Source organism: Barbatula barbatula, assembly GCF_947034865.1.
Source record: "Barbatula barbatula genome assembly, chromosome: 11".
NCBI classification, from domain to species: domain Eukaryota; kingdom Metazoa; phylum Chordata; class Actinopteri; order Cypriniformes; family Nemacheilidae; genus Barbatula; species Barbatula barbatula.
This window is the reverse complement of record NC_136774.1, coordinates 78123-208492: the sequence shown is the minus strand read 5'-3', so window position 1 is coordinate 208492 and position 130370 is coordinate 78123. Positions and strand designations below refer to the sequence as shown.

The 130370-nt window shown below is 42.8% G+C and overlaps 2 protein-coding genes across 5 annotated transcripts; one reads left to right on the top strand and one right to left on the bottom strand.

Moving 5' to 3' along the window:
• Window positions 1–8736: 8736 nt before the first annotated feature.
• Window positions 8737–69844, top strand: gpr153 (G protein-coupled receptor 153). The gene is made up of 5 exons (XM_079467065.1): window positions 8737–9287; window positions 26249–26681; window positions 28505–28694; window positions 60228–60412; window positions 63050–69844. The coding sequence occupies exons 1-5, from the start codon at window positions 8935–8937 to the stop codon at window positions 63821–63823; spliced, it is 1935 nt and encodes a 644-aa protein (XP_079323191.1). The 5' UTR covers window positions 8737–8934; the 3' UTR covers window positions 63824–69844.
• An 18715-nt stretch (window positions 69845–88559) lies between these two features.
• Window positions 88560–120695, bottom strand: LOC306900791 (taste receptor type 1 member 1-like). Of its 4 annotated transcripts, XM_079468098.1 has the most exons (11): window positions 120478–120695; window positions 120321–120396; window positions 118978–119681; window positions 114710–114789; window positions 113675–113984; window positions 103511–103631; window positions 103122–103419; window positions 98833–99579; window positions 90945–91157; window positions 90504–90624; window positions 88572–90350 (listed from the first exon to the last, which is right to left on the bottom strand). In XM_079468098.1, the coding sequence occupies exons 7-11, from the start codon at window positions 103389–103391 to the stop codon at window positions 89416–89418; spliced, it is 2286 nt and encodes a 761-aa protein (XP_079324224.1). In that variant the 5' UTR covers window positions 103392–103419; window positions 103511–103631; window positions 113675–113984; window positions 114710–114789; window positions 118978–119681; window positions 120321–120396; window positions 120478–120695; the 3' UTR covers window positions 88572–89415. The 4 variants fall into 4 exon arrangements, 3 of the variants coding, with proteins under 3 accessions (XP_079324225.1, XP_079324224.1, XP_079324223.1); XM_079468099.1 differs by lacking the exons at window positions 114710–114789; window positions 118978–119681; window positions 120321–120396; window positions 120478–120695 and having other exon boundaries at window positions 88560–90350; window positions 113675–113816; XM_079468097.1 differs by lacking the exons at window positions 113675–113984; window positions 114710–114789; window positions 118978–119681; window positions 120321–120396; window positions 120478–120695 and having other exon boundaries at window positions 103511–103775.
• Between the last annotated feature and the right edge of the window lie 9675 nt (window positions 120696–130370).

Genomic DNA, 130370 nt, shown 5'->3' with positions numbered 1-130370 from the left:
TTGGACATCGTATTTTACAGAAGACAAATCAAACAACAGAATGTACAAATGTAAGGACAAATGCAAGGACAATTTTGGAGAGCTGGGATTTAGTATAACACAAAGATGTCCTGTTAACCAGCACATGTCCCCGAGCACATGCAGATATAGATTAGAATCACGTTTTTGCTGTGTTTAGGAAGAAGACCAGATCCACGCAGTAATAAAAACACTATGGGCCAGATTTACTAACCCTCCCCACATGGTTTTTATGCCTGATTCATGATTAAAAGGCATGCAGCAGATTCATTCTGAGGGTCCTGGAAACCTTGGCCGCTTTAAAGGTCTAGAATGGGATTTACAGTGGGACACCTGCGGTGAGTTTGAGAATTGCAACCTATCTCTCAGTCCAAACACTACGGTTGCCACCACATTACAAAAAGATATCGTCGGCTGAGACAGCGTGTCTTCTCATGTTGACGCAGGGAAGAGATCATGCGGCATTAGAAAGACTGTAAAATGGCCATGTCCTTATTTATACAAAAATACACAAAACAGTACGACACTCGCTTTTATATTACACACCCCTTTATTGCTAAACGAATAATCACTGCACACACCATGCAAAAACTCTGTTAAGAAATTGTAAAAATAACATTCATGTGCCTTTTCAACAAAACAAAAAATCACTGCACACATTGTACAACCATCAAATAAGAAACTAATATAAAACTCCATGTTAAGCTGTCTTTTTTAACAAAAAGAGGTATTGTTAAAATGTACATGTAATTGGTTTAGACTTTAACTATCATTGTGGGAAAAAACTGTACACACACACACACATTTCCCAAACGGCTGTATTTGCGTGTCAGGCTTTTGCGGCCTATTTTTGCTGTGGGACCCATTTGGCTGCCTCATGTTTGTGGTGCGCTTGAAGTTTTGCCTGTAAATTCAAAGTGTTGCCTCCGGATGCTGCCAACTTCATCAGGCAAGTTTCATAAGGCAAACGCTTTCAGTTTCTTTTGTTTTTCGCCTTGAAATCAAATCTTTCACCATAGTTTTGTCCGTTAGCTCTCCTTACTCTCCTCACATGATAAATGAACGAGTTCTGGTGCATTATTGTAGTCACTAACTGAATTAAGTGCATTATTGCTATAACACTTAAAAACAATGGTGGGGACAGTGGGCAAGTGATATAACTGGTAGGCAGGTTAAAAACCCTGTATCACCGGTAACACCGACTATCGCAACTAGCCTAGTTAGGACCCGCGCTACTATGATTTTTAGCGGAGATACATTCCAACAGAGAAATGTTGGAGAGAAAGATCGTCTAAAAATCACCCCGGAGGAAGTTGCTGTGATTTGGATCAGTATGTGAGTAACATTGTTTGAAAATTGTAAAAAGTGCTATATAAATAAAGCTGACTTGACTCTTGACTCTTGAACTCTTGATTCTTGAACTCTTGACTCTAGACACTTGACTTGACTCTTGACTTTGACTTGATACACCTGAAGACATCGTTTTGTTCATTATATTGCATTTCTGTGAATAGATCATCAAAAAAATCCAATACTACTACTTTAAGTTTAAGGCACACCCAAGAGTCCATTTTGACTGACAGGTCAAGCAACCAATCACTTTTAGCTTCATGCCGCTTCATGCTTATGGTTGTGGAAATGACTCTGCAATAACTTTTATTAGTTTATGACATGAACCTCGCAAACTTTTAAGAAATCATAGTTTACTTGATTGTGATGAATGTTCATTGACACTGAAATAAACATGATAGCTTTCTTCATAGAAAACTCTGGAATAGCCTTCCTGATATTATTCGAGGATCAGACACCCTTGCCCAATTTAAATCTAGATTAAAAACGCAACTTTTCAGCCAAGCATTCACTTAATACAAAATATGCTAAATAAACCACCAGGAGACTGACATTAGATATTATTTACTAGAATAATTGGATTTATTATATAACACAACATGTAGTGTGTTTTACCCTTTCTTGGGTTTTTCCCCTGTAAAGCTGCTTTGGAACAATGCAAATTGTGAAAAGCGCTATATAAATAAAATTGAATTGAATTGAATTGAATAGATCAAATGGCTTTATGTTGTTTCCAGGTGTGGTGTATAAAAAAGTGACACACACCAAACAGACTTTGAACACACATAGCTGACTTGACTCAAAGCCACTAGCCTGCAACATTTAGTCAAAAAAGCGTAACGGTGGATGCTAACGCCTTCAACGGAATGAAGGAAAGGAATTTTTTTAAATAGATGACAATGGAAGATGTTGTTAGCAATTTGTAAGTGTTACAGGCTCTTCTATCTCCCTTTTTTTATCTTTACTTTGCTTTTGGAGCAGGTTTTGATGAAATGCGCGATGTGATGACGTCACATTGATTATTTATTTAAATTCTGCTATCCCAAATCCTGCAGGGACTGACTAAGAGCTTTCAGCAGCGCAGACGCCTCATTTGGCGTGTAAAAAACGACTGTGTGTATGTAAATGAGCACTGAAAAGGCATACTGGCATTGTGTCAAGTAAGCCAAATACCACCCGGCAGAGAACATCGACCGAATTGTTTGAAAGCTTAACTCAAGCATTAACTGAGTTAATCGCGAAATATATGATGCCCCTTAGGACACAGAAAGGAGGGAGGGAGGAGGAAGCCAGGGTGTCAGCTGGTAACAAAAAGCTTTATTATAAAACTTAACAAAAACTGTCCTTGGGGAACACCACAGGCAGAGTGAAAATCCACACGACAAGGCTTGGGCGCAATCCACAAGGCAAGGCTTGGGTAAAATCCACACGACAAGGCTTGAGAGGAATACTAAACTAAAAACTAGGGACAAGGCTGGAGAAAAGTGAAGACGAAGACAAATATAAGGGAACCACTAGGACTACTGGCAGTCAGGACTAGGCAGGAAATCTTACACAAGATTTGGGATGCGACGAAAGGGCAACCATCCAAAACGATCCGACACAGGACAAGAGAAACACAGGGAATTTAAATGAAAGCAAAACACAACGAGGAACGGAGAGGAGAGAGAGAAGACAAAGACCAGAACCAGGTGAGGAGAGTGAAACAACGCATTTTAGTTTTTTTTAAGCGTTACAGTAAAAGTGTCCATTCATTTACCTTCCCTTGGGATCTGCATGTCTTTATACTACATGTCTTTGGCGGCAGAAGTGCCGCTCATGGAGCGTAAAGTGTTCAATATGCGCTAATCAAAGATATTAGAAGATATAGTGGCAAATATAATCAACATAACTGTCCCGAAGCGCGTTCATGTGTACAACTCCGTTATGTAGACTCGCTGCTCAATTTAAACTACAGAAATAGTCTGATGCTTTGAATGATTCATTATGTCTCGCGGTACAGATTTAAAGTAGCCAAGCTGGGTGAAATCCTGTCATCCAGTGGTGACTGAACTCTTGTTGCTCAACAGAGGGAGATCGTTTCAGAGTCGTAGAACACATCCAGAGAAAGTGCTTGAGAGTGATTCTTTTCCCTTTGTGGGACAGCATCACAAGATGTTGTTCGATTGTGGAGCGCAGGGATTGGGCGGGTACATAAATCTGAATTAGCGAGTGAAGATATTGCTTGCCGAACCAGTAGTGGTTTTATAGCATAGCAGAGATTTCAATTGGATGCAAGCGACTATAGGGAGCCAGTGCAACCTAACAAACAGAGGAGTGTTGTTTGCTCTCTTCGGCTAATTGAATACCACTCCTGCTGCTGCATTCTGGATCATCTGAAGAGGTCTGGTTGTACAAGCTGGAAGACCAGCCAGTCGAGCATTGCAATAGTCCAGCTGGACAGGACAAGAGCCTGGATAAGAACTTAGCTTAGCATGCTCAGACAGGAAAGTTCTAATTCTCCTAATATTGTAGAGGATGAATTTACAGGACTGGGTGGTGCTGGCAACATAATCTGTGAAGTTCAGCTGATCATCAATTACCACTCCCAGGTTTCTTGCCGTTCTGGGTTAGAAGGATTAATGGTTGATGAACCTAGTTGGATGGAAAGGTCGTGCTGAGTCTTTGGATCGGCTGGGATCATGAGCAGTTCATTTTTTGCAAGGTTCAGGTGCAGGTGATGGTCCTTTATCCAGCGTGAAATGTTATTCAGGCATGCTGAGATGTGTTTAGAAACCGTCAGATCATTTGGCTGAAATGACAGGTGGAGCTGTGTGTCATCCGCATAGCAGTGATAGGAAAAGCCATGTTTCCGAATGAAAGAACCTAGGAAGGTTGTGTATATGGAGAAGAGCACCAGTCCAAGAACTGAGCCCTGGGGTACCCCTGTAATGGATGCTGGGACTCAGAGACCTCGCCTCTCCAGGATACTATTAATGACCTATCCAATAGGTAAGACTCAAACCATCGTACCATAGTCTTGAGGGTCGACAGGAGGATGTGGTGGTTGACAGTTTCGAAAGCGGCAGATAGATCCAGGAGGATGAGTTTAGAGACCGCCCTAGCCAGTCTCAAGGCTTTGATGACTGAGAGCAGTGCAGTCTCTGTGGAATGACTGCTCTTGAAACCCGACTGGTTGCTGTCCAAGAGGTTGTATATAACATAATGCTATTTAGTTTGTTTAATAAAAGTTAAACAAGGTATACGCATGTTCTATAGAAAAGATAACCGGAAATTACTTATCTTGGGATCTGGCGCTATATAGAAAATAAAATTAAATAAAATTATCTTGACTTTCAAGGGGGGCGGGGTGCCCCTCAATAATAATTTCTATATTTATTATTTCAATAATTTTGTCAGCAATTTCAGAAGCTCAATGTCATTTTTCAAAACTATAGACAATCATTACTTTTAACACAGGTTATCCAGTGTTCAAAACTTTGCAGGTTGCATTCGTATCTTTAAATTAGCCTTACATTTACAGAATAACTTTAACAAATTTAATTTATTAAATAACTAATTTATCATGAAATATCATATTAACATTACTTTAGATCATCCACACACAAGAAATCATCTTGGTTACGGATGTAACCTAAGTTCCCAGATGGAGGGAACAAGACGTAATGTTGAGACCGACAAAATGGGTTTTCTCTTGAGAACCTATCATCACCGACTGTACTTTTAAATGGCCAATGAAGGAATGGGACCCATTTGGGCTGAGGAACCTGAGAGGCATTCTTGGTCGCTGCAGTGGACGGCAAAGCCTTGTGGCATGATGGACACAATGTCTCGTTCCCTCCATCAGGGAACTGAGGTCACATCCGATACCAAGACTTTCCCTTTCTGTCTGAGACAGAATGGGGTTCCTATACAAAATGCTGAGCGACACTGACTGGCCTGGGCGAGTCACAAGTGAGCGTCACTGTGAATCGTAACCCTCCAGTGGTGTAGTAAGGTGGGTGATGGGTATTTATGGAGCGTATAGAGTGTGATGAGTTCTGTGAGGTGAGGAGTTCTTTAATTAAGTAGGGGCATTTCCTGGTGTGTGAGAAGGGAAACTTTATACTATAAGAAAAGGCTAAATATGTTAATGTTTACGTACCCTCATCAGGATCCTGGCAGCACTGTTCTTTATGTACTGGAGTTTCTGTACACTCTTGCTAAGGATCCCGATAAGAAGTACGTTACAATAATCCAGTCTTGAGGAGACAAAGGCATGGATGAGTTTTTGAGCATCATGTAGAGAGTGTGTGGGACGGAGTCTGGCAATATTCTCAGGTGGTTAAATTATGTTTGCAGAGATGTTTGATATGTGCCTCAAAGGTGTGTTGAGGGTCAAACCTAATGCAGAGATTGGTAATTAATGGAGATGGGGAATATCCTGGCCAGAATGAAATACATGTTATAGTGGATTTTTTGGTCTGAGGGAGGGGACCACTGAGGATGGCTTCTGTTTTTGAACTTTTCAACTGGAGAAAGTTATAATTCATCCACGTCCTAATCTCCTCCAGACAGGCGGTAAGAAGGTGTAGGGTTGTTGTTGATGGTGAGTGTGTATCCATCTCTATATATAGTTACATGTCATCTGCGTAACAATGGAAAGATATTCCGAAATGACTGATGGCTTTGCCAAGGGGGAACATATAGAGGATGAATAAAATAGGTCCAAGGATTGATCCCTGTGGAACCCTGCTTTCTCCTTCAGCATGTGAATGGGAACTTGAATTTCTCAAAATCACAAATTCTTGTCTGTTAGTGAGATATGATTCAAACCAGCGCAGGGCGGTGTTATCAAGTCCAAGTCCTCCTAACACACTTCAACATGAAGCATTTAAAACCCAAGAGCTGAGACCTAAAGCCTGTCTCATCTGACACTTCAGACCGGCAGAACTGAACAAAACCACATCAGAATAAACCAAATGACCAAAGAAAGTCAACACTAACCCTGTAAAATGATCTCTAGACTGTTTTAGATGTAAAACAGAGAAGGCTCCTCAGTGATCACAGTCTGGCTGTATAGAAAGACAGACACAGACAAACAGTCTGTGCTCACTGTGACACTGGTGAGGTCGAGACAGAGACACACTTTCTCCTTCATTGTGATCAATTTAAAGATGTGAGAGAGAAACACATTCACAAAGGTGTTCAGAAACAGAGCAGATGCAGATGTAACTGCCTTCATCTCAATGCTCATATACACTCTTTACTTTTATTACATTCTCATGTTTCTGCATTTTATGAGAGCATTTTACTTCACACAAAGCTAAAATGAAACCGTTAATAAAGCAGGCTGTTCTAACCAAGGTACAAAAGGAAAATAAACCCTCAACTCTACATATGGTTATCATATTTATATTATTTATTTCACTTGTTCTTGTTTAGAAAATGAAGCATACACTTGTGTTAAGGAAATGCACACTCAGACGCACACTGTGCTAAACATTTAAAGGTGTGGTAACTGAAGCAGTTTCTGCCAATCTTATGTTAATTTTGAGTAGCTGTAAAGTAGTACTGCGTTCTTCATATCTCTGAAAAGTCTTTAGTACATTTACAGAAGACAGATACAGCTGTACAGTTGTTTCAGAAAAAAGCAGAGCTCCCGTTGGCGTGTCGTGGGCGGAGCTAAAGACAAGTACGTAAAGCCTTTGTGTAACAGTCCACCCACTGTCCCAAAGACACTTTACGTTCGCAATATGTGTTATTTATACCTTAAAACATTAAGATAATTTACTGTAACGTTGACATTGGGCATGTATCTCTTGTGAAAGCTCACATAAAATATTATAACACTATGAAGTCCAGTGTCGTACAAGTATACATTTTTAACATTTAAAAAAAGCCATAATTTCAGATAAATTAAAATATCATAGAAAGTAACACGTTTTATTTTCTACTTTAAAAAACTGAAATGGCAAACTGGGGATAGCCCAAATGTTCGTGCTGTTTACATTAAATACACTTACGTTCTGATTGCAAACAAAACACAGATATCTGACAAAGTTTTACTTACGACTGTGTTTCAGACTCTTGCACAGCAACTTTTGTCATTGGCAACGCTCCAACATTCAGTTGCAAACGACTTGCAAATCCAGAGTAAAACTGGGACTTGTTTGAGAATCAATCGTCTTCGAAATTACGCTTACAAACAAACACATTTTCGCAACACCGTTACTGTCCGGGATAAAAAACTGCATCCTCTGCTGTTGTGACACCAAGTCCTTTGGAAAAACTGAACAAGGGGGTTACTGGACACTCCCAACATTATCCAGAGTAAATTTGGAGTCTAAAAAGTTCCTCATACATTTTTGCCCATAACTTTTGACCCGTAACAAAATAATTTTTTGTTATGGAATTTGAATTCGAAATTCATTATGGGTCATCAGCACCATGCCCTTAGAGAGTCCGAAATGTTTTCGGACCATCGCCACCTAGTGGTGAGGAGGTATATTTACAGGCCTGTAACTTAATCTGAGGTTGACAGATTTTCGTGGGAGTCACGAGACGGAATCCTTGCCGAGTCCTACGATATCAAACATGCCAATGTCACACATTGATTAATGGGCACGGTCTGAGAACACACAAAAAAGGTGGGGGGGGCTGCGCCATCTAGTGACCTTTTAATTAAACAATTTTATCGCAAAACGCAGTATTTTAGAAATGCAATGGCAGATCGCAACGAAGCTTGGGATGGTTCATCAAGGTCATGTTCTGAGAGGACCTGTTAAGATATATGCCAGATGTATTAATCTGTTTGTTACATGAGGAAAACAACATAATGTTCTTAGATTCACATTAGTATATTTGTTGGCTCAGGCCGAGTTCATTGTCATATTCCACTGTACTTCCTGAAACGTGGTAGGCATCATCACTGGAACGACTAGTTCCCCTTACAGTTTGGTGACAGCGCCACCTTGTGGTCAAAAATTAAAAGCTATTATATTGTGCTCTTTATGCTTTTACATATCTGCTGTGCACAAACCAATCTTCAGAAATGTCCACACGTTTTTCCCTTTGTGCCTTGTAATTGCTGCTTGCAGCTATATTTTACATCTCATATTTGTCTACAAACTCCAGTGTGCATATCATCCTTTAGTTGTTGTGATGTTTTGTTTCCAGACGTGACTTGTCATAGGTTTGGGTACCTTTTCAACATTTTGTTGAAATTTCACACAAAAGAAATAAAGACTATAGAAATAACTATTAGCATTATTATTACTACTAGCTTATTCTATTTCCTCATCACGCATATAATCATTTGACATTATTCATAATCTAGCCACTCGTCTCGCATTGTGTCAAATACCTTCTCGTCCTTTCATCAGCAGGCTTCTTACGGCACTGGATCAGCTCGCAGCGCACGAGCTCTTCCAGCTATGCCCTCCGGCCTGTCATCTCAGCACATCCAGAAGAAGGACCGCCCGTACCCGTAGGAATGAGCACTCAGGCTCTGCACCTGCTCCCACCCGCCACCTCCGCCGCTGCTCCTGTGCCGCTCGCCACCCCTCTCCCCACCAGCTCTCCACCATGAACGATGAGGTCATCAGCACGAACGCTCTGGCCTGGTTGGTGTGCTCAGGAGTGTCCATCCTGGCCAACGCCTGGGGCATCCTGAGCGTCAGCGCCAAGCAGAAGAAGTGGAAGCCGCTGGAATTCCTCATCTGCACGCTGGCCGGCACGCATATCCTCAACATGGGCATCCCTGTAACCATGTACTGCGTCATTCAGCTACGCCGTCAACATTCCAGTTATGAGTGGAATGAAGGACTCTGCAAGGTCTTCGTCTCCACCTTCTACACCCTTACCCTGGTCACGTGCTTCACCGTCACGTCTCTGTCCTACCACCGCATGTGGATGGTCCGTTGGCCTGTCAACTACAGGTATGTGGAAAGCTCTGTTTAATTCCGGGGCCAAAATAACGATATCTACATAACGCTTTAATGATAGTATATTATATATGCATATCTCTGTATGCATATATAGGTGTTAGAGACAGGGGCTGTGTATTGAATTAAACAGAGCATGTAACAATTCTTCTTGTCACAAATGTTTAGGATCATTCGAAAGGTTTCAGGGAATTGGCGTCCACAGCACTGGTTGTTGTTGCTTAGTGAATTTTGTCAGTTATGCAGATCATACACATTTAATTTCAAATCTGTTATATGAAATGATCCCAGCTTGTTGATCCAGTGATGTTTTGTCACAGATTGAATGTACACTGGTGGAAGCTGTCAATAGTCGGTTTATTCAGAGCATTAGTTTCTTTTACCTGTGCTCCAGCGGACATTTATTTTAGTTTTGACATATGTTAAAATTTGCCAGTTGTGCTATATGGGGTACATGCAGTTTGTAACGGCTGTATGGAACAGTTTATTGTGTTGTCAGCTGGTGGTCCAGAAAATTACCATTTCATTATATTCATAAAAGAATGAAACAACAGTTTTACAAATATACAGTATACCGTATGCTGAATATTCACTATAGACCATTTTGAAAATCTACAGAAAATCTAAAAAGAACGTACTGTTTTTTTATTTCACAGATATAAAAATATATTTTTTTACATTTCGATTCAGTTCTTTATGCTTTTAGTTGTATTTTTGTTTAGTTTGTTCTTGTTTTGAAACAGGAAGTGCTGCTGGACCAGTGCTGTTTACATCTTTAAAATGATGTTTTATTAACATAGTTCGGGAGGAACCTAAGCATATAAATCAGCCCGATGTTCCATCAGCAGCAATCACCTATCAGCCGAGCACGCAATCTCTACTTAATTATCTAGGCTGGTTCACCATCAGCAATCACCGTATCTACCCTATCAGCTCCAGCAAGCTCTATCATAAATAGACAAACAATCTTACCTGATGCATCTTGCCAGATAAGCATCGTCAAAGTCGACACGATGTCAGAGTCTCCTGTTACAGTATCAAAGGTTCCAGATCCTTCGGCGCCATCATGCGCACCCCAGCTTTCCAGCTCAGGATGGGATTACACGGACGATTCCCAAGCTTCGTCGCAGGGCCGCCAGCCCCGCCGCTCTGAGCAGCGTGCTTCTAAAAGGAAAGGTTCGTCATTGCTCCCACCGGCATGATCTCCGCCTCATTCACCGGCGTCATCATACGCCTCTGCTCTCCCTGCGATACCCGCATGCAGCAAGTGGACGATCCAGAATCGGTCCCATTCAACAAGCGAATGTCAAAATTAGAGCTCTACACCCTCTACGTCGTCCCAGGCCGACGTCCCCTCGATGAGGTTGGCACGATCGGCTGCCAATAACGACCCAGGCTCGGGGTCCCGTCCATTCCAGGCACGGGCAATCTGCCTCAGTGGCTCGGCATGGCCTCCCTCACTCGAGCAGTCGCAGCAAACCTTCGGAGAGTCTAGGAAGCGCTCAGGTCGAGCTAGAAGCCACGGATATCACGATCGAGCACCTGCGGCAGCCTACAGTATCTCAGCTCAATGCGTGGGACATCACTGCGACTGCAGCTGACTGCCCCGGCCAGGCTGGCTGGCAACTCCCAGGAGCCCTCGCTCACCCATACGTCTCCAGAGTGAGGCTGCCTCCGCTGGGGACACAACCGCTGGTCTCCGGACCACAATTCTTTGGAAATGCTCGCGTTAGCGGCGGCGCCGAAGAATCGTGGTCTGGAGACCGGCGTTAGATTCGCTTTTCCCACCCCAGGATCTTGGCCCGCGGCGCTGGAATCGATTTCTAGCGTCTTCGGCGCCGCGGCCAAGACTGGCGTGAGCATGTCTCCGCACGACGCGCAAGTGGCTGCCATTTTCTCTCTACAACAGGCACGCCCCACGTTTTCAATGGCCACAGCGGCTGTGATGCCCGCGCCTCCACACGCGGCTGCGTTGGAACCTCCACCAGTCTCCAGCAGCATAAGAGTGCAGATTTTGGCAGGTGCGGATATCGATCTTTACTTACTGCTCTCACCACTGTCACCTCCGTCAGCAGTGCGTCAAATTACCTACGGAGATTTATCGTTTACTTAAAAAAATACATCACCCCATCACTTCCGGACGTTGTCATTTCCCGAATTTATATGCACAGGGTTCCCTAATAGGAGACGCGAGATGAGTGATTACCTGGCCCTCGTGGCTGAGCTTGCTCTCTCCTATGGGGGAACGCACTTTTACACATACCACAAGCTTTTCGCTGCCAAGTGTGCCTTTCGTGTAGCTCAGTGGAACCAGTGCCCTTACTGGGGAGCCCTGGACGCTGGCAGAGTATTCTTGGGGGTGAGAAACATCTCATTTGCGGTTTGCCGATCCGTGGGTCACCCCACCGGCAATTGCCCCTTAGTCACTCCTTCTCCCCCTCAATGCCCATCTCCATCTCACCAGTCCACTTCGATGGTCCCGCGCTTGCCAAATCGTCCCGCTACCACGACTCCACACAAGGCCGTCGGTTCCCGTACACGAGAAACGTGTAACAATTTCAACGTGGGCAAATGCACCAGGCAGAGCTGTAGGTTCCTTCATGTGTGTACTTTCTGCAGTGGCGCTCACGCTCGCTTGGTTTGCCCTGTTTTACATTCTTCTGTTAACAAAAAATTCAGATCATACCTCTCGACTCCTGTGAATATTCCTTGTTTGTCTTTCAAGTTGTCTTCGCACCCCGACCCGATGTTCACTGATTATCTTCTGTCAGGCCTTTCGAACGGCTTTGACCCCGGTGTTATCAGTCTCCCTTCGCAATGCCTAATTTGCCCCAACCTCCAGTCTGCGATAACCGAACCGGAGGCAGTCGATCTCCTCTTACAGAAGGAGATTGACGAGGAATTTATTATCCGCCCCTTCAAGGCTCCTCCATTTACCTCGTACCGCATTAGCCCCATTGGCGTTGCTACCAGAAAATTTTCAGGAAAGAAACGTCTAATATTCGACCTCTCGTCTCCCCACAGCTCTTCCTTTCCAAGCATTAACAGCTTAATTCCAATCGACGAATTCTCCCTGCATTACCAAAACATAGATCACGCCATTGCACTGATTAAAAAGGTCGGTCGAGGCGCCTGGCTAGCTAAAGTAGACATCACCTCCGCTTTTAAAGTCATGCCAATCCACCCAGACTACTGGCATCTTTTCGGGATACACTGGCGTGAAAATTTTTACTTCTCAGTCCGCCTACCTTTTGGATGCAGAAGCAGCCCAAATTGTTTTTTATGTATTGTCGGAGGCAATTTGCTGGATTCTTTCCAACAATTATGCGATCCCATACTTAATCCACTTGTTGGATGATTTTTTGATAATCACATCGCCCGATTCAGTGCCAGACGCGCATCTCGCCAAAGTCCAACGAGTTTTGGAGCAGCTCAACATTCCCCTCGCCCCAGACAAAACATCCGGACCAAGTACGGCCATCGAATTTTTAGGCATTAAATTAGACTCGCTCAAATTCCAGGCTTCTCTGCCAAAAGCAATGAAGCCAGTATCGTAGCAGCGACCGTCCCCGCAGGGGCCCGAGCTTCCAACAAGTGCTCTGTAGCAGCAGGCACCACCAGCAATGAAGCCAGTATCGCAGCAGCGACCGCCTCCGCAGGGGCCCGAGCTTCCAACAAGTGCTCTGTAGCAGCAGACACTACTAGCCATGAAGCCAGTATCGCAGCAGCGACCGCCCCCGCAGGGGCCCGAGCTTCCAACAAGTGCTCTGTAGCAGCAGGCACCACCAGCAATGAAGCCAGTATCGCAGCAGCGACCGCCCCCGCAGGGGCCCTAGCTTCCAACAAGTGCTCTGTAGCAGCAGGCACCACCAGCAATGAAGCCAGTATCGCAGCAGCGACCGCCCCCGCAGGGGCCCGAGCTTCCAACAAGTATTCTTTAGCAGCAGACACTACTAGACATGAAGCCAGTATCGCAGCAGCGACCGCCCACGCAGGGGCCCGAGCTTTCAACAAGTGCTCTGTAGCAGCAGACACTACTAGCCATGAAGCCAGTATCGCAGCAGCTACCGCCCCCGCAGGGGGGGCGTGCATGCGTACTTCTGCGGTTGTCCAGCTCTATTTTGCATTTGACGGGTGTGTTCTGGGCTTGAGCCGGTTCCGAGCCTGGAGCACTTGCTCTGAGCAGGGTAGAGTGCTCCGGGTTCGGATAGATCCAGCGAGCTCGGAGCCCACTCCCTGCACAACACGCCAAATATGCATAATCTTTATTCCCATGCTTTACCATCTATCCCAACTAGGAGCTGTTTATCGGTGAGGGCGAACTCGTGAAATTATGTTTTATTAACAAAGTTCGGGAGGAACCTAAGCATATAAATCAGCCCGATGTTCCATCAGCAGCAATCAACTATCAGCCGAGCACACAATCTCTACTTAATTATCTAGGCTGGTTCACCATCAGCAATCACCGTATCTACCCTATCAGCTCCAGCAAGCTCTATCATAAATAGACAAACAATCTTACCTGATCCATCTTGCCAGATAAGCATCCCTCCTCCACCCCAGCTCCTCTCATTTTCTCTAAGTCCCGCAGGACCCTCGGGGGGGGGGTGTGTGTTCTGGGCTCGAGCCGGTTCCGAGCCCGGAGCACTTGCTCTGAGCAGGGTAAAGTGCTCCGGGTTCGGATAGATCCGGCGAGCTCGGAGCCCACTCCCTGCACAACACGCCAAATACGCATAACCTTCATTCCCATGCTTTACCATCTATCCTAACAAGGAGCTGTTTATCGGCGAGGGCGAACTCGTGAAATGGTCTATATTCAGTTGTATCGGATGTTATGTCAGATTATAAGGCCCCATTCCGCTTTCGCCTACCCCTCGCCGCTAGGACTGGGTTTTGTTAAGAATTTAACAGTATTACTACTATTACAGATTCTGATAATCAATCTGGTACTTTAACTGTATTCTTATCAATACTTTTTGATATAAAAAGAAACATATTAGGAACAGAATAATACTGCTTTATTCTTAATCCAAAATGAATACAATCAACAATTTACACAAAAGAAACAATATTTTATAAAAGTAATATTTTTAACAAGTTTTTCCTTATTGACTCTTTGTCATATTCTATAAAAATATACATTTAAGTAAGAACAGAATTAACATTGCTTGATATGCATTAACAGAATTGTGACTTATTTGTGTTCAACCAATCAAAGAAACGTTATTATTAACAAAAAGAAAGAGCAATGTTAGATCTAAAGAACAAATGACTACTAGAAACAGCAACACGGGTGGAGCATGCACGCAGTTCTTCTGCACAAATGTTAACATGTTGGCCTTCTCTGTCAGAAGCCAGGATCTCTGTTTCCTGCTGTTGAAAACAAACCTTGGTAAGGGGTGGGAGAGGACTGAGCTCAGAGAAAGCTTGTTGCATGTTTTGTGAGGAAGGGTAGAGTAGATCTCTTCTCACAACACCACATCACAGGATCTTCAGCCATGGAGATGGGAGGCAGGCTTTTGTAGAGCATAACCTCTAGGTCAACACGCTCGCTGAGGGTGGATGAGGTGTTCATTGTCAACCTTAACTCCCTCTCCTCCTGTGAGAACAGCTCTTCCAAGGCACTTCTTTTTGTTCAATGGACAGATTGTCTCTACCAATTCCTCTTCTTCATCTTGTTTTTGCTGCTGTGTTTCTGTCTGCTTTGGCTCCCCCGGCAGCCCTGGTGTTGCCTCTGTGTCTGTCACATTCCTCACCCTTTTTTAGGTGGAGTCACTCATTGGTCCCCCTTTAAATCGGGGGTCCATTGCTGTGGCCTCATGCAGAAAGGCTTGAATGTTCTCATCTTAATAGCGCTCAGAGAGGCTCTCCCACACCTTCTCTTTGATGGCTGACACAAACATGGTATCTTCATCCTCCACTGTAAAATTATCTTCTAGTTTATGGAGGATGGGAATTATCCGTCCGCTGGTGGGATTATTGTCACATGAAATATAAGCGATATAAATTATCATATAAAAGATTTTCATGAGCTGGATAAATTCCTCATCTTTTAGACCAGGGGTCCCCAAACTTTTTTCTGCAAGGGCCACATAATTTCTCCCTGTCTTTAATGGGGCGCCGGGTCGCTTTGTAAAATAAAATTACATGGGTCTGAGGTACTACTTGAATTATTGTGGAGATTTAATTATGATTTTAAATGTATTTATAATGCCTCCTAATGGTAGAATAGTTTATTTTGTTATGCACCGTACAGACAAATGATTACTTTTCAAGAGATATAGCCTATTTAAAGAGCATTGTTATTACTATCTTAATGGATTTTTTTCATATTGAGTGCTACTCAAATTAACAATATTTACTAATGCATATTAATTAACCTTTCTCTTTACCAACCGCTTGGCCATTTTGTCGTCTCTTTGAAATTTTTCGCTGGTCCGCGCGTCAGCTGTAAACATTATGAATTTAAAATATAATTAGGCTATGTGAGTAACTTAGCGAATTTTGAGTCTGAAATCCAATATTTATTATCAAATATAGACATGATATAAGTGAATAAAGTTTTGAAATGTCTCATAGAGTGTTCACACCAAACGCGGTAAATCGTGCTATTCACGTGTAGTTGGACGCTTGAACATGCTGAGTTTACTCGCATCATTCGCGCGTGCAATTCGTTTCATTACAGACGCGAATTCGCGTCATGGGAGGGGCTTCTGCCACTCACTAACGGCCCTACTAGAGCAAGCTCCTGATTAGGGATGGGCCGGTATGAGATTTTGACGGTATCATAAACTTGCACAAACCTATCAAGGTTTCACGGTATTACTACAACATCTCTTAAATGTGTTATTTTTTCAATAAAAACGACTTTTCCACTGAACATAATACATTTTATTTTGAAGAAACCTATACAACATTTTGGAACAGTAAACATGTCAGGTTAAATAATTTAAATGAATATGTAAGTTCTTCTAAATTAAATTTGTCATCACAATAATGCTCTGAAATCTATTGTTATTTTAGTGTTGATTCGCACACACACATATAGCTACCGTATAAACAGACAGTAGGAGAGAAAGAGTGCGAGATTGCTAGTGTGTTGCATACACACAAACGGGCTCTTTCTGTACATTAACCAAATTTAAAAACGCAAGCTGCTGGTATTGTTAACAGATGTAACGTTACACAAATTACGGGAGCCTTAAAAGTATAAACGTGAACGGGATATCAGCTAAATTGATTTATTAGACTCGTCCGTGCTCTGTGAAGTAACGTGAGGGAGGAAACTAGTTCATGATCGGCTAGTTGATTAGCCATGTTATGCGTGTAACTGGTCCCACTTGCGCGGGCTTATATGACGGCATTACAATGCCGAATGGGAGACGGCGCTCTAACGAGGAGGATAAAGACCGCAGTCGCGTCTCTGTTGGTCGGGGAGTGAGGTTTACACACTGCACAGCTCTTCACTAGCTGGCCTCCGTTACATTTGCTTGAGGTAGAAAGCAGAATACTATTTATTTTAACAGTGCTAAACACGCAAACTCTCTTAGATGGTTGCAAATGTTTATTTAAAGACAGCATTGCCTTGAATTTAGCGAAGAGTGATGGGTGGCACTCCCGTAGATGGGCTATAATATATGACGTATTGCCTCCCCGAGCAGCCACTCTTTTAAAAAAATGTTTACAAGTTGGATGTTCTTCCTCCTCCAAGCCGCTGCCGTCTGACCTTTTTCGGTACCCACATGGCAGACTTCGTCTTTTTTGACGGGGGAAAAAGTTCCAAAGATTCACCTCCTTCTGCCATCCTCCATACACATGACTCACTCCCTCTGACTGCGTGTACCAACCGGAGAGGGAGGGGTCATGTGACTCGCTACGTTCGCACACAACCTGACTTTTCGTCTATGACGACGAGAAAAAGCTGCGCATACCGCAGAGGCGGTATAGCGGACATTTTTTGTGGTTTTGAAACCGCGGGAATATTAAACCACGTTAAACCGTGAAACCGGTTATCGGCCTATGCCTACTCCTGATTGCTTAATGCGGTGTGAATTGTTCAACTTGCGCGAATCACGCGAACGATCGATTTGCGTTATTCTTGCTGCTAGTAGGTCATCGCTCTTTGCATTGACTTAACATGTAAATCACTTGTGCTTAACGCTTCATTCGCATTTGGTGTGAACACACTATAAGGCATTGTTCAGAGGGCCGGTCCAGATCTGTGTGTGGGCCACATTCGGCCAGCGGGCCGTAGTTTGGGGACCCCTGTTTTAAACACTCCAGGTTGTCTTCTGTCATCACTTTTCGCAGTCGGGGGTCCAAGACTGCTTCTTGGATAGCTGGAAATTGCTCCAAGAATATCTTTACTATTAGATATATTGAGTTCCAATTGGTTTGTTGAGATGTTGTGGGAGTCCTGAAACAACAACAAAAACACGCATTTAATTAATTATGGTACACTTGAATATTGAATTACATCTTTAAATGTAGGAATTGAAAAATAACACTCTAATAGATTGTCAATACTCAATACACAAAAAAGGAAAAACACAGCACAGTGCATTGTGTTTATAGGACAAGTAAGAATATTCTAGTAAATAATATCTAATAGATGCAGTCTCCCGGTAGTTTATTTAGCATATTATGCATTAAGTGAATGTCTGACCCTGGAATAGTGTCGTGAAGGCTATTCCAGAGTTTAGGTGCTACGTATGAGAAAGCTCGACCCCCCCCCCTTGGTGGAATTAGTTGTTCTAGGTGTTATCAAAAGAGTTTAGAGATCTTAGAGAGCGTGATGGGTTGTAGTGTGATAGAAGCTCTGTTAGGTAGGTAGGGGCTAAACCCTTTAAGGCTTTATAAGTGATTAAAAGAACTTTAAAGTCAATACGATACTTAATGTGAAGCCAGTGAAGGGTTGTGGGTTATGTGATGGTATTTTCTGGACCTGGTTAGAACTCTGGCAGTTGCATTCTGAACTAACTGTAGTTTGTTTTTTGATGATGCAGGACAACCACTAAGTAGTGCATTACAGTAGTCAAGTCTTGAGGTCACAAATGCATGAATAAACTTGATACACAGTTATACCGGTATTCAGGGCAAGCGATCTAGAAGTATGTTATGGTCTACGATATCGAACGCAGCACTAAGGTCAAGCAGGACCAGAAGTGAGATGTTACCTTTATCTAATGCTATAAGCAGGTCGTTTGTAATTTTAACGAGCACAGTTTCAGTGCTATGATGCGATCTAAAGCCTGACTGAAATTTTTTCGTTTATGTCATAATTTTGTAAGAAAGAGCACAACTGAGTGGACACTACTTTTTCTAGTATCCTAGACAGGTAAGGGAGATCTGAAATCGGTTATAGTTTCCTAGTTCATTGGGGTCTAAGTTTGATAAGAGGCTTAATGAAGGCTATCTTTAAGGGTCCTGGGACATGGCCTAGATTAATTGACGAGTTGATAATTTTATAAATGAGCTCAATTGCAAGAGGTAGTAACTCTTTTAATAATTTTGTTTGTATGGGGTCTAATAAGCATGTTGTAGGTTTAGATGTTGCATTAAGTTTAGTGAAATCTTACTGTTTTATAGGTGAAAAACGCTGTAGCCTTTCTTTAGGGGCGATGGTCGGTACTAAATCATAGGACAGACTTGGAGGTTGAGTTTTTACTATTTTGTCTCGTATGTTTTCGATTTTCTCTGTAAAAAAATCATGAATTCATTGCTACCAAGGTGCAGCCGAAGAACCAGGGAAGGTGATGTCTGTTTATTTGTTTATTGAGAAACTGTCTTAAATAAAAACCCTTGCATTGTTTTGGTTAGTTTCTATGAGGTTTGAGGAGGTGCTCAGCCTTTGCTGCTTTTAGTGCCTTTCTATAACATTTTGCACTCTCTTTCACGCAATTTTAAAGACCTCTAATTGGGTTTGTTTCCATTTGCGCTCCAGTTTACCTGTTTCTCCTTTAAGGGCGTGAGTGGTGCTATTGTTTTTCCTAACTTCATAAGTGCGACATCTTCTTATGTCCAAGTTGCTGGTCATGTCATCGAGCGATTCTGCATTTATTGGTTATTAAAGGAGTCAGATCTGGCAAGCTCTTTGTGAAACTATCTTTAGTAGTTGAGTTTATTGTTCTACCCTGTCGATAACAAGTTAAATGGCTGATTCCTGCAGTGCGCAGTGTACATGTTATAAGATAGTGATCGGTGACATTGTTGCTTTGAGGTATAATATCTTTATTGGTTAGATCGGCTCTGTGAGATATAATCAGGTCTAGTGTATGATTAAATCGATGAGTGGTGTTGAGAGACTGACTGGGGTTTGATCTTGAGAACCTCTCATCTCCGAGAATAATTAATAAAACGCCAATGGGCTTGGCGAATGGCATGTGCACGCCGCGGGTATAAAAGTAAGATGGCGGCGGTCATTCACTTCCCCATTGTACAGAGAAACCTGAGAGGACACCCCAGGTTGCTGCAGCGAATAGGGAGGCTAAATAGCGCACTAGACTCACCTGGGGAGGGGAGATTGCGCTTTCGCAGGCGTACGGCCAAACCGAGAGCCCGTCCTATACACTGGCAGCATCAGGACATGGGCTGCTACTGGTTCCACGCGGAGGTTGTAAAACCGCGCGAAGGTACTGGGCGTAGCCCAACTCGCAGCGTTGCAGATGTCTGCCAGGGAGGCACCCTGTGCCAGCGCCCACGAAGAGGCCATACTCCGAGTGGAGCGGGCTCTCGCTGCCTGTGGGCATGGGCGTTGGGACTGGTATGCCACCGTAATGGCATCGACAATCCAGTGCGCCAAGTTCGGAGCTTCTGATGCTCCATATGCGGTCCAGGTAGAGACGCAACGCTCGTTCTGGTCTTGGTCTTGGTGCCGATGCACAAGGTGCTTGTGCGTACTTAACACATCTCGTGAGTGTGCTAAAATAAGCCAGTCGTCGAGATAGTTCAGTACCCGCACTGACGGGAGCTAAGGCAGCTGTGGCGACAGGGCCAGACCAAAGGGCAGGACTCTGTACTGATACGCCCTTCCCTCGAACGCGAACCGTAGGGACGGCCGGTGTCGAGGGAGAATATAGACGTGAAAGTATTCATCCTTCAGGTCGATTGCCACGAACCAATCCTGGTGACACACTGAACCCAGGATGCGCCTCTGCATCAGCATTCTGAATGGCAGCCTGTGCGGGTGCTTGTTCAGGAGGCGCAGATCCAAAATGGGGCGCGGCCCCCCACTTTTGGGCACGATGAAGGACAGGCTGTCAAACCCGGTCGACATCTCAGTTGGAGGGACGGGACCAGAAGGGCGGCGACCTCCTCCCGAAGCATGGGGGCATTCTCTCGCACCGAGGTGTACAGAATAACCCGACACTTGATTAATCCAATGAAGGTAGAGGGGCAGGTGGACAAAAAAAAGAGTATAGAAGGTTTTAAAGAGAGTATAGGAGTTGATTTTAGAGTGGTATAATTGAGTTTTAGCAGTGGAGAAAGAAGAGAGGAGAGACTCAATAAAATATTACAATAAAATATTACAGCATTAGAAGCATTTGCAAATCATTAAATCGTTTTCTATTGCACACAAAAGTGTTTTGAATTTACAAAGAGACACCAACTTATTTATACGCAATTTCATTTGAAGAGAGTTCCAGTCTGACGAAGCAGCATATTCAAATGCAGTCTTACCTAAATTGGTTCGTGCTGAGGGTAAATGAGATTGTAAAAAGACTGAGAACGCAATGAATAGTTAACAACTACTTTTTGGCGAATCAAACAGCAGAGGTAGGATGGCAAAAAACCCAGAATAGCTTTATAAATCAGTAAATACCAATGCATTTTTCTTCGAAAAGCAAGTGAGGACCAGGCAACTCTATTATATAGTATGCAATGTGTAGAAAATGTACAATCCGTAATGAATCTTAAAGCACCATGATACACAGCATCCAAAGAAGCAAGAAGATAAGAAGAGGCATGCTGATACACCACATACCCATAATCCAGAATCGGTAAAAAAGTACCAGACACTAGCCTCTTCCTAGCATTGAATGACAAACAAGCCTTATTTCTGAAATAAAATCCTAGCCGCTTCAACTTTAATCGCAAATAATTAAGATATGAATTAAAACGTAGTGTGTCATCAATTATGATGCCTAGGTACTGATACTCTGACACTAATGCGACCAGTTCCCTTTCTGTCTGTCTCTCGACGTTGTGTCGATCCGACAGATCGGGTTCGACACAACGTCTCGTTCCCTCCATCAGGGAACAGAGGTTACATACGTAACCGAGACGTTTTCCTTGCAGAGTTCGGAGAACAACAGAACCATCCAAAGAGTTTCTAGAGTTAGATAACCACATAAAAAACCTTGCTTGGATAATATCAAATGCTGATTGTAAGTTCCCCAAAGCTTGTCGCTTTGTAGGAGCAGAACAGTAGATAACAGTGTCATCTGCATAAAAGTGGAACCTTGCATTATCAATGTTGACGTCTAAACAATTTATATAAATTATAAATAATAATGGCCCCAATGCAGATCCTTGGGGGCCTCCCGTACCCACTTCCAATAAGTCTAATTTAATACCATCCACTTTCACACATTGAGTTCTTCCCTTTAAATAATTATTAGAGCAAGAGACTACATTGTCTGATAGACCAACGCTTCTGAGCATATCTAACAAAATCTTGTGGTTCACTGTATGAGAACAGTTTATGAGAATGTAAGTGCTGTATTAATTGTTCACTGATGAAACTTTCCAATAGTTTTGACAAGATACATAACTTTGAAAAAGGTCTATAGTTATCTGATAAGGTAGCGTCGCCCCCTTTCAACATAGGAACAACAAAAGCAGACTTCCAAATCCGTGGAAGTTCCTTGGTTGTTAAGGAAAGATTACACAGATATGCCAATGGTTGTGAGATAATATTAGCAGCTAATTTTAAGAACAAGGGTTCAATAAGATCCGGACCTGACGATTTATTCACATCTAAGTTTTGTAATGCAGAGCAGACATCAGAAGTAATAATATGATTAAAAATGAGCTCTGTCATCCATAGATCCCGTTCTGCATTAAGAAATTCAGAAGTTACAGTGGCATAATAGTCTGAAACAATGACCCTGATTCCGCAAAGTGGCTATTAAAACAATTTAGCATTTGTGATTTATCCACTTAATACCATCCTTTGTTATGCAATTGGGGAAACCTGAAACAGATCTATTAACAGTCAAAAACTATTTTTCCAGAACTTGCATTTGCTGATTTTTCCATTTTATCAAAAAAACCTCTGCCTTTGCCTTTCTAATCGTAACTGTACATTTGTTACAAAGTTGTCTAAAATACAACCAATCAGGACTTAAGTTAGTTTGTCTGGCCTTAGCCCATGCAGCATCCCCCTCACGAATAAGATCAGACAGTGCAGTTGAAAACCAGGGATTATCCTGAGATTTAACTCTAGCATGCTTATTAATAATAGAAATATAATTGTCATAAAAATAATAAAAGAAAGTACTCTCAATATCTGAAGTTAACGTAATTTTTTCCCAATTAAATTGAGCAAAGTCAAATAAAAAACCTTGTATATTTAAGTGTTTCATACAACTTTTGGTGATAATTTGTGGTTTCTGCTTAGAAGTTTAATATCACTTGCTACTGCAACGACACAATGATCACTAACATCATTAGCAAATATTGAAGCTAGGGAATATTTATGAGGGGCATTTGTGAGCACAAGATCCAATAATGTGGATTTTTCTGGAAACTTCAAGTTAGGTCTTGTTGGTGAATCTACCAGTTGAAAAAGATTATAAGTATCACAAAATGCTTTGAAACCATCAGATACCGGAAGCAACCAATTTAAATTAAAATCACCTATTAATATCACTTCTTTGTAATTCAAAGAGGCCCAAGGACTAACTAATAAGGTCATAGCATTACTAGCCAATGGAGGTCTATAACAACCTACTATAGTTAGTTTACATGCCTTTGAAAAAGACAGATTAAGAGTTAATAGTTCATGCTGTTTAACTATGGATCCTGAAAGTAGCCTCAAGGCATTCTTTAGCGTAAATTACGACCCCCCCACACCTTTTGGTCTATCCGCTCTAAAAACATTATAACCAGTGATGCTGATCTTTTTGTCTAAAATAGTTTTGTTGAGCCAAGATTCTGTTATTATTATAACATCCGCATTTGTGCTTCTTGCCCAGATATGAACCACATCCAATTTCGGTAAAACAAACCACGAATATTAACATGGATAAAACCCAAACCTGACCTAGATTTTAGTTCAGTTGGAGCACATCTATTATATTGACCTGGATTTGGCAATACATTTCCGTGTGTGGCCACCACCCCGTCTGCTTCCCAGGCGTGTTCAACTGATGTTACGGTGAGGTTGACCGCTTTGGCGAGCAGCTAGGGTGATTTGGGGACTCCTATAGATGTCATAACATAAGGACTATAAAGCTCCTACGCCTAGCTGGTTTGCTTACTACATCATTTTAGTCAGACCCACATGGAGAGAATAATTAATACAATAGTTCTCTTTCTTTGTTAAAGCACACCTTGTACAATCTACATATATAAAAAACAAAGGATACAACTTAATGATGTTTTATTAACAAAGTTCGGGAGGAACCTAAACATATGAATCACCCCAATGTTCCATCAGCAGCAATCACCTGTCAGCCGAGCACGCAATCTCTTCTAGCATAGATAGACAAACAATCTTTCCTGATGCATCTCGCCAGATAAGCATCCCTCCTCCACCCCAGCCCCTCTCATTTTCTCTAAGTCCCGCAGGACCCTCAAGGGGAGGGGTTTGGGCTCGAGCCGAGCCCGGAGCCGGATAGATCCGGCGAGCTCGGAGCCCACTCCCTGCACAACACGCCAAATACGCATAACCTTCATGCCCATGCTTTACCATATATCCCAACAAGGAGCTGTTTATCGGCGAGGGCGAACTCGTGAAAAACTAAATTGTTTGAACGGAACAATGCTTGTAGACAGTCCGCTACATTTCTAACTGTCGACATGTGCAGTACGTCCTAGGAATCCCCCAGGGTTCTCTCACACGACCGTCAGTAAGTAGGCACCTGCCGCAAACACAGATCTCTGGTCAAAGAGGTGCAATGCCGCAGTTACCAATGCTCACTCCACAGACACCCGCAGCAAGCATGGATTCCTGATCAAAGAGGTGCGATTCCGCCGTTACCAATGCTCAATCCACAGACACCTGCAGCAAACAGAATCTCCCCGACCGCAATTCTCCTTTAACCCATACTTAAATCCAGCACTTGAGTGCGGTGCGAAGGAATAACCGCTACAAAGTCTGTACTCCAGACAGACAGTCGATATGTTAAAAGTCCAACTCCAATCACAAAGCAGTGAGCCATCAGGCAGATTCGACCATTTTAGTACCGGTATAACAATACAGCGCTGATTACAAACGCATCCACGCTGAATGACCAGGAATCGTGTTCAGGTGCTTTTTGTGATAATGGTCAGTGATAATGGTCAGTGGGGTCCTTTGATTTGCACCACTTTCTCTCAACAGACCTGAGTCTGCTCACGGAGAACATAAGATAACCAGGGGGCAGAGGAGGTCGCACGGCTGGTCTGGATGCGAGCGGTATAAGCTGTCTAAGCAGGATGTTAGAGTGGAGCACACTGCGTCAGTTGCACTATTAGCATCTAGTAATGAGAGCTTCTTAGGGGCAGAAAGGGCAGATGAAACCAAAGAGGATAAGCGTGATGGAGAGTGAGCTTATGCAGGAGGCAACAATCATACAAGAAGTGCAATCACAAGTTACCAGGATTCACAAATTGCTTGGTTGTACCTGTGGGGAGAGAGGAGGATTTGTGTTCATTTTTTATACTGAGAAAAGCATTAAGCATGTTCCTGTCATTTATTCATGTAAAATATAATGTCTTTATATAAAATATACGTCTTTAGTTGCTTCTTGAAGGGTGTGAGAGATGTGGCGTTAAGAGAGGGTGATTTACATATTAAGTCAATGCAAAGACGCGATAGACCTACTTGCGGTGCGATTGACGTGAATTGAAAAATCTGAACTTTGGCGAAAATTCACGCCACGTTAACCAATCAGGAGCCTGCTCTAGTATTGACGTGATTATGACATAGCAAGCGGAGGCAGAAATCTGAAACAACAATGAAGGACTGCGCCTCCAAAGGATCTGATGGACCCAGACACGGCGCCGAACGAGTCTATGTCTATCTTCAGCCTTCCATAGCACATAATGTGCACCTCTTTTTTCTCGCATAGAAAATGGTTACATATCTCTTAGAATGGATGTCTTGTCATGTCCACGAATGCGCTTCTTTCTTTAATATAATCGCAACATTTTGCCGTCATGTAATCGCATAGCCTGACATCGCGATTGCGATATGATTAATCGTGCAGCACTAGTGTGTAGGGCAGAGAATTTGAATGAATGTGTATGTATTTCATTTGATCACTTTTAAGGTTGTATGTTATTTATTATTACATTTACATTTAGTGATTTAGCAGACACTTTTATCCAAAGCGACTTACAAAGAGTTCAGGGAGCAATAAGCGATATGTCATACATATGTCATATTATATGTGATAATAACATGTTTTTCTTTTTGTCATTTTTTATAATTTTTTATATAAATCAAAATTAATTAAATTACATTTACATTGATTCACAAATTCAAAGCAGACAATTTAAAAAAGAACTATGAAAGAAAACTATAGGGTTTTTATAAAGTATTTTTTTGTCCTGTACATTTTGTGCTTTGGGCATGAATGCAACCTCAATTGGTGTGGCTTTAGCGGAACTCTTTTGACTTTGGCCAGTTAACAACAACTTAGAACAGTAACATGCTGATGGCAAGAAAAAACAATAAAAGCTATAATCCTACTCGGCCGTTTGACTTCTCAGAATTCAAATTTTGAATCTTCTGTATCTTCTACCAGGTTGAGTAACACCAAGAAGCAGGCGGTCCATACAGTCATGGGCATCTGGATGGTCTCCTTCATCCTGTCCACACTGCCAGCCGTGGGCTGGCACGATACCACCGAACGCTTCTACACCCACGATCACTGCCGCTTCATCGTCACAGAGATCGGCTTGGGCTTCGGTGTCTGCTTTCTATTGCTAATCAGCGGCAGCGTAGCAATGGGTGTCATCTGTATCGGCATCGCCCTTTTCCACACCTTCTCTTTCCAGACGGGCCAAAACGCAGACAAAAACAAATTCAACGTGCCCACTATCGTAGTGGAGGACGCTCAGGGAAAGAGGCGCTCGTCCATTGATGGCTCGGAACCCGTCAAGACATCGCTGCAGATCACCTATCTGATCAGTGGAATCGTCTTTATATACGACTTTCTAACTGGATTCCCGATATTGGTGAGTCTTTCTTTTCTTTTTAAAGAATATGATGATTCTGATATGATTCTTCAGTGTCAAAAAGTGACTAAGCAGCAAGGATGTTTCTTCTCCTGAGAAACCACTCAAAGTTATCTGCATTGAGTCTGTCTAGAGTTCAGAAGAGAGCTAGAAAATTACTAGCCTATTACTTATTGATGTTTACGAATGTAAAACCACGCGAAATTCAGAAGTAGACCTCAGACAACAGTATACAATAATAAAAACGGCCAGAAGAGGTTAATATGATTCAGATTAGTATGTGAGTAACATTTTCTGTTTGTTAGAACTAAGATTTGTTATTGTTGTAAATCTCTACTTAATGATCTAGGCTGGTTCACCATCAGCAATCACTGTATCTACCCTATCAGCTCCAGCAAGCTCTATCATAAATAGACAAACAATCTTACCTGATGCATCTTGCCAGATAAGCATCCCTCCTCCACCCCAGCTCCTCTCATTTTCTCTAAGTCCCGCAGGACCTCGGGGGGGGGGGGGTGTGTTCTGGGCTTGAGCCGTTCCGAGCCCGGAGCACTTGCTCTGAGCAGGGTAGAGTGCTCTGGGTTCGGATAGATCCGGCAAGCTCGGAGACCACTCCCTGTACAACACCCCAAATACGCATAACCTGCATTCCCATGCTTTACCATCTATCCCAACAAGGAGCTGTTTATCGGCGAGGGCGAACTCGTGAACACTAAATACATGAAATACAGAAGAATCCTCATTAAAGCTACAAAATCACATTGATTTCTTATTTTCTTTTGTTCTTTGATTAACATTAGTAACAGGAGAGTCAAAGCAGCATGTTTAAGAGCTGCTGCTCTATTGGGCTTTCTATTTTCACTACTCTTTGCATTCATTCAAGACTTTATTTAACTCTTTGAAGACTGTGCTTGCAAGAATACTAGACAAAATGTGCTTTCCGGCACATATTGGTTAACGCTGCTTCACAAACTTCTCCCAAATGAGCTGGATGGCGCGGGGGTGGAGTCGCCACTCTCTGCTGAGAGTAACCTGTTGAGAGAGCGCATCAGCTGTCTGATTGAGGACTCCCATGATATGAGTGTCCGAGTGGAGCAGCACGTGCTTGCCCTGAATGAGAGGACCCTCTCAAGAGCAAGCTAAGCAGCCAGCAACTCTAGGCAATTGATATGACACTGCAGGTGGGGGCCTGTCCAACGACCCGACAATGCATGCCTGTTGCAAACAGCACCCAAGCCGAGCAAGGAGGCGTCTGTCGTACCCACGACGCGCCTCAACCTGCCCGATTGAGACAGGGCAATACCGAAGGGCAGGATCTTGTACTGGTATGCTAGACCCTGGGAGGCAAACCGAAGAAACGGTCTGTGCCGCGGAGAATCGAGATGAAAGTACGCGTCCTTCACGTCGATAGCCAATAACCAATCCTGATGTCGGACGCATTTTAGGATGGGCTTCTGCTTCAACATTCTGAGCAGTAGCCTGTGAAGGATCATTAATCCTTCATTTGAAGGACGATGTGTATAAATAAAATAATTAAAAAACGATTTTAATAACGTGCCTGTTTGGTTGTTGGGACATGCTCGTCATGCCCCAGAAACGTTATTTGGTACGTTGTTGCAACGAATATGGTTCATTCCAGGTAAGTTTTAAGGACGTAATCATGCTGAATCAACTCGGAATTCTGATATTGCTTTGTAAATACCTTATTTATTAATGTTCCAACATATTATGCGTTATAAAAATTGTTTAAAGTTTGACTTTGACCACATCCATTTCACAGGCACATGTAACTAATGTCAGCGCTTAATTTTGGTCTCATTCAGGTGGTGAGCTTTGCCAGTCTGAAATTCGATCGCTCTTACAGCTGGATGGTCCTGTGTGTCCTCTGGTGCTCCATTGCTCAGTCCATCCTCCTGCCCATGTTTCTGTGGGCTTGTGATCGCTACAGGGCCGACGTTAAGATGGTTTGGGAGAAATGCGTGGCCATCATGTCCAACGACGATGCGGATGAAGGTACAGACCACTAGGCTTCCTTTAGCATGTTTCAAAAGCCGTGTTCAACGTGACAAATGCATGTAACTGCTACTGCATTTAGTTTATTTATTAAATAACGCAACATCAATGTTTTAGCTTTTCGCTTATATGTTTATTCAAGATAAATGATAGTAGAGTTATTGTATTATTAATCTTACGGCCAATTCAAAAACTTTAAAGTCAACATGAGAGTTAGAGAAGCATAAAAAGAAGAGATGGTTACATGCCTCAAATCAAAAACTACGGTCACTGATCTTAAAAGTTTGTATATGAAGGCATACAACTTATTATTTGAGGACCCGAAACCGTTGACTAGCAGTATACAGTGCATATATTTTCTACATTTCCCCAGATTCTGCAAGGTGTATGTAAACTTTTCACCAACTGTTTATGTGGCCTTGTTTTTATATCCACGGGCAAAAGAAGCTTATTTGTAATTATATTGATAGCTTTCCTGTAGCCCAGTGGTTCGATCTCAGGGGATTGCACATACTTAGAAACAAATGTATAGTACAATGCAATGTAAGTCACTTTGGATAAATTTTGCAATATTTAAGGTAGAATGAGACTGTTTTGGCCAAACACTCCACCCGTCCATGCAGCCTTGCATAGACAGAGCGGGATTGCAGCAATACATGTCCCCCACATGGGGAACCAGAAAAGTTCAAGATGCGTAACAGGATTAAATTAAAATGATCTGGCAGATATAGTGGAGATGTGGATGGAGGTGGGCTTTGAGTGCACCATGATTAAACAGCTGATCAAAGAAAGGCAACTTAAATAGGATGCTGTCTAGTTTGTATTGTATGACTATTGGTTAACAATTATTAGCTCCACCTGATGTGATAGGCTGATGCAAACTTGACTCATGTGAGCTGCCAGAACTGACACTAACCTTGATAAATCATACTGAACAATCATTTTTGAAAATACAAAAAGCTTGTTATGATATTTAGGTTTAGGGGTAGGGTAAGTGGATACAATATACAGTTTGTACAGTGTACAGTATAAAAATCATTATGCCTATAGAATGTCCCCACGGAGACAATAAACCAGACGTGTTTGCTTTGTGTGTGTGTGTGTGCTTGTAAGGTGTTGGTCAAAAGTTTACACACACCTTAAGAAATACTTCTAACCCTAAATTAATTGGTGTATTTAATTTGCCCATAACAGATGTTTAGTCCACAACACAAAAATAATACAGTAACTGAATTTACAAAAATTTGTGAGTTCAAAAGTTTGCATTCAGTTGATTCTTAATACTGTACGATTTTACATTTTAAGAGTCTCTTTAGGGCTTTCTTTTTTTAGTGATAAGTGAGAGATTTTCTTAAATCAACATCATTAGCCGGCTTTCCCCTATCAAACAAGGGCGAGCTAAGACTTTCTTCGAGCCGGGCCGAGCCAGTAGCCTCAAACCTTCGGCTGCAGGGCCAAATTCAAGACGTGTCTCAACTTTCAGGCCAGCATGAACCGCCCTAAACACACCTATTTGAACCAAACGTCAACAAACATGCCTACTTCTGCAGGAAAAATAAAGTTTAGTCAAACTCTTTACCGAACAAACATTAGAAAGAAAACCAAGGTAGCTCTTTGTTTATTAATGGTGCTTGCAGAATGCAAAGCATCACTATTGTTATCTTGCAAGCATATTATTATTCTGCCTCTTTTTCTACCAAAATCTCAGCACATTCTTGCACTGTCTCGCACCGTTCAACGTAGGCCCATGAATGAGCAGCTTATTGAGGAATGGTGTGTTATGACTTTTATAAGGGACCAGCGGAGGGTGTAGACTTATAATGGGCCAGGAAATATGCCCATATAAGGTGTTAGAAATGGCCCATGATAAATAACTTTGCAGTATAACCTCATAGGGACAAGGGGGTGGGCTCATTTTACTCATGTAAATCTCTCAGCATCATCATGAAGCTATGAAGCCATGCCCATTGCCACCCTTTACATCAACCTAGCAACCAATCCCATAGACTTCCATTTTAATAGGTCCAGGTGGATATCTTTGCAGCACAGTGTCGTAGATTCAAGCAGGTGGGCTAATTTTACTCAGACAACCAATCAGTATCCCAGGAACTTCATTAAGCTTTGATGCCACGCCCATATCAACAAACATATTAACATAGTAACTATTTAACAAAACATTTATCTCTGCATCAAAAGATCGTATATATACACTCACCTAAAGGATTATTAGGAACACCTGTTCAATTTCTCATTAATGCAATTTTCTGATCAACCAATCACATGGCAGTTGCTTTAATGCATTTAGGGGTGTTGTCCTGGTCAAGACAATCTCCTGAACTCCAAACTGAATGTCAGAATGGGAAAGAAAGGTGATTTAAACAATTTTGAGCGTGGCATGTTGTTGGTGCCAGACTGTCCAGTCTGAGTATTTCACAATCTGCTCAGTGACTGGGTTTTTCACACACAACCATTTCTAGTGATTAGTCAAGTCAAGTCAAGTCAGCTTTATTTATATAGCGCTTTTTACAATTTTCATTGTTACAAAGCAGCTGTACAAGAAAAAAATGACTATAAGTAAAACATAAAAGGTTATGGAATTCAAAACACAGGTCAAATATCAGACACACAATAAATTCCTAAATGCAGTGTTAATTAAATAAGACAACCAAATTCTAGCAGCCCCCCCGGCCAGGCAAAACAGTGCAAAACAGTATGCAAACGGTGGCGAGGAACCCAAAACTCCATTGGAGGAGAAAAAAAACCTCGGAGGGAAACCAGGCCTAACCAGGGGATTCCAGTTCCCCTCTGGCAAAAACTGCAGCCTCTGCACAAGCTCAACAGTGCTTGCACAACAAGGCGAAAATAAAAATAAATTAGATTTAAAATTATCATTAATAATCTAATAGTGGCTGAAGTTTTGTAGGGACGTCACTTCCTTCGTCCAGCATTTGTCAGGTCTAGGAATGGATTGCGCCCTGCCCGCTCCGCTCTTGGAACCTTGGAACAATGAGACAAGACTGGCTGAGAGTAGAGTACTGTTCTGCACTCTTTGATGCAACAAATGCATCAGTTGTTATTGGAAGTGTCCCTGGTTCCGGTTGATCTAACTAGTGCAGCCTAGATCTTTGAAATACATATATTATGATAATCTAGTGTATGCAAGATTAAAAAGATGTGTCTTTAGTCTAGATTTAAACTGACAGAGTGTGTCCGCCTCCCGGACATTGCAGGGAAGACTGTTCCAAAGTTTAGGCGCTAGATAAGAAAAGGATCTGCCGCCTGCACTTGATTTTGAAATTCTAGGTATTACCAACTGACCTGACGCCTGAGAGCGTAGTGCGCGTGATGGACTATAATACGTAAGAAGTTCTCTCAAGTAGTGAGGAGCTAAACCATGCAAGGCTTTATAGGTAATAAGCAAGATTTTAAAATTTATGCGATGCTTTATAGGTAACCAGTGCAATGTTGACAGAACCGGGCTAATATGCTCATACTTTTTTGTACGTGTAAGAACTCGAGCTGCCGCATTTTGGACCAGTTGGAGTTTTTGTAATAGGCCTGCAGGGCAACCACCTAATAGTGCATTACAGTAATCTAGTCTTGATGTCATAAAGGCATGTATAAGCTTCTCCGCATCTGATGATGACAGCATATGACGTAATTTAGATATATTTTTAAGATGGAAAAACGCAATCTTACAGGTGTTGGCAACCTGGTTCTCAAATGACAGAGTACTATCGAATATAAAGCCAAGATTCTTAGCTGAAGATGAGGGTTTTATGGAACATCCATCAATAGTTAAGCAGTATTCTTGGTTGTTACGTAGGGCGGTTTTCGGTCCGATAAGTAACACTTCAGTTTTGTCCAAGTTCAGTAATAAAAAATTGCTACTCATCCACTTTTTTATATCGACAATGCATTCCACTATTCAATGGAATTGCTGTGTTTCGTGAGGCTTCGAGGAAATATAAAGTTGCGTATCATCAGCATAGCAGTGAAAGCTTATTCCGTGTCGCTTTATTATATCTCCTAGGGGTAACATGTATAATGCGAAGAGCATAGGCCCTAGTACTGAGCCCTGTGGTACACCGTACTGGACTTGCGATTTGCGTGATACCTCATTGTTTATTTTTACATATTGGAAACGGTCGCATAAATAAGATCTAAGCCATTTCAAAGCTATTTCCTTAATACCGACATCATTTTCGAGTCTATGTAGGACCGTGCTGTGGTCAATGGTGTCGAATGCAGCACTAAGATCTAGCAGCACCAATAAGGAGATACAACCTCGGTCGGACGCCATAAGCAGATCATTTGTAACTCTAATCAGAGCAGTCTCTGTACTGTGATGTGCTCTAAATCCAGACTGGAAATCTTCATTAATCTCATTCCTTTGGAGGAAGGAACATATTTGAGTTGAGACTACTTTTTCCAGAACCTTAGATAAGAAAGGTAGATTCGAAATAGGTCTATAGTTAACTAGTTCTCCAGGGTCCAGATGGGGTTTTTTGACAAGGGGCCTTATAACAGCCACCTTATATGCTTTAGGCACATGTCCTAATGTCAGAGATGAGTTAATAATGCTAAGTAGAGGATCTATAATTTCTGGGAGCATCTCTTTCAGAAGATTTGTAGGTATAGGGTCTAGCATGCATGTAGTCGATTTAGATGATCTAATGATTTTCGATAGTTCATCGTGATCTATAGTAGAAAATAAACATAATTTCTCCTTAGGGGTGCTGTAGTAAGTCGTTTGTTCAGCGGGTTTCGCATCTGGTTGCATAGTTATAATTTTCTCTCGAATATCTTGGATTTTATTTGTGAAATAGTTCATAAAATCATCACTGCTATGCTGGTATACAGCATCAGAAGTCGCTGACAATTTATTTTTGGTTAATTAAGCCACTGTATCAAATAAAAACCTAGGGTTATTTTGGTTTTCTTCTATTAATGATGAAATGTAGGCGGATCGAGACGTTTTTAGGGCTTTCCTGTATTTTTTTGTACTATCCTTCCAGGCAGTACGAAATACCTCTAATTTAGTCTTTTTAAAGTTGCGCTCCATTTTTCGTGCCGCTTTCTTTAGAGCCTGAGTGTGTACATTTTTCCACGGTGTCGGTCTGTCATTTTTAATCTTCTTTAAGCGCAAGGGAGCAACTATGTCTAGCGTTTCCGAGAAGGTGGCATTAATATTTTCAATAGTAAAGTCAAGATCTTCAACGTTATTACTCATGCTAGAGATTTGAGACAATTCAGGCAAATTATCAAGAAACGCACCTTTTGTAGTCGAAGTTATTGTTCTACAATATTTGTAACTTGGAGTTTGATTTGCCACCATTGGGTATTGAAGCAAGCATGATACCAGATAATGATCTGAGATGTCTTCGCTCTGCTGAAGGATTTTAACATCGACCACGTTTATACCGTAAGACAAAATTAAATCTAAAGTATGATTACGAAGGTGAGTAGGTCCTGACACATGTTGACTAACGCCCATGGAGTTAAGAGTGTCTTTAAAAGCCATTCCTAAAGCATCTGTATCATTATCTACATGAATGTTAAAGTCCCCGGCAATAAGGACTCTGTCTGCAGCCAGTACTAGTTCTGATAAGAACCCACCAAATTCTTTAATAAAATCTGTGTGGTGCCCTGGAGGCCTATATACAATAGCCAGAATAAATTTTAAAGATGTTTTGTCCTTAGTATTAGGTATTGATGCATCAAGTACCATGACTTCAAAAGAATTGTATTTAGGATTAGACTTCTGGGAAATGCTAAAAGAGTTACGGTAAAGTGCAGCAACACCTCCCCCTCTGCCTTTTAGGCGAGGCTCGTGTTTATAATAATAATCTTGGGGGACAGACTCATTTAACGCAATATAATCATCTGGCTTTAGCCATGTTTCTGTGAGACAGAGCATGTCTATTTTATGATCTGTTATCATATCGTTAACAAAAAGTGCTTTATTAGAGAGAGATCTAATATTTAGCAATCCGAGTCGTAACAGTTGATTATCTGTATTATGTTCATGTTTAGTTAGTTTAACGTTAACTAAATTACCTTTGAGAGGTTTACGCTTTATTTTATGTTTACTAATCCGGGGGACAGACACAGTCTCTATTTTATGGTGTTTGGGAGAAAGTATTATCGCATGTTGTGTATTTAGTGTGTTCTGCAACGTGAGACGGCAAGCAGACCGTTGGTTAAGCCATTCAGTCTGCTCCCTGACCTGGGCCCCAGTGAGTCAAGTTTTAGCATTAAGACTATGTGCCATATTTCTAGAGAGTAGAGAAGCTCCAGCCCAGGAGGGGTGGAGACCATCTCTTTTCAACAAAGTATTTCATTACAAAGTATGTGTGAAAAGGGAAAAACATCCAGTTTGCGGCAGTCCTGTGGGTCTTGTTGATGCTAGAGGTCAGAGGAGAATAGGCCGACTGATTCAAGCTGATAGAAGAGCAACTTTGACTGAAATATCCACACGTTACAGCCACAACACGCACAACCTTGAGGCGAATGGGCTTCAACAGCAGAAGACCCCACTGGGTACCACTCATCTCCACTACAAATAGGAAAAAGAGGCTACAATTTGCACGTGCTCACCAAAATTGGACAGTTGAAGACTGGAAAAATGTTGCCTGGTCTGATGAGTCTTGATTTCTGTTGAGACATTCAGATGGTAGAGTCAGAATTTGGCGTAAACAGAATGAGAACATGGATCCATCATGCCTTGTTACCACTGTGCAGGCTGGTGGTGTAATGGTGTGGGGGATGTTTTCTTGGCACACTTTAGGCCCCTTAGTGCCAATTGGGCATCGTTTAAATGCCACGGCCTACCTGAGCATTGTTTCTGACCATGTCCATCCCTTTATGACCACCATGTATCCATCCTCTGATGGCTACTTCCAGCAGGATAATGCACCATGTCACAAAGCTTTAATCATTTCAAATTGGTTTCTTGAACATGGCCCCCACAGTCACCAGATCTCAACCCAATAGTACTCAACTCATTCGAATGAACTGTCTTTTACAACTCAATGACACATGTAAACTATTCTAATAGACTGATATGAATAATTTTCTGTATTAAGAATAATTCATTACATTTATATAGCACGTTTCTGGGCACTCGGATCCACTTGCAGGGGTAAAAAGAGGTTTATTGAACTGCAACACAGACAAAGTCAGAGAGAGTCCAACAGAGCTGGGGATGACCGACCAGCCGGACGTCCAACTGGGGGACCCAGTGTACGGCAGTGCCAGCCAAGATGGTAAGCGAATGTCCGACCAGCTGCGGAAGGACCCAGTGAGTGCAGGAGACGGCACCAACTTAAAGACAATCCACACCCAGTGGCGTTGGCGATCCCGTGTGGAGTTTGTGCCGGGATTTTCTTTCTTCGGTGTGCAGCAAGAGGAAAGACAACAGTCGGCAGCAGAGGCAGGAAGCGCACGTCCATTCAGCCGCGGAGAGACCCAATGAGCGCTGGAGACGATAGCAGCGAGCGGAGAGTCTACAGCCAGTGGCGTCGGTGATCTCGTGTGGAGTTTGAGTTGGGATTTGTTCTCTGGTGTAGCAGCGAGTAGAGAGACAACAGCCCGCAACGTCTGGGATACTCTCGACGGCGGCGAAGCCCGCTATGGGTGACGCTTAGGTGGTGGGAATAATTCCAGCGGGTGTGGGGAGACAGAGCTATCTGAGGAAACGTAAATAGAGGTAATACAAAAACGACACGCATACACCCGACAAGATATCCAGCGAACAGAGCAAGACAAGATTATCCAGTGGACAGGGCAAGACAAGAATAAACTGGGTATAAGAAGCCAGGGTACGTGAAAACTAAAGTTAAATATCGCACAAAGGGATTGTGCCGTGGCAGAGACTAAATAGGGAAAACTAAATGAACACCAGATGCAGACAGTGAGCTAATGAGGACACTAATGGGAGTCGGCAGGTGTGACGCATAAACACACAGACTGAATACATATGGCTGTCAAAACAGTCCCCACGTGCTTGAACAGTCACCCACATACAACAAGGACCAAAAGTACATGTGCTAGCCCCGGGAACCCGACACAAAGCGCTTTACATTGAATTGGGGAATCTTCTCAACCACCACCAATGTGCAGCATCCACTTGGATGATGCGACAGCAGCCATATTGCACCAGAACACCAACCACACACCATATTATTGGTGGAGAAGAGACAGAGTTACCAGGCCAATTGGACGCCATGATGTATAGAGGCTAATGGGCGAATTTGGCCAGGATGCCGGGTTACACCCCTACTCTTATTCAAAGGAAATCCTGGGATTTTTAATGACCACAGGGAGTCAGGACCTCTGTTTAACATCTCATCCGAAGGACCAATCCCTGCTTAGCTCCAGTGGGCATCCCTTCTTTGTCTGCTAGCCTGTATGTGGGAATCGTTGGTACAAAACACATTAGAATAAAGATTGATACATAATTCGTTAAATAATAATAAACAAATTGCATTACATTTTTGTTTAGGTTCTTATTTGATTTGTTTAAACCTGACCTTACAACCGAAAAAGCTTGGAACAGGTATTTTAATGGGATACATGGGCCTGCTTTTGGGAGCACAGCCTCTTGATTTGGGGACAGATTGAGGATAGTGCAACTCATAGATCTTTTGGTGCTTACCCTGGTTCGATTATCGTCAGAAAGTGTTGTTTGGGTGATGTGATCGCTGTCTTCCGTAGGCTTCCAGTAGGCTTCACTGCTGATATGAATGCAATCGTACCAAATAGCTGAAGTGACCCGCTATTAATGACGTATTATTTGGTAAAAATGTGTGCTTGTGTGTGTGTTTCACTCACTTTTCTGACGAGCGTCACAGGCGCGTTCCAAGCAGAGAGCTGTAGTCCTATATCTCATTTCTGTTTGCTTTCAGCATGCTTAAGAGCATTTTGAAGTACATTCACAGATGAAAGTGCCCTCTGCAGCACATTCAAAGAGAAAAGTGCTGTTATGTACTGAAGCTTTGGAAACAAAACTAATGGTTCAAATACATAAATGTATAAAAGTGAAGTTAGCAATGTAATGCATTTTGCAACCTTCTCCTTCATCGTCATTACAAGCGACAGTGTAAACAGCTGCAGGCCTGATGAAGCAATTGACCCGCGGTTCGATGAACGCAGTCCAGGGAGGGCAGGGGGAGCAATGGAACTAGTGATTGGGCCAACCCCGGTACTCGTGTCCCACAAGAGCGCGCATCAGTACAATGGGTGGAGCTGACTGGAGCGATTCTCTCCCTGGGAACAGTCCAATTGGCGGTAAAAATTTATGAAATATATCGCTTGTTCATTTTCGTTTGGACATGCTCATATGTTGGTGTTTTGATATATTTTAAAATATATGATAATAAAAGATCATTATATGTTACTTGAAAAAGGCTGAGATTCGGCGGCACCCCTAGCCAGATATCACACCACCCACTTTGGGAACCACTGCCCTAATGAGGATTAATACAACATTTGCATCACAGATGATTTAAAGGGGTGAACATCACAGAAAAACAAAAGTTACTGTCAGCTATTAAAATAATGTGCTCATCGGTAAAAGCGCTTAATGCCAATAACTGTCTGAAAAAAGAGTAGGACCTTATTTGCATTTAAATAAAGGTGACTATCGGACAATCAGTAAAGAATGCTGGGCGCCATGCACCCATTTTTTTTTAAAGGGGGAAAGTGTACACAACACACAGAAACATGTCCTGTACGTACAAAACTATATAGTTCAAGCAATATTATGGAGAATATCTCTTATGCATGACGATTGATAGATTTAAGCATACTCAAAACTTAGCACAAATCATTGCGAGAATTAAAATTAGAACATTATCTAATTGATTTATGAATCTTCTCCCCAGTAAAAAGCCTTTAATACGGATTTATTATTGATTATAAAAGTCATTTTACTGTGAAACAAAAATATATAATGCAATATATTGCATTTTATAATAATTTAAGTGAATCTCTTAATATATGAAAAGTGTTATTTAATATATTGTATATATTATTTTAACTAATACACCACACTATGTATTTCCAAATCTACAGGTGCTGGTCGTATAATTAGAATATCATCAAAAAGTTGATTTATTTCACTAATTCCATTCAAAAAGTGAAACTTGTATATTATATTCATTGATTACAGACAGACTGATATATTTCAAATGTTTATTTCTTTAAATTTTGATGGTTATAACTGACAACGAGGGAAAATCCCCAAATCTGTACCTCAGAAAATTAGAATATGGTGAAAAGGTTAAATATTGAAGACACCTGGTGCCACACTCTAATCAGCTAATCAACTCGAAACACCTGCAAAGCCTTTTATTGGTCTCTCAGTCTGTAGGCTACACAATCATGTGGAAGACTGCTGACTTAACAGTTGTCGAAAAGACGAACATTGACACTTTGCACAAGGAGGGCAAGACACAAAAGGTCATTGCAAAAGTGGCTGGCTGTTCACAGAGCTTTGTGTTCAAGCAGAAGGATAAGATGTAGTAGAAAAAAGTGTACAAGCAATAGGGATAACCGCACCCTGGAGGATTGTGAAACAAAACCCATTCAAAAATGTGGGGGAGATTCACAAAGAAGTGATGGAGTCAGTGCTTCAAGAACCACTACACACAGACGTATGCAAGACATGGGTTTCAGCTGTCGCATTCCTTGCGTCAAGGCACTCTTGAACAACAGACAGCGTCAGAAGCGTCTCGCCTGGGCTAAGGACTGGACTGCTGTTCTCTGATGAAAGTGAATTTTGCATTTCCTTTGGAAATCAGGGTCCCAGTGTCTGGAGAGAGGAGAGGCTCACAATCCAAGTTGCTTGAGGTACAGTGTAAAGTTTTCACAGTCAGTGATGGTTTGAGGTGCCATGTCATCTGCTGGTGTTGGTCCACTGTGTTTTCTGAGGTCCAAGGTCAACGCAGCCGTATACCAGGAAGTTTTAGAGCACTTCATGCTTCCTGCTGATGACCAACTTTATGGAGATGCAGATTTCATTTTCCAACAGGACTTGGCACCTGCACACAGTGCCAAAGCAACCAGTACCTGGTTTAAGGACCATGGTATCACTGTTCTTAATTGGCCAGCAAACTCGCCTGACCTTAACCCCATAGAAAATCTTGGTATTGTGAAGAGGAAGATGCTATATGCCAGACCCAACAATGCAGAAGAGCTGAATATCTATCAGAGCAGCCTGGGCTCTCATAACACCTGAGCAGTGCTACAGACTGATCGACTCCATGCCACACCGCATATGTGCAGTAATTCAGTCAAAAGGAGCCCCAACTAAGTATTGAGTGCTGTACATGCTCATACTTTTCGTGTTCATACCTTTCAGTGGCCAAGATTTCTAAAAAGTATTTCTTTGTGTTGGTCTTAAGTAATATTCTAATTTTCTGAGATACTGAATTTGGGATTTTCCTTAGTTGTCAGTTATCATCAAAATTAAAAGAAATAAACATTTGAAAATCAGTCTGTGTGATTTTACTTTTTGAATGGAAGTTTTACTTTTTGAATGGAATTAGTGAAACAAATCAACTTTTTGATGATATTCTAATTATATGAACAGCACCTGTATATTTAAGGATTATAAAATATATTTTCCTCAATTGTCAGTCTTTGAACCCTGAAATTGAAGTGTTGTGTAATAAGATCCATAGAAGGGAAGGAAGGAGGCGGGAACCGGCGGACATTCAAACAATAAAACTTTAATTAAACAAACAATAAACACGAAAGTAAAGACCGGCAGCCACCTCACGGTCGACTGCCGGCCATAAAACAAACACAAACTTAACACAATGTCCGGGCCCGGTCCTCTCTCATCAACAGTCCTGCCGGTCATCCTTTTAAGCTCCCGATCTCCTCCGTGAGAGATGCGGGACCGGTGCGCGCAAAGCTGATTGCTCTTATCACTCACGCACCACCGGCCCCGCCTCACGGCTCTCGTCTCGCCTTCCTCACCACATGTTGATACTGTAGATAAAAGTTACTCACTTGAAACGATGCTGTCCCAACTGCCAAGAGGTGTGTTCAACTGCGCAGACTACAACAAAGCAGCTCTCAAACTCAGTAGTTTGTGACATACACCAATTGATCAGGGCAGCACTACTTCAAGTCAAAGAACCAGTTCATGGGTCCGTTCCCCCCCCCACTATTGTCGTGGGGTCTAAATGAATGTGGGTGACAAATGCTTAGCCTTAACAATGCTGCATAGAAATAGTCTGTAAGTCTTGTTACGTGAGTTGAGTTCCTGACTGCACCCAGACACTGATTACATCATTAGCCAGCGCTGTTGCTTCTGTAGCCGGATTGATAAATGTTAAGCTCCTGTATGTGATAATAACAGATGAAGAGGGAGCAGCACATAACTGATATAGTTTCTTACTATAGAATCATGCAACTGATTAATAGATGCCTAACTAGAGGTTGCTTTCAAAACTGACTGTTCAAAAATCTGAGGGGGCAAATGCAAAAATAAAAAATATTATTTTTTACAAGTACAGTGTAACGAAATGTAGTTTAGGTCTAACCAGAAGTGCAATTAGCAAGTGCAGGATATACAGTTTGAATAAATACAGAATACAATATTGAGACAATATTAAACAGTGGGCATGGACTATGAAAATATTTTACAGTAGGTAAGGCACATGTCCTAATGTCAGAGATGAGTTAATAATGCTAAGTAGAGAATCGTCTCGGTTACGTATGTAACCTCTGTTCCCTGATGGAGGGAACGAGACGTTGTGTCGAACCGACAGATGGGGTTCGCCCCTGAGAACCTATCATCTTCTGACTATTTTGAAAAGGCCAATGAAATTGGCGAATGAAATTTGCATGCCGGGCTCCGCCCCCAGATATCCGGGTATAAAAGGGGAGCCGGCGTGCTCATTCATTCACCTTTTGTGCTGAGGAGCCTGAGAGCATCTCACGATCGCTGCAGCGGACGGCTAGTGTTGTGGTATGAGGGACACAACTAGGGCTGCAACAACGAATCGATAAAATCGATAAAAATCGATTATTAAAAATGTTGGCAACGAATTTCATTATCGATGCGTTGTATCGCGCGACTATAACGCGTGCCACATGTTTGAGTGGCGTGAGCGTGGCGTTTCTGTTGCGTGTCAGCTCTGTGGCGGCTGCGTCGTGTTTTCTGTATCTTTGCACACCAGCACCGTGCCTGACGCGGCGCTGGCGCGCTGCTGCTGCTATAGGTGACATAGAGGGAGGCCGCCGACAGACAAGGGTCTTTTATTCACGACAAGTTTAAACTTTTTTCACATAACCTACACCTTCCAAAATCCGAAAAATGAGTAAGTAGGCTGTCTGTTTATTTAAATAACATTTCCAAATGTTTTGTAGCTTTATTACCTTATGTTGGACCGTCACTCAGAATGACACATTAGACTACGTTGTTATTGTAGTGTGTCATATTTTTTTCCATTTTTAATCACATTGTTAAGAGCATAAAAAACAAAAATAATTCAGTCACCAATACATTTTGGGGTTTAATACGAACCACAATTCGTATTAAGATGATTCTCAGATATGTTATTTAAGATGTAACGTAATCAATTGATGCACGAGTTTACTTTATGCAATGTGTTTAAGATGGACATAAATTAATATTCCCATTCAATGCAATGTATCTTTTCATTGGATATAGCCTAAGCATTTTCTTGGAGGAAGATTTTATGGAAAAAAGTAGTTAATTGGAGTATTCATTTGCAACATTTTAGTAATAATATCTCATACTTAATAGGACTATTAATGTATAATTTATTTCAATATTCACTTGTTGTATCTCCAAAAATGCATTTTAAACATGATTTAAGTCCTGATGTTTTCTACAGTGGACATGTAAACCCCGTAACGTGTAGATGTTGGTTTAATGAAATTCAATTTGAAAATACGTTCAAATAAATGATGATTAGCTTTCAAACATCAAAATGGCATTCATTAATATGTATTCGTGTACAAAATTACATATAAACATCTTTTCCTATTCTATTTTGCCTGGAAACGCTTCCAACGCTTGCGTGTCTCGTGAAATATAGGCGTCGATTCAATTCCTAGCATGCGCGCGTTTTCCGTGCGGCTCGTCTCACGCAGGCAGTGTGCAAGCTCTAACCTGTTAACATGGGAGCCGATTTAAAAACGGTCACGCCAGGCTTCTGAGACGCTCACGCCACGCATCTAGTGTGTCACAGGACTAAAAAAAGTTGATCGCGCAGCATAGCAGAGAAAAAATTAATTAAAAAAGCAGAGCGGAGGTAGAGGAAAGACCATCAGAGAGACCCGAAAAAATTCCAGAAAAAAACAGCAAACCATGAGAGGCTTCTTGATGGGAAATGCATCATGTAAACCACAGCAAGCTGTAATAATAATATAATAAGTAATAATAAAGCTTTTGAAATATGTTTTGCAATGTCAGTTCTATTTTTCAATAAAGGGTTGAAAATGAATGCTTTTAAAAATTTGTATCCGATTAATCGAACAAATAATCGACAGATTAATCGATTATTAAAATAATCGTTAGTTGCAGCTCTAGACACAACGTCTCGTTCCCTCCATCAGGGGTCTGACTGATTGGGCTGGACGTGCGAGTAAACTTGCTTCACCTCTCCCCTCTAATACAACACGGAATCAGGTTGTTGTATCACTTAACTTGCACTTCTTTCATATTAGTGTATTTTATTCATAGCATACATTGTTAATTATCACTGTCGTTGCTAACTTATCCTGATATCTCAATAACCTCTCCTGGTTATTTACTTGAAAATCTTAAACCAAAACACTCAGCGCCGTTAGCATAGCACAAGCGTGCTAGCGGGCTTTCTGTTTACACTGCTAAATATCATCTCGCCTTCTAGCTGTCTTGTGTGCTAACGGTTTCTCTCTAAAGCGTATATACTAAGATTCATCGAGCAACCTTGGTAAGTTGGAATTACTCTTCAAACCCGGTGAGTTATGGCTTCTTCTCTTATTATTGTCACTTGCACCTCATGTCATATGTTTAGCTTAGCCTTCTCTGTCAGCGGCGAGGGCTTTACATGCGATAAATGCAGGGAAATAGCTAGGCTGACAGAGAAGATCTCAGAATTAGAGTCTCGCATCCAATCTTTATCTGAGGATAGTAAGAATGTAAGGAGCTTAGAAAATACTTTGGATGCGAGCAATATTAGTGCGCACAGTTCGGTTCCGGTTGAACTACCCCCGCAGCTGGGAAGCTTTGTGACTGTGAGACGGTGTAGTCGCAGGTCAAAACATCACTCAAACGTTCCGACTACAGTCTTGAACAGGTTTGCCCCGCTCAGCGACGCACCGACTGAGAAACCTGCTGAAAGTGCCCTAGTTATCGGTGATTCTATTGTTCGGAACGTTAACATAGAGGCACCAGCCACCATAGTCAAATGTTTACCGGGAGCCAGAGCGCCTGACATCAAGTCAAATTTAAATGTGCTGGCTAAGGCTAATCATAAATTCAGAAAAAGATTGTTATTCACGTCGGCACAAATGATGTTCGACTCCGTCAATCGGAGATCACTAGAGATAATATTAAAGAGGTGTGTGAGCTCGCAAGCACGATGTCAGAAACTGTAATATTCTCTGGCCCCCTCCCCACTTATCGTGGTGATGAGATACATAGCAGAGTATCATCACTAAATGGCTGGTTGTCTGAGTGGTGCCTGCAGAATGATATTGTTTTTATAAATAACTGGAAGAGTTTTGAGGGCAGACCTGACCTGTTGAAAAGTGATGGTCTCCACCCCTCCTGGGCTGGAGCTTCTCTACTCTCTAGAAATATGGCACATAGTCTTAATGCTAAAACTTGACTCACTGGGGCCCAGGTCAGGGAGCAGACTGAATGGCTTAACCAACGGTCTGCTTGCCGTCTCAGGTTGCAGAACACACATAATACACAACATGCGATAATACTTTCTCCCAAACACCATAAAATAGAGACTGTGTCTGTCCCCCGGATTAGTAAACATAAAATAAAGCGTAAACCTCTCAAAGGTAATTTAGTTAACGTTAAACTAACTAAACATGAACATAATACAGATAATCAACTGTTACGACTCGGATTGCTAAATATTAGATCTCTAAAAAAGCACTTTTTGTTAATGATATGATAACAGATCATAAAATAGACATGCTCTGTCTCACAGAAACATGGCTAAAACCAGATGATTATATTGCGTTAAATGTGTCTGTCCCCCAAGATTATTATTATAAACACGAGCCTCGCCTAAAAGGCAGAGGGGGAGGTGTTGCTGCACTTTACCTTAACTCTTTTAGCATTTCCCAGAAGTCTAATCCTAAATACAATTCTTTTGAAGTCATGGTACTTGATGCATCAATACCTAATACTAAGGACAAAACATCTTTAAAATTTACTCTGGCTATTGTATACAGGCCTCCAGGGCACCACACAGATTTTATTAAAGAATTTGGTGGGTTCTTATCAGAACTAGTACTGTCTGCAGACAGAGTCCTTGTTGCTGGGGACTTTAACATTCATGTAGATAATGATACAGATGCTTTAGGAATGGCTTTTAAAGACACTCTTAACTCCATGGGCGTTAGTCAACATGTGTCAGGACCTACTCACCTTCGTAATCATACTTTAGATTTAATTTTGTCTTACGGTATAAACGTGGTCGATGTTAAAATCCTTCAGCAGAGCGAAGACATCTCAGATCATTATCTGGTATCATGCTTGCTTCAATACCCAATGGTGGCAAATCAAACTCCAAGTTACAAATATTGTAGAACAATAACTTCGACTACAAAAGGTGCGTTTCTTGATAATTTGCCTGAATTGTCTCAAATCTCTAGCATGAGTAATAACGTTGAAGATCTTGACTTTACCATTGAAAATATTAATGCCACCTTCTCGGAAACGCTAGACATAGTTGCTCCCTTGCGCTTAAAGAAGATTAAAAATGACAGACCGACACCGTGGAAAAATGAACACACTCAGGCTCTAAAGAAAGCGGCACGAAAAATGGAGCGCAACTTTAAGAAGACTAAATTAGAGGTATTTTGTACTGCCTGGAAGGATAGTATTAAAAAATACAGGAAAGCCCTAAAAACGTCTCGATCCGCCTACATTTCATCATTAATAGAAGAAAACCAGCATAACCCTAGGTTTTTATTTGATACAGTGCCTAAATTAACCAAAAATAAATCGTCAGCGACTTCTGATGCTGTATACCAGCATAGCAGTGATGATTTTATGAACTATTTCACAAATAAAATCCAAGATAGTCGGGAGAAAATTATAACTATGCAACCAGATGCGAAACCCGCTGAACATATGACTAACTACAGCACCCCTAAGGAGAAATTATGTTTATTTTCTACTATAGATCACAATGAACTATCGAAAATCATTAGATCATCTAAATCGACTACATGCATGCTAGACCCTATACCTACAAATCTTCTGAAAGAGATGCTCCCAGAAATTATAGATCCTCTACTTAGCATTATTAACTCATCTCTGACATTAGGACATGTGCCTAAAGCATATAAGGTGGCTGTTATAAGGCCCCTTGTCAAAAAACCCCATCTGGACCCTGGAGAACTAGTTAACTACAGACCTATTTCGAATCTACCTTTCTTATCTAAAGTTCTGGAAAAAGTAGTCTCCACTCAAATATGTTCCTTCCTCCAAAGGAATGAGATTAATGAAGTTCCCTTTCTGTCGGTCTCTCGACGTTGTGTCGAAGCCGACAGATGGGGTTCGCCCTTGAGAACCAATCATCTCTGACTATTTTGAAAAGGCCAATGAAATTGGCGAATGAAATTTGCATGCCGGGCTCCGCCCCCGGATATCCGGGTCTAAAAGGGGAGCCGGCGTGCTCATTCATTCACCTTTTGTTCTTCAGAGCCTTCGCATCTGATGACATTCTTCGAATTGCCGATTTCTACGACGCGGTGCAGCGGAGATTCCCCTGGGCGTCCTGGCAGTTCCTGAGGTATTTTTCTAAAAGAGAAATTTCCTCAGCGTGGCATTGCCCGCTGATCTCTTGGGTGCAGTACACTCATCGAGGACGGGGACGGACACGGTGGTTGCCGCAAGTGTTCGGGGGTCCGACCACTGTGGCAGCCTCGTGGATTCGTCCTGCCCGCACGGCGCGCGGATGGCTGTTCAGACGTTGCGTCACTGCGCGCGGATGGCTAGTCAGACGTTGCGTCACTGCGGGCGGACGGCTATTCAGACGTTGCGTCACGTTGGCTATGTTCTGTCAAGAGCAAGCCACCACCTCGTTTGCTTCCCGTTCTGTGACCGCAGCGGCTACGGCCCTGCCGTCAGCGGCGGCGAGCAGCGAGGGTGATGTGGGGATTATCGTGAGCGTTAATCCGTCAGCCGGTCGGCTCGCGGACCGCTCGCGCCCCGTCTCGCTTGTTTAGCAGTTCCCCAAGGATGGTCCTAAGCCATCTTATTCCTCAGGCATGCGCTCGGACACGAGCCGTGGAGATGAGGTGTCCCTTGCAACATCGGAGCGCGACCTGCTGGCATCAGACTCTGGCGATTCCCTGAAGCTCCCTCCCTCGGGAGGTCGAGCACAGGTGAGAGCAGACGTCAAGATGTCAGCCATGCTCGCTCGGACCGCCGTGAGCGTCGGGTTGCGGTGCAGCCCTGGTGCTCGCGGCTGGGTACTTCGCACATTGGGCCCGGCTCAAGTGCCAAGTTTTACCGAGCTGCATAAGGAGTTCAGTAGGACCTGGAGCGCCCCCTTCGGCGCGCTTCCGTCTAGCTGACTCTATCGCCCTCTCTTCCCTCGGGGCGGGGAGGCAGCTAGGGACTATGTCAATGCACCCTGGGTGGAGCATGCAGTCGCGGGTATCCGCAGACGGCGGCCACCTGGGGAGCTTGACCTAGGCTCAACGTCCAGGGCATGTAAGGTCTCGACATCTCTGGTGTTGAGGCTGGCAGTGCCGTGGACCAAGCTGCCTCCACTCTTACGCCATGGCCATCCTGGCATGTCAGTAACGGGTCAGCCGGGAAAAAGAGAGCAGCTCTCCCTGGCGCGAAGCTCCCCTTTTTCCTGGTAGAGAACTCAACACTGTCTCCATGACGGCGTGCTCGCTCACGAGCACGCACAGTCAGTGCTGAACTGCTTGAACTTTCAGGCAGCAGCCAGCGGTCCCCTGAAATCAGTTTCAGAGGCTCCTGGGCATGGTGTCCTCGGGGGTGGCCTGTCCCCCTCGGGTTGACGCACATGGGACCGCGACAGCACCGACTACAGAGATGAGTTCCCTGGAGAGCGTGGCGCACTGGCAGTAGGCGTATCGTCATTACGCCTGCTGCCGTCGCATCCTAACCCCGAGCAGGTCTTGAGGCCGGTCGTGGTAACGACAGACGCCTCCCTACAGGGTGCGGGTGCGGTGTGCAACAGGCGCGCAGTGTCGGGTCGCTGGACGGGCCCCCGCCTGCGTTGGCAGATCACTGCCTTCAAGTTGCTAGCTGTCCTGCTTGCACTGATGAGGCTCCGGCCTCTCGTGCAGAGCCAGCATACTGGCCCGGACAGCACGACCGGCGTAGCGTACTAAACCTCAGGGTGGCATTCGCTCGCTGCAGTCATCGCAACTCGCCCAAAAACGCCTCCTCCCATGGAGACAGCAGGTGGCAAAGCCCCTGCAGGTCACACCACCACCGGGTGTCCTGAACCAGACAGCCAAGCTCTCTCTCGTCAGTTGACACCTCGTGGGAAGTGACGACTCCACCCCTGGTGGAGACAGCAGGTGGCAAAGCCCCTGCAGGTCAAACGCCCACCAGGTGTCCTGAACCAGACAGCCAAGCGCTCTCTCGTCAGTTGACACCCCTAGGGAAGTGATGACTCCACCCCTGCAGGCTGGCCTGGGTGTGGTTTGGGCGGGCACAGGGGGACCTGTTGCTTCCCTGAACACCACCCAGTACCGCTGGGCACTCCTTGGACGAGGACCCCCTCGACACGGAGGCCCTAGCGCGCAGCCTCCAGTGGAGACAGCAGGTGGCAAAGCCCCGGCATGTCACACGCCCACCGGGTGTCCTGAACCATACAGACAAGCGCTTTTTCGTCAGTTGACACCTCATGGGAAGTGACGGCTCCACCCCTCCGGGCCGGCTTGGGTGTGGTTTGGGCGGGCACAGGGGGACCTGTTGCCTCCCTGAACACCACCCAGTGCCGCTGGTCACTCCCTGGTCGAGGCTCCCCCCTCGACACGGAGGCCCTAGCGTGCAGCTGGCCGCGGGACAAGCGGAACTACGCTTCCCCCCAGTGAGCTTCATTGCGCAGGTCCTGTGCAAGGTCTGGGAAGGGAGTATCAAGTGCTGCTAGTTGCGCCTTACAGGCCCAACTACACTTGGTCCTCGGAGCTAATACTCCTGACGACAACTCCCCCTGGCCAAATCCCCTGGCGAAGGGCCTACTCGCAGGGGATGGACACGTTGTGGCATTCGAGCCGGACCTCGGGGTCTGGCTCCTGGATGGGACGAGGAGTTCCTGGATGATCTACCCCCCACAGTGGTGGAGACTGTCACTCAGGCAAGGGCCATGCCCACAAGGCTGGATGCCTTTAAGTGGCGCCCCTTCTCGTCCTGGTACTCTTCTCGAGGAGAAGACCCGCGGAATTGCTCGCTCAGGAACGTGCTGTCCTATTGCAGGAGAGGCTGGGGAGTAATCTCCCCTTCCACATTGGAGCGTGGGTACCCGCTGTCGCGGTTATCACGTACCAGTTGCTGGTGAGCCTCTGGGGCGGCATGACCTGATTATTAGGTTCCTCTAGGGCGCGAGGGGCTAAGGCCTCGTCCGCGCCCCGTACCCTCTTGGGACCCTTTTTTCGGGCCCTGCAGAGAGCCCCCTTCCTCGTTCTGCAAGGGGGGTTGGCTCTCCTGCTGGGGCTCGAGTCCATCCAGAGGGTGAGGCACCTGCAAGCATTCCGTGTCCACCGATTGCCAAAATTCAGGCCCGGTGACGCTCACGTGATCCTGAGACCCCGGCCGACTTACGTGCCCAAAGTTCCGCCGCCCCCCTTTTGGGAACTAGGTGGTGAACTTGCAGGCGCTCCCACACCGGGAGAAAGACCCAACCTTTACGTGGGGTGTCCAGTAAGCGCATTGCGCCTCTACTCGAACCACACAGAGGGCTTCAAGGCCCTGAGCAGCTCTTGTCTGTTTTGGAGGTCAGCAACGGGAGTGCTGTCTCCGAAGAGAGTTGTCGCGCTGGATCGCACACGCCGTCACTACGGCGTGCCGATCCTAGCCCGTGCCCATTTGAGTGACGGTACACTCCGCTCGGGGTGTGGCCTCCTCGTGGGCATCGGCTCAGTGCGCCTCTCTGGCAGACATATGTAGAGTTGCGGGTTGGGCTACGCTATACCTCGCAGAGGCTTGCAAACCTCCGTGGGGACTCGGCAGCTCGAGTCTTGCCAACAGGTGAGACCAGCAGTCGTGGGGCGTACGCCTGCGCATAGCGCCATTCCCCTTCTTAGGTGGATCAGTGCGCTATGGGCTGCCTCCCTTCTTTCCCCAAGGGTGAAGAATAGGCAGTCCGTCCATCCATCAATAAGCACTCAGGGCGGCGGGCTCGGCGGAGCAGCCCTGCCGCCTATGGCCGGGTATCAAGCTGAGTTATTACATATAGCTCTAACCGGACCTAGTGCCCCACACGTAGTAACCCCCCACTAGGGTGGTTCCGTCTGAGATGTCGTCATGAGATGGTTCCCCGCGTGGCAACCCATGACCTTCCCCAGGTGGACATCCACCTTGCGGCATTCCGCACATACCTCCCATGAGTTCTCCCCTATTTGGTGAGACCATGTTGGTATCTCCACTGTATTCCCCCCTAGGGTGGGAAGTGGTCTCCGTAGCGCACGTCCTCATTGAGGGAACAGCGCTTACCCAGTAGCCCTACGGTACCGGACGGCTTCTCGTTTAGAGAACAAGGCCTCCGTCTGTGGTGGCCGAGGGCAGGGGCTACTCATCTTTGCCAAAAGCTCTGGGAGCCCCTGCCTGCCCACTGGAAGGTTACAAATTTCGCGATAGCGTTCACGTGTGGCTCGCCCAGGCCGGTCAACGTCGCTTCGCTAGAGATTGTGACGCGGCTAGTGCCGTGGCGTTTTCAATAGGAACCCCATCTGTCGGCTTCGACACAACGTCGAGAGACCGACAGAAAGGGAACGTCTCGGTTACGTATGTAACCTCTGTTCCCTGATGGAGGGAACAAGACGTTGTGTCCTTCATGCCACGACAATAGCCGTCCGCTGCAGCAGTCACGAGATGCTCTCAGGCTCCTCAGCACAAAAGGTGAATGAATGAGCACGCCGGCTCCCCTTTTATACCCGGATATCCGGGGGCGGAGCCCGGCATGCAAATTTCATTCGACAATTTCATTGGCCTTTTCAAAATAGTCAGAGATGATTGGTTCTCAAGGGCGAACCCCATCTGTCGGCTTCGACACAACGTCTTGTTCCCTCCATCAGGGAACAGAGGTTACATACGTAACCGAGACGATTTCCAGTCTGGATTTAGAGCACATCACAGTACAGAGACTGCTCTGATTAGAGTTACAAATGATCTGCTTATGGCGTCTGACCGAGGTTGTATCTCCTTATTGGTGCTGCTAGATCTTAGTGCTGCATTCGACACCATTGACCACAGCATGCTCCTACATAGACTTGAAAATGATGTCGGTATTAAGGAAATAGCTTTGAAATGGCTTAGATCTTATCTATGCGACCGTTTCCAATATGTAAAAATAAACAATGAGGTATCACGCAAATCGCAAGTCCAGTACGGTGTACCACAGGGCTCAGTACTAGGGCCTATGCTCTTCGCATTATACATGTTACCCCTAGGAGATATAATAAAGCGACACGGAATAAGCTTTCACTGCTATGCTGATGATACGCAACTTTATATTTCCTCGAAGCCTCACGAAACACAGCAATTCCATCGAATAGTGGAATGCATAGTCGATATAAAAAAGTGGATGAGTAGCAATTTTTTATTACTGAACTCGGACAAAACTGAAGTGCTACTTATCGGACCGAAAACCCCCCTACGTAACAACCAAGAATACTGCTTAACTATTGATGGATGTTCCATAAAACCCTCATCTTCAGCTAAGAATCTTGGCTTTATATTTGATAGTACTCTGTCATTTGAGAACCAGGTCGCCAACACCTGTAAGATTGCGTTTTTCCATCTTAAAAATATATCTAAATTACGTCATATGCTGTCATCATCAGATGCGGAGAAGCTTATACATGCCTTTATGACATCAAGACTAGATTACTGTAATGCACTATTAGGTGGTTGCCCTGCAGGCCTATTACAAAAACTCCAACTGGTCCAAAATGCGGCAGCTCGAGTTCTTACACGTACAAAAAAGTATGAGCATATTAGCCCGGTTCTGTCAACCTTGCACTGGTTACCTATAAAGCATCGCATACATTTTAAAATCTTGCTTAGTACCTATAAAGCCTTGCATGGTTTAGCTCCTCACTAATTGAGAGAACTTCTTACGTATTATAGTCCATCACGTGCACTACGCTCTCAGGCGTCAGGTCAGTTGGTAATACCTAGAATTTCAAAATCAAGTGCAGGCGGCAGATCCTTTTCCTATCTAGCGCCTAAACTTTGGAACAGTCTTCCCTGCAATGTCCGGGAGGCGGACACACTCTGTCAGTTTAAATCTAGACTAAAGACGCATCTTTTTAATCTTGCATACACTACATTATCATAATATATGTATTTCAAAGATCTAGGCTGCACTAGTTAGATCATTCGGAACCAGGGACACTTCCAATAACAACTGATGCATTTGTTGCATCAAAGAGTGCAGAACAGTACTCTACTCTCAGCCAGTCTTGTCTCATTGTTCCAAGGTTACAAGAGCGGAGCGGGCAGGGCGCAATCCATTCCTAGACCTGACAAATGCTGGACGAAGGAAGTGACGTCCCTACAGTACTTCAGCCACTATTAGATTATTAATGATAATTTTAAATCTTACTTTTTTATTTTGCCTTGTTGTGCAAGCACTGTTGAGCTTGTGCAGAGGCTGCAGTTTTTGCCAGAGGGGAACTGGAATCCCCTGGTTAGGCCTGGTTTCCCTCCGAGGTTTTCTTTCTCCTCCAATGGAGTTTTGGGTTCCTCGCCACCGTTTGCATACTGTTTTGCACTGTTTGGCCTAGCCGGGGGGGCTGCTAGAATTTTGTAGTCTTATTTAATTAACACTGCATATAGGAATTTATCGTGTGTCTGATATTTGACCTGTGTTTTGAATTCCATAACCTTTTATGTTTTACTTAGTCATTTTTTCTTGTACAGCTGCTTTGTAACAATGAAAATTGTAAAAAGCGCTATATAAATAAAGCTGACTTGACTTGACATCAGGGAACAGAGGATACATACGTAACCGAGACCTTCCCTTTCTGTTGGTCTCTCGACGTTGTGTCGAACCGACAGATGGGGTTCCTATTGAAAACGCCACAGCACTAAGCCGCGTCACAATCTCTAGCGAAGCGACATTGACCGGCCTGGGCGAGCCACACGTGAGCACTATCGCAAAATTTGTAACCTCTGGGGCAGGGGCTCCCAGAGCTTTTGGCAAAGATGAGTAGCCCCTGCCCTCGGCCACCACAGACGGAGGCCTTGTTCTCTAAACGAGAAGCCATCCGGTACCGTAGGGCTACTGGGTAAGCGTTGTTTCCCTCAATGTGGACGTGCGCTACGGAGACCACTTCCCACCATAGGGGGAATACAGTGGAGACACCAACATGGTCTCACCAAATAGGGGAGAACTCATGGGAGGTATGTGCGGGATGCCGCAAGGTGGATGTCCACCTGGGGGAGGTCATGGGTTGCCACGCGGGGAACCACGGAGGTTGCAAGCCTCTGCGAGGTATAGCGTAGCCCAACCCGCAACTCTACAGATGTCTGCCAGAGAGGCGCACTGAGACGATGCCCACGAGGAGGCCACACCCCGAGCGGAGTGTACCGTCACTCAAATGGGCACGGGCTAGGATCGGCATGCCGTAGTGACGGCGTGTGCGCTCCAGCGCGACAACTCTCCTCGGAGACAGCACTCCCGTTGCTGACCTCCATAACAGACAAGAGCTGCTCAGGGCCTTGAAGCCCTCCGTGTGGTTCAAGTAGAGGCGCAATGCGCTTACTGGACACCCCACGTACAGGTTGGGTCTTTCTCCCGGTGTGGGAGCGCCTGCAAGTTCACCACCTAGTTCCCAAAGGGGGGCGGCGGAACTTTGGGCACGTAAGTCGGCCGGGGTCTCAGGATCACGTGAGAGTCCCCGGGCCTGAATTTTGGCAATCGGTGGACACGGAATGCTTGCAGGTGCCTCACCCTCTGGATGGACTCGAGCCCCAGCAGGAGAGCCAACCCCCCTCGCAGAACGAGGAAGGGGGCTCTCCGCAGGGCCCGAAAAAAAAAGGGGCCCCAAGAGGGTACGGGGCGCGGACGAGCCCTAGAGGAACCTAATAATCAGGTCATGCCGCCCCAGAGGCTCACCAGCAACTGGTACGTGATAACCGCGACAGCGGGTACCCACGCTCCAATGTGGAAGGGGAGATTACTCCCCAGCCTCTCCTGCAATAGGACAGCACGTTCCTGAGCGAGCAATTCCGCGGGTCTTCTCCTCGAGAAGAGCACCAGGACGAGAAGGGGCGCCACTTTAAAGGCATCCAGCCTTGTGGGCATGGCCGTTGCCTGAGTGATAGTCTCCACCACTGTGGGGGTAGATCATCCAGGAACTCCTCGTCCCATCCAGGAGCCAGACCCAAAGGTCCGGCTCGAATGCCACAACGTGCCCATCCCCTGCGAGTAGGCCCTTCGCCAGGGGATTTGGCCAGGGGGAGTTGTCGTCAGGACTATTAGCTCCGAGGACCAAGTGTAGTTGGGCCCGTAAGGCGCAACTAGCAGCACTTGATACTCCCTTCCCAGACCTTGCACAGGACCTGCGCAATGAGGCTCACTGGGGTTGAATCGTACTCCCGCTTGTCCCGCGGCCAGCTGCGCGCTAGGGCCTCTGTGTCGAGGGGGGGCCTCGTCCAGGGAGTGCCCAGCGGTACTGGGTGGTGTTCAGGGAGTGCATGCTCCACCCAGGGTGCATTGACATAGTCCCTAGCTGCCTCCCCGCCCCGAGGGAAGAGAGAGCGATAGAGTCAGCTAGACGGAAGCGCGCCGAAGGGGGCGCTCCAGGTCTTACTGAACTCCTTATGCAGCTCGGTAAAACTTGGCACTTGAGCCGGGCACCGCAATCCGACACTCACTGCGGTCCGAGCGAGCATGGCTGACATCTTGACGTCTGCTCTCACCTGTGCTCGACCTCCCGAGGGAGGGAGCTTCAGGGAATTGCCAGAGTCTGATGCCAGCAGGTCGCGCTCCGCTGTTGCAAGAGACACCTCATCTCCACGGCTCGTGTCCGAGCGCGTGGCTGAGGAATAAGACGGCTTAGGACCATTCTTGGGGAACTGCCAAACAAGCGAGACGGGGCGCGAGCGGTCCGCGAGCCGGCCGGCTGACGGATTAACGCTCACGATAATCCCCACATCACCCTCGCTGCTCCCCTTTTATACCCGGATATCCGGGGGCGGAGCCCGGCATGCAAATTTCATTCGCCAATTTCATTGGCCTTTTCAAAATAGTCAGAACATGATAGGTTCTCAGGGGCGAACCCCATCTGTTGGTTCGACACAACGTCGAGAGACCGACAGAAAGGGAACTATAATTTCTGGGAGCATCTCTTTCAGTTGATTTAGATGATCTAATGATTTTAGAGAGTTCATTGTGATCTATAGTAGAAAATAATCCCAATTTCTCTTTAGGGGTGCTTGGAGTTAGTCGTTTGTTCAGCGGGTTTCACTTCTGGTTGCATAGTTATAATTTTTTGGATTTTATTTGTGAAATAGTTCATAAAATCATCACTGCTATGCTGGTCGCTGTCAATTTATTTTTGGTTAATTTAGCCACTGTATCAAATAAAAACCTAGGGTTATGCTGGTTTTCTGCTATTAGTGATGAAAGGTAGGCGGCCTGTAGACGTTAGGGCTTTCCTGTATTTTCTAATACTATCCTTCCAGGCAGTACCTGAAATACCTATTATTTAGTTTTCTTAAAGTTGCATTTTTCGTGCCGTTTTCTTTAGAGCCTGAGTGTGTTCAATCATTCTGCAGGCACCACTTAGACAACCAGCCATTTAGTGGATAATCTGCTATGTATCTCATCACCACGATAAGCAGGGAGGGGGCCAGAGAATATCACAGTGTCTGACATCATACTTGCAAGCTCACGCACCTCTTTAATATTATCTTTTGTATCTTTTGTGATCTCCGATTGACAGAGTCAAACATCATTTGTGCCGACGTGAATAACTATCTTACCGAATTTACGATTAGCCTTAGCCAGCACATTTAAATTTGACTTGATGTCCGGCGCTCTGGCTCCCGGTAAACATTTGACTATGGTGGCTGGTGCCTCTATGTTAACGTTCCGAACAATAGAATCACTGATAACTAGGGCACTTTCAGCAGGTTTCTCAGTCGGTGCGTCGCTGAGCGGGGCAAACCTGTTCGAGACTGTAGTCGGAACGTTTGAGTGATGTTTTGACCTGCGACTACGCCGTCTCACAGTCACAAAGCTTCCCAGCAGCGGGGGTTGTTCAAGCAGAACCGAACTGTGCGCACTAATATTGCTCGCATACAAAGTGTTTTCTAAGGTCCTTACACGCTTCCCTAAACATTTGACATGAGGTGCAAGATATCAGGATAAGTTAGCAACGACAGTGATAAGTAACAATGTATGCTACGAATAAAATACACTAATATTAAAGAAAGTACAAGTGCAGTGATACAACAAACCGATTCAGCCGCAGTGAAGTGAAGCTCCGACTGTGTCCCTTAGCCAAGGTCCGGGCTCATCCAAACATGCCAGCAAAAAAAAAACTTAAACATAACATAATCTGCAATTTTACAGAAGAGAATAATTTATAATAATATATATAAATATTATCGTCATTGGTATCTTTATCGCAATAAATACCTGAAGTTATCGGGATACATTTTTTAGGCCATATCGCCCATCCCTAGTGTTGGGGTAGGTTAACACAGCCCCGCCCATCCCCTGCCTGCAATATGGTTTCCAAACCGTGTTTCTGCATTCGGCGGTTCCATCAGCTTAGTAAACAAGTTCTTGTTTTGCGTGGAATCTTATTCTGTGACATTATTTACAACAGTGGTAACAGACAATTGCGCTTAGCCACCACATGGGGAAACCTGTGAGCAGAAGTTCTATAGTGCTGCTTTACTAATATTCATGAATCCAAAGGCTTGTTCAAATCCTTAATTTAAACTGCAATATTACCTACAAATATTTAAAATCATTAATATGTATATTGTGATTTTTAGCTCAATGATCCGCGTAATTACTTTGTAACATAACCGCATACATCAATCTGTTGTTACAATGGCTTCCAATGTTTCCTCATCTGTAAGTCGCTTTGGATAAAAGCGTCTGCTAAATGACTAAATGTAAATGTTCTGAAGTAATGTCAGATTATCAATATCTGTTGAAAAAAATGCTTATGTGGTGCTATAAACACAACATTCATAACCATTTTCTTGTTAAAGTATGACACAGCCATGAAACACTGACATTATACAATGTACACTGATTATACAACGTTTTACATAAGTCTGTATGCTTCCAGCTGCACCTTTAGCTGCATTTCCTCTTTTACTGAAACAACAGTGACCGCATTGTCCATCAGCGCCACCTGGCTTTATGAAGTGAAATATCAGTCTTGATATGAAAGCTGTAAACGAAAGATATTCGTTTTGCTGTGTCCCGCCACACGCAATGTGGAACAACCTTAAGCCCTTCGATGCACGATTGACTGGCTCTGGCACGTACTAGCACGCCCGCTTCTGGCTCCATAGTGTAAATCTTGCTATTGTTGACCCCGGGACAACATTTCAAGTGACCAATCAGATGTGAGGTATACGTTTATGGTTCATTTGAAGTTTAGGCTTACGACCAGGTCTAGGTGTTACTACACCATTGTAATTCACCTAGCATTTTGCCTCTGGTTTCAGGGATAAGTTATGGTTTGGGGTGCACATAGTATAGAAAGTATGTTGCCCCATGAACATCTCTCACTTGGCAAATCAGTTTTAGCTTTGATGTGAGCCATTAAACCGTTGACTGATGCATTTCCAGCATCTTCTGTATATCTGACCTCTGTTCAGCAGTGAACGTCGACATTATGTCTTTACACACTGAGGTTAACTGATGGACTCAGTTAACACACATATGTTAACACATATGTTACAAAAGATACAAACATTCTCTGATGCTCAAGAAGGCAACACAAGGCATTCAAATTTTCCAGATTGTGCAAGGTGATTGTAAACTTTTGACCCCTGCTTTATACTTTTATAGGTTTATCATGTGATTTATTGTATATAAATAAGTAGATTTATCATGTGACTTCGATTTCTGGCCCAATTATTGTTGTGTTTGCAAGAGTATATTATGCAATTTCTTAAGATTACTGTTAGTTTCAGTACAATTCAAGTTCTGCTGATAGTATGTGTGTTTGTACTGTAACAATTATAATATTATTCTGTGGTCATTGACTTTATGCCATAAAAGCTGTCAAACGCTTTAGTTGTATTAAACCTGAAAAACATTTCTTGAAGAAAAGATCGATTGAATGAGACAGACCTGCTCACGATCATGTGATGCTTTTATGAAAAATCTGAGTTCAATCATAAAAGTTCACCATGGTAACCAAACTTTCTGCCAAAGGTACAGAGCCAACAAAATTCCAGCTTTCAGTTGTCTAGTAGACAAGCACAAAAAGGGAAGCATGAATGTATCTATTGCATGTGTGAATCTCTTTGACAACAAAACGGATCTTATTCACACAAACGGTTGACACAACTACTTTGTTATGTACACCCAATCTTAAAAACAAACAACAGGTTGTATGTTTCAAGGCAGAAAAAATGATTTTCCTTAAGGGATTTATGTTGTTGCCGCTTTAGAAAGTGTGTGTACACACTGACCTCCATAAAGTCCCCTGTCTACTTTACTTCATTTTGGTTTTATTTAAACCACTTTCTATAAGTCTTTCCCACATTTCAGGGCTCTACAATAGTTGCTACACAGTAATTGTACGGTGTTGATCGGCTTATACTTTACATGCAGCGACTGCTTAAAGTCTGTGACTCTGGGATTTCTGCTAATGTATTTCTCTATTTAAAGAAAGTGCAACATAAGGTGTGAAATCCATCACTACTTCTGCCTTTATGCATTAAAAAACTGTATGGGGAGGGGGCGTGGTCACCTCGATATGCATTTTCAAGTGCGCATTGAATTTCAACACGCGGTATGTGAATGAAATTGCAATCCCAAATGTTCAACCTTTTCTTGTTAATGCATTTAAGAAAAAATTTAGATCGTACCAAAATGTAGGATTATTAAAAAAGATAAAACTAAAAGTTACTTGCGAGAATGCAAATCATACTGAAATATCATTTATAAAGCCTTCAAATATCTATTTAATGAACATATTAAAACTAGTGCAGGAACTGGCAAATGTACTGTACATGACTGAATGTTCATTTAAATTTTGCACCTAAAATGGAATTAAAATGTAGCTCCAGAAATACATTACTCTTTTACATACTGCATTGCTATATTGAATAATTGAATGTTGCTTCTAGTATGGTGCCATACTCCCATTGCACCACTGCCCATATTTACCCTAATTACTAGAATGAAACTTTCTATTAGCCAGCATCATATAATTCTTACTCCCTCGAGGATCTGCAGGCTTCTTGCACTCCCACATTGTTTAAAACAGCAAAAACTATGGTGACAATGGAATTTATTTATGGTGAGAGAAATGAGGTCACATGATAATGGTGAACAATGTGAGGTTTTATACTAGAAAGTGTACTAAAGATGGATATTGTGTTTTAACCACTTGATTGGTGCTCTGCTTCTTTCCAGACGGTTTGCCATGTGTAACACAGCTCAGTTGTATGTATGAGGGTCTTTGTTGTTGTTGTCGTCGTGTCCCACTCGAGTGCATGCAAAGCTGCTTGCGCTAACAGCATTTCATCAGTCATCCCGCTGTATTACCATTCGGCTAGAAAAACAGCATTTCACAATGCCCTACAACTGCATTTAACCTTTGAGAAAAAAAAACTGTGAACACCAAATAATCATTTCAGAGGATCAAATTTGAGACGTTCAGTAAAAATGCTTTGCTCTCATTCTAGAGCGTTTTATCCACTGCCAATTTTCATCAAAGCAACTTTTTTAACAAGTTCCAATGCGGACCCCAACCACCAAAGAAAGAAAAGTTGATGGACTTGTTTTTTCCTCCCTCTTTGTCTGTTTGTCTGTCTGTCTGTCTGTGTATTCTAAGCACGTTTTATCTTCTTAATCCTGATATATATATATATATATATGCTTTCTGCGTTTGCAGAAAACAGCCAGGACGGAGGCATTCATCAGGACTTAATATATGACAGAGCATTTGACTATAGCTCCGCTGCTGATATCATGACGGTAGACCGTATTGCCAAGTACGAATTGTCCACCTTAGAAAGGGGGGGCCCCCAGGGTTATCCAATGAGGGAGCTTCAGGAAGATAAAATGCACTATTTGCAGGTATACTTGCATTGATTTCATTTGTCATATTTCGTTGTTTTTTTAACTGTACAAATGTGCATGTTGCAATGGCCCTCCTCCTTTTCAAAGATGCAATATATTCGTTGAAAATAATACTATTTGCACTAATTTTCCTTCCTATTACTTATTTCTTTTTTTACATATTAAGTTTTGGCGTTGGAGAATGTTGTTTTGAATGACAAACGTTTGAGTGACCTAACCCTAACTTTGCTTTCTTCACCTCAGTGTATCTTCTGTATAGGCCTAGTCATTGAAGTCACTCTCTAAACTTTTTGAATGAAACTATTTGAATGCTAATTCAAAATAAACTCAGGACAGAAATCTCATGATGTGGACACTCTGCACCGCTACAGCATAAAGTCTGATGTTAGATCCGTGTTGCAGAACACAATTCAAATCTTTAAAGCTCACAGTACGAGGTAATGAAGAACTCATACCCAAATCAGTTTAAGAGCTGTGTAATGCTTCTCCTCACCCTTGAACCTTTATTATTTCATTTAAACTGATAGTTCACCTTAGGGCTGTAAGATATTTTATGGAAAATGCATGAAAATATGGCAACTGTTTGCAATTACTGAATGATCATCTGAATACTTTAAAAGGTAACGAACAGTCAAAGTTTGAGGTTGATCTTGACCAAAAGAGTGTAATGTACTCTTTAAGTTTTTACATTTGTAATGTAATTGAAATAGATTATACAAACTTTAAGCACATTTTATGGCATTTTCTTCAATATCGTGCAGCCCTGGTTCAGATGTAGTCCATCAGCGCTCACTACAAACATCCACATGTAACCTCACTGTACATTGGCGTGAGCGCTTTTCCATCTGTTTCATTCATAACTGACCAGCAATAAAAGAATGTCCGACTGGAACAAAAAAAACTTTGCTAGACACGTTGCAGCGCCTGACTGGCTTCCATCGCTGATTCTGTTAATAAACATGTCGCATGAAAAAATTTGAAATAAAAAAAAATCCTAGCATTCTGTTTGAAAGGATATGGTGACAAAATTGTGTTGCAACAAAACACTGATGTTTAGAATAATACTGTAGAACAGAATATTAGAGGACAGAATCGCTGTCACCAGTGTTTTGCATCACCATCACCATCACGGAGTATCAGAACGTCATTATTTCTGGAAAGTACAATTTATAATTTTTTGCCCTCAGCCTAGAGAAAACAACACAGAGAAAAATTTGTCGCCTTGGAATTATACGTTCGTAGCTGACGTTTTTTAATTAAAAAAATTGAGTTACACATACAGTATATTCTTGTGACAACTCGTTTATATGATGTCATGTTTTGTCATGTATACAATTTGTGACTTTTTCATATAGAATGCAAAAACTTGTAATCTGAAAACTGTTTAGAATGCCGATAGAACCTTATTATTTCAAGGCGACAAAGTGCTGTCAAACAATAGTCATTCTTGTCAGCTACTAATGTTTATGTTTGAAAGCAAACAAAGTTTTATTCAAAGCAACAGGAAAACAAAAATCTAATGTTTTAGACATTATTCGTTTCAGTGTGTCCCGTAGCTGGTTAAAGGCTATAAAAATACTTCTAATCGATAAGAACAAGGCTTTTAATAAAACGGCTGGCATCTGTGAAGAAAGATTTAATAATGCTTTGCTTCCCTCTGCTGGTCAGAGTGCGATCATGATCGATCAAACCTCAACTCTGCTGTCCCATTCCTGCATTTGAACCAACAGCAGTCGCTTTCCTGCTATAAGCTTGTGCTGTATGCTTTGAATAGTGTTATTAGATTTCTTTCAATTACTAAAAACACATTTTATGTCTTTCCTGTGTAGTTCTCAGAACATTGTGGAATGTGAGTATCAATTGGAAGAATACGGCATTAGAAAAATGACCCTTGCACACAAAACGTTTGTAGGGGATTTAAAGTACCACTTTCAAAAGCAAGCCAGTAGGCCTGAGTTGCTCGTGAAATTAACTTTATTTTAACACCTATCGCATGGCAATTCGTCAATATTTCATTCTTTTCATTCAATATTGGGGGATGAATTTCATAGACCTCATTCATATGTTTTAGTACATGGGCAATTCCAGCATAATGGATGTGACATTTTCAGTCAAAACATTACCTTTTGTAGTTATGACGTTATCACGCTAACAGCTGAACCATCTGTTTATATTTTCCTAAGCCCCTGTTTACAGATTCTAGAAAAATATCAGTCTTCTCTATATCCATGTTTTCTATTTAGGATGAGGGATACCCAACAGATGGCTCGTCAAAGAACAGAAAAAAAGTTGTTTCCTTTATTTTTCATGTGCCCATTTATGAGGAATATGGACCACTATGGGTGGTACAAGAATTATGCCTATAGGGTAAAATCATGTTTTGAAAAACTTTAGGATATAACTTTCATCATTTTACAGATCGATCAGTACGGTGAAAAAAGCTTTGGGGATAAAGTTAACGTTTGCCTGGAGTTGCCCACATACTTTGATTTGTTTTCACGCCTGTGGCAGTAGGTTAAAGGGGCGGGGTTTCATCGTTGCTTTTTACACTAGCATCGATAGCATGCAGAAATGCTTGAGTTGACTGTTGATCGTTCCTCGACCGTCACTTATCATTGGTCTGTGTCACTCCAGGTGCCCCCTACAAGAAGATACTCCCACGACGAAACCGACATGTGGACCACCGGTCAGATCCCGTCTTACCTGCATCGCTGGGGCTCCACGGAGGACATCATCGGCATCCCGCAGTACAGCTCGCCGCGCCACGAGAGACGCCGGAGCAGCTCTGCAACTTGCCGCGAGGAGAACCATGCTCAACGCAAACGGCGGCGGTCCGAGGACATGCATTCGCTCAAGCAGATTCCGCGGGTCGAGTGTTATGAGGATGATTTCAAGTGCTTTAGCCGAGACGAAGTCATCAATTTCATCGATGAGACGCCGCTGGCCAGTCCAATGCGGAGCCCGCGACGTCCCTCAGCGGTACCTCTCATGCCCGACATGTTCGAGCAACACATTATCTTATTGCCGCATTTCCCGCTCACGCATTTTGAACGCGAGCCTCAAGCGTTGAGACGCTGCTTTGAACACGGCAAGACTGAAATCGCCCAGGATGCTTTGAGAATAGCGAAGGACGGCAGCAAAGGCTCGGGCATGAGGGCAATACACGAACATGGGAACGGCGAGAAGAGCGCAACAAAGATGGATAATTTGGGCCCGAATGCGCGGACAGGCGTTGGGCCCTCTTCAGATGTAAGGACAGCACAAGTCGACGCGCCACCCCCTTGGGCGTATGACAAGAACCTGTGTAAAGGCGTAAACAAAGGAAGCACAAATAGTTTTATTAGCTCGCAATCTGCTTCCTCGGGTCACGTCACTTTTACCACCAAGTCTATAGGATACACAAACTGATGCACACTTTCCCCACCAATATTATACAGCTGTTGCAGACGGTGGTAAAGTTAGTTTGGCGTTTGAAATTCATTAGACATCAGTAGCGAACTGTGCCGTCCGAGCAGAAGTTCATCGCAGAACTGCGACTGCTGCGTATTCTTGAATTACTCTTGTGAGACTTCGAAATCTCACATGGAAAGAGTCCGCATCGATCTAGGAAGTCAATATACTGATAATATGGCTTCAGGCGGTTGGTAACAACTGAACTGTGCATGGATCCGAGACGGCAGAAGGAAGTGACGGGTATGATAGTGAACCAGAATGTATGGAGGTGGACTGCGGTAAAATAGGGGACTGAAGTATGGTAGGATTAATACTGGCAAAAAGCGAAGAAGGAATCTTTTTTTTTTAAAAGGCAGCGATTTCATGTAGTGAGGAAAGTGATAGAAAGAGTAAGAGGGAGCATCGTTTGGTGAGTGGAACCCATAAAACGTACAAAATCAATAAATAAATTGATAGGAGAAATAAAAAGTGCTAGAACAATGTGAGATGGAGCAATGATAATTGAATGCAAGGATAGTGCACAGCAAGGCAAAGCTATTTGAATTTGTCAAATAGAAGGGAAAAAAGTGAAGGTAACCATAGCAGAAAAATAACAAGTCAGAGGAGTAATTTATGGAATTCCCACATAAAGATGGAAGAACTAAAATAAAGCATGAGCGGAGCAAAAGTAGTGCAAAACGGTTAAAAGCAATGGAGAGATGAGTGCAAGTCTGTCAGTAATGATTCAATTTGATGAAGAATGATTACCAACAAGAGTATATCTGGGTTATGAACTAAGGTCATATGTTCTCTGAGATGTCTGAAGTGTCAAAAATATGGGCATGGTGGCGGCAATACAGTTTGGCAAATACGTATTTGCTGGGAACATGAATATGGAAAGCAAAGATAAAGGGCTGCAATTGTGGAGGGGATCACTGTTCTGCACATCGCGGATGCAAAGTCCGTAAAAGAGCATCAGAAATTCAGAAAGTGAAAGTATCACAAGGAATAACAAATGCTGAAGCATTGAGGAAAGTTCCTAATCAGTCAAAGAAATTAAAAGAGGATGTCACGATAAGTAACGAAACAAGATCACGTGAATGATGTGAAATAATCAAGGAGGAGAATTTGTAAAGAAAAGTGATTTTGTATTATTCCGATTTTGTAAATTGAACGGCTCAAACAGACAAGAAAACTGAGAAAATCAAGATAATTGTGAAATCAGCAGAAAAGTATCTTTGTATAATAGAGCTGGATAAAGAAACTGTAGGAAAAATGCTACGCGGAGGAACATCCCATTCACAAACATGGGCTGGATATACAACAATAGGTTAAAAAGACTTAAAATACTTCAATGAAATGCAAGAAGTCTTATAGCTAAAAGTCAGGAATTTAAACAAAATTTACAAAATCCACTACAAATAATATGTATTCAAGAAACATGGTTAAAACCAGAACTGGATTTTATAATATACGGCTATAATGCAATATTAAAAATGTACCAATCAGAATGTTTGCTCACCATTCCATTTCTAAAACATGAATACAGTGTTCAGCTCTGTCTCACATCTGTCAAAGCAGAAATAAAACCGCTGCTGAAGTTTTCTGTCATTTCCGGTTAGTTAGCATTGCATGTACTTATTTCGTGTATTCAAATTTAATATCTGAAAAAGCAAATACGACCAAAACGCATCTTAAAACAAGGCATAAACAGGGCCTTATAAAGACTGCAGGGAGCCACAGCGGGGGGCAGAGGAGCCACATGCAACTCGAGAGCCACGGACTGCCGACCCCTGTGCTGGACAATGCTAAATCATACGGTACATGGATTTAATTTAATCAAATTCCATCAGTTTTGGAAGCAGTCAATTACTATTCCAATATGAAAACCTGGGAAAGACTCATCAGATCCATCAAATTACAGGCCAATAGCATTGACTTCGCATTTGGGAAAAAGAATGGAGAAGTTGGTAACAGAAAGAGGTATGTATGTTGGAAAGTGGAATATGGAAAAAGAAAATCATTGTATGCCGATAATACGGATTAAGAGAAGAAATATTGAATATATTGTATGAAAAAGAAAATGCGGATCGCAATTAAAACAGCAGAAATATGGTCTTATAAATGGGGTTTTAAACTATCGACTATTAAAACGCAGATATTCTGTTTTTCTAAAGGGCATAAACAAGTTTTAATGGTGATTCAATTTTTGGGAATGCTTTTTGATGAAAAGTTGACATGGGGAAAACAACACATAGATAAAGTCTAAACATGAACATTCTGCGATGTCTTTCGGGACGTGATTGGGGAGCAATCAGAGCATCACTAAGAACATATACTGTTTCTGGCTCTCATGAGATCTAGTTTAGACAATGTGTCTGCGGCTGAGAGTAACCTTAGATATTGGATGTACAACAAAACCAAGCCTGAAGAATTTGTTGTGGTGTAACTAAATCTTCACCAGTAGCAGCAATTCAAGTGGAAATGGGAGAGATGCTTTTGTTTATAAGGAGAACGAAAATGATGATGTCTTCTAGTGTGAATTTACAGGGACATAATGTTATGCACCCTGCAAAGAATGTAGTTCAGGAGTTTTGGGAACATAATAAATCAAAATTAGTTTGGGATGGATAAATAATATAAAAGCATGGGACATTGGTTTAAATCAAATACAGTATTGTCCCTCAGTATCACATTCAGACATTTCTCACTGGTCCTTTTGAATGCCATCAAGAAGAATTAAAAGACACTATGATACAATTGCCTGAATGATATATAGCTACAAATGTTATGGAAAGGAAATATACAACAGAATTAAAGATGTTTACAGATGGTTAAAAAATCCAGAGATTGGGAATATAGGAGCTGGAGTTTATATTCCTAAAAACGAACGTTAAATAAAAAAGGACAACAGATCACATTTCTGTTTATACAGTAGAACTGGTTGCAATTATGACATGGTTAAAGTGGATTGAAGAACAGAAGGAAAACAATGTTTTAACTGCATCAGATGGAATGTCAGCATTATCCAGTATTAAAACAGGGAAACCATGTAATAGATGTATTAAATAAAATATATCAAATGATAAATATATTACATAATATGGGTTTGAAGGTATCCTTCATTTGGGATCCTGCAAATGTAGGGGTGAAGAATAATGAAGTAGTAGATTAAGGTTAGCCAAAGAATCTGTTAAAACACAAATAATAGAAATTCTAGTTTTACTAACTAAAGGTGACTCAAAAACAACTATAAAATACTATTCTAAAACAATATGGCAGAATTATTAGGATACAAACAGTACAGGAAGACATTTATATAAAATGAATAGAATGTTTTAATAGAATGTTAAGGATATGAAAAAATAGAAGCAGTTGTTCAATTGGAATTACAATTTACATTTAAGAATAGTCTAAATTGGAGTTGAAGGAAGCAAATGAGCAATTAACTTAATTCTTAAAAGATTCTTATATATATATTATTAAGAATGACTGAGGTAATTGCCAATAATTGGATCCACACTACAGTTCAGAAGGTGGCGGTAATGCACCTATAAGCTGGTTTGCCAACCACCAGTAAAACTCAAGAAGAATTCAAATATACATATCTGCCAACTTTAATGGAAAAAAATATTTAAACGTTTTTACATATAATTTTTTCGATAGTTTAGGTCATCCTAGAGGGCTCTGAGGATTCGCTACTGTAGACATTCAATTTCATTACAATTAAACTCTTTCCGCTTGGTTGATTTAGTAAGTTTGGGCTCAAAACAAATTTAATAAAACTTGTTAATCTGCTTATACCTTTTTTGTTTTTTATGTTTAATATACTGTACCAACTTAAAGTGATAGTTCCCCCAAAAATATAAAAAAAGAAATAAATATATTTCAAGAAACGTAAAGGGCATATACTGTATTTGTCTGTCTGACTAAGTTTGGGGTCAAAACATAACAGGCGGAAAGAGTTGAATTGGTTTAAAACTGAATGTCTAATGAATGTCAAACGTCAAACTAACTTTACCGCTGTCTGTTGCAGCTGGGTTTTTTTGTCTTATTGGAAGAAAGTTTGAGATAGCATGGGGACATCATTTTAATAATTTATTGTTTAGAAATGTTTTGCTTTTCTGTGGGTTGTAAACTGTTATTAGTGAAAATAAAAGAGCTCACAGATCTGGGTTGTGCAACTTCTGCAGTAAGTAGTCACAAACTGTTTGTTTACAACACATAACCATTCACAGACTCCTGTGTTTTTGTAGGTTCTGATGGCGTGGCATGAATTTTTATTTTGTTACATTGTTTTAATTTGAAGATGTTAGTATTTTAAAGTGCAGGATTATGTTTGTACTTCTAGACATGGCTGCCATAGGTGGCTGCTGTTTCATTTAACTAAATAGTTTGAAAAGAATTTATGTTAAGTGCATTGTGAAGATTTAAGATGTATTTCTCATGCATTGTTTTTCCAACTATACAGCCTTTTATCAAAAAGTGAGACTTAACAAAAACATTTAGCAGCCTGCACAAAAAAAGTTGCACATTCTTACATTTTAAAGAAAGGGCCCTTTTAGTGAAAAAGTAAACATTTCATAGGAAACGACGGAAGGGTAATATGAAATACAGAATAATTCTGAAATTTCAGGGGGTATCTTGGCAGCATTATAATGGACATGGTCTCCCCCCTTTCTAATGTGCCTAATGTGACTGATATTTGGTAAAACATGTTTAATGACTAATATCCACTTGACTTTGAAGTGGCCTGGCACTTGTTTTATGAAGTTATATAAATTATTTTTTGCAGAAATTTATAATATGTAGCATTAACACTGGAAATGGAATAAATCACTACTACATTAGCTATTTTTGCAAGATTTACAACAACAGCTAAGGTTGCGAGGTGAAAAGGGATTGTTTTATTGTTCCAAATATTATAATTTGATAGATTTCAAACTGAAATGTGTTTTCCTATTATGTCACATTCTTTATCTTTGGCTTTTTTCCTCTTTTTACTCTCTGGTGTAACCTGAAGACCATGCTGATGTGTTGCAGAACTACAGTGGCTTTTGTCTCAGTGGTCACAATTTTAAAGTCACCTCAAAAAGTATGATAGCAAATTCTAAAAAGGAACCATTTAATGTTTTGCATTTAATTCTTAAAGAACGTGATTATAAAATTCGTTGTAAATACGCTTTTTAAAACAATAGCCTTTTCATGATAGTTGAGTAATATTTGCCTATTTTTTGGAAAGTGTATTTTGATCAACTTTTTGATAAACTACACTATGCACACAAGCATAGACTATAAGTATAGTTGTGGAAGTACACTTTGGAGTGGTCCTTCTGCAAACTACTGTTTTTGTTATTTGAAGTAGCCTACTTCACATTTACTTTCTAATGAAAGAATAAACATTTCTGTTCTCTTTGCAGATCAAAGTTTCTATACAAATATTGTATTTGATGCCAAAATATAACAACAGAACAAAGACAACTCAAATGAGCTTATGAAAAAGTATTTGTACTCCATCAAATGCATTTTTGGTTAAACGATGCAATAGTTTTCAATGAAGAATGCTACACTTAGGATGAGGGATAGGATGAGTGATATCACAACAACTATTTAGATATTCAGAGTATTTTAATGATTTTATCTAGATTATTAATGGAATCAGTAACTACTCTCCTCTTTTTCGGCAAGTGTTACCACATCACCTAACACTCTGAACCTTTTCAAGACATTTAACGCTCTCATTTTTTTAAAGTATCAATTAAAACATATCTTTTCTCTCAGGCTTACCCCAAACTTGGATTTATTCTCATATTTTGTTGGGGGTAGTTTTTTATGCTGTACCATGTTATTATGTATTTCTGTTTTTATATAAATCAGCTATCAGATAATAATACTTTGTGTGATTTGTTTTATCATGTATATTTTTAGTGCTGTTTGTGAAGCACTTTTGTCAACACTTGACCAAAGGTGCTATATAAATAAACCTTGACCTCCTTTGCCCCTAATCCCCCACCCACTTCATCTTTGACTGTCTTTGCTGTATTTTTCACTGAGAAAACCATTCTCAGCACCTGAGACCTCGGTACACACTACACTCACTTCAAACATCGAACTATCCTCTTTCATTCCACTGACTGACACTGAAGTGACCAGACTTCTCTCCTGCCAACCCACCACCTGTCCCCTTGACCAATCCCCTCCCATCTCCTTCAGGCCATATCCAGCACAATCACACCTGCACTTACACACATCATCAACACCTCCCTGCTCACCGGCACGTTTCCATCCACATTCAAACAGGCCCAGGTCACGCCCCTACTTAAGAAATTCACATTGGACCCCCTTGACTACTGTACAGACCTGTCTCTCTCCTCCCATTTATTGCGAAAACTCTTGAAAGGGCAGTTTTCAAACAGGTGTCTTCCTTCCTATCCCAGAACAAACTACTGGATGACAAGCAATCTGGTTTCAAAACAAACCACTCCACTGAGACGGCACTGCTATCGAGCCTAAATCCTCGGTCCTGATTCTGCTAGACTGTTCGACACTGTCAATCACCAGATACTGCTAGCAACCCTGTCATCACTAGGAATCTCAGGCTACCCTCTCCAGTGGTTCAAATCTTACATCTCCGGCAGATCCTTCAGGGTTTCTTGGAGGGGCTCGCTGTCCACTGCTCACCACACGCTCATTGGGGTCTCTCAGGGATCAGTGCCAGTGATGGGAAGTTCAAGTCATTTTTGTGATTAGTATGTTTGAATCACGTTCAGCAAAATTAACTAATCTTTTTTCAAGTAATTTCATTCATCTGTGCAGAGTTAAATTAATGTTACATGTTAATAGTCAAATTTCTCCATAAAGTTTATTTATTAGATTAGATTAGATTAGATTAGATTCAACTTTATTGTCATTACACATATACAAGTACAGTGTAACGAAATGTAGTTTAGGTCTAACCAGAAGTGACATTAGAAGTGCAATTATGCTAGTTTTGATCAGAGTTATGATAAAATATAAGTTATATTGCAGTCAGGGACAAGTTATGAGAATCACTAATGTAATTCATTATTTCCTGGGTGACTGTTATTGTACACGAAGGCTTTGCCATAACGAAATGCATCAGAATAGTTTGTTACCCATTTTGTTTTGTGATATGGTGAGAAATAAAGGTGAAACTATTAAGTTAAATAGCTAGTTTACAAACGGGTTTACGTGGCATGACCTCGCGATTAGAAGTCAAATACAGTGGAGAGTTTGCAGCAGTGGGTAGGTAAAACGTTTACATTTTGAATGATGTTAACAAAAATTCACATTCAATCGATTTTTTTATATTTTATTATTAAAATAAACAATTGTTCCACAGCTATACAAAAATATGATCTATACAAATACGGTGAGCGGTAAACAGAAATGAGAGCAACTGAGATGTTTATGCCTTTAAAACGTGATGATGTTTTACCATGGCCGCCAATAATTCTGTTTCAATGCTGCCATAAATCGCCGATCAATATTTGCATTTTGAAGACTGATATGTCTGTTTTTCATGTGCATGGATCCCGGAGTCTCAAGCTGTGCGACGAATATTCTTTCTTTCTGACAAATGTCATTCCTCTTCGACACAGAGCGATAAGCGTCTGTTTTGAGCGACAGACGCTGAGCGTGTGACGCGTCGCTCTCCGCGGTCCTGAAATGAAGAAGTCTGGAGTCTGTTATTCTGCTCTTGAGATGTGTCAACATCGAGTGGGAGTTACTGTCTGTGTCCGACATGAGGAGATATTGACTGACACCAGCTAGACAACTCCTGTAGCCAACCTGATATTCAGCAGAATCACAACACGTGGAGGTTCCTGTATTGACAGATATTCACACTTAAGTGTCCACGTACAGTCATTCACGTAATACAGATAATCATTTAAGACACTTAATCATTCAAAACACACAATACACAATAAAAAAACAATATAATGAAATGTATATCATTATCTCAAAAAAACACGTTGGGTTTCAACGTGTGCTGGCTACTACTATATAAGGCCCCGTTTCATTTGCCTACCCAACAAATGTCAAGCATTACGATTCATCAGATCAAAATATATAATTATGAAAATAAATAAAAAACATATCCTGCTCTTGGACACTTAAACTGGTAATGTCAGAGATTATGACATGAGCCTTACAAAATGCCATACAAACCTCTCTCGGTGTTTTGCAGGTGTCTCAAATGTTTTACCGTCAGCTCCAAAATGTCAGCCTTTTCCAGTTTTCGCTTGCGGATCTAAAGGATACAATAAAGGTAAATTATGAAAACATAACGAGACAGAGATTAATGACAGATTTAAAGTTTAAGGACTTAATTTCCTTACATTGTTATAGTATACAGTTTCCAGTAGACTCTTCAGTTGATTCAAACATTTATTGATTCGTGCCCTTCTTTTCTTCTCCATCAATGGTTTGGAAACCTAAAGAACGAGACATTTTTTTTAAATCCCATGTAACATAAGTCTACAATGTAATAGAATGTTCTTGATTAAAATACATGTAACCCGCGTCTTTAAACACCTTTTTAACGCACTGAGTTTTTGCGGTGACCACACTATCCGATTTAGAACCCATTCTTCCCTAAAGGTGCTCGATGTGGTCAGACTTTCTCGTAGAGTGAAGGAATTCGCCCCTTTAACTTTATAAAGAGAGACTTACTTAACATGTGAATGGGCTGTTGGCATCATTTGTGTACAACAAAGGATATCCATTTAGTGTCCCTCTGCTGAACAGCCAATCATCATTCAGCTTCTCTTTGCGCTGTTTTTTGCTTTTACAACAAAAACACCCCGTGTGTTCGGCATTGGCATGTAGTCTGTTCGTCAAGATGCTTGATTTGCCCATTTATTCCTTTTTGTATTAAGGTAAATACAATGAATCGAGGTCAAACTAAATGTTTACTATATTTATATATGTATGTATTGCCCAAAAGGTATGCTTACTTGTTTTATGGAACTTGAAATGGCCCAGTGAAGCTCTTTAATGCTTGGGCAAAAGCTTATAACTGTGTTATTATTTATATTATTCGTGTTAGAATGTTTTATAAATTGCACTATTCGCACAGGCTTTATATAAAAGAAATCAAAAAGTGCCGGTCTTAAGCGATCCTCGTGTGTGGTGAAATGTACAGCACCATAGAAGCAATGGAAAATGTTAGGAAAAAACAAGCGAAACAGAAAATTAGCTTTGCCCATTCAACCCTTTATCCGAAAGTTTCACGCCTGGCAGTACCGTGGAAATCCCTTTCGTGTCTTCACAAGGTGGTCATTTTCTGCCAATAAAGAAAATAAGAATTCTTTTAATTCAATTAAAATGTAAAACTTTTACAAACCGAAGCAAGATTTTCTAAGGTTTATTTTGCATTCCGTAGAATGCTCACAGTAATTCTGCAAGCAGAGCTGTATACTCTTTCTCATCAGGTGATCTTAGAGAGCAAAATTCACACAGATGTGCCCTCAAAGAGCAGAGCGAGGAAAATCAGAGGAACGCCTCCTGTCCAAAAATCCTATCCGCCTGATTTTCCACACTTCCCCATCAATAGACCCAGTGCTTGGGAATGTCCTTCAGGGTGCACACAAGGTGGCCTACATTTGAAAGAAACGAAGACCTTTTTCAGTAAATATTTTTTAGCATCCACGTGAAAGTATGAAAACGACGCAGTCAAAATATATAAACGTTTTAGCCAATGAAAAAAAAAGATAAAGTTTTCAAATCATATAGCGATCCCTTTAAACCACATCTGAACCTCAACACTTGTATGCATATGAAATTATGGTCTCGCGTTGTTTTTTTTATGGTGTCTGTTTCGAATTAGGGTCGAAGTTGTAATGTACTGCCCATGCGCAATAGCATAAAAAAGGAGGGAAACTTCAAACGCTGGACACGCGACAGGCTGAATGAATGACCACTGAAAGCTTTAAGTCTTGCTTTATTCACTTGATGCGACCTCACCGTATACAAAAGCTGTATTTATACAGAGAGGACAAATGATGTGCATTATCATGCCAGTAGTTCTAGTCAAGAGCCTTCAAAAAATAGAAGAAAAGACTGCACCTTATAGAGGATTATAGAGAAACGATTTTTTAATGCTCGACCATAATTTGGGCAAATTTCGTGAAGCGCTAAAAGAAAACATTTTTTTCAAGATGTGATGTGTTATTTATTGATTGGGAAGAAATGGTAAGGTTATTTCTTGGCTCTTTTTTAAATGTCGATGCAAAGTAAAACGAAACATTAATAGCAAGAAGCTAAAGCATTGAGGATTGTGTGTCATTTCGCCATAAACTCACATGTATCAATTCAGTATGTTGTTACTTGTCCCTTCTACTGACAATGCGCTGCATTGTGTGAGATACAGGTGCACGTGCATGTTGAATTTAATCGTAGATTAAATTGTTTGTGAGAACCAAAAAAGTGGCGCAAGACCCTGCAATGTTTCTCTTTCACAGCGTAAAAGGCGCAAAATCGGGATGAAATTGGAGCAATGCGGCACCCTTTTGTGCCTTGTCGACATTGACTTAAACATCAGTTTCACGCTCACATGTTGTACCATTATAGTCCCGGTGTTCTCATTTACACCTAAATATATTTAACTGTTAATTTCAACAGCAAATAATCTTATTTGGTCACGGTATTGTGGGAAAAGTCTATAGTTGTTAGATTAAATGAAAAAAAGAGCATTTACAGACACACGCACAAAGCTTAAATAGAAGAATCACTTTATTGCCATGTTCCACGTAAGACAGTTCAACCTTTCCTTGTTTTCAGATGCAATGAGACAGGACGTTTGGCATAAAAACAGCGTGTGATAAGAGTTGAGCGCATGTTTATGAAAAGCGTGGAAGCGCTTTCTCTTTTCTCCACATGTAACTTATTAACCCCAACTGTCTTTTATTATGCACGCTTAGAGTTAGAAGATCCTGTAGCGAATGGAGTATTATATGACTTGTTAACAACAATTAGTGAAGCAATTATACAATTACTGCAATAAACGTTTCTTTTCCCAAGGCTTGCATTCTTAATACTTAAATACAAAAGGTGGTGAAAAGAATCAACCTGTTTCCTTGTGTTTTAAATGTCAACGTTATCAGTTTTGACTTTTAAGACTTCTTTGGTGAAATATGGGAAGTAAAAATGAAATGTATGTATAGTGTATTTTAATAACCTACACAGTTTCGACATGTTTTTGGGTACAGAAGGAAGGTTAAAGTTCGTCAAGTAGAGAGAGAACCGTGTAACAAATAAAGTCTCAGAAAGTTTGACATTAATTAAACATTATTTTCAAGGCGGAGAGCGCACCATTTCAAGATCATTTGCGATTGATACATTTCACATCTGAAAGAGAGGCGTACACACGTTTGCTGTGCGTCAGTTCGTTCTATGAATCACACGTACACATTGTGAGAAATGATCGTAACATTTTGTGAGGGCCCTTATGTTATTAAATGTGCAATACGACGTACTGAAAACTTCCAAAAACAAGGCATAAAAAGCCACGCGACAACACTGTTTTTGTTGGTCTGATCAAACATGTTATTTCATGAATTTCTATAGACTAGACTAAATGTAATGACTTAGGCTTGAGCGGCCAATGGCTGGTGTTTGTCTTTAGGTTACTGGCTGAAAAAAACTGAAAAGCACATTAACATTGCTTTGCCTATTCTTAAGGACTGAAATGAATTAGTGAAAAGTAACTCGGTGAAGGATGGCAGCTTTGTGAAGCTTTTCAGGATCTCAAAACAAAAGAGCCTCTCTTATTGTTAAACACCAATCGTCTGTTGATGCTCTTTGAGTTGCAAAGCATCTGGCATTTACCTCCCCGCACTACCAACACGTTTGTATAAGCACGAACGACTTAAGGACCCCGTTTTGGATTTAAACGTACTGTGTGTAAAAGCTGCAACATGTTTTGACGTCGTAAAATCTGAATTCTTTAATTCTCTCAAGAAATGATGAGCTTATAGTTAAAATCTTTTTAAATGTACGGCTTAAAGACAGTTCCCCAGATATTCATTATTATTAGTTAATATATTACACACAATTATAGATGGGACAGATAGATATTTTCTTTCAAATGAAATGTATTTAATCATTTATTATATTTATGCCCGGTTTCTCCCATGGCTTAAGAATAGTCTCAGACCAAAATGAAAGTTAGAGCAATTTTAACGGGAAATAAATTGCACTTGCATATCTTAAAATATGTCATTGCCATTATGTTGTCGAAATATGCACACTAGTAATATTTTTATCTACAACATTTTAATAAAAGCGACTTAAATATCATAATTTACCTAAAACATAGCCCTGTCTTAAAATAAGTCTTGTCCGTGAAACCCGGCCATACAGTATTTGGAAACGTGGTTTCAGGGCTCCTGGCTGCATGGGCTAAAAAACCTAGAGCTGTCTAAACCGAAAAGAGCTTCCACTGACATATAAAATACATCAGTGGCACTGCTTGTCTCAAAATGCACACAAGAAATGATTTTTTTCATGTTGGTGAAACTATTTCATTGTCCCATGATTTAACTTGTCCTGTCTTAATCTAATCCCTGTCCAGCAATATTATAAACATTACTGTGAAAAGTCATAGGCTCTTGAGAAAATGCTGTAAAATTTGGCTTTTTAATAGATATATCCTGATCAGATATCCGTATTGTATGACTCGTGTAATCATATTATCATATTATAGCTTTTCTCTATTTTCAAAAATATTCCCACTTGTAAAATTATAAACCGCACCCATTGATAAAGTTAAATTCTTCCTCATTCCAAAAGCTCCACAAAGAAATATGTAAATGAAAAAAAATCATACGTATATCATTATATTAACTGTAGGCCTAATTTAATGCCAAATTATAACGTCGTATGTATAAATAATAAATAAATACTAAATGTTCATTCAAAAAAGAGGACAATGTTTTGCAATATGACGCCAACCCGTGTGAGCTTTCAACGAGTCGCGTGGGTGGCTCAGCAAGAGAAAATTACTATGAAATCTGCAATTTGTTGGTGTCAGCTTTCGGTCAGTGGGTGCACCATATGCCACGCTGGGTTGCACTATTGAAACTATTCGTCTCTGGTTTCACGGTTCATTCTCCGAATCCGCACAGCAGAGGTCTCAGTGCCTGAACAAAATGACAATTTACCTCTTTAATGAGCATATCCTCAAGGTGACAGATACCCCACTGTGGTCGAATGTGTCTCTACTGCCTCTGTAATGCAGTCTGGCTTAATTTAGAGGCAATACTGTGCAATAAGCTTTAAATGTATTAGATTGAACTGATTCCCTAACTAATGTACTTAGCGTTGTGTTCTAAACACACCTTCCATGCTCGCTCTAGACTGGACTTTAATTTGTCATTCTAACAAGAGACAATTATTAGTCATATTAATAACATCAATCAAGCATAATATATGAAAAAAAATACTTCCAAAATAATATTTTGTGTGTGGCAGTTTTAAAGCGCCAAGCAGTACAATAAGGCCTTGTGGAACCAAGCAAATGCTCGGACACTTTTGAAATAGCAGCTTATTTGCTACATTTTAGGAGATGATAATTTTCTAAAGCCTGCTTAGTAGTCAATTGTGGCTGTGTGACAAATAAATAAAATCGTGTTAGCGTTTAGTTGTTATTTTGATGTTAGGGGCATGGAGTTAAAATTGTCCATATTTTATCCATGCAATGGACTGCAAATGCGATGCACATTATTTATAAAAACAGTGGGTTTTTAAATTTATGGTGTAAAAATATGACATATGTCTTCAACTAGCCAACCCCCAAGAGAGTCTTGGCCATTTCTATCTGGTTATACTCAAACTGAGACGGCTTGTTGGTGTAACCCTTACAAAATCATGACACAACTATCAGCTATTAGCGGCCCTCCCCCAAATGTGTATGTTTTACTTTACTATTTGTTTATTTACGCATCTACTTTGCAAGTTTGTTTGTGAATTTACTTATACGTTCAATAAATATATGAATACAACCGTACAATTTATGTATGCCTATAAATAATAGTAATTTTGCATCGGTCAGCAGGTAACTGCATAAATGAGCTCTCAGCGATTACGATATGTCGTAAAAAAGGTTTTGAGCCCTAGTTAGATCAATGGTGAGGGAATCAGTGTTGTACTTAACTAATTACGATGCAAATCTGAAACAATAACTTAAATCGTGCAAGCAATAACGAGAAAACCGACAATGAACGTCATGCAGTAATAAATGGCAACAGTTCGCGTTTACGATATTTAGGAGCATTCCACTGTCCCGCTCGTGATACAAATAGCCTATGATTCAAAATGAGACCTACGGAATGCTTAGGGGTAATGCTAGTTAGTAGCCAGTTTGTAATTGAGGTTTATTATGTTGGATATTTTTGCTGGTATCCAGCCACCATAATGTTACAACTTCGAAAAATGGAATAAAATAGGAACTTTGCAAACAATCGTCCTGTGTGTGAAAGAACTGTCAATTTAAAACAAATTGTAAAAAAACACAAACATATTGAATGCACAATTGGGGTTTTAAGTTCAGTCTGAAAAATATGCTGAATTCTCAAAGATGTCCATTCGAAGAGAGCGAGGAGAATCAGAGGAACGCCTCCTGTCTCCGGACCGTATCTGGCTGATTTTCCACACTTAACCATCAATAGATCCAGTGCTTGGGAAAGTCTTTCTCTATTTTCTCTGCTATCACATGGCTTTTGGCCGTTTAAGATTTTACGAAACTATCACAGCGTGTAGAATGTAAAATGTCTAAATTCAGAATTTGTAGGCAGACAGACATTGAGAAGAAAGAATATATATGCTCATTTGCAATGAATTTGTCGTTCTCTTAAAAAATGGGCATCAAACGGTTCTTCACAGGGACGCCAAAAAAAGCACAATTGTTTGTTCCACAAAGAATAATTTATATTTACTTTTATATAATCAATAACATTATTTCCACGTCAAATAACCTTTTGTAAAACAGAGATGCTCTTCGTATGTAAAGATTCTTTATGGAATCATCAAGCCAAATATTTCATCATGAAGCCCCTTTTTTATAATTTAAAAAATACAAACTTTTTCTAAAACAGAAAACGATAAATGGACCAAGCAAATGTGGTTGTCGGGAAAACTGTGACGTTTACCTACTTCAAACGGAGGACACGCGACACAAAGAATGGCCCTTGATAGTTTTACGACGTTCTCTTTTTTTCTAGGCCTCACCATACAATAGACCCATTTATACCGCAGAGCACAGACGAAGTGATGGTCCACCCAGAGACTCGCATTAGCATTTCAAGCAGCTTTTAGTTGAGAAATTTTCAAGGCATCGAATGGCTTTATATTTATATAAATTTTGAAGCGATGAATCAAGTTTTAAAAGGTAAGTTGGCCTTCAAATCACAGTTAAAAAACATTTGCCTGTTAACATTGTTGATGGTCAAATTCGCTGAAGCCAAAGAGGGGGAAATCTACACGCTTTATTATGCGGGGTTGTTTCAACCCATGACTGGGTAACGTGTACACCAGATAACAACCAACCGTTGGTTTAAATTATAAAAAATTGGGGTTTAATAACACAGCATAGATCTATTTAAATCTATTTATTTAACAAACGTTCCTCCTCATACAGAAATCTGGATATTTGTTAGTCTCTACGGACTGTCACATTCGTATGTAAACTTAATACGCCAAATAATTGGCAGCAAACAGTTGAACAAAGTAGCGCAAAATCAGTATGAAATTGGGGAACAGCACCTCCGGCATGGTGGATGGCTTCACGCTTTTGTGCCTCTTCGATGGTGTTTATCACGCTATTTTCACGCCTAAATTAAACATGTTGTAGCACATTAGCCGACATTCTGGAGAAAGACCCTCAATGTGCATTTTAAATGAAAGCTCAATTTATAAAAACACAACACGTTTAGCCACAAAATACACGTCAAAAGCTCGAATAATAAACTAAATTCTGTATTGTTTGCATGTTCTATGTTTGTTAACAAACTCACAAAATTACAATTTTAGAATATTATATGTTTATTAAACATATCACTTTCCTTCTCAGTGATTGGTTAACCTTAACTATCTTTTGTCATGCAAGATCCGAAATCAGGTAAAAACTATCTAGATGGCTGCAAGTTCATTTCTCAAACTAATTTATATGAATAGCTTACAGAAACAAGGAAGGCTTCTGTATTTATAATTGTAGATGTGAGCTGTGTTTAATGGAACACATTTTAAACCTTAAATGACAAAACTGAATAAAATGCCAACTGGGCTGCCCCAGGAATTCGCACTGCATATCAACAGGTCAAGCAAGAGCGAAACAAATCAGAGAACCGCCTCTACTATTCAGAGGTAAAATTCAGACACTTAAAAGCCAAGGTCTTCCGGAACTACACATAGCCTAAATCACATAACTTGACCTGTGTATATACAAAAAATATATATAAATTTAAGCTGTATACAGTGCCACGCGTCGTCCATGTTTGTATTGGCTTGATCAAACATGTTGTATCATGAATTTCTATAGACTAGTCTCCAGGTTATTCAGAAGGATTTACTCTGGTTTAAAGTGCACAATGCCTTGTGTTTGCTTGTGTGTACAAAGACCTCGGCCTCAAAAGAGCAGAGAGGCACATTAACATTGGTTTGGGTTTTCCCAAGGACTGAAATGAACTAGTGGAAAGTAACTTTTAAAGTCCATGAAGGATGAACCTTTTCAGAAGCTTTTCAATACGAAACACAAGAGCTTAACAAAAGACGAGCTCCTTTTTTGTGAAGCACTATCTTGCCTATTGATGCGCCTTGAATTGGAAAACATCTGCCATTTACTTCTCAAGACTTCAGACACATTTGTATAACAATAAATGGTGTACACTGGCTTTTGTTTAAACGCAAAATGAGCAGTTAAACTTTTACAAATCTATACTTTCTTCACATGTTTGCCCAATGACGTTTCCAATGAAGTCAATTTAATAGACCCAATTGAAAAGGAGAGTTAAGACTGAAGTTAAAATGACTTTTGTTGGTGTAATTCTATGAAGTTACAGATATTCAGTCAAATCAGAAATATTTCGGCAAACAATATATTTGACAACATTGAAACAAATACTAACAAGGCTTTTAAAAACAATTTTTCACAAAGGAAATCCTATAGGTTAATGAGACGTTCAGGTAAAGGAATGAATAGATTCACTGGCGCATAAAAGACTTTAGACGGAAAACAGAAATTTACAAAAAAAAATTGACGAATAAAACCTCACTTACCTGACTTATCTTAATGTGAGGCTTTACCCCATGGCATATAGACACACCATAGGTGGTTACCTAGGGCTTGAAAATGACAGGGGGCCTACAGTTGCGAGGGTATTTTCTGAAATACAGTCTCTCATGAACTGAACAGTAAATACCCAAAAAGGAATATTCTTTCACAAATCTTCAAGTTGTTTCAAACCTCCATTCCCGCATGTCTTTGTTCTGATGGACTCAATGAAAGATATTGGGAAGAATGTTAGCAACTGAGATTTTTGGGACATCACTGACTACAAATAGTAGAAAAATATTGTTGTTTTTAAACACAAAGAAAATATTTTGAAGAATTTAGGAAAGCAAACAGGGGCACCTTTGACTACAATTGTTTGACTATTCCAGAAATCGTAGTTGCTAAAATCTTTCTAAATATATTTCTTTATGATCATCAGAAACAGAACAATGACATCTATACAGGTTTGGAACTACATGTGGGAGAGTAATTAATGACAGAATTTCATTTTGGGGTGGAGTATCCCTTTAATTTATCACTTTCAAAGCCCCAGAGAACTTGCGCCTGCGATGCACTTGATGCATTCTGAAAAGTTGTGAGCATTTTATCTTGCTGTGGCATAGACAATGCCTGTCTGCACAGTTACCTGGCCCTGGAATTAACCCTAGTAACTAACCCTAACCCTAACGCTAAATAAAACAATAGAAAAAATACAGAAACTCTAATGGTCTCAATTAAAATACCACATTACGTTTTAAACCACAACAAAATTCTCTTTTACCCTAATTCCGATAGGATTTAATGCCTTTTTTGGTTCCCATCCGCCAGACAACATCCCACCAATACAACCCATACAAGTAAACCAACAGAGAGACCATTATAGTTTCCAATTAATTAAATCAAATATTATAACCATTAAATCCATAATAATTTCTGTGATGGTGATGGAAGGGCAGGTAGCATAACATTTAACAAATAGGTAAGAATTAAAAGGTAATGTCAGCCATTGATACACCTCTTTACTGGCAACACTGACACTTTGGACTGTTTTTTACGCTTTCAAGTAAGTTAAGTGCATTATTAACTGGCACTGGTATGTCACTATTCTGTGTCATTTATTTAGAAAAATGCAAAGCAAGTGCAAAAAAAAAACACGCTCAACAAATTCTTATTCTTTTCCCTAAAGCATTTCCACAGAAGTAGTTACAAGTTAATGTTTATAAAATATGTTTTTAAAACTTTCCATTAACCTTCTAAATATATGAATAATCTAATATTCATTATTATGAGCTCTGTTATTAAATACAGTATTTTATTAAAATCTGTTTAATCAGTCAGTTTAAAACAAACAAAATAATTTTCAAACAATGAGAAGGCAATTCTCTTATTCAGAGAAGATCTCAAAACTCCAGACCTAGAATAACTGAATCCACCAAAGGGGTCGAGCTTTCACATACGTTGTCATGAATCTGCCTTCATGTCATGTCTATTCTTGGTCTTGAGGCAGATTCATGACAAAGTCTTTTGTTTTATGTGAGAGAGAGATGTTGGGTCGATCGGCTTTCTTGCTCTCTCTCTGGTCCGTGTCTTTGTTCCCGCCATCTCGTTTCCTCGTTAATCTTCCCTGAGTGTTTCAGTACCCGCACCTGACCCTTGTTAATTATCCTTTGTCTGTCTCCCTTTAAAACATCCTCGTGTTCATTGTCTTGTGCTCGTTCGTTGTACTTGTTACCCTGTCCTAAGCCTTGTCGTGTCAGAATCTTTGAAGTTTATGCTAGTCTTTGTGAGTGTTTGTTTAGTCTTTATAGTTGAGTTCCAGTTGAGTGTTTAGTTTCAGTTTATGGTGTTAGTTATTGTGTACTGTCTTGATACCCCCTCGTGGGTTTTTGTTTTCTGTTTTATATTATTAAAGTCCTTGTTAACCCCTTCATCCCCGTTTCGCTGCCTGCAATTGGGTTCTCCATCACAGTTCATAACATACGTAGCACCTAAACTCTGGAATAGCCTTCCCGACACTATTCGAGGGTCAGACTCACTCGCCCAATTTAAATCTAAACTCATCTTTACAGCCAAACATTCACTGAATGCAAAACATGCTTATAAACCAGTGGCGGCTCCTGACAATTTTGATTGGGGGGGTAATGGGGGATCCTGGTCATTTCAAGGGGGGTCTCATGAAAACCAACAAAAATACAGTGGACACGGCTAATAACTGCATATTAATGCTAGTAAACAAATAAAACAACACAGCATATCAACTACTTTTTTTTAAATTAATTAATCAATTGCAGTTTGCAAACAATATGCTCGAACTTTAATTGCCATAGCCACACCCAGTGCCACTGCTAGCCATATTGGTGCCCTAAGCATAATTCCATTATGATGCCCCCCCACAAATAAAAAATTGTTTTGCTTTTTATTACCAAACATATAACTCAATACCAGTAACACAATAGCAGCATCACAGTATAAAACTTAAGAACACTAAATAGAGAAAGTAAAATCTTCACAACTTTGCTGACTTTGTAAACATGTGTAGAATAACCAACACACACTTCACATGTTAAAGTGCAAACTTTTCTTCAGTAAACCGAATAGCAAAACAAAAAAACTCAATGTTTAAAAGTAAAATCTCAATTCAGATTCCAAGCTGCACCGAAATTAAATTTAGGCTATAGCAACATAGTTTGCTAACATAGGCCTACGTCAACAAGTTCCAGGCGCATTACGATCAGTAGCAGCAGATGCACATTTCCCGAATTTCAGTTGCTTAAACATGGACTGACATGCAAGTGTTGCACACGGGCATCATCTCGCAGTTTCTTCTTCTTTCTTTTCTCTGATCCTGACTCCTGCTGTCATTTCGGGGCCATTTCCAAATAAGTTGCCTAGACTACCGTCTGTCAGACTGCCTCAGGCGCACGCGCGAATGGCGCGATCAACCGGCGCTGCTGCGCGGACCGTACATGGGCGAGTGGTGGTGTGGGGGAGTGATATGGTATTGTTCGGCCGTTTTTTTAACATATACATGGCTGAAATGTGCCTGCCTAATAGTTTTTCTATAGCCTAATGAAATAAGAATTTAAAAAAAATTCATTAGGCTATTTTTGGTGACCCCTCAGCACCTCGCGTGATGCGCTTGGAGGGAGCGGCGGCGCTGGCCACACCCATGACGGGAAACATATTTACAATCCAAAAGAACGACGCAGGTATGATTTTAGTTGAGTCTGTCTTGGTTTCTCGGCTGGGCCATGGATTATAATAGCCTACCCGTTAAATCCTCTCCGCCGTCAGGATTCCCACCATCCGTGCCCGCTGTAGCGCTCGATGAGGCGCCATTTCTTTCCATCTGCTCACCTGTCTCCTCCGTCTCGGGGGCTGCGAGTTGCTCCTGTCCCACCTCCTCATCCTCCAATTCCTCTGTGTCCTCTGTTTTTAATTCTAGGATCAAGCAGGGCTCGCACTCCACTGCAACGGGTATATTTTCACTCCTATGTCCGTCTGCTCTCAATTTTCTTTAGGTATGACGAAGCGATCCATTTTTAGCTTCAAGATATAAAGTGCGTAGCAGCTCTTGCCGGCTCGCGACAAATCTTTATATATTTTTTAATCGGGTGGGGGTCAAGGCGTTTTTTGGAATGGTCTTGAGTTCCCCAAGACGCCCCCTGGCGCCGCCGGTGTTATAAACCACCAGAAGAATGCAGTTATTAGATATCACTTGTTCTATAAACACTATGCACTGTGCTGTGTTTTACCTTTTTGGGGTTTTTTCTTATTTTCTCCTGTAAAGCTGCTTTGGAACAATGCACATTATATTATATTAAAAAGCACTATATTAAGAATTGAATTAAAAATGTATTGGATTTTTTAGTTAGTTATTTATTAACTAAATGTTATAAAACTACAATTTGAATTTAGCTTTTTCACATTTTCAGATATTTAAATTTACGTATTAATAAATCTATTTATTTTGCATTGGGGTTGGGGGCTCAGTAAAAAATCTTGCATAGGGCACCAACAAAGCCTCGGCTGGTCCTGATGCGAGCTACAGTCCTAAAGAGCACTCCTAAAACATTTCAATACAGCTGCGAGCATGTCTCTGGGCAGCATCGGGTTGCAGTGTGTTACACCACCCTTCACGAAATGCTCGCGGTTGGACTCATGGTTTCTGGGGTCGGAGAGTGGTCAATAGCCACGCACCACCCCGTTTTTACAGCCCGTACTACATCGTGCCCAAAACCAGCATTCAAGATGCAGTTCAGGATGCTGATGCAGAGGCACATCCTGGGGTCAGTTAGTCACCAGGATTGGTTCATGGCAATCAACCCGAAGGACGCGTACTTTCACGTCTCTATCCTCCGACCGTTCCTACGATTCTCGTTCGAGGGAAGAGCGTATCAGTACAAGGTCCTGCCCTTCGGTCTTTACCAAACTCATGGAAGCCATTTTAGCCCCCCTCAGGGAGCAAGGCGTACGAATACTCATCTCGATGACTGACTTATCTTGGCACAATCGCAAGATGTGTTGTGTACGCACAGGGACATTGTGTTTCGGCACCTAGACCGTCTTGACCTTCGGGTCAACTGGGAAAAGAGCAAGCTCTCTCCAGTGCAGAGCTCCTCTTATCTTTGTATGGAACTAGACCCTGTCCGTATGTCAGCATGACTCACCAACGAGCGCGTGCATTCGGTGCTGAATTGTCTGAGATTGATCAGACGGACTCCCACGGCTCTGCTGAAACACTTTCAGAGGCTCCTGGCCCTTTTCAGAAGCATTCTCCGTACGAATACTACATAAACTCTGTGTGCAGGAGGAAAGAGCGCCTTTTCTCTGCACCATTTCATTGCTTATGATGCAGAATAAATGACAATATAATTCTTTGCAAAGAACCTCATGCCTCTCTGTGCGTTGCATTTGTCTGGGCTGACTCACCTAGTTTAAGGAATAAGAAATTTCCACAACAATTATTAAAATGATAGAATATAATGAAACATCAATTATTCATCCCCTGTTCATTATCAGGGATATTGATCATCATTAATCATGAATATTAATCTTAACATCAATAGAAGATTGAAATAAAGGGGTCAAAACAGCCTCAACCTAAATTTAATCTCATACAGCATTAATTTATATAGTAAAATAAATATATTCTTAGTTATATTATATTGTATTTTACAGGCCATCAAGATTCGTTGTGATGCTGTACTGGATAGCCAAGAAGGACTTCTTGCAGCGGCCACTTGTCCCACGTTCAAACTTCGATGGCTGAGAGATGAGTGTAGGAGAGAGTATTTGAAGGAGCTTCTGACAACAATTGCAGATGACAATGCTAATGTGTCCCAACTGGCAGCTAGCCCAGCTGAAATATACTTTTTTGATTTTGAGAACCAGCCCACAGAAAGCTTCTCAGTCAGTTATTTCCTATTCTGCTAGGTCAGGGTATGAGTTTAAGATTCTGAATCAGTTCCCAGACCTCAAAAAGATGTACATGAAATACAACACTCCAACTCCATCCAGTGCACCAGTGGAACAGCTGTTCAGCTTAGGTGGATTGGTGCTTTCCCCGAAAAGGAACAGACTGTGTGATAGGAGGTTTGAGAAGCTTTTGCTGATGTGAAATAATCACTGTTTCACTCCGAAAGAAAACAAAAAAACATAGGGCCTTGTCAGGGTAGCCATTAAATGAGACTGGTCTAACAGCCTAAATGTGGCATGCGACAGCATTTTCTGTTTTGTTAAACAAATGTTTACTCCTCTCTGCACTTTACTGTTAAAAGACGTAAATGTTAATAATTTGGAATACAGTCAGGAGAGACTTTCATTTTAATTATTTCATTGCTGTATTTTATTTACATCTATTCGAATGAAGGATTTTATTTTATATGCTGGAATATGCAGAAATATAAGTTAACAGAAAAAGGACTTCCTTTATTTCATTAAAATATGGTGGAATGTGCAGAAAATAGGTTTAAATGATAACCTCTGGATGGGTTAAATGCAGAGGTCACATTTCAGATATGGTTCACCATAACTGACAAATACATTTACGTTTATTCATTTGGCAGAATAACAAGTAGTTTTATACAGTGTCACATTACTGCAGAGCAATCAGGGGTACGGTGTCTTGCTCAAGGGCCCTTCAGTCATGACCTGCTGACATTAGAACCAGCAACCTTCTGATCACAAGACCAACGCTCAAACCACTAGGCCACAGCTGACCCCAAAGAAGTCACTCTCACTTTCTTGGAGAAGTAATCAGTAACTAATTACTATTACCAAGTAACTTGACAAACACTGATCATAAAAAATAAAAAATGTTCCGGCTGGTGCACTATTTTTCGCGAGATTTGGACATGCATATACTGTTGCGTCCGAATACGCCTACTTATGAGAAAACACACTAGTTACGAATCCTCAGTATTCATAAAAAAGTAGGTGAAAAAATCCCGGATGGCTCACATTCTGAAGCACCCAGCGACAGATACTTGGGAAAGTTCTCTATCCCATGAGCCCACGGGACAGGATAAGTTCATAAAGGAGCATAGTGGAGAACTGCGAGGCAGGTGTTTTCAAAAGTGAGTATTACTAGCCAACAACGTGTTTCTTTGCATTGCAGTCGCATTTGTTAAAGTGCTGTAGCGTAAAGTTAACCTGCAAGATGCTACATAATAAAGTGCATTTGTGATTTTGCTGTGAAAATGCAGTGTTGTAATATGTCTAGCTTAAAGTCGAGCTCCACGCACATACGCGTCTTCTAAGTAGACTTAACTTTACATATATTAAAACTATGTAGAAAAGTTATAACGGGAGTTAAGGTGTACCTTTAGAGTCTTCGTAGCGCGCTAAGAGACAACGTTATCGGGAAACGCAGCCCAGTACATTTTCCTTTATTTTATGGACATTTTCGTTAATGTTAAAATGCTATTTCTTGTAGTGCAACATGTAAAATACAGGTAAAATCTCATAAATGTACAGGTAAATTCACAGAAGACAAGTAGTTTGTATCTCTAAAATCTTACCGCAAGGGTGACGACACACGAGTGATTAAGACTATGACACATGACAAAACTAAATAAAGTTTCTAAACAATATCGCTCATCTTATTTTGATTGATCATTAATGGCCCCAATAGATGGACATCAGAATTGGTTTGTGCAAAGCAGGGAAATGGAAGCAGTTAGGAGATGATGAGTTCGAGGGAGGTAAGAGTTGATAAACACAATGCATCCCAGTCAGTCAGGTCTCAGACATTAGAGGAAAATGTATCAGAAAAACCTTTGTGAAGTATGTAAAATTGAATTGATGATTAGTGTCAAACTATTTTATGGACCTCCATCTAATCGCCACCAGAGGTCACTCTTTCATTGTATTGACTCTCACACCACACAGACTGTTACACATCACATTCACAGATATATCTTTATATTTAAAAAGCCTTTATTCACAAGGCAACACACTAAAAGCTCCAACGTGTATAGTTGATAATATCACAGAGGCATTATATGGTGTATGATATTAGGGACAACATGATTAGATATTTGAAAATGTAGAACTGTAATGTAATAGCAGGATGGGAGAAAGTCCTGTTAAATAGCATTCATGTTGTTGTCCAGTGAATAAAAGAACATTTTGTTTAGCAAAGCTCTGATAAAGCAGTACATTGGTATGCATGAGATGGGTGTTCATTTTGATAGCAGTGGCATAAACAAGATCTCGCTTACTGACAGACCAAGCTGTACCCAGTCCTGTCCCTGTCACCCTGTCCCGATATTACCCACATTTTGTTTAAAAAGTTATCTTTTCCTCTTAAAATGTTGATTCCGAAGATGTTAGCCATTTGTGAACCATGCTCAAATAAAGAACCAAGACACAAAATAACCAATTCATTTTCACAAATAAGTACACACCCTTCACAAGTACACCTAACCCTAACACACACTGTATATATACTGCCTTTATAAAGAATGGACTAGCATGCAGATTCAAAACATACTAGTATATGTCGGCAAGGTTTAGAAATGTGTATAAAGGATAAATAAGATAAAAACATATGAATGTGTCATGTATGAAAAATGCTGTTATTTTTAAACTTATCAAATAATATAATGTGTTTTAAATCTGTGACAACTACCAACCTCTACATAAGTTTACAAAAACAGAATGCGATGCTATGGTTAAAGGCACACAACCTAAAATGTCTGTTGAGTATTTACAATACAATACATATTGTGAAGTTTTTGATCTGCATCTGTGCAGAACCCTTGTTGTGCTTTTAATTCCTACTGATGGTTTGGGTGTAGCTCTGAATAGATGTTTGAAAGTACGCAGCAGTGTTCTTCTCTGGTTGAAATAGCATGATGTAAGATTTCGGTATGAAATAGCTAAAGAGAATTGCATTTACACTGGACAGCTGAGTCATTGCATTAAAAAGCTGCACATATTTGCTTTTGAGAAGAAGGAGAGCTGTGATATATACAATCCAGATCACATAGTACAAAATGATACTGAAAGTTATTGATTTGGCCTCATTGTAATTTTTTGGCAGATCTCTTCCCATGTAAGAAAACAAGACGCACAGGAAACCAAGAAACCAACCTATGAATACAACAATTGCCAAGGCAACAGTGAGCCCCTTTTCACAGCTGAGAACAGTCTGGTCTTTAAAAGAAAAAGAGTCTTTAAACGGTTTGGGAGCTGAGACAGTAACCCACATCACACATAAAAATAAATGAATGACAGAAAAGGATGCAACAAAGAGCCACTGGCCACTGTGCTTTACCCACAAGCTGTGTAATTTAGGGAACTTGGCAGCCATTTTGAAGACACAAACAATTTGAAAGGAACGGACAGTCAAACATGAGAGACAGATTGTGAAGAAAAAAGAAAATGTCAAGCTCCTCAGGATACAATTGACTGCTGTGGGTTGTCCAAAGAAAAAGAAGATGCTTGTGGTAGACATAATCAAACACACCAGCATGAGAAAACACATGTTGCCGCCGGCAGACCTCACCACTGGTGTGTTGTAATTGTAGGCAAAAAGGCAAAAGATGGAAATGAATACAGTCATCAGAAGTGTGGCTGAAATTATAACTGCAACAGATGTGATCTCTGTGACTTCAAGATAGACGACAGAACGGGCCTTACATGTCGTGCTGCCCACTTCTGACCATTCACTCTCCGCACATGGAAAACAGATATAAGGGTCCCCTGGAATAAAAACATAAAAACACCAATAGTAAATAGTAGATTTATATGCGTGTAATCGGAAAGGTATCTGGGCAAAAATCACTGAAATGAAAAACAAACTTAAGTTTTTTACGATTGTTGAAACACAGCTTTTTTATGGTTCAAGATACTTACGAGAATAATTCACATAGCTGTTTTGAGGGCATTTCTTACAGAGAAAGCAGCAGTCATGATATCCCTCGTGTTCTATTGAAAACCCCTGCTTACACTCAACAGAGCAGTTTGAGAAAGGCACCTTACAGAACAGAATAGAAAACAGTTTTTTAGACTGCTAGACTCTTATAAAGGTGCTACATAATGCTATAGAAGATCCTGTTATGACTCTGTGGTTCCATAAGGAACACTTGACTGCCGAAGTACCTTTCTGTTTATCAAAAAGGTTCCTATGACTATAACAAGAAGAGAATGGTGATTCTTTCAAGATCCATTGACTGAATGGTTCTTAGAGAAGCAAAACTGGTTCTTCTATGGCATCAATGCATATGCACAGATAAAACGATTGTATAGATTGAAAGTGTAAATGAAGGATCACAGAGATTAACAAAGGGAACTTACAGCATCATTGTTATGCCAGGGCATGAGAGAGTTGTTGATGGCAAAAATAATTTCTGGAAATGTGTCGTAAGTGCCCACCACTTGAATCCATGGTGGTTTTGTTTCACTGTGCCACAGGATGACAGCATAACTGACAGCTGGATCACCATTAACATCATATTTCACCTGACGACCATTGAGAGGAAAATCCAACTTCTTCATTTCTTCCAGAAGCTGTTGCAAAGTGTGATGAATTGTAGAAAATGGATACAAAATGTACAAACTTTTAGCCTTTTTATAAACGTATTTTTACTAAATCTGTATTTAGTTTCTCTTTCCTTGTTCTTTCAGCCTCATCAGTACCTATTTAAATTAAACACAGAATGTATTTCAAAGCAAAATTACGGATACCGAACATCGCTAATGATTAGACAGTTTCTTTATTTTCTTTATTGAAATAGCTTTAAAATGGTTATCCGATCGTTTTTAAATTGTAGCAATAAACAATGAGGTGTCAAGCAAATCACAAGTCCAGTACGGTGTACTACAGTGCACAGTTTTAGGGCCTCTGCTCTTTGCACTATACATGCAACCTCTAGGAGATATAGTTTAGAGAGACAGGGTTAGCTTTCACTGCTATGCTGATGATACTCAACTTTATATTTCCTCGAAGCCTCATGAAACACAGCAGTTCAAAATAATAGTGGAATGCATAGTCGATATAAAAAATGGATGAGTAGGAACTTTTTATTACTAAACTCGGACAAAACAGAAATATTACTCATTGGACAGAAAACCGCCATACACAACAACCAAGAATACTGCCTAACTATTGACGGACGTTCCATAAAACCATTGTCGTTAGCAAGGAATCTGAGTGCTTTATTCCATAGTAATCTGTCATTTGAAATACCTGTAAATTCTTGTTTTTCCATCATAAGAATATATTCTGTATGCTTGATTGTGATTGGCTAGACATGACATTCTAATTAATGTTATGGCCCTTTCACCAAACTTGGTGAGCTGTGGAGTTGCTGCGCTGCTGCTGTCTCTCATAGTGAAAATGTTTTGTTTTTGGGCGGACGTTCAAGGTCACTAACCTACCTGAAGTTTATGTATATTTTAAATATGCAGTCTATTTTTGTGTTAAAGACCAATACTAATGACGCTCATGTTAGGCTCAGTTTACTATGACATCCTAACTATGAGCTCAGTAAAATGTTGATAGGTTTAAGCCAGCGTCGATACTGCTCAGGATTTTAGGCACCGCTTGCGTACCGCCAATGAAACCCCAGCGTTTTGCCGCTTACCACATGTCTCCCACTGAAAATGAGCTAGACATTCGCGACTGCCGCTCAAAACGTCTCGGTTACGTCTGTAACCTCCGTTCCCTGATGGAGGGAACGAGACGTTGTGAGAGACTGACTACTGACTGGGGTTTGATCTTGAGAACCTACCTTCTCCGAGATAATTAATTATAAAACGCCAATGGCTTGGCGAATGGCACGTGCACGCCAGTCTCCGCCCCGTGCATACGGGTATAAAGGAAGATGGCGGCGGTCATTCACTTACCCTTTGTACTGAGGAACCTGGAACGTTCACTGCAGTGATTCGGTGCAGCGTTGTGGCATGAAGTCAGAACGTCTCGTTCCCTCCATCAGGGAACGGAGGTTACAGATGTTACCGAGACGTTCCCCTTCAGTCGGTCTCTCGACGTTGTGAGAGACTGACTGGGGATCAATCTTAAACGCCACAGCGCTTACACCGACATCACAACCTCTAGCGGAGCGACCCTGACTGGGCTAGCGAGTCACAAGAGTGCTACAGCGAGACGTAATCTTCCAGCCACATAGTATTGGTCATACTGAGAAGTCTCTACTGACGGCCTCACGGACAGTGGCGTACGCCTCTAGTAGCGAGGAGCTGTCCGGAGCCGAACACTGGGGAAACACTGCTCTCCTCTTAGAAGAGTGTGTTACGGAGGCCACATCCTACCCGGAGGGGAGGTTACATGTGGAGATACTAACATGGTCTCCCCGGCGGGGAGAACATCATGCGGAAAGGTGTTAGCCCGAATAGGGGGACAATCCAGGTGGGATACCACCGGCGGGGAGGTCACAGATTCACCAATCGGGAAATCCTGAGTGAGGAATTCAACACACGGGACGACCCAGAGGGGAGTCACTACGTATGGGGCACTAGTCCTAATACAGGGGTCTGCCTGAGCAGGGATGACTCTACCTATAATGGACCTGGTTCTAACAGACGGCTCTGCACAGTCTGTTACCAAGTGCAATGCTTAGTGATGGATGGAATGCCTATACTTCGCCCGAGAGGGGAAAGTAGGGAGGCTAAATAACGCAGTAGTCTCACCTGGCAAGGAGAGAAGGCGCTTTCGCAGGCGTACGGCCAGAACAGGAGTCCGTCCTACACGCCGGGGGCGTTGAGGACATGGGCTGCTACTGGTTCCACGCGAAGATTGTAAAACCTTGCGAAGGTACTGGGCGTAGCCCAACCCTTTTTCTTAGGCTCCGTGTGCGGTCCAGATAGAGGCGCAGCGCGCGTACTGGACACAACACATTAGAGGTTGGGTCTTCCTCCCCTGAGGGGAGCGCCTGCAGGTTCACCACCTGGTCCCGGAAGGGAGTGGTGGGAACCTTGGGCACGTAACCGGGCCGGGGTCTCAAGACAACGTGAGAATCGCCGTGCCCGAACTCTAGGCACCCTTGGGACACGGAAAATGCCTGTAGGTCCCCCACCCTCTTGATAGAGGCGAGCGCCGTCAGGAGTGCAGCTTTCATCGACAGATGAGGGAGACTGGCAACTCTGAGGGGCTCAAACGGGGCCGTACCAAGGCCCTGTAGGACCACGTTAAGGTCCCAAGAGGGTACAGAGCGCGGTCGAGGTGGATTCACCCTTCTCGCGCCCTTGAGGAACCTGGTGACCAGGTCGTGCTGACCGAGAGACTTACCCTCCACGAGATCGTGATGTGCGGCAATGGCCGCAACATACACTCTCAGAGTGGAAGGGGAGAGATTACTCTCAAGTCTCTGCTGTAAAAAGGCCAGCACCGACCCGATCGGGCAATTCCGTGGGTTCTCCTCCCGGGGAGAACACCAGGACGAAAAGAGGCGCCACTTATAGGCGTACAACCGCCTAGTGGCAGGGGCTCTAGCCTGTAGAACAGTCTCCCGGACCGCTATCGACAAGCCCCTTAGGGTCTCCTCGTACCGTCCAGGGGCCAGGCATGGATTTTCTAGAGGCCTGGGTTGGGGTGCCAAACCGTGCCCTTCCCCTGCGACAACAGGTCCTTCGACAGGGGAATGGGCCAGGGGGGGCCGTCGTCAGATCTACCAGATCCGAGAGCCAGGTCTGGTTGGGCCAGTATGGCGCCACTACCAGAACCTGATGCCCCTCTTCCCTGACCTTGCACAGGACCTGTGCAAGGAGGCTCACTGGGGGGAAGGCATACTTCCGCTTGTCCCGCGGCCAGCTGTGTGCTAGGGCATCCGTGCCGAGGGGACCCTCGGTCAGGGAGTACCAGAGCGGGCAATGGGTGGAGTACGGGCAGGCAAACAGGTCCACCTGTGCTTGACCGAACCGCTCCCATATGAGCCGGACTGCGCGGGGATGGAGTGACCCGATCCAGTGACCCGATACTGCGTGCCCGTTGCACACCGCACTCCACCCTTGCAGGGAGGCGTCTGTCGTTACTACAACCCGCCTCGAAACCTGTCCGAGCGGGACCCCCGCTCGGAGAAAGGTCAAGTCTGACCAGGGTAAGAGAGTGCGAAGGCACTGCGGCGTTACCGTAATCCGCCTGGTGCCGGCGTGCCACGCCGTCCAGGGAACCCGACTCTGTAGCCAGTGCCTCTGAAAGCTCTTCAGCGACGTCGAGGGATGCTGACTGATGTGCATCAACCCGAGAGGGATTACCCCCGTCGAGGACGCCATGTGCCCCAGGAGCCTCTGAAAGCTCTTCAGCGACGTCGAGGGATGCTGACTGATCAACCTCAGACAGCGCAGCACTGACTGTGCACGCTCGTTGGTGAGACGTGCTGTCATACGGACAGAGTCTAGTTCCATCCCCAGGTAAGAGGTGCTCTGCTTTTTGGGCACGATGAAGTACGGGCTGTAAAACCCGGACGACATCTCGGTTATAGGGACGGGTTCGACCGCACCCTTCGCCTCCTCCCGAAGCACGGAAGCATTCTCTCCTCGCACCGAGGTGTACAGAATGCCCCGAAACTTCGGGGGGGCGCCTGGCGAATTGGATCGAGTAACCGAGACGTTGTCCTCTCTATCCAGTGTGACGGGCTGGTGCGCTGCCAAGCGCCCAAGAACCGCGACAACAGGACCAGAGGGACAATCTGCTTCACCGTGCCGAGGAAGGCTGGTTCGGTGGCTGACAGTGCGGTCACCTCGCACAGGGGGGACCCCCCGGGAGGCTGACGGCTCTGTATGTTTACCTGCTTCAGGCGGCCTGATGCAACGTCCGGGGGAGATTGCGGTCGGCGGCCCGATCCATCCAAGACACCGTCTGGACGAGAGTGCTGTGGAGGAAAACCCAGGGGAAATATCTCTCTTTGTGAGTAAGTGGGTGCCGGGCCCTGAAAAGGGCCCGGACTTGATGGAGACGCGGCAGGCAGCGTCCTTCCCCGATCCAGCGTTGGAAAGGCCGGGATCGGACCCAATGAAACTTCCCCCAGGTTCGTCCCGTCAGGGCCGCTTAGCAGCGCTCTTGGCGGACTGCTGACGGGGGACAGATGCCTTCTTCCGCGGTGCTCGACGTCTCTGGTGGGCCGTCCTATGGGAGGGTCCTGGAACCGGAGGTGCCACCGCGGGAGGGCGGGGCTGTTGGGAAGCAGACTGCGGCCGAGAACGTGACGACCTGCTGGTGGCCACGTCGCGGCGCGGCAGGATCTGTTTAATTGCCTCGGTCTGCTTCTGAACCGCGGAGAACTGCTGCGCTATGTCCTCCACGGTATCACCAAACAGCCCGGCTTGCGAGATGGGCGCGTCTAGAAGGCGAGCCTTCTGGGCGTCGCTCATCTGCGCAAGATTAAGCCACAGATGCCTTTCCTGGACCACCATTGTGGACATCGACCGACCCAGGGCCCCGCCGTGGCCTTCGTCGCCCGTGGCGCGAGGTCTGTGGCAGTGCGCAACTCACTCATGCGAGTTGGGTCGGGCTTCCCGCCGTCCAAATCCTTCAGGACTTTCGCCTGAAAGACCTGGAGGACCGCCATAGCATGGAGAGCAGAAGCGGCTTGTCCAGCAGCACTGTAAGCCTTCGACACTCGAGCTTACATGCTCTGGACGGGAGTCTAGGTCGACCCCTCCAAGTGGCAGCTGTCTGCGGGTACAAGTGGCCCGCGACCGCACACTCCACCCGGGAAACGTCGACGTAGCCTCTAGCCGCTCCTCCATCCAGGGAAGCCACAGCCGCCAAACCCTTCCTGCCTGATACGCGCCGAAAAGGGCGCATTCCAGGACTTGGAGAGCTCTTCATGCACTTCCGGGAAGAACGGCACCGGGGCGGGGCGCGGTTTTTGACCACGCCCCGACCCCAGAAACCATGCATCCAGCCGCGAGCGTTTCGGGGAGGGTGGAGCCACACACTGCAACCCGATGCACGCGGCTGCCCGAGAGAGCATGGCCGACATCTCCGCGTCCGTCTCCTCTGGCACTCGACTGCCTGACGACAGGCGATCAGAGGAGTCTTCCGCATCAGATGCCAGCAGGCCGCTGTCCGATGCAGCGACAGAAATGGAGTCATCATCCCTATATGCAGTCTTTCCACTATGAGACGGCTGTCTGCCGCTCATAGGGGACGAACCAGGTGAGCGTGCAGGGGTATGGATGGTCCGCGAGCATGTAGCTGACGGAGCGACATCCATAGGAATCCCCGAATTACCCCCGCCGCTCGCCAAAGCGATCAACCGCGCCGAAACAGCGGCTGAAGACGCCTGGGAAGCAGACGGGGTGGTGGCAGCGCTCGAAAAGAACGTAGCCAACTGTGACCGCAACACCCTGATTGCCATGTCCGCACACACGGGACATGCCGAATCAGTGAAACCTGCCCCAGCATGCTTGAGCCCCAAGCAAGTGACGCAGGTATCATGGCCGTCAGACTCCGGGATGAGTCTGTCGCATCCGAGGACACAGCTACGAGACATACTCGTAGTCGGAGTGACTTACCTCTAAAGGTCTGTAGCCTTCTGCCGAAACGCCCAGGGGAAGTCCACGAAAGGAGAAGTCCGCTGCTCCGCGTCGTAAATCCAGCAGGAAAAAGTTTCTCGAAGTCGAGTAAAGTGCGTTGCATAACAACACACAGGTTCCGAAGAACAAAGGATAAGTGAATGACCGCCGCCATCTTCCTTTATACCCGTATGCACGGGGCGGAGACTGGCGTGCGCGTGCCATTCGCCAAGCCATTGGCGTTTTATAATTAATTATCTCGGAGAAGGTAGGTTCTCAAGATCAAACCCCAGTCAGTAGTCAGTCTCTCACAACGTCGAGAGACCGACTGAAAGAGAACTAATAATACAGGATAATCCTACAACTTTGAGTCACCTTAACCAGAACAGTTTACACAAACATCATGTATAAATACACCATGTACAGTATAAGATTATATTTGCATTGCATAATAGCCTATTTGCCAGCATATGAGTTTAGCTCCGCTGCTTCTAACATATAGCTAGCCTACATAATTTTTTACTGAAAGAATAAATTCCAAAACCTCCACTGACATACCCAGGCAGAGGTGGGGACAAGTCACATATGTTCAAGTCCAAGCAAGTCTCAAGTCTTAACCATCTAACCCTAATCGTCTCGAGTAATATCTCAAGTCACAGTTTAGACAAATCAAGTCAAGTTAAGTCGAGTCCTGATAAGTGTCAAGTCAAGTCGCAGTACTAAAAGAAATAATAAATTCATTATTTTCTTTAATAATGTAAGGAAAATCAATGTAAGTTCAAAGTCCTTATAGCTAAATGTGACTATTTGGGGAGCTCTACTGTTGTCCACCATGTTTAGCGCGGTTTGAGTTGTGCAGCGTTAAAGGCAAAGGCGCCTTGATATCTGCCCACTGCTCCAGGTGTACGTGTGTTCACGACTTGCTGTGCATGTGTTCACTACCTTCTGGATGGGTTAAATGCAGAGGTCACATTTCGGGTATGGGTCACCATAACTGACAAATAGGTCACTTTCACTTTAAGGAAAATACACGTTTGATTAATTTATAAATGCAGAAAAATACAAAGCAGCAGGTGCAATTAGAAAGAAACATTTTCCTTCCTGAAAAAGGATGGCCATCTTAAGTAAAAATAAAAGCTATTGTTTACCCTGTGTGTGTGTGTGTGTGTGTAAGGGTAGAGAATAACATACAGCCTGTTTTAAAGATGGCTAAGCGATCAAATTTTGATCAAGAGTTCAAAACGTGATGTATTTTTATTTTTAAATTTAAATCTGCATGTCTCAGTTTCAGTGTGCAAGCTTTGGACTTAGCTTATGCAAAACTGCATTCTTTTTTTTCTTTTACGAATAATAGATTACTCTTTTAAATATTGTTTTCATTACAATTTATTTAATCCTGTTTAATTTATGCATAACCTCTAAAACAATTAATGCATTAAAAAATTTGAGTATTACGGTTTATGATTTGTGCCCATAGTGGTCTGGAGCATTTCTGTTGTGTTGTGGCTTTATTCGATTTTGTTGTGACTTGATTTCATAGTGTTGTAACTTGATTGCATTGTATTGTGAACTTATATTTGCTTTTTAAATTTTGTTGTGTAGTGCGCCAGTGGGCTACCGTACCTCTGGCTATTAGGAAAACCCAAAGGGACAGTGCTATGTAGAAAATGAAAAGCAGTTGATAACACATTCAAACACATCTACTCACCATGTATGGTTTAACTGCTATGTTTGTTCTGCATTCATTGATGTCACAATGAAGAACTTTATGTAATGCATGAGCTATGGTATATATGGCAGCGTAGATGGCAAAGGAGAATGTGGGATCTTCATTTACAATTTCCTCGGCGGTCAGTATTGAGCAGTTGTCACAATCTTGATTACATGTCTTCATCTGGATTTCACTCACAACGTTATCATTAGTAGAAATTTCATTTGTTCCTTTGGCTTTATAGATGAATTCCTTAAATCCAGGCAATGATAAAATTCTCTCTGTAATGCCAATAACTGTTCCAATATTCTCAACTCCCGGCTCTTTTGGAAGCTGTTGATTCATAGACCATGTTTCACTTGCAATCCAGACTTTGTCTCGGATGTTATTTGCTATCGCTGCTTTGATTATGTTGTTTGCATATTTTGACCCAGCGAAAACAACAATGACATTGATGTTAAGCTTGTTAATCTTTTCAAGAGTTAGACTGTAGTTTGCACTTTGACTCAGAAGCTGTTGAAAGGCCAAACAAATGCCAGTATCTTTGATATAACTGTTAAACAGTTGTAGGCCATCTTCACTGTAATTGTCTGGACCTCCAAGAAAAGCAACCCAGTTCCATCCAAACCACTGTATGATGTGAATAATCATCTGTATCAAGTCTTTGTTGCTAGGGATTGTTCTAATAAAAGAGGGATACTGAAGTTTATTGCTCAGTGCATAACTAGAAGCACCATAGTTCACCTTTGAAAGAGAAGAAAATGTTATTTTACAAAGAGTAAATCAAATACAAGACCAAGAATAGTTAGATGATTTTAATAAATAATTGTATTTTCTTCATTTCTATGGGACAGTATGTTATTTCAGTAAGATTTTATCATCAATTTGAAGTTCAACCCCTGTGAATCAGTTCATAAAATTAAGTTGTAACTTAAACGTCATTAAGAAAACTATGCACGAATAGTGCTTGAGTCTTTGAGTTTGAGTTTTTTCAAAGGTTCATTGATAGGAGTAGCAACAAACCTAAAAAACTAGTGCTATCTAAAACGAGCATTTGTGTCATTCTAAAATACTGAGAATTCCCAGTGTCATAGTTAGCACTGGGCCCGTATTTATCAAGCTTCAGAGAATTACTCACAAGAAAGCTGCTAAGAATTGAAAAAAAAGTACAAATGTCTTGGTTACACTTTATTTTACAGTGCCCGTGTTACAGTGTAATTATACATTTAAGTACTGAGTAGTAAAAAGTAACTAAATGTACTCACTATAGGATTTGGGTTTGTTTTAGGGTTAGTTACATGTAATTATGCATAATTCATAGTAAATACTATAGTTATTACATGTAACATGTGTAACAAGGGCACCGATAAATAAAGTGTTACCAAATTCTTTGCTCAAAGCTGCGCCCAAAAGTAAGTTATCAAGCATCTTAGACGTGTAAGACAAAATCTCAAGTTCAGGCTTAAACATTATTCACAACACTTTGCTCTGCCACAAACAGGATTTTGATTGACGACATAGGCAGAGTTGCAAAGACTTGTCTTTCTCACAAACTTTCACAGCAAATTTAGTGAACATAATTTATGAAGGCTAGGGATTTGACATTGTTACCAGCCACAGCTGATTTTTACCCGCTCTTGGCAGGTTGGCGGGCATCACCCTTATTTAAGAATATTCTGAGATAAATTCACATTGAATGGTGAAATTCCTAAGAGGAGTTTATTGTCAAATGTGTGTTGAATGTAAAGACTTTTCAAGAGAATATAGCATGATATAAAAATTGGAAATTCAAACATGTCTATGTACCGGCTATTTGCATAAATTTAGTTTGCTTCTGTTGGATCATGCGGGGTGTTGTTGGAAAGTCCATGAAACTGACAATGTGTGGAGCTGTAAGTGCCATAATTGTTTCCATAACAATTTGGCTTACCGATGTGTTTGTGGTCCAATATCAGCATTGCATTGCTGTGGCAATGAAACAAAGCGACATCACAACCTTCAAGTCCAATGAATAGGCATTGTTGCGTTTGAAATTGATGGAAGTATATTGTTAAAATGTTTTCTATATATGTCATGTATGACAGTATTTTGTGTCATGATTTTGCCCCTACTGAGGGCTGTTTCATAAAAGTCGCTTAGAAAAGCAGGAATTAAGGTCCGAAACCAGACTTGAATGAACTGAACTAATCAGTCAGTTAATTAACAATAAAGCTCCAGGATATTGTAAATCTTATTTCTCACAGGTTAACATAAGCCACTACAATAGAACTAGACTGAGCATTATGGAACTGGATTTATGCAGGTTCAAAAACTTGTGCGGTAAAAGAGCATTTCAATATGCGGGTGCTCTTCAATGGAACAAACTTCTCTTTGAACATTTAGTGTTTTAAGTATTACAATGGTTTTAGCAGAGCGGTAAGCGGTCTTAGGTCCTTACAGTATGTTTGTATTTATATTGCTTTATTTATTTATTTGTTTTATTTTCCTTCTTTCTTTTGTCACTTTTTGCTACTTTATGTCTGTAACACGTTCAATAAAAGGGAAGGAAGGAGACTGGAACCGGCGAACATAAAATAGACTTTTAATTAATAAAATCAAACGTAAATAGGCCGACACACACACAAACCATAACATAAAGTCCAGACCTGATCCTCTCTCACCGACTGTCCGGTTGCTTGTCCTCTTATGCTCCCATTCTCCTCCGTGATACGAGACCTCGAGGCCTCGAATCCCGGCTCTCATCCCGCTTACCTCACTACAATGTCTAATAAAAATCAAATCAGACTTATCAGGCCCCATCAGTCCTTCTTTTCAACCATCTGGCAACCTCTCTCTCCTCAGTCAGACAATATTCAACACACACGAGGTATCACATTTCACCTTGATATTTCTGAAAACTGTAGTTCATTATAAAATAAATTAAAGTAATTATTTGGATTTATATGGCAGGCTTTTTTGACCAGTATAATTGTTTGAAATTGAAATTTATTGGGGAATATTTAATTTCAAACATCATTGACATTAGTTTAAATATTTATATTAAATCGATATAATCTAAAAAGTATATGACAACAGACCGCATATTCATTTATTATTGTGGTCTATAATTTATTTGATTAAAAATAAAGTAAAATGTTGACAACCAAGGCTTAGCCTGACAGTTAGCCTGTCCTGGACCGTTGTTTTTGGCATGCCATGCGCTCTGCTCTCGTCTCTCTCCCTGGCCAATCGTTTCCTCATTAATGATCTTGTTAGGGTTTCTTGCCCTTCACCTGTTCCCCCTACCTCTAGTCTTGTGCCGGTTCGTTTGCTCTGTAACCCTGCAAATTATGTTACGTCTCTTGCTTTGTGGATTTTATCCTCCAAGATAAGTCAAAGTGTAGTCATATCAGTCAAGTTCCTATCAAGGGTCATGTTAATTAGTGATGGCGATGTGAAGCTTTTTGAACAACCGAAGCTTTAAAAAAAAAGATTCGGAAAAAGGTTAATTACTCTAAGCATTTTAAATCAGAGTGAGGGAATGAGCTGTGTCGCAATATGTTTCACAACAGACCAACGCAACAATGAATGAGATAATTAAATGAATGAATCGGTATATGAAGTTCATGACAAAAATCTGTTCCAATCCATACTTTTAAGTCAAAACAATAAAGATAACATTTTGTGTTGTGGGTGTGGACATTTGTCTTGTTTAAAAACTATTGCAACTAATGAATAAAATAAATGAATGCAGACAAACCTAGTTTGGCCCATTATTCTAATGCAAATAACTCACTGTAGTCTAGCAAGGCCTATATCAGTGGTCTCCAACGTGGTGCCTGTGGGCACCTGGTAGCCCGCATGAACACTGTAAGGTGCCCGCTAAACACAGGGCTCACCAATAATGCTCAAAACAGCTGACAAATCTGTGACTATACCGATCAGCCAAGTGCTACATATTGTACAGATGTAATAACATTAAAACACTAACAGGGATATACCGACTATTTTGATGATTCCTTTGGGGAATTAAGTGGCTGCTGACATGGCTTATTGGCTATGTCCACCCCTGCCTTTTGGAGGCCCCTGGTAGCTCTGGGCCCAAGGCGATTGCCTACCTTTGCTTAAAGGTTAAGTCCGACCCTGTTAAAAGCGCAGCTTTGAGCCAATTTTTTTACTTTTAAGTTAATACTTAGCAGTCTTCTTATGAGTAATTCTCAGAGGCTTGATTAATAAGAGCTCTGACCTTTTCCAGTACGCATCTGTATTTTACATAAATAATTGTTTAAATAATAAACATCATGTACCAGTGGTATAAGGTCCATTGTGACCAATGGTGCAATAGTAATAGTTCTTGTGCTTCCATATGGTCCTGTTAAAGCAATCACTTTAGGCTGATGGCTGTTGAGTTTTTCTTGAGGTTTTATTGATCCATTCTGTGAGATGAAACTCAAGACTGATGGGAAATTCTTAGTGTCAGAACAATGGTCTACAATTTCGTAGCCCAAAGAAATGTTAGGCAGCAGGGTGGTGGAGTTATTTATCTCCTCAACAGCAAACCTCATTACTTGAAACATCTGATAGCCAGATTTAGACAGAGTGTGCCTACAAAACATCAGTAAGAGAATTACCAGAAGCTTATTGTACTTCATTTGTGTTTCATGTTAGAAATGCAAGTTCAAAAGTTGTTGCTTACCTATAACATTCAATAGCCTCCGGGTAGAAAAAGGGTGTTGCATGTTGAATTTCATGCACTGGAAAAAAGCCACCCAATAAGTAATCTCCATCCAAACTGAACTCAGACGATGAGCAGGAAACTTTGAAAAAGACACAATGAGTAAATGCCACAAGGAAAGTGTAAATGTGTCTCAGAAACATGATGGAAAAAGGACTGTTGCTCATAAGACAGAGATGTGGTGACAATCATTTAAAGAGGACAGGGAACATTTCCATTTGCTTAAAATGCGTTTCAATTTGCCTATAAACACTACATACTCTGACACAAATGTCAATTTTCATATCTACATTTACACATAATACATTAATCAGTTAATAAGTAGAGCGTTACACCACACCCGCCACACCACAAACAACAGATGGGCCAAAGTATCATTTCAAATGCTCTGAATTTATTTGAAACATACCCAGGGGCGTGTTTACCATGTCGGGGCCCTAAGCAAGATTAAGACCTAAGACACTAAAATTTGTTTATTGCACAACAGTAATATTGAGTATATAGAATTTTTTAAACTCATATATAAAGTATACACAACTGATTTATTGTACTTTGAACTGAATAACAGCACGCAAAACTGTTTAGTTTGGTATAAGAAATTTGTTTTTTGTGCATGATTGTGTTTCTGTACCGGGGTGGCACCACTCCTCCTAATACTGTAGGGCAAATGTTGAACCTTTAAAATGTTATACAATTTGAGCTCACAATAATAATTGTATTTATACTTTATTACATCACAATCATCACAGCAGAATCCTGTTTATGCAGGCACTGCTATCTGTCCAAATAACCATGGGTGCATCAACTTTAGTTGCGAGATCCATCGCTGACAGCATAGTTCAACAATTTAGTGTTTCACCAAATCATTATTCTGATGAATCGCAAACAACATTGCAATGTTGTGTGGTTGGAACTACAGCTTTCTTCCTTATTATCAATATAATGACCCTTGCTTTTGCTTTTGAGCAAAATAAGCAAGCAACATGCAGTGCATTCTATATACATCAGTCTAAATATATTCACATTGCATTTTAAGTTTTTTAGTTTGTCAAAAGAATTGAAAAATTGCTTTTGAAAAGTGTGCATTTGTGGTGCGCAGTCCTACGGGCTCTAGGACCCTGGGGAATCCCTGGATGAAGTTACTCAACAGGAAACATGCAAATGAATGACACATTTTAAAATCAAGGAACAGAGAACAAATATAGGATGGCGGTCAGATGCAATGTGGGTAATTTTCAGCAATGATCTTATGTTTATTTGATCTGAACGGATTATATGCAGTAGATGATATTATCATCAAGCATATTGTTGAACCAATGTGGTTCAAAACGACGAATGTGCAACAAAGCCACTATGTTTGGAAACAGTCATGACTAGCTAGTTGCATCATACTATGGCGGTTAGGCAGCGAGTTACATTGTTGTTCTGAAAACGCACCCCAGAATGAGTCATGTAGAGAAAATCATGTGGCCACATTCAAATGTCACAGAAACACCTGTTTTTCCCATCTGTGGCCTTTAAAATATAGTATTTTTTCCATTAAATTTTAAATGTGTATAGCAGTGTGAGAGGGTAATAGCAATGCTACTAACTTGTCTTCTCGGTAGAACCTACGCTAAAGCCTTCATTTCTACCAGAAAGACCCAGGAGGCAAGATAACATTTATAAAAAACAACTGACAAGCAAAAGACAGAAAAATATTATACGATAAAGTTCTTTGCCTTAGGTGTAGACCCTGTCCTTCATTCGGTTAGCACTAGGCTGGCTGGGGCAGAGTCTACCCCCAAAGGATAATGGGAGGAAACTGTATACTCACCAGAGCCGGACAGTAACGGAGTACATTTACTCGAGTACAGTACTTAAGTACAATTTTGAGGGATCTGTACTTTACTTGAGTATAATTTTTGGGGAGTACTCATGACTTTACTCAAGTACATTTGAGAGGCAAATATTGTACTCTTTACTCCGCTACATTTCTATCCATAACCGTAAGTACACGTTACTTCTAAAAAGGAAAAAGAAAAATCTCGGAAACCACCAATTAGTTTTTTCCCTCTCAAACGTGATTGGATTGTGCAGGCGCCACTTATTGGGCGAGCCTATCAGCAACAATCACCCAGACCTCAGAGCTCTATCATTTGCTGTACACAGCTGTCAATCAACTCACGTCTGCATGACACGTCCTGTGTACACTTCCTCATTCAGGACATCCGCGATGAAGCTAAAGTGACATTTCTTCACCAAAACAAGAAGCTAATAAATGCACGATTGAAGAATATGTGTTCCCCTTCAGTCGGTCTCTCGACGTTGTGAGAGACTGACTGGGGTTTGATCTTGAGAACCTACCTTCTCCGAGATAATTAATTAATAAAACGCCAATGGGCTTGGCGAATGGCACGCGCACGCCAGTCTCCGCCCCGTGCATACGGGTATAAAGGAAGATGGCGGCGGTCATTCACTCATCCTTTGTTCTTCGGAACCTGTGTGTTTGCTGATGCTACACGCGATACTCGACTTCGAGAAAAACCTGCTGGATTTATGACGCGGAGCAGCGGACTTCTCCTTTCAGTGGACTTCCCCTGGGCGTTTCGGCAGAAGGCTACAGACCTTAAGAGGTAAGTCCCTCCGGCTACGAGCATGTTTCGTAGCTGTATCCTTGGGTGCGACAGACTCATCCCGGAGTCTGACGGCCATGATTCCTGTGTCACTTGCTTGGGGCTCAAGCATGCTGAGGCAGGTTTTCACTGATGCAATGTCCCGTGTGTGCGGACATAGCAATCAGGGTGTTGCGGTCACGGTTGGCTACGTTCTTTCGAGCGCTGCCACCACCCCGTCTGTTTCCCAGGCGTGTTCAGCTGCCGTTTCGGCGAGGTTGACCGCTTTGGCGAGCGGCGGGGGTGATTTAGGGACGCGATAGATGTCGCTCCGTCAGCTTCACGCTCGCGGACCATCTATACCCCTTCACGCTCACCTGGTTCGTCCCCTACGAGCGGCAGACGGCCGTCTCATAGTGGTAAGACTTCGCACACGGATGATGACGCTATCTCTGTCGCTGCGTCGGACAGCTGCCTGCTGGCATCGGATGCGGAAGAGAGCTCCGGAGGAGACTCAGGCTAAGATGTCGGCCATGCTTTCCCGGGCAGCCGCGTGCATCGGGTTGCAGGGTGTAACAACATCCTCGCCGGAACGCTCGCGGCTAGATGCGCGGTTTCGGGGGCGTGGTCAAAAGCCACGCCCCGCTCCGTTACCATTTTTCCCGGAGGTGCATGACGAGCTCGCCAAGTCCTGGAATGCGCTCCTTTTGGCGCGTTTCAGGCCGGAGGGCTCTGTGGCTGTGACTTCCCTGGTTGGTGGGGCGGCTAGAGTCTATGTTGACGTTCCCCGCGTGGAGCGTGCAGTCGCGGGCCACTTGTGCCCGCAGACAGCTGCCACTTGGGGGGGCTAGACCTAGACTCCCGTCCAGAGCACGTAAGCTCTTCGACACTCGTCGAAGACTTGCAGTGCTGCTGGACGAACCGCCTCCGCTCTCCACGCCATGGCGGTCCTCCGGGTTTTTCAGGTAAGTCCTGAAGGATTTGGACGGCGGGAAGTTCGACCCAACTCGTATGAGAGCTACTTACTGCCACAGACCGCGCGCTACGAGCGACGAAGGCCACGGCACGTGCACTGGGTCGGTCGATGTCCACAATGGTGGTCCAAGAGAGGCATCTGTGGCTTAGTCTTGCGCAGGTGAGCGGCGCCCAGAACGTCGGTTCTGGATGCGCCCATCTCGCAAGCAGGGCTGCTTGGTGATACCGCGGAGGACGGCAGTTCTCCGCGGTCTGGCAGACTGAGGCGATCGAACAGATCCTGCCACGCGCCAACGTGCCCGCCAACAGGTCGGCATGGTCTCGGGCACAGTCTGGTTCCCAGCAGCCCTGCCCTCCCGCGGCGGCCCTCCGGTTAAGGAACCTCCCAGAGGACGACCCACCAGAGGTGGACCCCCGCGGAAGAGGGCATCTGTTCCCCGTCAGCAGCCCGCCAAGAGGTTCTTTAAGCGGCCCTGACGGGACGAACCAGGGGGAGATTTTACTGGGCCCGAATCCCGGCCTTTCCAATGCCGGATCGGAAAAGGACGCTGCCTGCCGCGTTCCATTGAGTCTGGGCCCTTTTCAGGGTCCGGCGCCCACATACTCTCAAAGAGACAAATCTCCCCTGGGTTTTCCTCCACAACACTCTCGTCCAGACGGTGTATGGGATGGATCGGGCCGCCGACCGCAATCTCCTCCGGACATTGCGTTGGGCCGCCTGAAGCAGGTAAACATACAGAGCCGTCAACCTCCCTGGGGGTCCCCCCTGTGCGAGGTGACCGTACTGTCAGCCACCGAACCAGCCTCCCCCGGCACGGTGAGGCAGATTGTCCTTCTGGTCCCGTTGTCACGGTTCTTGGGCGCTTGGTAGCGCACCAGCCCGTCACACTGGATAGAGAGGACGGTCCGTCTTGGTTACTCGATCCAATTCGCCAGGCGCCCCCCCCAAGTTTCGTGGCATTCTGTACACCTCGGGGCGAGGAGAGAATGCTTCCGTACTTCGGCAGGAGGTCGCCGCCCTTCTGGCGAAGGGTGCGGTCGAACCCGTCCCTATAACCGAGATGTCGTACGAGTTTTACATACTTCATCGTGCCCAAAAAAGGGCGGGGGGCTGCGGCCCATTTTTGGATCTGCGGCACCTGAACAAGCACCTGCACAAGCTGCCGTTCAGAGTGCTGACGCAGAGGCGCATCCTGGTCTCGGTACGTCACCAGGATTGGTTCGTGGCGATCGACCTGAAGGACGGGTACTTTCACGTCTCTATTCTCCCCCGACACCGGCCGTTTCTACGGTTCGCGTTCGAGGGAAGGGCGTATCAGTACAGGGTCCTGCCATTCGGTCTGGCCCTGTCTCCACGTGTTTTTTCAAACAAGTGGAGGCTGCCTTAGCTCCTGTCAGGGAGCAAGGCGTGCGAGTGCTAAACTATCTTGACGACTGGCTTATCTTGGCACACTCGCGAGATGTGTTGTGCACGCACAGGGACCTTGTGCTTCGGCACCTAGACCGTCTAGGCCTCCGGGTCAACCAGGAGAAGAGCAAGCTCTCCCCCGCGCAGAGCACCTCTTACCTCGGTATGGAACTAGACTCTGTCCGTATGTCAGCACGTCTCACCAACGAGCGTGCACAGTCAGTGCTGCGTTGTCTGAGGTTGATCAGTCAGAATCCCTCGACGCCGCTGAAGAATTTTCAGAGGCTCCTGGGGCACATGCCGTCCTCGACGGGGGTAAACCCTCTCGGGTTGATGCACATGCGGCCGCTTCAGCACTGGCTACAGAGTCGGGTTCCCTGGACGGCGTGGCACGCCGGCACCAGGCGGATTACGGTGACGCCTCAGTGCCTTCGCACTGTCTTACCCTGGTCAGACTTGACCTTTTCTCCGAGCGGGGGTCCCGCTCGGACAGGTTTCGAGGCGTGTCGTGGGAACGACAGACGCCTCCCTGCAAGGGTGGGGTGCGGTGTGCAAGTGGGCACGCAGTATCGGGTCGGTGGACAGGTCCCCGACTGCGTTGGCATATCAACTGCCTAGAGTTGTTGGCAGTCCTTCTGGCACTGAGGAGGCTCCAGCCCCTCGTGCAGGACAAACACGTGCTAGTCCGGTTGGACAGCACGACTGCCGTAGCGTACATCAATCGCAAGGCGGCATACGCTCACCGCAGTTATCACAACTCGCCCGACGCCTCCTCCTTGGGAGTCAGCAGGTGAATCCCTGCGGGCCACGTTTCTTCTGGGCAACCTGAACCAGACAGCCGATGCGCTCTCTCGACAGTGTACTCCCCACGGAGAGTGGCGACTCCATCCCCGTGCAGCCCGGCTCATGTGGGAAGCGGTTCGGCAGGCACAGGTGGACCTGTTGCCTCCCCGGACTCCACCCATTACCCGCTATGGTATTCCCAGACCGAGGGTCCCCTCGGCACGGATGCCCTAGCACACAGCTGGCCGCGGGACAAGCGGAAGTACGCCTTCCCCCCAGTGAGCCTCCTTGCACAGGTCCTGTGCAAGGTCAGAGAAAGGGGCATCAGGTTCTGGTGAGTGGTGCCATACTGGCCCAACCAGACCTGGCTCTCGGATCTGGTAGATCTGACGACAGCCCCCCCTGGCCCATTCCCCTGACGAAGGACCTTCCGTTGCAGGGGAAGGGCACGTTGTGGCACCCCAACGCAGGCCTCTGGAACCTCCATGCCTGGCCCCTGGACGGGACGAGGGCTTGCCCGTTAGCGGTCCGGGAGACTGTCTTACAGGCTAGAGCCCCGCCTCTAGGCGGTCATACGCTTATAAGTGGCGCCAATTGTCCTGGTGTTCTCCCTGGGAGGAGAACCCGGGGAGTTGCCTGATCGGATCAGTGCTGACCCGCAGGTAAGTATCCCCGTCAGCACAACCTGGTCACCAGGTTCCTCAGGAGCGCGAGAGGGGTGTGTCCACCCTGGCCGCGCTCCGTACCCTCTTGGGACCCTAATGTGGTCCTACAGGGCCTTGGTACGGCCCTGGTGAGCCCCTAAGTATTGCTAATCTTCCTCAGTCGGATGAAAGATGCACTCTTTGTGGCGCTCACCTCCATCAAGAGGGTGGGGGACCTACAGGCATTCTCTGTGTCCCAAAGGTGCCTGGAACTCGGGATCGGTAATTCTCACGTGGTCCTGAGATCCTATCCCGACGACGTGCCCAAGCTTCCCACTACTCCCTTCCGGGACCAGGTGGTGAACCTGCAGGCGCTCCCCTCCGGAGTGGAAGACCCAACCTTTCTATGTGTTGTGTCCAGTACGCGCGCTGCGCCTCGGTCTGGACCGCACACAGAGCCTCAGAAGCTCTGAGCAGCTCTTTGTCTGTTCTGGGAGACGGCACCCGGGGGGGGCTGTCTCCAAACAGAAGTGGCGCACTGGGTACCAATCCCAGGATCGCCGTGCCCGCTGGCAGTGAGAGCCCACTCCACTCGTGGGCACTGGCACAGGGCGCCTCTCTGGCAGACATTTGTAGAACTGCGGGTTGGGCTACGCCCAGTACCTTCACGAGATTTTACAATCTCCACGTGGAACCAGTTGCAGCACATCCCTTAAACGCCGCCAACGTTTAGGGTGGGCTCCTGGTTTGGGCGTACGCCTGCGAAAGCGCCTTCTCCCCTCACCAGGTGAGACTAGTGCGCTATTGTAGCCTACCTACTTTCCCCTCTCGGGCGAAGTATAGGCATTCCATCCATCACTAAGCATTGCACTTGGTAACAGACTGGGCGGAGCCGTCTGTTAGAACCAGGTCCGTTACAGGTAGAGTCATCCCTGCTCAGGCAGACCCCTGTATTAGGACTAGTGCCCCATACGTAGTGACTCCCCTTTGGGTCGTCCCGTGTGTTGAATTCCTCACTCAGGATTTCCCGATTGGTGAATCTGTGACCTCCCCGCCGGTGGTAATCCCACCTGGATTGTCCCCCTATTCGGGCTAACACCGTTCCGCATGTTGTTCTCCCCGCCGGGGAGACCATGTCATGTCTCCACATGTACCTCCCCTCCGGGTAGGATGTGGCCTCCGTAGCACACTCTTCTAAAAGGAGAGCAGTGTTTCCCCAGTGTTCGGCTCCGGACAGCTCCTCGCTACTAGAGGCGTACGCCACTGTCCGTGAGGCCGTCAGTAGAGGCTTCTCGGTATGACCAATACTATATGACTGGAAGATTACGTCTCGCGGTAGCACTCTGGGACTCGCTAGCCCAGTCAGGGTCGCTCCGCTAGAGGTCGTGATATCGGTGCAAGCGCTGTGGCGTTTAAGATTGATCCCCAGTCAGTCTCTCACAACGTCGAGAGACCGACTGAAGGGGAACGTCTCGGTTACGTCTGTAACCTCGGTTCCCTGATGGAGGGAACGAGACGTTGTGACTTCATGCCACAACGCTGCACCGAATCACTGCAGTGAACGGGAGTGCCCTCTCAGGTTCCTCAGTACAAAGGGTGAGTGAATGACCGCCGCCATCTTCCTTTATACCCGTATGCACGGGGCGGAGACTGGCGTGCGCGTGCCATTCGCCAAGCCCATTGGCGTTTTATTAATTAATTATCTCGGAGAAGGTAGGTTCTCAAGATCAAACCCCAGTCAGTCTCTCACAACGTCTCGTTCCCTCCATCAGGGAACCGAGGTTACAGACGTAACCGAGACGTTTTGTGTGTATTTTCATGCGATTTGGGGGTATTTTTATATGAATAAAGAATAAAGGTAAGGGAAGAGTAGCCAATAGCGTCATATAAAATGCTAAATATAACATGAAATGAACTTGAAAACATCGCGACCGGTCAGCTGATTTTCTTTAATCATTATTATTTTCTCTTCTTTGCTCTATGCTGCGTGTATAACACGGTCAGGTTCAGAGGTGTGTCAGAACATTGCTATATCGCCTTCTTTGCTGGTTTAGGTTTATTGATTTCAGGGGCGGCGTTTGTGTATGGCCCTAGCGTTCAGAAAACATTGTTGAAACAAAGTACGTGTGCATAATGAGACTCATTTAAGATAATTAAACTACTTTACACTGATGTGTACATGTAGCATAGGCGTCGGAAGCATGTGTATTTGAGAATGTATAAACACCGTTAATTCACATAGCGTCATTGACGTATAGTCGGTAAGACCGAAGATATGTAGTTTTGACGTGACATCATCGTAATGTTGGTTCGAAGCTCTTTTTGGCTAAACTCGTTTGTCTGCATTTTCCACATTTAAGATCATATACAGGCATTTATTTTCAATAAAACAAAGAAACTGTCTACAAAATGCCTAACAGTGGTTTTGGAATCAAGTGTGAGGTTATGGGTAGTGGGGATGGTCTTTATTTTCCCAATTAGTTGGCATCCATTTAATAATTTTAATAAATCGAATAATTTACACTATTGTTATTGTATTTCATTCATAATGTACAACGCTATCTGTGAAAAAAATATATTGTACGGAAAGACTTTGTAGTGCAGTCGCAGTTTAGGCTATTATGTATTTTGCGATTTGCCACTAGCTATGCCAGGATTAGCCTAAAAATGAAAAGAATCAAGGCTTAACAACCCTGCGACAAGGTAAGACATGTTTTATATTTAATCTTGTTTGCTGAATCTGATCAATGGTTGGTTTATATTTTAGTCTCATAGTCGATTAACGTAGTCGTTGGTGGTGGTTATGACAACATCTGGCTGGGTTATTTTTTACTACTTTAAGTTTTATGGTTACATATATGTGGTATCATTTGGTTTCGTTGTGGTTCGTTTTTGTATGGTCTGAGGAAATTTCGCCATAACCTAGGTTTTGATGAAACGCCACTACTGATTGATGAAAAAACAGAGAAACTCACATGTACACACAATTGTTAGCTGAATTGTATTTTCTAATATTACTCATTAATGTAAGCAGAGTATTTGCTTTGATGTTCTTGAGTATGCGGTGTCTTGTTTAAAACTGTTCGGTTCAAATGTGGGTGCAAAAAATCCATTAAAACTCTAGCAGAGGTGAAAAGAATAAAGCATGGTAAAAAGATTAAAATTACTTTATTTTACTTTAAATTCCTTTAACATTCTCCAAGGTATTAACATTAACATTTTTCATAACTCCATGTAGGACGTTTCTGTACATAAATGTAAGCACTGTGGCAGTAGTAATGCAATATTTAGAAAATGTACTCTTGTACTCTTGATACTCAAGTACTTTTAAAAACATGTACTTCAGTACTTTTACTTAAGTACACATCTGACTGTAGTACTTTTACTTGTACTTGAGTAAAATTAAGCAAGGGGTATCTGTACTTTTACTCAAGTAATGAACCTGTGTACTCTGTCCGCCTCTGATACTCACTAGTTGAAGCAGTGGCGGATTTAGGGTTTTTTAAAGACAGGGGCCACAGTGGGGCCGCAGTTTACAGAGGGGGCGAGCTATAATTTAAAATACATTTACTGCTGGCACAAGCATATTTGTGTAATGACACACTGGAGATACAGGTTTACTGATGATAAACTAAGATGACTACAGACCAATATGTAAGCAGACAACACAACCGTCAAAGTAGGTTGTATAGTAGTTCACCAAAAATGTAAATGTACTCACCCTCTTGTCATTTCAGCCTGTATGACTTTTCCTTTCACAGCAGGCCAGTCTTTATAATTCACAGGAGAAAACATTTCTGGAGTAATAAGTGTTTATTATCCACATGAGAAAACACTTGTGGTGTAACAGAAAGTCTTTAAAATATACAGGAGTAACAGGTAAGTTTTTATAATACACAGAAGAAAACAATCCCTGGAGAAACAGATAAGTCCTATATTAAAAAAGGCTCTATTTCTAGTCCCATGCAGTGTCTTGGGGAAGCCCCCGAGTTGAGGCTGCACAGGACCCTCTGCTCTGGACCGGGAAATGTCTGTAGATAAGCAAATAAATTTTTTTACAACTCCCACCTAAAGCTAAGTGCCCTTCAATTACATTATATAACAAATATATAGATACTTAATGAAAATGCAGATAATCTTGGACTCTGTACTCCATAGCAGAGAGTGAGCTGGGTAAATGCGTTATAATCTCAGAGAATAAAGGTCTTCAAGCAGCCATTCACATAGGGTGAGTAATCCAACAGTTAAGCAGGTAGGTATACACAACAGGTAAACAGATGAGTATTACCCAACAAGGAAACAGGTAGGTAAAACACTAGGCGGGACAGAGTGACCAAAAATCTATTTGAGGTAATTAGTCATTTTATTTCATGGTAACGATATATTTCACGGTAACAATCTCCCATTTTAATTTTATAGAGCTATAGCCTACCTCATTTAGATTTCTTAGATTAAATTGGTTTATGTATTACAGTTCATTGAAATGCTCACCATAGTTAAATGTAGGCAAGTTATAAAAATGCTTAAAGATAACAGATGAGCATATAGTAACTTTGTTTTGAAAAGCGCCGGGGTCTTCCGCAAATATAAATTACGAGTGTTAGCAACGGGAGATTGTGAGAAAACGACACATCCTGTGTTTGACACAGATGTTTTAGATGTATATGGCCACTTAAAAATACATATCTTCCGCATGCATTTCTTAATTTTCTATTGTCTATAACATTCTTAATTATGGAATAAAACAAAGGCATACCATCAGGTCCCAGATGAGTCAAATCATTATTTGGCTGGACAGAATCATCTGTTCTGCACTCAAAAATGTCTGGAAAAAACCTAATAAGAAAAAAAAAGTATTATGATGGCTGCCTAATACACTTTCATAATACACTTGTCATCAAGTTATGCTAAAAGTAACTGTCTAATCATTGGTTTACATCTATGCTTATATTTAGGACAACTGCAATTTGAAAACACAGCAGCATACCATCATGTCCTACTGGGAGCAAAGAACTGTTTGTTGACTCCCCATAACCAGAGCCGGACAGTAACGGAGTACATTTACTCGAGTATAGTACTTAAGTAACTGTAATAAAGTTCGTTAGAAGGGAAGGAAGGAGGCGGGAACCGGCGAACATTCAAACACAAACTTTAATTAAATAAACAATAAACATTGAAGTAACCGACCGACAGCCACCTCACGGTCGACTGCCGGCCATAAAACATACACAAACTAAACATATGTCCGGGCCCGGTCCTCTCTCGTCAACAGTCCTGCCGAACATCCTTTTAAGCTCCCAATCTCCTCCGTGATAAGATGCGGGACCGGTGCGCGCACAGCTGCTTGCACTTATCACTCACGCCACCGGCCCCGCGTCACGGCTCTCATCCTGCCTTCCTCACCACATACCCCCATCACCCCTTACAGGCCGGGGGGCACCACCGAGACTGTACCTACTCCCCCCCTGGGGAGCCAGTCTCGGAGTCGGCGGCACCTGGTGGTATGCACCGGCGAGACGAAAGAACGGAGACGGGAGCCCCCGGAGCGACAGGGACGAGAGAGGGGAGAGAGGAAAAGAAAAAAAAATTGTCCGGTTCCCTGACACGCTGTCGCTCGGTCCTCAGCCAGCCGAGAAACTCTTCCTCACGGTGCCATGCGATGGTACTGGACGCATGGTGGACGGCTCGATCCTCCTCCGCCCCCTTGCGGCCGGCGATGGCCTTCCAGCTGAGGGCAGCTGGTCCTCCGTTCCCTGCTCCTCCCCATCATGGCGGCTGGCAGCAGGCTCGGCCCACGGCGAACGGGCCTTGGCTCCCTCCTGGACGGCAGCCACCCCACCTCGACCCAGGAGCACGGCAGCGAGGTCCTCGTCCCATCGACTTCTCGATCCAGCACCACCTCGGGCAGCCACTCGCGGACTTCCCTCGTCCGCGCTGCCCGAACTACTCAGCACCGCGATAACCCTCGGCAGCGAGGGCTCTTTGACAGCATGTCCCTCCTTCCTCCCGGGTTTCGGCACCAATGTAATAAAGTTTGTTAGAAGGGAAGGAAGGAGGCGGGAACCGGCGAACATTCAAACACAAACTTTAATTAAATAAACAATAAACACGGAAGTAACCGACCGACAGCCACCTCACGGTCGACTGCCGGCCATAAAACATACACAAACTAAACATATGTCCGGGCCCGGTCCTCTCTCGTCAACAGTCCTGCCGAACATCCTTTTAAGCTCCCAATCTCCTCCGTGATAAGATGCGGGACCGGTGCGCGCACAGCTGCTTGCACTTATCACTCACGCCACCGGCCCGCGTCACGGCTCTCGTCCCGCCTTCTTCACCACAGTAACATTTTGAGGGATCTGTACTTTACTCAAGTATAATTTTTGGGGAGTACTCATGACTTTACTCAAGTAGATTTGAGAGGCAAATATTGTACTCTTTACTCCGCTACATTTCTATCCATAACCGTAAGTACCCGTTCCTTCTAAAAACCCTCAACATTTTGTTTCCCTCTCAAACGTGATTGGATTGTGCAGGCGCCTGTCATGAACTGCTCCGGGACAGGCAGGTTAGATCCAAATGCAGCTTTATTACAAAGAATGGTCCAACAGGCAGAGGTCAAATAACAGCGTCAGCAATGTAAGGGAATATCCAAAATCAGAATCAGTAGCAAGCAGAGGTCGAGGCAGGCAGCAGAGAATCACAGCTAACATAAACAATCCAAGATTATACACGGTAGAACACAAACACAGGGAAACGCTCGGAAATGCAGTGTTAGACAAGACAAAACTTCACACTGTGTGAATGAGTGAACAAGGTACAAATAGTCAAGTAGTCAAATAGTCAGATTTTACAATTTTCATTGTTACAAAGCAGCTTTTATGCTTTTATTGCATCTTTGACCATCAAGTTTAATGTATGGGCAAAATACGGGTAATGCTTCCACCCAGCCTTATGCACTGCAGAAACCATATTCGCACCGTTGTCTGTGACAACTGCAAGCAACTTTTGAGTTATGCCCCATTCTTCAGCTATTCTTTTCAGCTCTGCACTAATATTGTCAGCTGTATGCTTTGCACTGAAATGGCCGGTTTCTAACACAAATTCCTGCATTTGCCAGTTGGTAATAAAATGACAGGACACAGTTAGATATGTCTCTGTGCACCTTGAGGTCCACATATCTGTTGTGAGTATCACATGGTTTTCATTTAATAATGTTGCCATTACTTTGGCTCTACACTCTTCATACATGTTGTTTATTGTACCATCCATCAGCTTTTTCCGGCTTGGGATTTGGTAGCGTGGATCAAGAGTCTTGACAAGTGCAATAAATCCTCTGTCTTCTACCACTGAGATTGGCTGGAGGTCCCTCACAATCATCTCTCCTATGCTTCTTGTAATTGCTGATGCTCTCTGAGAGTCATCTATGAAATATAAAATATATAAATACAAGTTCTTAAAGATGTTACAGGCAGTAAGAATTTATAATTTATAGTAAATATCTCCCAGCTATTACTTGACACTTAAACTATGTAATTTATTTAATAAAATAAACTAAAATAATTTAAGTTTTAAATTATATAAATTATATATAAATTATTTAGTTAAGAATATCCACCAGATACTAGCTAACAGAAATAGATATAGGCAAAAAAAATCCTAGTTTAAACTAAAATGTCTAGTTTAAATCTTTATACTCATATGCAGTGTAATATTCTGCCCCCATGAATTAGGCTACTGCAATATCTGAAATAATCTGTATTGTATGAAGTATATAAATACATGTGACTAGACTTTTTATATTCAAATAACCTTATCACCACTTGCACTTGGTTGGTACCTGGATAATGTCCTCCTCTCTGAAAGGATTCTGCTAAATAACTCTGCCTCAAACCAGAAGATGTGGGTCTTGTCTCTGTTACCTCCTCTGCTCGCCTCAGCAGTACATCGTCATGCTCTTTAGGGTGTTTTACTTTTAGATGCTTTATCATATTTGTGGTATTGCCACAGTGGCGTATTGTTTTATGACAAACGTCACATGAAGCTCCATCATTGCAAACTGGAGTGAAATAACTCCAGATTATGCTTCTTTTTCTTTCAGTCATTCTTTATTTATTGGTATGGTTATTAAAGGAGTCAGATCTGGCAAGCTCTTTGCGAAACTATCTTTAGTAGCGGAGGTAATTGTTCTACCCTGTCGATAACGAGTTAAAGGGCTGATTCCTGCCGTGAGCAAAGTACCCGTTATAAGATAGTGATCGGTGACATTGTCGCTTTGAGGCATAATATCTATATTGGTTAGATCGGGTCCGTGAGATATAATCAGGTCTAGTGTATGATTAAATCGATGAGTGGGTCCTTTAATGTGTTGTATTACCCCAAAAGATTGTAGTAGTTCTGTAAACGCCACTGCTAATGCATCGTTATCTATGTGGATATTAAAATCTCTGACAATTAGTATTTTATCCACGTTAACCAATAGGTCCGATAGGAAGTCCGCAAACTCTTTCAGAAAATCAGTAAAGGGACCAGGGGGTCTATACACCGCAGCCAATGAAAAAGAAAGCAATGTTTTTTTACTTTTGTTAGGAATACTTATGTTCAACGCAAGCACTTCAAATGATTTAAATTTATGCTCTGTTCTCTTAGTTACAGTAAGAAAGTTTCTCATGCATATAACAGTAGCTTGGTGGGGTACACTCATTTAGACCTAAGTAATCATTTGGTTTAAGGTCTCGGTAAGACAGAGTATATCAAAACTGCTGTCCGTGATCATTTCCTTTACAATAACTGCCTTTGAATTTAGTGATCTAATATTAAGTAGGCCGAACTTTATGAATTGGTTTTGGTTGTTTATTACATTCAGGTTCAGGTTTAATCACGATCAGATTTTTTTCTCTGACTTTTACCAAAATATTTACTTTGTAGTATTATTCGGGGGACACATACGGTCTCTATATATTTGGAAACAGTAACATTTATAGCAGTTGAGGAGCACAGACTATGGTTCAAGTTTTGACTTACCGGAGGGAGACATAGTCAACAGGTGCGTTGCGCCTTCGAGATGTTGTCGGACAGGACAGCCGCTCCGATTCTGCTGGGGTGCAGGCCGTCGGGGCGGAAGAGCCTAGGTCGCTCCCAGAACAGATCAAAATTATTAACAAAGAGCAGCTTCTGTTCAATACACCATGACATCAACCATTGATTAAGCGAAAAAAGTCTACTGAACTTTTCATTCCCTCGTCGGTAGGTAGGCAGCAGTCCTGATACGATGATCCTCGCTGCGGGCGATGCGTTGCGTACCGTCTCGATCAGACTCCTGAAGTCCCTCTTCAGGATCTCCGACTGCCGCATCCTGACGTCGTTCACTCCCGCGTGCAGCACGACAGCTCCAACGTTAGCGTCGTCCTTCAGGATCGCAGGAATCTGCACAGACACATCAAGAACACGAGCGCCGGGAAAACAATGAGTGCGCACCTTACCTTTAGTGGAGGCAGCACGTACGTTCCGGACGATCGAGTCTCCGATGATCACAGCGTTGCATTCGGTCTCGCAGAGGGCGGCAAAGCTTTCCTGATCGGGATCTCAAAGATCGGTGGCGGCAGCTGAGTCATCTCACCGGTCCTGGCTTGCGCCTTTCGCCATGGGTGTGCAGGAGTGAAGTTAATTCGGGCTGACAAAAAGGAAGCTCTCCTGGCTACAGTCACTTTGCCCAAATTTAAATTAAGCTGGATCAGAGACGAAAAGAAAAAAGACATGTGTGATAAGGTCCACATTCACCCTAATTACTCATCAAGGCAATAAGCCCGCTCAAGTTGCAAAGGAATGAACACTTCAGTGTGTGTGTTGGTACACGGCTTCAATTAATTTAGTTAGCCAAACATGTAACAAGATCAAAACACTTAACATATAGGCTGTAGCCAGCACATCGCGTCGAACGGACAAGGTTCTGAGGCAGATCTAACACAACCCCTTGGCCATGATTAGTACAAGCCAAGAAATCAAATCACAGCACACATGTAATATCAACAGCACCAATACATCCGCTTTGTGTCTTCACTGCAATACACCACCCTTTAGTGGCCAAGGGGGACCATTAACATAGAACTGGCGGCTATAGCCAACGAACAAAACAAAAGGAAAACAAAGTATAACCAATGACCCAAACAAATACTTCAAGACACAATTAACAAAGTTCAAATACTAGAAAACGAAATTTCACAACATTCAAGTAATGGGAAAAACAGTGGTCAACAAAACAAACTCAGATGACACTGTTAAAACACAATACACAATTAAAACCTTGCACTGTAACAATACACTCATTCCAATCATAAATATATATTTATAATAAAACAAACAATTACCTTTACAGTTCTTCCATCCAAGAGCTACCTTTACATTTTTTCCTTTCAAGAGATGCCATGTCACCAAGCAGAAACTCTAGAACAATATGCTCACCCGTTATGGGAAACCTCATGGATTGAGGAGAATTACCAAGAATTGATACAAGATTTTAGTCACCTGCCAGATCACGGAGTTGCCGCAGCTGGTCTGCGGAATTTGCTACGGCACGATCATCGTCCGTACAGACCGGCAGTAAACGAGCAAGCGAATATCAAACACACATAACAAAAAACGAACTTAAACAAAAAGAAAAATGCCAAACTCAGTGAAGAGCTTCTCGCGAGTGTCGTGCTAGACAGCCATGTATGCGCTCCTAACCACGCCCTGCCGTCTGCACTTTTATCCGGTCTCAAGCGGAACCTGCGTTGGACACACTTTGCCGTGATGTCATCCGCTGAGTCCAACCCACTACACATGGTTAGGGCAATGCTTACTACAGAGTGCTGTGGGTTGCCTCTGGAAGACCAACAGTATAATGTTCATGATCACAAGAAGTCTGCTGACTCCACTGATGACTTTTTTTCATTTGATGAGGAGGAGGACTGTACATACTCTGCTGAAACAGAGGTGATGGAATATTTGAAATCTGCAGGGTCTGAGCTGGGTGTTCTTAGACAGTTTCCCAGGATTAAGGCCATTTCACTGAGGTACAACACAGCCACACCATCAAGCGCACCAGTGGAAAGGCTTTTTAGCCTGGGCAATCTTGTGCTCACTCCCAGACATAACAGACTGTCAAGCAAACGTTTTGAGATTCTTACATTAATGAGATACAACCATTTTTGAAAAAACAAGGCAGCATCGTCAGCTGAGTAGTACAAATGAGATTTTGCTGAAAAACTTGTCACTGCATACGGTAGGCATGAACTATGGTGCTCACAACTTTGAAAAGAAGAAAACATTTCCAGTTTGAGATTATGCTGTAATTGTATAGTTTTTGTTATTCAGATATTTTTTTGAGGTATTCTGTTCGTTAACTAAAAGTTTCAGTGAAGTAGAAATTAGTTCGTAAAAACACATGACTGCATACATTATGTATGCTTTGAAAGAAAGTTTCATGTTTACATTTTACACATGTCATGTTTAACATAAGTTAAGCTTTTTTGTGTTTTTTATTTAACTTAATAATTATTTATTTTTTATTCAGAAACTTTGTAGAGATATTATAACTGTTAACTAAAGAAGGTTACATTTAAGTATTAAAGTATTTTTTAATGAAGATAAAATGTTTTAAAAAGCTTAAATGCTGAACTATTCCATGTTTGAGTAAGGGATAAGCTGGTTGTTATGGCAGAAATAAGCCCTGACAGTGTGATCAGGATGTGAAGCGGAGGGTCTTGTATCACACTGAAGGGACTTATTTCACGATAACAGCCAGCTGCTTGTACATTATCCCACTTAGTACACGTCTACTTGACACATGAAAAGAAATCATAAAATGTGAATTTGAAATATTTTATTAGCTCATTTTTATCATATGCTGACCTTCCGAGAGAAAAAGCTGTATCTTAAAAGAACAATCCTTGTAATGTCGTGACTGGCTAATCAGAATCAGGCTTCCAAATGAGATGTGTAATAATTACATTAACATTCCATGTTAAACTATTAAAAATGTAAATACACAGTTTCGTTCGTTACAGATTCCCCCCGGAAAGAAAAAGGCTGTCCCCAGCCGTACACAACATAAGGACAATATATATATCCAGACCCATACATGGAAACATGGAAAACCCATTGACCAAACTATGTTTCACATACAGAAGCCAATAACCGGCAGACATGTCAGCATGAGCTACACAGTACACTGTATGCTCTACAAAGACATCTCAAAAACAAAAGCCTGTGACAGTCAAGCCATGTGTACAAAATACAATTTTTTTGTTGTTTTTTTACATAACGTATAAAAACTCAAGAACCATAACAAAATGTACAAGTACTTATTCTCTTGTCAGAAAATAACATCCCCGAAGAACATTGAAAAACAGATGTACAAACCAATAAACTCAACATCACTTTAGGTCTAATCTGTCGGAATGATAATAATTAGTCCATCCACTATCTGACCAACCTGACGTGATTCTAGGGGCCAACCTAGGTCTGAGATTGTAACGAGGGCCCTGAGGGACAAAGTCAAAGTCAGGGAGGTCTGCACTATCTGTAGACACGTTAATGTCAGCGTCAGAGATGTGAGTACAACTTGTGTCTTCCCTGGGCATGTCATGAGCATTTTCAGTGAAAACGTTGCAATCAACAACAGTCTCATCAGGCAGAGCAGCGCATGTTTCCTGAGATATATCTCCATTCAACTGTGTTGTTTCCAAACAGTCCTCAAATGCATCATAGGGTGTTTCAGACGCATCCTGAGGCAAACTCATCATATTGCTGCTGCACGAGTTCCAAGTGCGAAAAGGCTGCATATTGACCACATGAAAGACTCCAGCATCCTCACCAGTGTCCAACGTCGCAAGTCTATAGTTCACACTAGACAAGACTTGAGTGACACGATATGGACCAGAGTACAGGGGCGCTAATTTAGCCGTGAAGTTGGCCAAAGCATCCGATCTAGGATGAGTTCTCACTCTGACAAGGTCACCAGTGTCATAAGTAGCAGATCGGCGTCTTTTATCATAGTGCCGCTTCCTTTTGTCATGACTGGCTTCCAGAGCTGCCTTAGCATGATCATGTGCTTCACGCAGTGACAACCTCAAACGTTCAGAGTATGGGACCTCAGTTTCCTCCATCCCATCCCAGACAGGCTGATTGACCAGATCCAGAGAAGTGTCCAACTCCCGCCCATACAACATCATAGACGGCGTTTGACCCGTGCTTTCATGTGGCGCAGTCCGCAGTACAAAGCAGATTTGTGGGATATATCGGTCCCAGGAGGTGTGTTTTCCATCCACGTACGCTCGAACGGCCGTCTTGAGAGTACGGTTAACCCTTTCTGTTGCATTCGTCTGTGGGTGATACGCAGTCGTTAACCGATGTTCAGTCCCTAGGGCAGTAAGCATCTGTCCAAACAGCTCACTCACAAAAGGAGAACCTCTGTCTGAAATTAAGTGACGTTAAGTGAAATTTCCCATGACGGGAAAAAACTTCACTCAGCATTTTGCCGGCTGCCACATGAGCTGTGGCTTCCCTTACTGCCACGATCTCAACCCACTTAGAAAAATAGGAGGTACGAGGCAAAGGGCCCACAAAATCAACACCAACATACTCCCAAGGTTTCTGAGGCCGAATCGGGACCATTAGACCGGCAGGCTTCCTTTGGCTTGGTTTTGTCAGTTGGCAAACTGTGCAAGAGGTCACATATTTCTTTATCTCAGATGCCATTTTAGGCCAGAAAAACCTGAGTTTCAGTCGGGCTAAGGTCTTAGTTATTCCCAGGTGACCCGCAGTTGGATGATCGTGATAATACCTCAGCAAGGTACCTTTGAGAGACTCAGGAGCATACAGCTTTAATCCTTTCAAAGGATGGATACCGCAAGCAGGTTTGGGGTCGTTGATGTACAATAGACCATCTTGAACTCAATACTGAGAGCACCCCTCAATTTCACCCTCCTGTTGGAGCGCGGCCTCCATTTTATGGAGAAGGTTACCCGTAACTGGATCATTGAGCTGAAGTTGTCTGACATGAGAACGGTCTGTGAGAGTCACAGACGAAAGCGTACGGAGGTCAAGACCACCAATCATAGCGTACTCGGGAAGTATGTCCAATGGCGGCGACTCAACCGCTAGGGGATTCCTCGACAGCGCATCGGGCACCGTGTTTCGTGCACCAGGCTTGTGGACAATGTCGAAATCGAAGTCCTAAAGGCGGAGAGACCATCGAGCGAGACGTCCAGTGGGATTCGGGCGGGACATCAACCACTTAAGTCCACTGTGGTCAGTAAAGATCGTCACATGGAGACCCTCAATATTAGGCCTAAAGTGTTCCAGGGCCCAGATGACAGCAAGGCACTCTTTCTCGGGCGTGGAATAAGGTTTCTCAGGTTTATGCAGGGTTAGGGTTAGCGTAAGCCACAGCCACATCTCTACCATTCTGATCTCTCTGCATCAACGCAGCTCCAAGACCTGCGTCACAGGCATCAGCATGAATGAAGAACGGGAGAGTAAAGTCGGGAAAACTCAACACAGGTGCCGAAGTTAACTTTCCTTTAAGCAGGTCCATAGCCTCCTGGCAAGCCGTGTCCCAGACAAAAGGAACGTCGTTTTTTGTGAGGTTGAAGAGCGGCTCAGCAAGGCGAGCATAGTCTTGCATAAATCGACGATAATAGCCTGTCAAGCCCAGGAACTGCCTCACTTGCTTCACATTGACAGGGGGTCTAAAGTCCGTCACCGCCTTTACTTTGTCTTGTTCCGGCAGGATTCCACTTGGACAAACCCGATACCCCAAGAAGGTAAGCTCTTTGCGACAGAACTGGCATTTGGCTAGTTTAATGGTCAACCCGGCGGACTGAAGCCTTGAAAACACTTCCTTGAGATCTTCAAGATGTTGTTTGAAGATGGGCGAAGCCACAACAATGTCGTCTAGGTAGACCGCACAGGACTTATATACAAGTCCGGCCAAGACGCCGTTCATGAGTCTTTGAAAGGTCACCGGTGCATTGCACAGACCAAATGGAAGCACTCGGAACTGAAACAGCCCACAATGTGAGACAAAAGCAGTCTTTGGTTTTGAGCCTTCTGCAATGGAGACTTGCCAGTATTCACGAGCAAGGTCAATTGTTGTCAAAAAAAATTCTCGGGAAAGGAAGTCAAGGGACTCGTCGACTCTCGGCAATGGGTAAGAGTCCTTTGTGGTGAGCTGGTTTAACCCACGATAGTCCACGCAAAATCGTGGTTCACCACAAGGTTTCTGCACGATCACAACCGGTGCAGCCCAAGGACCAGCCGCAGGTTCAATGATTCCTTCATGCAACATTTTCTTTATTTGGTCCTCGATCAACAGTTTTTTAGCTGGAGAAGTTCGATAAGGGGGAAGGTGAACTGGTTTGGCATTTCCTGTCTCTATGGAGTGCTCTGCTAGAGTAGTAAGGCCCAGGTGACCATCGAAGAGGTCCGGAAAGCTTTCAAGTAGTTTTGACAACTGTTCCTTTTCGTCAAAACTCAAACATGCATCTTCAATTTTTTTTAAGCACTGAAGCTGGAATTTCCATGAACAACAAACTGTTTTCCAACTCAAGACCAGCTCCGCCATCCAATTCCTCCATGAATAAAGGATTTTCACCCATGACGACAGTTCTAGACGGGACGTGAATCGTAATGGACGCACACAACATGAAGTCGATTCCCAAGACTACTGTTGAGGGAACAAGGCGTGGGACAATAGCAAAACAGTGGTAAAAACGCTGTCCACCGTCTGCCAGTTGTATAGGGGAAGAGGTCCATGGTTGAATCTTAGCCTTCAATCTGTCATGATTTTGAACGATGTCTGCCTGCACTGCAGAAAGTGATGCGCCAGTGTCAAGTGTAGCATCCACCACCTGGCCACGCAAGTTAATTTTAACTCTTAATGGGGTGTTCCAACAGGACGGGGATGTGGGATCTTCCACATGACAAAGGACAGCTTTTGCAGGAACAGTTGGTTTAGGCGAATTCATCTTCTGAAGGGAGGATTGCCTCTGCGAATCATCCTCCCCCCTCTGTAGTTTTCCCTCTGTGCGACAAAAGGAACGTTTCCCCCTCCATTACTGCTTTCGCCGTTGTTTGTATCCTTTGCATCAGGATTCCATCCTGAATGCACCTCAGGGGACTCGCTTCGTTGTGAGCTCCTTCTGGGAATTGGGTTACAATCTGGGCATGTGCGAGAAGTGAAGTCAGGACGTGAGCACTTGTAACAGAAAGTTCCTTTGTCAAGTTTAGCTTAACTCTGCCCTGAAGTAGGGAAACAATTACTTGGTCCAAGGACCACATGGAGCTCATGAGCCCTCAGGAGGAGATCCATCACTGAGGAAACAGAGGTTCCATAGAGTGCAACTCTGTATTTCTCAAGAGCATGTTTAGAAATAAGGTCGATTTGTTCTTGCTCGGGTGGGGGGGTTTCAGCTTTCTGAACTCACTTAGCATGTGGGCCACAAAAGTAGGGAGGGGCTCTTCAGGACTTTGTATACGGTCTAGGATTCCCCTCATTATTTGTTCTTGACTGTTGGAGGGAAGGAAGACTGTCCTGAACAAATCACAGAACTGGGCCCATGTAACGACATGAGAGTCAAGGACTGTGAACCATTTTTTTGGTTCCTTTGTCAAAAATCGAGGCAGCTCGAGGAGAACTTGGGCATCGGTTAAGTCGAGTGAGGTCCTGTAAACATTGACTGACTGGAGCCAGTCCTCTGGGCTTACACGTCCATCTCCTGCAAATACAGGTGGCTCAAGCCTAGACTGGTGCAGTATGGATGCAAGGATTCTACTAGTATTACTCACGTCAGAAAAATTAGCCTGTGATGAGATTTCTGAGGGAAACATTATCGGTAGATGTACCTTGTAGTGGCACCTGGCTTGGTGATATACGGATGTGTGGCGTAGAACTGGCCATAGGAAGCAGCTGGTCGTGTGGCGATGCAAGGGTGTCCACATCGGGAGGTCCAAACCGTCTTAATATGCTCTGCTGTAACTGGAGAGAGTCACTGAGACACTGTTGAAGCACCGATACTTCCGCTTGCAGACGTTCCACTTGAGTCTCCAGACTCCCTGCAGCAGGCTGCGCTGGGTTTTGTCTCCGCCTGGGAACAGAGTCTGGCAATGAGTAGGTCAAGTCAGACTTAAAGTCTGGGTAGTAAGCCATCAAAGTAACTCTGCATTCACATAAACAGCGGTACAACACCTGTAAAATTCACAATGAAACCCAGAAAATATAAATTGACTTTAAAATGCACACATCATCAAGGCAAGGCAAGGCAAGTTTATTTGTATAGCACATTTCATACACAATGGCAATTCAAAGTGCTTTACATAGAAGAAATTAAAAATATCCATTTGATAAAACGGATGAAACTTAAAAAAGAATTCAATAATCCTACATTCAAAATGTCACCAAAACATACAGGTGTACTTTCTTTTATGCAAGTTCAATTATTATATTGTCCATCAGCATACCCAGAGCAAAGGAACACGCTTTTTCAAAGTGAACGTAATATTCTCAAAGACACTTGAACATCCAAATGAGAGCAAAACGTTAGAAATCGCCCAGATTGCACAAGCAGTTCAGTTCACAATGAATTAGGAAAGAAAAACTTCTAAAAAACAGTTCCAAAAAACTAAATTTCGTTTCTTCCATGCTCACAAATTCAGTTCAGACAAAACACAAAAAAATTTGTTTTTGCTGTCCGTTTGTGCACAAAGTACATCCCAGTTCCAAGCACGCAAAGCAAAAATATATTATATCTGTGCTACAATATCACAGATAGGTAAAGATCCAAATGTCAGTCCGCGTTCGAAACCAATGAGGAAAAAGTTTGATCACTTCCAAAACTGATGGGGAAAAATGATAATCCCCCGTTCCCAATCGATCTATTTCACTCAGTCTTTTACCATCGGCAAAAAAATCTATAAAAAATTTTTTACAAATCTGACGAAGCACACAGTCAAAATTTATCAAATTAATCAGCTGTCACTTCAAAGAAAAATATCAGGTTGAAGTGGAGAAGAGAGAAGAAAAAAAAACGCTCAGCTGTCATTGCACGCGGTCCACACAAACATGTCACCCAGTGTTAGCAAGCTAATCTCACCAGTCTCTGCAACGATCTCCACGCTCGATCGGAGTTGTAAATTATCAGGTTTCCAGTACTTTGGCTCTTTTCCATCCGTGTTTCTCTTTCAAACTAGTGTCATTAGATGATGTTACCACTCTCCTTGACAAGTTGAAGCCCTCTAATGGCCACAGTGATGTTCTCCCGACTATACTGTTTAAGCAGGTTTTTGATAGTATTGGCCCCTGTGTTGTAGAAATGATCAATACTTCTCTTCTAACTGGTGTGGTTCCTGACTTCTTTAAACATGCTATTGTTGAACCTGTTCTTAAAAAGCCCAGTTTAGACCCATTGCAACCTATTAATTATAGGCCTATATCTAAACTCCCTTTCATGGCTAAGATTTTAGAGAAAGTGGTAGCAGAGCAGCTTACTACTTTCTTAGAGATAAATGATATTTTTGACAAATATCAGTCAGGTTTTCGTAAAAAGCGTTCTACGGAAACTGCACTAGTTAAAGTTTCAAGCGATATTTTGATGTCAGCAGATTCTGGGAAGCATACAGTGTTAGTTTTATTGGACCTTACATCTGCCTTTGACACTATTGACCACAATATCCTGATTAATAAACTTCAGGATCTATTAGGGATATCTGGATCAGCGTTAAAATGGTTTACATCTTACCTTTCCGGTAGAAGTTTTAGTGTTTTTATAAACCAGATCATGTCAGATACTGCAGGCTTATCGAGTGGTGTTCCTCAGGGTTCTGTCCTGGGACCGATTCTGTTCCTTCTGTATATACTCCCTCTAGGACAGATAGTTAGCCAGTTTAAAGATGTCTCTTATCACTTGTATGCAGATGACATTCAGTTATACTGTTCTTTTAAGCCTACTGAGTTATTTAAACTGTCATCTTTAATCAACTGTCTGAGTGGGATCAAGCAGTGGCTAAATGATAACTTTTTAATGTTGAACTCGGCTAAAACTGAAACTTTAATCATTGCCCCTGAGCAGAGCATCCCTCTGATAAAACAACATCTCGGTGACCTAGGCTCGTCTGTTCAGCCGAGTCTCAGGAGCTTAGGTGTTGTTTTTGATGCGGCCATGTCGTTGGAGAAACACTCGAAGCAACTCATTAGAAATTGTTTCTTTCAATTAAGAAACATTTCTAAGATAAGACCTTTAGTGTCAAAGGCAGAACTGGAGATGATAATTCATGCTTTTATTTCGTCTCGATTAGACTATTGTAATAGTCTCTTTATTTGCCTTAATAAGAAGGATCTTGGCCGTCTCCAGACTGTACAGAACTCCGCCGCTAGGCTTTTAACGCACACAAGTAAAAGGGCACATATCACTCCTGTCTTAGCTTCACTCCATTGGCTACCAGTGAAATTTAGAATACACTTTAAAATATTGGTTCTAACTTTTAGAGCCTTGCAAGGACAGGCGCCCGCATACATCTCTGACCTGATACAGCTGCATACATCCTCGTGTAGTTTGAGATCAACAGGTCAGAGACTTTTAGTTGCCCCCCGTACTCATTTTAAAACAAGAGGGGACCGTTCGTTTCAAGCTGTGGCACCCAGGTTGTGGAACGCCTTGCCTCCTTCCACACGCTGTTTGGACTGTGTGGAAAATTTTAAAAACCAGTTAAAAACCCTTCTTTTTAAAGAGGCTTTTAACTAGACTGTAGGGTGGCTAGGCCGGTCTAATGTGTACTTCTGTCCGTTTGATTAGGCACTGTACTGTAATGTTTTTCATAAATGTTGCGTATTCTTCCTTTTGTTGTGAAGCACTTTGTGATTTTTATCTGTGAAATGTGCTATAGAAATAAAATTTACTTACTTACTTACTTACAGTAGATGATGGATCCAGATTTAAGTTGTTCGGGCGCCAATTGTAACGCTTTGACCCGGATAGCTCTCACAAAGTAAATCGAAGAGGTTGGAGGCGTAAAGGCTGTATCACGCACATTTAATGGCAGATAACACAAGCAAAGCAATCCTCTCACACATGAGAGATTACTCTTTCCCAGCGTCACAAAATAAAACTAACAAAACAAAAGTATAGAAAGATGGTAGAGCACGCTTAGCATCTACGGTGGATCTCACTCACTCTCAACTCCACAAAGTCATCACGCATAGCGCGCGTCAGGAATGACGTGATCAGTCTCTTAAAGGGGCACACCGCACAATAATGTGATGCATGTAAATACACAGTTTCGTTCGTTACACTTACCCAACAATGGTGTAATTCTTGGTCCCCGAGCTCGGTTCCTCTGATTGCTCTGTTGACTAGACCCTTCAACTCATAAAAGCTGTA

Excerpts from the sequence above, each read along its gene's own strand:
- gpr153 (XM_079467065.1), top strand. The coding sequence starts at position 8,935 with ATGAACGATGAGGTCATCAGCACGAACGCTCTGGCCTGGTTGGTGTGC. Across the intron at positions 28,695-60,227 it reads CAACGACGATGCGGATGAAG|AAAACAGCCAGGACGGAGGC; the intron begins GTACAGACCACT and ends CTGCGTTTGCAG. Across the intron at positions 60,413-63,049 it reads ATAAAATGCACTATTTGCAG|GTGCCCCCTACAAGAAGATA; the intron begins GTATACTTGCAT and ends GTGTCACTCCAG.
- LOC306900791 (XM_079468097.1), bottom strand. The coding sequence starts at position 103,716 with ATGAGCAACAGTCCTTTTTCCATCATGTTTCTGAGACACATTTACACT. Across the intron at positions 99,580-103,121 it reads CAATGGACCTTATACCACTG|GTGAACTATGGTGCTTCTAG; the intron begins GTACATGATGTT and ends TCTCTTTCAAAG. Across the intron at positions 91,158-98,832 it reads TAGCAGTTAAACCATACATG|CTTCTGGAAGAAATGAAGAA; the intron begins GTGAGTAGATGT and ends ACTTTGCAACAG.